Genomic DNA, 144,179 nt, shown 5'->3' on the forward strand with positions numbered 1-144,179 from the left:
CATAGCACAAATTGCTGGCCCTGGAAATGTTGCCATTTAGGCTTGTGGACACTGCCTTCCGCAGCCCGATGTTGGCGGCCATCCCGCGTTACAAAGTCTCCAGCCGCCACTATTTTTCAAGGTGTGGCATGCCCCCCTTACACCAACATGTGTCCCGTAACATAACACGTGCCCTGACCAACGCAGTTACTGGGAAGGTCCACTTAACCACGGACACATGGACAAGCACATTCAGCCAGGGAAGCTACATTTCCCTGATGGCACACTGGGTGAATGTTGTGGAGGCCGGGAGCGAGTCGAACCCTGGTATGATACAGGTGCTACCGACGCCAAGGATTGCGTGCCCTACATCGATCAGATTTTCCGGCAGCACCTACGTTAGTGGCTCCAACCCCCACTTCTCCTCCTCCTCCACTTCCACCTACAAATTATCCGCGTGCAGCACCATACAGTCATCAGTTGGTAGCTGGAAGCAGTGTAGCACTGCAGTGGGGCCGTGCTGATATGCTTAGGGGACAAACAGCACACCGCCGCAGAGCTGTGGCAGGGGATAAGAGACCAGACTGAGCTGTGGCTCTCACCACTCAACCTAGAACCAGGTTGTGTCTGATAATGGCCGTAACTTGGTGGAGGCTTTGGAGCTCGGCAAGCTCAGACACATGCCATGCCTAGCCCACGTCTTAAACTTAGTGGTTCAGCAGTTTCTCAAAACCTACCCAAATTTGCCTGAGCCACGTGCAGGGCCGGATTAAGAGCATCATGGGCCTGGTGCTGAGGATTTTGCTGGGCCTTTTTATGGAACTGCACTCAGTGTCTTAATTACATATATATTTTATCGATACCATTAAAGTATTTTGTTCCTGCAACTACCCCTTCATTTGGCGTCTATCTTGGCAACATGGAGGGGGACCACGGGAGGGGGACCCTGAGGGTGGGGCACCCTCAGGGCACTATAGTGTCAGGAAAACCGATTTGTTTTCCTGACACTATAGTGATCATTTAACATGACTATGAAGATTACTGTTTTCTAGCTGCTGTGGACTGTGGACAACAGCAGCTAGAAACAGTAATTTTCATAGAGCTGTGTTATGATTTATGGACACAGCACTCAGCATGCTTAGCCAGTCAGATAGAAGGCTGGCTAAGCATGCTGAGAGCTGTGTCTAAATAACATAACACATTAAAGGGATTCTGTCACCAGGTTTCACCCCTGTCAGCTAAAAATATGCTGATGTTCAGGGCGTCTGCACGATTCCTAATGTGGGCTTATAAATGTCATCTGTGGGATTATTTAGCTAAAAAACAGCTTTTACTAACCTGTCAGTCAAACAAATAAGGTGCCCAAGGGGATGTTAATGAATGCAAGGTGCCGGCCGCACCCGCCGCCGTTCGTGCCCAGCGCCGCCTTTCCGGACTTCTGCGCCGCCTCCTAATCCTCTGTGCCGCCTCTCGCTCTCCCTCCCTCCCCCCTCCTTCTGCTGTAAGATCTCGCGCATACAGGGGTTGAGCGAAGTGCCGGCGCATGTGCACTTCGCTGTAAGAAGCCAAATGGAGAAGTCTGCACGGGCGCATCAGGCAGAGCCCTGTGCGCAAGCGCGAGATCTTACAGCAGAAGGAGGGGGGAGGGAGGGAGAGCGAGAGGCGGCACAGCGGATTAGGAGGCGGTGCAGAAGTCCAGAAAGGCGGCGCAGGGCACGAACGGTGGTGGGTGCGGCGGGCATCTTGCACCCATTAACATCCCCTTGTGCACCTTATTGGTTTGACTGACAGGTTAGTAAAAGCAGTTTTTTAGCTAAATAATCCCACAGATGACATTTATAAGCCCACATTAGGAATTGTGAAGACGCCCTGAACATCAGCATATTTTTAGCTGACAGGGGTAAAACCTGGTGACAGAATCCCTTTAAAGAAATTACTGTTTCTAGCTGCTGTGGACTAGCAGCTAGAAACAGTAATTTCTTTAATGTGTTATGTTATAGAGACTGAGCTCTCAGCATGCTTAGCCAGTCAGTAATTTTAATAGTGCTGTTATGATTTATGGACACAGCTCTCAGCATGCTTAGCCAGCCTTCTATCTGGCTGTGCTTCTTGAGAGTCACAGTCCACAGGCTCAGAAACAGCCTGTGGACTGTGACTCTCAAGATGCAAAGCCAGATAGAAGGCTGGCTAAGCATGCTGAGAGCTGTGTCCATAAATCATAACAGCACTATGATTGCCCTCCCTTCCAACTGGATGAGTTTATCTGATACCTGCCCTGCTCCAGAAGCTCCTGCTGTCTCACGGGCTGGTGTGGCTGAGCGCTGTGGGCCGTGTGCTGGTCGAAACTGCTGAGTAGGTTGTACACAGCGCAGCGTGCAGGAGGGATAACCGCGGGCGCACTGAGGTCATATCCGGCGGGCCGGCATTACAGGAACCGCACCAGCTGCTCTGACGTCCTGCCGCCGGATATCCTGTGACGTATATCCGGCGGCAGGACGTCAGAGCAGCTGGTGCTGTTCCTGTAATGCCGCGGCCCGCCGGATATGACCTCAGTAGTGATAGGAAGTTCGGATCTTTCAGATGAATCGGTTCATTTGAATCAGCTCATTCAAATGAACCGATTCATGAATCGGATCTTCGGTTCACTTGCTAAGTCACTGACTGCTGAGCTGACTCGCAAGTGAACCGAAGACTCTAGGTGCTGGTGCGCATGCGCAGATGCTATCCATTCGATTCACTTGCTGCTGCTGACTCAGTCGGCTCTTCAGCTCTCTAATGAGTGAGTCCGGATCAGGAAGAGTGATTGATTATAGTGATAGTGAAGGGAAGCTGAGGCTGACGCCGGACAGGAGGACTCAGGAGCTGTCACTGTGGTGTGCATTGTTGTCTGTTGTGCATTGTTACCCACAGTGACAACAGTCTGACACTGACAGTAGTACAACGAACCAAGTGAAGTGAAATGTGACTGCACAGGGAAAACTATGTGCTGAACTGATAACAGTATTACAGTAACACAGTCACTGGCTGATAATAAAATAGTCCCCACAGTCCCCACTTAATGGAATCCATAAAGGAGATGTGAACCCACCCTTAGTTATATAGCTACTGAATGAGATGCCTTTAACATATATATCTCCTGAGAAGCCAATTTGATCCTAAAGGGTTAATTCAACCTGTAATCTAAACTCTGTGTCATCTGTCACTTCTCTTATCTCTCTGCTCCTGTCAAAGGCTTACATAGAAATCACTGGGCCCCATAGCAAGAATCTAAATTGGGCCCCCATTCCCCTTTTATAGCCCCTCCCACTACCCATTCCAGGCCTCTCTCTTTGTTCCATGAACTATGTTCGCTGCTGTTTTATAATTTATGCCATCAGGGCCGGATTGGGATTACAAAACAGGCCTGGCACACAAAAGAGGCATAATAGATACAGTGTGTACAGATGTATAGTGTATACAGCAGTGTACTGATATGTGAGGAACGTGGTATAATATATGCAGTGTGTTCAGGTATATAGTGTATACAGCAGTGTACTGATATATGAGGTATAAATTACAGCTCGTACCTCACATATCAATCCAATACTGTATATACAATATACCTGTACACACCATCTATTATACCTCGTACCTAACATATCAGTACACTGCTGTATATACAATATATCTATACACACTGCATATATTATACCTTGTACCTCACATATCAGTACACTGCAATATATATTATATATCTGTACATATTGCATCTATAATACTGTTTAATATATGCAGTGTGTGTGTGTGTGTATATATATATATATATATATATATATATATAGATGTGAGGCATACAAGGTATAATACTGTAGGTGCAGTGTTTATAGAAATATGTGGTCAGTTATGCATTATAGTCACTGTGTGTGTGAAGTACATGAGGTAGTGGTCACTGTACCTGTCTGAAGTATTATACATGAGTGAGCAATCAGTAAAAACAGGGCATGGAGGGGGGGGTAAATGATGAAAAGTGGAGGACCTCCTCTTACCACTCCATTCCAGTCTGTATGGATCAATGCAGAGCTGATTGTGAACTTCTAATACTTGCTGTTATGGGTTGAAGGACCTGTGATGATGTCATCACAGGTCCTGGCAGATGTACCTTTCAAACCTAGGAACTACAGCATTTTTGGTGCTGTTCCTTTGCTAGATTCTGCAGGACCTGTGATGCTGAAGATGATGTCATCACAGGTCCTGGCAGATGCACTGTTCTAACCTGGGAACTACACTTTACACTGTGCAGTTCCCTTACAGGACCTGTGAAGACTCCCTGTACTACTCAGACGACTCAGAGCTGCTAGTGCTTGCCTTGCCTCAGCTCTGATTGGTTGGTGGGCGGGGAGGGGCTGGCAGAAGCAGCTTCCACTCTAGGATCATATTACGCTCCTCCCGAGTCCCTCCCTCAGGCTCCCTGCTGCCAGCGTGAGGTGAGCGTCTCTGCATTGTCTGTGTGCTATGTGACGCTGTGTACAACAGAGGACTTTTAACCCTCCCGACGGCCTTTTGGCTGGGGATGGGCCTATTTTATGGTAGGGGCCTGGAGCTGCAGCTCCATCAGCCCCTACGTTAATCCGGCCCTGGCCACGTGTGTGCACATTTCTGCAAGTCATCGACAGCTTCAGCCGGTCTGTCAACGCTGCAGCAGCGTTTGAAATTGCCAGCTCACCGGCTGTTGTGCGACGTGAGCATGCACTGTAACCCCATGTTCCACATGTTGGCCAGGCTTTGTGAGCAGCAGAGAGCAGTAGTGGAATACCAGCTCTGCAACATGGTCTTCGCCTTTCCAGTCAGCTTCCACTATTCACAAGCGAGGAGTGGGCATGGATGTCTGACCTCTGTGAGATTTTAAGAAACTTTGAGGAATCAACACAGATGGTGAGCGGCAATAACGCTATTGTCAGCGTAACCATCCCACTTCTGTGTCTACTCAAACACTCGCTGCTCACAATTAAGGACGACGCTTTGCATTTGGAAGAGGTGGAAATATCGGAAGACATTACACAGGGTGATAGCCAGACCACCCTCAGTTCGTCTTCTCAGCGCGAATTGGACGATGAATAGGAGGAGGAGCAGGAGACAGTTTCCTAATTAAAACTAACGATTTAATCGTTCAAGTTTTGCCCTTGTTACTTGATTATCTGGTCTATGCTAAGAACTCTGTCCTCAGAAGAGACATACTACTGCATTGTCTTATTTCTATAAATTGTTAATTGGTTAGCTAGGTTGCAAATAACCGTTTCTTCCCTTTAGGATTAGCTAGCCGGGGTCTCTTCGCCCCAATTCAATACGAAGAGAGGTGGCAGCAAACTAATTTGATTTCCAGCGCAAAATCAATAATTTTATATTACCGATTGTACATACAATTGCGATTGTATCATGTATGAGCACACCAACCAATCTTAAACGTCTACTGTGCTCACAGTGGATTCGCCTCCAGAAGTCTCTAGTGGACAAGATGTGTATGGCAACTGTGGCATAGTATGACGGCATTGGTGGGTGGTTGTCACACTTACAACTACTGGGTGTCCAAGCTGGACACGTGGCACGAACTGGCGCTCTACGCCTTGGAGGTGCTGGCCCGCCCTGTCGTAAGCGTTTTGTCTAAGCGGGTATTTAGTGCTGCTGGTGGCATTATAACAGATAAGCGTATCCGCCTGTCAACAGAAAATGCTGACAGGTTGACTCTTATTAAAATGAACAAGGCCTGGATTGACCATGACTTCTCGACTCCACCAGAGGAAAGCTGATGAACATAAAGGCACTTTAATTGTGTTGTTTATAATGTACTGAATACACTGTATTCCCATGCACCCTTTACATCATAAACAAGGGTATATGGTTAAATCTTCCTTTTTTCATCCTATTTCTCCTCTTCCATCATATCAATATGCTTATTCATCACATATAATGCCCTTCGCATATAATGTTTTACAGGGTCAGCTCGGCAGCAGGCCCTCGTATATAATTTTTTAGAGGGTCAGCTCACCAGCAGGCCCTCACCTACAATGTTTTACAGGGTCAGCTCACCAGCAGGCCCTCGCATATCATTTTATTAGAGGGTGACCTCACCAGCAGGCTCTCGCATATGTTTTACAGGATCAGCTCACCAGCAGGCCCTCACATATAATTTTTTAAAAGGGTCAGTTCACCAGCAGGCCCTTGCATGTGTTTTACAAGGTCAGCTCACCAGCAGGGCTTCACCTACAATGTTTTACAGGGTCAGCTCACCAGCAGGACTTCACCTACAATGTTTTACAGGGTCAGCTCACCAGCAGGCCCTCGCATATAATTTTTTAGAGGGTCAGCTCACCAGTAGGCCCTCACCTACAATCTTTTACAGGGTCAGCTCACCAGCAGGCCCTCGCATATAAGGTTTTAGAGGGTCAGCTCAACAGCAGGCCCTAACCTACAACCTTTTAGAGGGTCAGCTCACAGCACGCCCTCACATATAATTTTTTGAGGGTCAGCTTACCAGCAGGCCCTCACCTGCAATGTTTTACAGGGTCAGCTCACCAGGAGGCCCTCTCATATAATTTTTTAGAGGGTCAGCTCACCAGCAGGCCTGCACCTCAAATCTTTTACAGGGTCAGCTCACCTGCAGGCCCTCACCAAATTATACCTAATAATTAAAGTAATTTGCGCGCATGCTGCCTTGCTTGGATGTGGAAGGCATAGCCGTTTCTCAGGCTCCCTCCCCGGAATCGAACCATTATTCCCCGTTACCTGTGGCCACCATGGTTTGCGCTGAAAATAACATCAAAGGTTGATAGGGCAGACATCCGAATGGATCGTCGCAGTCACAGGGACGTGCGATCAGCCCCAGGTTATCTAGAGTCACCAAAGCGGCAGCAGGCCCTTACCCATAATGTTCTAGATGGTCAGATCAGCAGGCCCTTGCTCCAAATGTTTGAGGGTCACCAGCAGGCCATCAATCAGAATTTTTCAAGGCTGTGTATGATGCCCTCCTTTATGTGTAACAAAGGGAGTATAGGAGTGCCAATTCCTTGTAATTTTTGGCAGCCCTTTCACTTAGTGCATAGGCTTTATGAGTGTAGGAGTCCCACTACCTGAACAATTGTACCACAATGTGAATGAGGCCTCCTTTATGTGATATACAGGTTGTATCGGAGTGCCTCTTCCTTGCAAATTTTTGGCAGCACTTGCACTTTATATACAAGTAAATATACAGGAAAGAATGTTTCCTAACAATTTTTCCTCTAAAATCGATTTTATCTTCGGTTTGGTGCGTATTATTATCATTCTGTAAAAGTGGCGTACTACTCGGACAACATCGTTCCCAGTGCGACCTGGGAGTCCAAGATGCATCCCGACATCCTCCCCATGCTGTTCCCGAACCATTTTGGTGGTTTTTCCATCAATTTCTGACCTTTTCCTATGAACCAGGCACCCTCCCCTCTTCAGAGAAGGGGGTGCCTGGTTTAATGCTCGGGTTCTCCCATTGACTTCCATTATACACGGGTGCTCGGTAGAGCACCGGCGCATCCCGATGTGTCCGGCCAGAGCAACCGAGCACTATGGTGCTCAATCAACACTAGTGATTACTCATCTAATCATACCTCTGCACCTAATTAAGCGATTTCTTGATGTTGCAATACTGTTGTTTACCTGCGTCCATATCACGGTGTATTGTAGGTCGCATCAAACACTTGCATCACGTGCACAAAAACATGAACAAAAGTTACATTTGACACTATTCCTGTTCACAATATAGCAGAACCATTACGCACGTCTAAGAGCAAGCCTAGTTAAAGAGGACCTTTCACCAGAGGAAAGCCTCTAAACTAACTATACAGAGGTGTAGAGCGGCGCCCAGGGATCCCCCTGCACTTACTGTTATCCCCGGGCGCCGCTCCGTTCGCCCGGTACAGCCTCCGGTATGTAAGTAGTTAGGCTCCACCCATTTGATCCTGCCGTCGTCTTCTTCTCCTATGCTGTAGCGCTGGCCAATGGCAGCGCTCAGCTCATAGCCTGGCTCTACACCTCTGTATAGCCTGGCTCTACACCTCTGTATAGTTAGTTTAGAGGCTTTCCTCTGGTGAAAGGTCTTCTTTAACACATTATATTAGGTTCAGTGATTTATCATTTTTAATTAAGATTACAGTTTGTATACAATTGTATGAAAAATTACATACACCAGTATTTGCACGCAAAAGTTGGTTAATACATGCAGTAGTGAATGTAGACACGTATAGTATGCATAAACTTGTAACATCTTATAGATTTTGCAGAGTATATTTTGTGTTAGAGTATGCATTTTGGTTGCAAATTTTAAATTTTGTGCAATTTTTGCTTCGAATACCCGCTGCAAGGTTGCATGAGGGTGGTTGTGTGCATTAATGATTGAGTTGTATTTTTATACACAGTACGCTGTGTGTCCTTAAGTAGCTGTTTGCAGTGTTTAATATATAATTTAATACATTTGTGGATGACGGCCAAGTATTGTACGGTCTCAAGTTTCCATGTTTTTGAGAGCACACGATCTTGTTGATGTATACATTTCTGGTACATTTTCACATTTTGATGTTATTTTACATTGTTTTTGTGTGTAGACCTCTGTTTTGTCACGTTTTAGGGGCAATATTTGTTTTGATACCTTTTTTTAAAATAATTCTTGTTTCTCATAAAGTTACAAAAAGGCAGATAAGGCTGTCAACAACTTGTCAATGTAACTGAGATAATCAGGCTGCAAGCTGTCAGAAAATATATGTTTTGGCTTCTATTATTTTTTTTTATATTTAAAGTTTAAAACTAGATCTTTGGTCTTTCCAGATAAAGAAATGTGTATGTAAATGTAGTTTTAAGTGGTAGGTATGAACTCGGTAAATGCTGAAACTTTATTTTTAAAAGGTGTAGAGTTTATGACTTTCTACTTGGGTCACACTTTTATGTGAGTAATCTGAACTTTTATGCATTTTTAATTTATAAGATGCACTTTTTGCCCCCCCAAAAGTGTGGGAAAATGGCATTGCATTTTATAAAGTGAATACTAATGAGCGCTTTCATAATGGAGGTGCTCAATAGTATAAGAGCTGCGGGGAGCAGTGAGTGTAGCACTTGTTGGACTCACTGCTCCCTGGTCTTCTTCTGGACACCGCTCTGCAATATGTCCTAACTGCATATAGCATCATAATGTGTACATAGGTGTGCACTACGACCTGACACTGCTCGTCATCAGATCACAGCGCAGCGCGGGGCCAGCAGAACACCAGGCAGCGGTGAGTGCAGAAAGACCTTGCTGTCCAGAGAAGGAGAGGTCCGATGAGGATTAGGAGTTTGCTCTGCAGTCTAATAAAGATTGGGGGGTCTGATCAAGATTAGTGGTCTGATGAAGATTGAGGAGGGGGGTCTGAACTGAGGTCTTAAACTGAGAATTAAATCTGCATGTATCAAGCAAACACCGTAATTATTCCACATACACAGGACATAAATTCATAAATTTATTTCAAAATCAAATTGAATTGAACACACAAGTTGATAAAAAATTAAAACAGGTAGTCAGTTCTCAATTCATATAAAAATAAATTAAATTTTAAAATACACATTTTTTATATTCTATAAAGATAAATTAGTAATCAGAGCATATGTACAACAGGGAAACACAAATAGATAGAAAATATTACAAACAGGTTTAAAGAGGACCTTTCACCAGTCCTGACATGCCTGTTTTATTAGCTTCATGCATTCCCCAATTCTAGAGTATCTAGTCTTATGACTATGTTGTGCCATTCTTTTATTATTTCTACTAGAAGTTATGAATGAATTTCTATTAGCCTTCAGTAAGGGTACAGAGGGGAGGTAACCATCTGGGGGTGTGTCCCTGCACAGACTTATTCTATCCAATCAGTGCTGCCATTTTCAGTCTGTGCAGGTACACCCCCCCAACTGGTTACCTCCCCTCTGTACCCTTACTGCAGACTGCTAGCAATTCATTCATAACTTCTAGTGCAAAAAATACAGGAATGACACAACATAGAGCCATAAGAATAGATGTTCCCGAATTGTTATTACATGGGGAATGCATGAAGCTGTTAAAACAGGGATGTCAGGGGATGGCGTTTTTTGGAATCCTATTAAACCACACATACTGGTAGGGTTGATCCTGCTGATTAAAATGATACCTGTCTTGTGAAAATCGGTTGTGGCTTTTACAACGCTTTTGTCCTTTATGCAAATTAGGGCTTTAGTGCATTGCGGGGTGGGGGCAGCACTGGAAAGTTGAGGAACTGAGGTGCACTGAAGGGCTAAGATCTACTCCTTGGTGGATGAATAGACGTCTTTTTTTCTCAGGAATGTCACACCAATCTTCACAAGACAGGTATAATTTTAATTAGCTGGATCCTTGGTTTAATACGGTTCATTCTGTTGAACGGCACTCTCCAAGAAAGCGGAAATAAAGTGAGTGTGACTGTATATATGTGTGCATCCCGAAACCCCACAGAACTCAGCTGTTCTGCAGTAAGCTGTGGTGCCTTGTGTAATGGATGGAGCTGGTTTCATTCCCTTCACTGGGAGCAGCACTGCAGTAACCAGCTCCATCCATGCTACACATTGGAAAGCTGTGCAGTTCCAGCATCGCAGTTATTGCAGTAATGCTGATCAGCAGGGATGTAGGGTGTTGGATTCCCATTGATTAGACATTGATAGCCTATCCTGAGGATAGACCATCAATGTAAAAATCCTGGACAACCCCTTTAAGTTCAGTTCCCCATGCTAGAGCGCAGAAGTACTATTCTAGGCAGGTGTGGTTCGTTTACTGCTACTCCATGAATATGGGTTACACCTAAAGGTTACCGGACCCCTGACAGTCAAATTATATCAGAGCACATTTATTTAGAGGTCTTAGAGGCCGTTTATATGGCGGATTTTAATGGTTGAAATCTGCTGCGTATACCGAGGCAGTTTCTGCCATGTTTATACACTTCAGAAGCAATGGACCCACTTGCGGCTAAGTTCCACTGAGTGGATCTACGAGTGGACAATCGTAGCTGTTGAAACACCATGCCAAGAAGGAACACATCCCTTCTTGGCATGGTCATGACTTTTAACTGCTGAGCTGCAAACTGCAGCGCTGCCTCCCATTGAAAACAATGCGAGTCGGACATCACGCAGGCACCGCACACCAAAATTCCAAGGGCAAAGTCAACTATGTGAATGGCCCCGTAGCCAATTACTTTACCAAACTTCTATGTATTTTTTTACATGTTCTACTTAGAGGGGTTGTCCGGGTTCAGAGCTGAACCCGTACATACCTCCATTTTCCCCCCTCCTGACAGGAGCATTGGAGCAGTGCATGCTCCGAATGCTCTCCTTTGCCCTGCGCTAAATCGCGCAGGGCAGAGGCATTTTTTGGAGATCCGGTGACGTACCGGGGCTCTCCATGGGGCTGCCAGGAAGCCCGGTGATGTCACCGGCACTGATGGGTGGGATTTAGCTCTGCCCTAGCCAGTAAAACGGCTAGGGCAGCGCTAAAGCCCGCCCATCAGAGCCGGTGACGTCACCGAACACACTGCTGGGCGGAAGTTTCTACCCGGCAGTGTGTTATTGTAAATAAGCGATTTAGCGCAGGGCAAGGGAGCGCATTGGAGCATGAGATGCTCTGATGCTTGCCTCAGGGGGGCTGCCGGGGTGAAAATAAGGGTATGTCTGGGTTCAGCTCTGAACCCGGATAATCCCTTTAAAGGTTTCATTTGAAGGGGACAAAAAGGAAACAGCAGCAAAACTCATAACAGAACTAGAGCATCAACATAAAATACAAATCGTGGGACTGTCTAGTCACTGCCATCTTGTGGAGAAAAAAAGAACCCGCACCCACACTTACACAGTCCATTCCATTCACTGTAACAGTGGTCTACAACTGGTGGCTCTGCAGCTATTGCAAAACTGCAGAAAGCCCTGACTTCCCAGAATTCCCTGGGGCTGATAAGGCATGGCAGGTGTAGAAGGTCTGCAACAGCAGGAGAGCCATCACAGGCTGGAGACCACTGCTTTATGATGTCATCTCAATTTGGTGAAGTGCTGCACTGTCCGCTGACTTTCTTGCTTTAACTCTTCGATGTGAGAGTCCAGCCGCTGAATAAGGTCCTGTGACCGGAGTTCTTCCTCCTGAAGGAACCTTGATGCTATGGTGTTTGGTGGGGTTGAGGGTGGCAGTGGGAACTGCAAAAACAGAAACAGAATGCATGACGTGAAGACTAAGAAAAAGTTTTACTGTAACCAATGGAGGGGGCACAATTTTTAAACTACAGGATTTACCTGTAACAGTTTAACTTCAAGGGGTTTCCCAGGACTGAAGTAATAATTATCACGCTGGCGAGGGTCCGACTCCCAGCAATCACACCGATCAACTGTTTGCAGGAGCTCCAACATCAAACTGCAGTGCTGCTCCTATTCAAGTCATCAATACTTCAGTCCTGGAGAACCCTATTTAAAAAATCTTCACATGTAGAGAATGGAGACATCGACACCTTGGCTCTAGATTTAGCAAATTTAAAATCTATTATCTTTATAATATGTCTTTATTACCCTTTTTTTCCTGCTTTTCATTGCAGAGAACATGACAAACATGCTATCTGCTTCTGCTGTCTGATCGCATTTATATAGTGCCGACATATTCCTCAGTGCTTTACAATCAGTCAGAAATAACACAGCAACATACAAGTCAAACATTAATACAAAAGGAATGAGGGCCCTGCTCACAAGACCTTACAATCTATGAGGAGGTAAAGGTGTAATTGAGGGCATCATCATACCTCAGACCCGAGCGAACGGACTACCAGTACAGGGAGTGAGAGACTACGGCCTACCATTTAAGGGCCAATATGGCAAGGAATAGAAGGTAAGTGCCGGAAGCGCTGCCGTTACCACTGTAGAGACCCAGATTCAAGCCTGGGGGTCAACTTACCGAGAAGGTAAGTTTACAGCAGGACCCCCGCCTAGAACGGAAAAACGCAATCTGTCACCTAAGCGTGAGGACAGAACGCGGTAGGCAGGGCAAGTCGGCACACGGCCAGTACAGCTAGTGTGAGCGAGGTAGACGGTCCGAGGTCACAACAGGAACTCCGGAACCATCCAAGTCAACAACCATACTCTCCCGAGGAGAGGGCTGTGAAGGAACAGACTCTGAAGCCTGACCAGGGCAGAAGCCACATCGGAGGGATATGCTCTGAGCAGGAGCCAAAACAGAGCCGGCAAGAAGAAGCAGACGCCGGCATAACTCCTCCAACCGAAAGGATGAGTGGGTAACAGGTAGGGGTGGGCGATATGGCCTAAAATCTATATTGCAATATAATTTTAAGCATGTGCGATATGCGATGTATATTGCGATATATTGTTTTCTATATTTGGGGGGGCGTGTTTAAACTTTTTTTTACTTTTTATTTAATAACTATTAGCCTCCTTAAGGGCTAGAACGTAGAACCCTTGTCATATTCTCTATTAGCTCTATTAGGGTGAATAGGACTTTACACTCTCCCTGCTGCCCTGTGCTTTGTGCACACAGCAGCAGGGAGCTGACCCCCCTGCCCTAAACGGTGCCATCCCCAGATCCCCCCCCCTCCCCTAAACGGTGCCATCCACAGATCCCCCCCCCCTCCCTCCCCTAAACGGTGCCATCCACAGATCCCCCCCCTCCCCTAAACGGTGCCATCCACAGATCCCCCCCCCTCCCTCCCCTAAACGGTGCCATCCACAGATCCCCCCCTCCCCTAAACGGTGCCATCCACAGATCCCCCCCCTCCCCTAAACGGTGCCATCCACAGATCCCCCCCCTCCCCTAAACGGTGCCATCCACAGATCCCCCCCCCCCCCCCCCCCCCCCCCGACGCTCACAGGAATACATTTAAAAACTAATCAGTAACTTTAACTTTATTCATTGGTGATCTCTTTACTGTATACCTTACTAGGTCTTAGCTCCGATAACAGCAGGCAGTGCGGGGGGCGGCGCCTGCGCCGCCTAGTGGGAGGAGCAGGCGCGTGACTTCAGTGGGTGAGTGCCGCCCGCCCGCACTGCATGCGGTTACCGGAGCTAAGACCTAGTAAGGTATACAGTAAAGAGATCACCAATTAATAAAGTTACAGTTACTGATTAGTTTTTAAATGTTCTACTGTCAGCGGCATGGCCCTGTATATTCTAACCCCCAGGCAAGCGTCCCTGTCACCATGGGAACGCCTGGGGGTTAGAATATACCATCGGATTTGAGTTTTCACGCGCTCACTGAGATCGTGAAAACTCAATGATTTACTGTCAGTCCCTCCCCTCCTCCTCTTTTGTCATTGGTGGTCAGCGGCACAGTGGGGAGAGACTCTCCTTCTCCCCTGTGCCCAGTGTGCCGGCTCAGGAGAAGATGGTGCGCGCAGAGAGCGCGATCATATCGCGGTCCGGCGATATAGGCGATATGCTCAAAATCCATATCGTGGCACAAATTTATATCGCATATCGCCTATATCGTCTATATCGCCCACCCCTATACCACACCACATCCGAAGAGGAGGGAATGGTAGTAGGTGAGGGAACCGTAGTCCCGCCAGAGCCAACTTAGAATTCGAAAGGCGCTGCAGACAGCCCTCTCGTCCATGAGACCGCTTGCGCAGGGAAGCAAAGCAGCAAGAAGACGCAATGGGTACGCATCCAGCAGCCATGAACACTGCACGGGTGGAAGGGCCAACTAGCATGGTCAAGTAGATAGCAAGTAGACCGCGTCCGGACCAGGTGGAAGCAGAATGATCTCTCCGGAGAAGAGTGTAAGGCGTGTGGCTAGCATCGTAACCCAAGGGAAACACGTATGTCGCGGGAGGAAGGGGGACATACGTACGGTCAGCCCCGTAAGCAGTGAGAATGCCAACCCACCTACAGAAGGAGAAGGCATACACGGCCCATACAATGCACAGAGCGCGCATGAATGTTCATCTACTGTAAATATTCACTCTGGGAAGGGGGCCATCGACAGAGCCCCACAGTATCTACAGAAGTATATAATAGAATATCTATAATAGAAAATGCCTAATCTTGTCCGCAATTGCGGACAATAGGACATGTTCTATTTTTTTGCGGAAACTGAAGCACGGATGCGGAAGTGTGGATCCGCAAATGCGGATGCGGACAGCACATTCTGGCCCTATTGAAAATGAATGGGTTTGCACCCGTTCCGCAAAATTGCAGAACGGATGCGGACCCATTTTGCGGACGTGTGAATGGACCCTAATTGAACTATTCTAATATACATTTTTTATTTTTTATTGTGGCAATACTTCTACCAGTCCACTCTGGAATCCAAAAACTATGCAGACACCTCCTTTATCAGTTTGGACCTGGTTTTATTTTTAAAGATGCTGCTTGGTTTCGTATTAAACAGCAACAAACTCATCCCAAGAGGGAAAAAAGGGCATGGGAAATGGTTTCGGTGCCAACATTGTGTGTGTGTGAGATTTCACTATGTGGCTGCAATGTGTGCTCCCAGGACAGTACTAGGAAGAAAATGTGATGGTAAAAGCAGGAAACTACCCACTAGTAAAGTCACATCCACCTCACCTGTGCCCCTTGGTGGGAATCTTCAGCATCTCCATCATCAACCTTGAAGGGTTCAGAAGACACTGACTCCAGGGAACCGGTCCTACTTAACCCTTGCAGAACACAGGCAGCTTTCTGGTTAGCGTACACTGATCGCTGTAGGTCCTCATACCGCTGTGACACTTCATTCAGATGCTCATTCAGTGCTTTCAGCTCCTCTTTATGTCCACCTAACAGCTCCTGTGTTCTCCTATGGAATGTCATAAGCATATTACACAATGGAAATGTAGTTGAAAAAAAACAGCAAAATACGCAGGTCAAGATGCATCTCTATACTTTCAATTTTGGCAATAAGCATCATATTATATATATATATATATATGCACCAGAACCTACATAATATATATGCCCCATACTGGATACACACCTTTCTTGATTTATATGATTTTTTGTATTACAATAGAAAAGATAAGAGCGTTAGAAGGTCTTCAACCCCTTAGTGACCACCAACCACACCTTATTTTAGTTTTAGTAAAAAAAAAATTCTCCAAGTTAAGACATACACATTTTTCCACTGAAAAAACTGCTTCTCAATGAACAAAAAACTTACAAAAATAACATATTTGTTATAGCTGTGTCTGTAATGACTCGCAGTATAAAACGATCATGTAATTTATCCTTCATATAAACCTTCAATTTATATGTTGTTATATAACTGTTATTGTAATCAGATTGTAAAAATGTGCTTTTTTTTTGTTGGTTATGAAAACTACATTATAAATAAAATCTTTAAAAAACATGTGAGGCCATCTATCCAACAGCTAAAGATTGGCCAAAACTGGGTCATGCAGAAGGACAAGGTCTCCAGCACACCAGCAAATCTAAATCTGGCCAATCTCCAGAAAAAGGAACCCCCAATTAAAGGAGAGCTCTCCGTCACTACGTAAGTTCTGAGCACGCTCAGCTATTTTCAGAAATCCCATAGTGGTGATTGAAGAACGCACTGCGCAAGCATGGCCACTACTCCATTCCCCACTACGAGATACTCAGATATTTTCTGAACTGCCATAATGGTGAACAGAGGGTGGCCTCGCATGTGCAGCTGCTCTTAGTTCACTACAGGGACCCAATTCTGGAGATAGGAATGGGTCCCAAAGTTGTGACCTGCACCTATCTGACACTGATGGCATATCCTGCTATCAATGTCTGAGATGAGCCAACCCCTTTAACATTACAATGCGCCCGTCTCCTTACCCCTCCACTGCGCTGTGGATATCAGACTGTCTCGTGTGCAGAACAAGCTCCAGATTTCTCCTCGCCTGCGACAATTCATTCTGTAGACTCTGATTTTCACATTCCAGGTTATCTAAAGCCTGTAAATAATGCATAAAATGCAAACAATGAAAGGCAAGGTTATAAAAAGTCAGCTCACTAAATTTAGCAAAAATCTGGTACGCAACCCCTGGTCGCTCAAATGTACTAATGAAATAATTGTGAGGTGCTAAAATCAAAAAAAGTTTATTGGTGCACATAGAAAGTAGGTGAATTAAAATCCAACTTGTGTATGGTGTCACGTCCACAAGCCAAGGTAAAGTTACCAACTGGGATCTCAATTAGCCTATACTGGAGTCCCGTAATAATTGAACCTCATCAGGCGGTATCGCACAGTTGGAATGGACAGTGGACCGCGCATCAAACTTAGGCTTTGGGCGTGCAGCTGATCAAACACCAGATGTGTGCATGTGGGAGACAGTGCCAGCGTACAGTGCTCAGCTTGTCCCTAATATACAAGCCGTGCAGGAGAGAGTAACCACAATAAATGTGCCTATACCCCAGCACATCTGTAGAAGTTCCACTAATGCCTAGCTCGTCCTGCACATGCCGCACATCTAAAGACCTAGCACTTCAGCTCTACGCGTTTCTGCATCAAATAAATGCCTCATGAGGAGCAACTAATGTGGGCGTGGAAAGGAAGCGGAAATACACTGCGGTTAGGCACATAAAGATGCGCTACCCCGCACACATAGGGGCAGCGATCCGGCGCTATGATGGCTGTGAAACGGCCGCCACAGCTGGGAATATTTATAGGGGAAAGCTCCACCTACCAGCGACGTCGTAATAGAACGCAGCGCACCGAGCAGTGAAGATCACATGCTCTGCTCGGACCCGTGCTGCCTCTAGATGAGGGGAGTCCAAATCGAGTACCAGACTCTTACTGTCTAACAGGAACCCCTAGTGGACATCTAACGCTAGGACACTGAGGTAAAGGGATACATAGCCAGAACGGTGATGACAGATGTAAAGACAAGTATGTACGAAGAAAGATGTTAGATGGAATTATAAGTCAGTGCAATATAGAGATGTGTCAATCACGTCAAAAGACGCTCTCTATATCACACCAATTACAGAAAAAATGTCAAACTGTAAAGTTGTGAAACTAGATAGGAGAAGCCGGTAAGGATGCGCTTAAAGGAAACACAAATAAGAAATGTGGTCATTCAGACCCATCAGACGCCTAGTGTCCAAACGAAAGATCCACTGTGCCTCTTTTTGCAACACCCGTCTATCAAAGTCACCTCCTCTAACCGAGAGTCTAATGACTTTGATTCCTTGAAAACGGAAGGCATTCAGGTCATGATGGCATGATGTTCAGCCACATGTCTCGCCACAGGGGTGTCGGCCTCCTTTCTGATGTCGTATAAATGCTCCCCTACACGCCTCCTAAATTCCCTGCCGCATACACACGTTATCAAATAAACCAAGCCCGTGGTGCAACAATTGATAAAAGACCTGATGAAAAATGTGCGGCCAGTGTTGGTACTAGAGAAAGTTCTACCTTTTGCCGATAGCATTGCAGGCAATGCAACGTCTGCATTTAAAGGTCCCTAGAAGTTGTTCTCCAAGGGGATTTACAGGTTGTACGCTAGGGGAATGGGGGCTATGAACAAGGCGGTCCCTAATGTTTCTACCTCTCCTAAAAGTAATGGAAGGGGTCGCCCCCACCAGGTGACCAACATCAGGGTCCGCCTGTAAGATGCCCCAAAACTGGGCGGGGGATCTGCCTGCAGAGGGCGTTTCTATTACGACGTCGCTGGTAGGTGGAGCTTTCCCCTATAAATATTCCCAGCTCTGGCGGCCGTTTCACAGCCATCATAGCGCCGGATCGCTGCCCCTATGTGAGCGGGGTAGCGCATTTTTTTGTGCCTAATCGCTCCTTTCCACGCCCACATTAGTTGCTCCTCATGAGGCATTTATTTGATGCAGAAACGCGTAGAGCTGGAGTGCTAGGTCTTTAGATGTGCGGCATGTGCAGGACGAGCTAGGCATTCGTGGAACTTCTACAGATGTGCTGGGGTATAGGCACATTTATTGTGGTTACTCTCTCCTGCACGGCTTGTATATTAGGGACAAGCTGAGCACTGTACGCTGGCAGTGTCTCCCACATGCACACATCTGGTGTTTGATCAGCTGCACGCCCAAAGCCTAAGTTTGATGCGCGGTCCACTGTCCATTCCAACTGTGCGATACCGCCTGATGAGGTTCATTTATTACGGGACTCCAGTATAGGTTAATTGAGATCCCAGTTGGTAACTTGTACCTTGGCTTGTGGACGTGACACCATACACAAGTTGGATTTTAATTCATCTACTTTCTATGTGCACCAATAAACTTTTTTTGATTTTAGCACCCCACAATTATTTCATCAGTACATTTAAAGTAAAAGAAAAGCCAGTGTCATCTATTCTACATTGCATAGCCAACATAGGAATAGATGACATTTCTATGCCGCACTACTGCTCAGACGTCCTTCCATCTTACCAGTCGTACATCTGGCTCTTGTTTCTCCAACATCTCAGTCAGCTGCCGGTTCTCCTCCCGTAAGGTTTTCACAGCTGCCAGCAAAACCTTAATATAAGAAAATGCCATACAGTATTTTAGTTCATATAATAAGATTAGTTAATACATAAATATATAAAAAGACAGACTTTGAAGCCAAGGATAATGTCATTTAAATAGCACCTATTAGCAGGATAAACCCTATTAAACTAGACATAATGCCTGCTAGACTAAAAGCATGCTTGTACTGTACCTATCCATTGTGGCTTTCTGTATCAAACGGGCTCTGTGACTCCTCTCCATCTAGGGTTGAGCGGTAAACCGGTGTCAGCGATATGGCGATATCGCTGTTTCCTAATAACCGCAGTATTTTGTGACGTCATAGAAGCAGTCACATGTGCGCTGACAGCTTCTACATCTGTGTCCGCACACCCCTGCATAAGAGTACTCACAACCCCATACAATATAACGTCTACTTGTGGCTGCCCCCACACAGTATAATGTCTTCTTGTGCCCCCTGTGACAACTCAGGGTCATTTAGCTCTCTAGGATTGCCGACTTCTCACCTTAGACGGTTGGCACACCTCAAGAAGCCACTCCAACACTGCAGATTTGGGTGCAAACTGGCCACGACCAGCTTTATTATCACTTTTACAGCAGTCCAAACATATCATAAATACAAATCCTCGGCCGTCTGGCCACTGACTACACAGTATTTCTCCCTCTATCGGGATCTGGGTCTACCACCCAGCTCCCCAAAACACAGCACAGTGCTTACCCCACACAGGGTTAGAGGGTCCTGGCTCCCACAGGCCTTGGCGCAGCCTGATCCTTCCCCAGACAGGGAGCCCTGGTTGAGGAGCTCAGCCCACATTTATCCGAGCTCCTCAGCCAGCTGCTAGTTACCTTCATTACCAGCCTGGCTGATACACACAGTGGAAAATAACTATTTTCCCAGCCTTTCTTGTTCTCACCCAGCTTCCTCTGGGTGAGATACACCATTTTAATGGCCCTCATATGGCCCTCTGGCAGCTCCACTTCCACACCCCATACAGTATAATGTATCCCCTTGTGGCTGCCCCATACAGTATAATGTCTCCTTGTGGCTGCCCCCATACAGTATAACGTCTCCTTGTGGCTGCCCCATACAGTGCAACGTCTCCTTGTGGCTGCCCCCATACAGTGTAACGTCTCCTTGTGGCTGCCCCCATACAGTGTAACGTCTCCTTGTGGCTGCCCCCATACAGTGTAACGTCTCCTTGCGGCTGCCCCCATACAATATAACGTCTCCTTGCGGCTGCCCCCATACAGTATAACGTCTCCTTGTGGCTGCCCCATACAGTATAACGTGTCCTTGTGGCCCCCCATACAGTATAACGTCTCCTTGTGGCTGCCCCATACAGTATAACGTCTCCTTGTGGCTGCCCCCATACAGTATAAAGTCTCCTTGTGGCTGCCCCCATACAGTATAACGTCTCCTTGTGGCTGCCCCATACAGTATAATGTCTCCTTGTGGCTGCCCCATACAGTATAATGTCTCCTTGTGGCTGCCCCCATACAGTATAACGTCTCCTTGTGGCTGCCCCCATACAGTATAATGTCTCCTTGTGGCTGACCCCATACAGTATAACGTGTCCTTGTGGCCCCCCATACAGTATAACGTCTCCTTGTGGCTGCCCCCATACAGTATAACGTCTCCTTGTGGCTGACCCCATTCAGTATAACGTCTCCTTGTGGCTGCCCCCATACAGTATAACGTCTCCTTGCGGCTTCCCCCATACAGTATAACGTCTCCTTGTGGCTGCCCCATACAGTATAATGTCTCCTTGTGGCCCCCATACAGTATAACATCTCCTTGTGGCCCCCATACAGTATAACATCTCCTTGTGGCTTCCCCATACAGTATAACGTCTCCTTGTGGCTTCCCCCATACAGTATAACGTCTCCTTGTGGCTGCCCCCATACAGTGTAACGTCTCCTTGTGGCTGCCCCCATACAGTGTAACGTCTCCCTGTGGCTGCCCCCATACAGTATAACGTCTCCTTGTGGCTGCCCCAATACAGTGCAACGTCTCCTTGTGGCTGCCCCTATACAGTATAACGTCTCCTTGCGGCTGCCCCCATACAGTACAACGTCACCTTGCGGCTGCCCCCATACGGTATAACACCACCGCTCCGTTCTGGCTCCAGTCCATGATCTTCTAGTACCTGGACTGTAAACCTCTGGACAGGGTCACATGTGTCACTGTGTCCAGTCAGTAGCCTCCGAGGTGATGTGTCCTCAGATGGCACGCCCCTTCTGGGTCATCTGCCACTTTTTACAAATTCATCCCAACGTCGTTCTAAAATCACAAGGAATATATTCTACAAACCTAGATGTTCTTCATGGAAAGTGGACCACGATGGATCTCTGCCATGAGAAATAGATCAGGCAAAATGTTTTCGTGTTGCCTATAGCAGCCAAACAGATGACACTTTTCATCTGGTCGGTCATTCGGGGCGACACTGTCTAGAGTAGACTATGGTAATCTAAAAGGATGGTTTTATGTCTTTCATTATATACTTGTTAAAGGGACCTTATATCATCAGGAGTAGTGTGAATATAAACATTTATTCTGACTCCAGTCAGTGCTATGGAGGCGGAGCTTCACTGGGAAGTGCCTCCTGCATTGAGCTGCTTCTGTTATTCCTCCTAGAAATGTTATGCATGAATTGACAACTGGGTGTTGTAAAAGGGTATACGGATATCTTGTGTATATTCCCTAAATGCTTTAGAAAGGGATTACCTATTAAACTCTCAGAAAGGGGCAAGTGTGCATCTGAAGTACAAAAATACTTAGAGAGAGATTTATCAAAACTGCTGTAAAGTAGAACTGGATTCGTTGCCCATTGCAACCAATCAGATTCCACCTTTAATTATTCAGAACTCCTTTAGAAAATGAAAGGTGGAATCTGATCGGTTGCTAAGGAAACTACATCACTTTTGATAGATCTCCCTCTTAATTTCTACTTTCTACTGTGGTGCCCAGGTTTGAGATGAGCAGCAGAATCTGGGGAGAATACCCCTAGTGTGATTCGCAGACCTGCTGTAAAGTCCTGATCATCTCTGGGGTCCTTGGGGACAAAAGTACATAGCACTCAGCGAAATATATGTCTAAATGATGGTGTACAGTGCTAAGTAATAAATGAACCACAACTAGGGATGTCCCGATACCATTTGTTTACGAGTACCGATACTTTTATTTAAGTACTCACCGATACCAATTATAACAGTTTTATGTAGTTTTGCAACAGCTGGAGGCACACTGGGTGGGAAACACTGGCATTTAAGGAGGGGAATGGGCATATGAAGGGAGAGAATGGGCATATAACAGTGTTTCCCAACTAGCGTGCCTCCAGCTGTTGCAAAATTACAACTCCCAGCATGCCCGGACAGCCAAAGGCTGTCCGGGCATGCTGGAAGGTGTAGTTTTGCAACAGCTGGAGGCACACTGGTTGGGAATCACTATTATATACCCATCCCCCCCCCCCCCAACTTATTTTATATTCACTGTTTGAACCTGAAATGGAGAGAAATTAACAGAATTTCTCCTCCATGTCATGCACCATACCCACCTGGCCTGCTGTAATCCTTCCCATGCGGATGCACCAGAGTACTGGGAGGAAGTGGCTTTAACTTCCTCCCAGTGCTAGGCAACCGCATGGGACTTGGGAGCCGCCGCACAGAAGTCCCGCCCCCACGCCGATCAGCTGGGACATGATCAGCTGGAGCCAACCGAGAGGTAAGGCGCAAGCGCATTAGGTGGTCCCTTCTCCCCAACTCTGGTGTGAAATTTCCCTACCCTGTCGTTGTGCGTCTGCGCGGCACACCTTCCAAAGCTGGGAACGTCATGTCCAGTGCGACCGGGTCACAACAGGAAGTGACGAGGGTAGGGAAATTTCACGGAACACAGCAGCCGCACGGAAGCCGACACGGGACCCACCGGCGCTGTCCCCACCGCTGATCATCTGGGACACGGGACCCATGGCCATCAGGTATCGACAGTGGTATCGGCAACATTTGCACGAGTACAAGTACTCGTGCAAATATCCGGTATCGGTCCCGATATCGATACTGGTTATCGGTAGATCCCTAACCACAACACACACAAATGCACAACTACACCTTGTCCAGTTGCAAGAAAATGTAAGTGAACCCTTTGGAATTGTCCCGCAAAAAGTTTACATTTACTTTTACACTATTGAGACATTAAAAATTGGATTTTTTGTACTCACCGTAAAATCCTTTTCTCGTAGTAGGCATTGGGGGACACAGCACCATGGGTATATGTCCAACTACCACTAGGAGGCACTAGACACAAAAAGTGTTGGCTCCTCCCCGTTGGGCTATACCCTCTCCACAGGCACAAGGCTATTCAGTTTGTACCAAAAGCAGTAGGAGAGAGAAAAAAGGCAAGGAACCAACAACTCCCGTACCGGGAAAGATCAAGAAACCAGCCCGGAAAATCGGAAGTAAAAACATAGGGTGGGATCTGTGTCCCCCAATGCCTACTACGAGAAAAGGATTTTACGGTGAGTACAAAAAATCCAATTTTCTCGTGCATGGCATTGGGGGACACAGCACCATGGGACGTCCCAAAGCAGTCCCCGAGGGTGGGAAAAGAACAGCCATGCCACCGGTTGGGTAAACAGGTGCAGGAGAACCACGTGACCCAACAGTAGAAAACACGGAACGGGCAAGAGGTTCCATAACAAGGAAGAAACCTCAAGGAAGAGTCAGTGAAGACTGTCAGCACCCCAGGAGAAAAGCCTGGAAGAAAATCCCAAATGCAAGAAGGCGGCAAAAGGGAACACCGAGCTCAGCCAAGGGCTGGAGAAAAAATTAGGACAGCACCGCGTGTTGGGACTACCTAACGCTCTAAATTGTCTCAGACCCAAAGAGCGAAAAAACCTGTGGCCAACCCCTGATAGGCCAGGGGAGAAAGCTAACAAGGCTCACATGTGAAGGGAGCAGGTCTCCCCTCACCGCAAGGCAGGTGATGAAGTTAAGTGCCCTATTAAAAAGGCAAACCGCCAACCCTTGGAGAAGGAGGGGGTTGTAGGTAAAAAGCCAGGAAAAAAAGAGTAAGACCTGCGTTCCAAAAACAGGAGACGAGGCACGAGCCTCTGAAAACAAGATATCACTGTGAAGCGTAAGACCAGAGGAAACTCTGGGCATGTGACGCATCAGGGAAAAAAGGAACCAGATACAGGCCCAGGAAATCTCAGCAGGACACACTGGACTGAAAGACATGGAACTAGAAGGAGAGTACTCCCAACAGCCTAAGGAGGAAAGGTTCTACAACAGGCGGAGGTCCCTCCCGAAGGAGACTATACGGCGGAATTGCAAACCGTAGCGCTAAACCACTCAATACCAGGTACTTGACGTGGGAGGATGGGAAAAGAGACACGAATCCCAAGAAGACCACAAGGCTATTGGGACCCAAAAAGGGAACAATCAACCCAGGCCCCGACCCCTCCAAAAAAAAAAAACAAAAAAAAAAAAACGATTGTCATGCAGAACCTGAGTGGTCAAATGAACGGGGACAGGGACTCCAGAAAGGAGTACCCGGAATGGGCTCACAAGGAACCAGGAGCTGAACCACCAGAAGACAACGCAAGCCAGAATATCCAGGAAAGGAGAAATGGAACTAACATAGGGGAAGGGACATTGGCCATGGACAACTATCCATTCCAAGAACAGTGACTAGCAAACTGTATACATTGTCCCAGAGAGGGCAAGTACAGCAGCTCGGGATGTACCACTAAATTGACAGACATCCATATGCATAAGGAATGCAGAAGTCGCCATGAAAAAGCCTACACAGAAGAGACTACGGGAGAGACTACACAGAAATGTAGAAACCAGCTGCGACTGGCGTACTGAAAACTCCCAGGGGGGAGAAAGTACCTGACAGGTGCAAACGACGGCAAGGTCCAAGGGGACTGCCCCTCTGACATGTAGTACAACTAAGCAGAGAATATAAGGGAATACCGAGAACACCTGGACCCAGAAGGAACTACGGGACCCTGTCCGATGCCAGAGCAATCAGCTGAAAAATTACCTGCCAGGCAGGTGTGTGGCGCTCAGTGGTCCTGTCCCTGACCCGTCAGGGAGGACGTCCAGCGACGAAAAATGCCGATGACCCCGGAAGGATTCCATTTGGCGGAGGACATCCAGCGATGACCGAAAAACTGTTGCAGCAGCCGATGCTCACCAGCGACGTGCCCCAACAAGGTAGAAGATCCAGTGGAGATCCCTGTACTCCACCAGGAATGGGCCACTCTGTAATAGGAAACAACGCGAGTACTCCTCTATAACATGGGGTAACGCGAAGCGCAGCATACCGTAGTACCCTATAGAGATGGCAAGAGCACAAATGCCAACAACCACCTGGCCATGGTGTAGGGAGCATGGTTGTATGTGGACCACCATGCAGATCAGAACAGATCAGCCATATACTGGAGCTACAATAAGTGGCACTAGACCGACAAGGTGGGGGTTGGGCTGGCCCACCCCTGCCAGATATGGTAACCATGCATATGCAGAACCAGGATGGCCTGTTGTAGACAGTGCCCTGAGAAGTACAAGGAGACCATTGAGCACGACAGAAACGGAGTGGAGATGTATGGAAGAACCAAAAGGGTGAAACCAACATCCGCAGCACAGATCAGAACCTGGGGCAGAAAACACCCAGTAATACAGAAACTGTATGGGCCACAGATTGCACCATAGGGCCCAGCACTTTGAGTAATACAACCACACGCCTAAAATATAGGGAAAGTGGCTGCATGTCTAAGGAGAGTGGAAACATAGCCACAGAAACTGGGAATGCAACAGCATTTGGAGGGTACAGGTACTCAACCTGTAAAGTAGAAATATGGCTGCGTAGTGCAGATATGACCAGAAAGGTGTAATGGGTACAGCATCTGAGATGGTAGAGGTACTACCTTTAAGATCGGAGCAATGTGGCCACATGGTGCACCCTAGAACCAGGGAGGTGCAACAGCTACCGCGTTAGCAATGGTGCCTATATTCCGCCCGGGAAGCGGAAAATAGGGCCGCACGGTACCACAAAGAACAAGACAGGTGCACACTACAATCAGGTAGGTGAAATGGCAACTGAAGGAGGCCCTCTATTTCGCCTGAAAAAAAGGGAAACAGGGCCGCATAGTACACCATAGAGCCGGACAGGTGTAACGGCTGCAGCATCAGAGGCGGTGCAGGAACTCTACCTATGAAGGGAGTAAGATGGCTGTTTGGTGCACACTATGATGAGGTAGGTGCAATGACCACGGCAATTGGAGGAGGCCTCAATATCTCGTCCGGTAAGGGAGACAAAATGCCACATGGTACACCATAAAGCTAGACAGGAGCAACAGCATCAGGAGATGGTGCAGGTACTCTACCCATGAAGGGACCAAGGTGGCAGCTTGGTGCCGACTAGAACCAGACAGAGGCAATTCTACGGCAATAGAAAGTGGCCTCTATATCTCGCCCGTAGGGAGAAATGTTGCCGCATGGAACACAATAGAGCCCGCCAGGGGTATTGGCTACAGCATCGGAGATGGTGTAGGTACTCACCATGAAAAGGAGCAAAAAAGTCTGGGAACAGACAGGAGCAATTGCTACGGCAATTGAAGGAGGCCTGTATATCCCGCCCAGAAGGGAGAAATAGTGCCGCATGGAACACCATAGCGCCAGCCAGATGTATCGGCTACAGTATCAGGAGATGGTGTAGGTACTCTACCTATGAAAGGAGCACAGTGGCTGGGAACAGACAGGTGCAATCGCCACGGCAATTGAAGGAGGCCTGTATATCCCGCCCAGAAGGGAGAAATAGTGCCGCATGGAACACCATAGCGCCAGCCAGATGTATCGGCTACAGCATCAGGAGATGGTGTAGGTACTCTACCTATGAAAGGAGCACAGTGGCTGGGAACAGACAGGTGCAATCGCCACGGCAATTGAAGGCGGCCTGTGTATCTCGCCCGGAAGGGAGAAATAGTGCCGCATGGAACACCATAGAGCCAGCCAGGAGTAATGGCTTCAGCATCTGGAGTAGGTGTAGGTACTCTACCTATGAAAAGGAGCAAGGCGGATGGAAACAGCCAGATGTAATTGCTTTTCCTTAACAACCTACAGGAGGCGCTTGCCTAGAACAGGGACCCCCTGTTATGAGGTAGAGTGGCGAACACCAGCACCAGGATGGGGACCCGGTGGAAACACTCTCAAATGTGTAGAGCATAGCCCCTGGTATAGGGGAACCAGGAAGGCTTGTCAGGTACAGCCTATGGCAGTGGTGCAGGTACCCCCCTGTTAAGGAGAAGGCGTACGTACCAGAGACACCAAGTAGGTGACTCATTATGCTAAACACGGGGACGGCTGCCTTACCTGTGCGGTTGAATACCTGTGCAGTCAGGGGAGCGCCATCCGAAAATCCACTAGAGGGGATACCAACCCTGGGTAGGAGAGGTTCCTCCGTGCACGTTAGTCTTGACCTCCCAGAGGGCTTCTGTATGGAGGAAGACCGCCTGATGCTCTGTTCCGAGGGAATCGGTGCAGAGGTGTCCCCAGAGGCAACGGATGGGATGACAGGAAAGGATTCGTCACCAGCCTCAGGCCTGTCCTGGGGAGGACCCGAGGATGCCGAGGAGGGGTGGAATCCTGTTGAGACCACCCGAGGTTGTACTGTGAGCTACCCCTTGCTGGACCCGGTATCTGAGCATTCCTCATCTGCAGGGAGGACCCTGGGAGGGCATAGGTGGCCGCAATTGGATAGGTAGCGGTCCAGCGACTCCGCCAGAGATTGGGAGAGTCGGACAAGGTTCCTATGTTGACAAAGAGGGAGACCATTCAGAAGGGACCTACACAAAAGGATTTGGTCAGGGGACACAAAGGGGTCTGGGAAGAGGTACTGCACACAAGCAGGGACAGGCCGACCACATGGCAGCCTTCGTAGACAGCGGACGCACGTGAAAACACGTGGCGATCCGAGGAGACCCTCATAGAGCAGCCAGCAGAGGCTGTCATTCTAGACCCGGATGCCATGTTCCCCAAAGAGGTGCTGCAGCAGCTATAGAGGCTGCAGGAGAAATGAAGCAATTGAGGAGGGGTGGGGGGGGGGGGGGGGGGGACGACTTGAGTGATCCCTATGTACAGCTTTAGCTGCCTTCACACAGTACATAGGACAATTAGGGGGTCTGCAGTTCCTTTAAAACTGAGGATCTATCCACTGGATAGATAACCCACAAGAGACCAGTAAAGGGTGGAGGAGATAGCCCCTCCCGAGGGCCGGGCGGGGTCAGAAAAGCCCGGGAAGCAAGGAGGAGGGGCCGGGAAGATCGCGGCCTAGCAGGCCCAAAAGCCGGGGCCTCGATTTATGAGGCGGCCGGGAATGGAGCGAGGGGGGCGGGGCGAATCGCGGCCGACCGAGGGGCCTCCGGACCCACAAAACTAGGTGAGGAGGGTAGGAGGGGGGGAGCGACGCCTGGGGGTGGGCGGAACAGGGCAAACAGAGCACCTGGGAGCCGGGAACGGGCCATGGAAGATGAGGCCTAGTCCCTGCAAAAGCCGGGGACTAAAGTAGCAGGGAAGGCCCAGGAGAAGACTGTGTGGCCAGGGAGGAGAGAAAAAAAAACCAACCAAGGGGGAAGAGAAAGGTGGAGGAAGATGGAAGCTTCCCAGGACCCCCAGCTAAGGTGGATCCCACCCCCCTGGCCACAGGAGGGAACCTAACCCTGGGGCAGGTAGGGACAGGGCTACTCACCATCTGATGTCTTCGGGCGCCGCAGGGTCACCCCTTCGGCAGACTCAACACGGGAACCGTGGGAATGCCGGCAAGCCACTGCAGATGCAGTCTGTGGGGACTGGGTGACCGGCGATGGTACAGAAGTACGCGCCCGCAGGGGGGGCAACTAAAGTGGAACACGATGGAGCCCCAGCCTGCAGCAGGTATAACGGTGGAGATCACCTAGACCTGCAGAAGAGAGAAAAAATAAAATAAAATAAAAAAACAGCAGGACCTGAAAAAAAAGCAGGACAGGTCTGCCTCCTACGGACACTAGACAAAAACTGAATAGCCTTGTGCCTGTGGAGAGGGTATAGCCCAACGGGGAGGAGCCAACACTTTTTGTGTCTAGTGCCTCCTAGTGGTAGTTGGACATATACCCATGGTGCTGTGTCCCCCAATGCCATGCACGAGAAAAACCTATATATATGTGGTATCGTAATCGTACTGACGCAGAGAATGAAGGGCATGGGTCAGTTTTGCCGCAAACGGAACGCCGTGGGAACAAAACGGGTAAAACGGTGGAGGTATTGTGTTTTTTTTTCCCAATTCCACCCCATCTGGAATTTTTTTTTACCGCTTCCCACTACATTGTATGCCATAATTAATGGTGGCATTAGAAAGTACAACTTCTAGGGCTGGGCGATATGGCTTAAAATCTATATTGCGATATAATTTGAAGCATGTGCGATATAACGATATATCGCAATATATTATCTTCTTCTGTATGTATACAAATTACATGGCCATCATCATCCATGTCCCCCAGCCAGCGCTATCCACCACCCCCCGGTAGAATCAGGCCCCTGTTAATATACTTAACTTTCCTGCAGGGTGCGCGTCTGTCTGATGGAGTCCGCAGGAGGGACCTGACGCTGACGATGTGTGCACGCAAGGCCCTGGCGTCGGGAGGCCACGGAGTGGCGAGTGAGAAGCTTCTTCAATTCACTACCGCTCCGTGGTCATCTATCGCAATATGGCGATATAGCTAAAATCTATATCGTTGCCCGAATTTATGGCGATAATATCGCATATCGTTTATATCGCCCACCCCTACCCTCATCCAGCTATGTGACCTACAGTAAAACTGCAAAAACCTCTGTTCTTGTGTCCACTGTTATCAAAAGACTGAAGAGGGTGGTGTTCAAGGAAAACGCTCCTTTCCAAAAGAAAATCCATCAGCCTGACTCAAGTTTGCCCGAGAACAACAATGCTTCTGACAAAACGTTTTATGGACAGATGGGACAAAAGTGGAACTTTATAGCACAAGCGCAGAATGTTGGGAGGAAAAAGAACACAGCACACCAACACCGAACCCTCATCCCACATGGTGGAGGGAGCATCATGGCTCGGATGCCTTGTGATCACTGAGGGAGTGTATGACCAAATTTTACTAGAAACCATTGCAAATGTGGGTAATTCCAAAGGGTTCACTTACTTTTTCTTCCCGCACTGAGGATTTTTAATCAATGTGCTCAATAAAAGACATGAACGGTACAACAGTAGTGTCACTGATATAGTTGGATTGTGTTTGTCTAGTAACTTGGATAACAATAAAAGCATGTGTCATGGGTGATGCAGAAACCCAGGTCATTCCAACCGTATATTGCAACCGTATCCTTATGTTTGCTGCCTGGACAACCTTTTTAGTATTTGCACTTACTTTATGCTCGGCTGCTTCTCTATCCGCTCTCTCTCTCTCAGCCTGAAGCTTCCGCTCCCAGTCCTTGGAAGCAATGCCAATATCTTTTTGGTGCAGCTCCTCTGTCAGCTGAGAAATCTCCTTCTTCATCCCATCCAGAACGCTGCTGTAGGACAGTTCAGCCTGGGTTAGCTGGCTCCTAAGCTGCAAGAAGATCAACATGCAAATTATGACATCATTTAAAGGGAATGAGCCATCAGAAAATGACGTACTGTTTAAATCGTTTTTGTGATAAGCATGTGACCAGGTGCCCATTAGATAAATGTCGAGAAAACCTGCTGATTTTAATGGGACAAGGTGACTTACGTGTATAGGAGCCTCACCGATAGCCATGGATGGCAGATATCGAGGCCAAGGATTGGGAATGCCCATCCTTTGTACCTGCAGGAGACAAACCACTGCCCGGGAGGTCTGGCACTGGTTTATCCCCCCTCTCTTCCCATTAAAATGAACACGACCTTAATTTTGCGGAACAGGTGCGGACCCATTCATTTTCTACAGGGCCCCGCAAAAAAATAGAACATGTCCTATTCTTGTCCGCAGCCACGAACAAGAAAAGGCATTTCTATTATAGTGCCGGCCACGTGCGGTCCTCTCTCACTATTGACAACACATACGTGCTTGGCTGGACCAAACATGTATGGAGGAGTTGGGAGAGATAACTGTATGTGTATGGCAAGCTTTAAATAAGGCTTCATGCTGTATTGCATCTGTTTTTTTTTTTTGCAGATCCGTTGCAACAATGCCTGTCCGACATGTTCTATTTTTTTGCGTTAGGGACATGCGGACATACGGAAACGTAATGCACACTGAGTCATTTCCATTTTTTTGTAGACTCATTGAAGTGAATGGTTCTGCTTACGGACCTGTAAACAAAACGGAATGGAAACTGAAAAAAATTAAGTCTGTGTGCATAACCCCTTAGGGCTCATGAACACGACCATATGTATTTTGCGGTCCGCAAAACACTCATCCGCAAATAATACTGATGACGTCTGTGTTACATCCGTATTGCATCAGTTTTTTTTGAGGATCCATTGTAACAATGCATGTTCTATCTTTTTTGCGGGGCTAGAGAATGGACATATGGATGCAGACAGCACACGGTGTGATATCCTCATTTTTTGTGGACCCATTGAAATGAATGGGTTTACATCCTATCCGCAAAAAACAAAAACAAAAAGGACATGGAAACAAAATACATTTGTGTGCATGAGGCCTTAAACGGTGTTATACAGCTGGGGACAGGAAAGCTGCAGGTTGCAGAGCATACAAGCGTGGTTCCTCTGCCTCTCCCCACCGTCTTCATTTCTTCTATATTCTTTCTAATATGTTATTATGCAAATTAAACTGTATTATTTTTCTCCACTGAACGGCATAAGTGCGCAGCAGAAGTATCATTATATATAATACGCTGCCTTTTAAAGGGATTCTGTCATCAGAAATGAGCCCTATAAGCTAAAAATATGGCGATGTCCCTTGTAAAACACTGAATCCTAAAGTGAGTTTATCAAATGCCCCTGTGGCTCTATATTCCTAAAAAAGATGTTTATATCACCTGTCAATCACTTCAAAGCCACGCCCGCCTGTGAAGGAGCCCAACACCGCCTATGTCTCCTCCTTTCATCAATGATAGATAGCCGTAATCTCGCGATGCGCGAGCTCGCGCATGCGCAGTTCTTTCCCTGAGGCTGATGCCAGCACAGGGAAGGAACACTATACCGGCACTGCGCATGCGCGAGCTCGCGCATCGCGAGATTACGGCTATCTATCATTGATGAAAGGAGGAGACATAGGCGGTGCTGGGCTTCTTCACAGGCGGGCGTGGCTTTGAAGTGATTGACAGGTGATATAAACCACTTTTTTAGGAATATAGAGCCACAGGGGCATTTGATAAACTCACTTTAGGATTCAGTGTTTTACAAGGGACATCGCCATATGTTTAGCTTATAGGGCTCATTTCTGATGACAGAATCCCTTTAAACAAATATTTCTCTCTCGTATCATTGGGGGACACAGGAGACCATGGGTATAGCTGCTGCTGCCACTAGGAGGCGACACTAAGCAAAAAAGTGTTAGCTCCAACTCTCAGCTATACCCCTCCTGCATGCACTGAGCTAATCAGTTTGAGCTTAGTGTCCATAGGAGGCAAACATTTTTTTTTCTGCAGGTCTGCCAAAGTTCTTTCCTTTTTTATTTTTCAGGTTCGGGTTATAGGTGGGCTCTAACCACCTGTTTTCCCCACACTTGAGGGGGAAGACCAGTGGGTCCTCAAGCCCGCTGCTTGTTCCCCACCTCCGGAAGACAAGGAGGAACAGTGGAACTCAAATCCACTGTTACACGCCAGTAACAGTGTCACCTTGTCTGCTACTTCTGGAAGTCCCTCCTGTTACCGGTGTAGCAGCCCTCCCCAAGGGGCAGCACACTGAGGAAGGTGACACTGCTGGAATCAGGGTAGGTAGAAACCGTCTAGGTAAGTATATTACCTACCTCCCCCTGCTGGCCCTCCTGTGCCTGAGCCCCCTCCTTCTCCTTTGTTCACTTAGAGAAAATAAGTTGTCATTCTCCTTGGGGAACACTCTTATGAGGCAAACCCTTTAGCCGTAGGTCTGAAGGGGACATTTTTGATCCCGGTGGTCACTCTTTTCCTACCAGGTTACTCCCCAGTTTTTTGTGAGTTTTGGGTCGGTTCCACTGTCTTGTTCCCATTGGGTTTCTTCACTCCCTCACAATTTTTTTTCTTGTGCGACATTGCCATGCCTGACATCCAGGTTCTCTAGCCCTGACTTGTTCATCGTGGTCCTGCTGGAGTGTTCTTCTCTTCTGGCAGCCTGTTATGGAGTTTGGGGTTTTTGCCTTCTGCCACCCCTACCTCTTCTCCCATGGGGGGAAAACTTTGTCACATCTGCAGTTGTCTGACCCTTGATATCTAGGTGCCATTTTCAGTTCGTCTTCTTCCAATCGGTATTCCACTGAGTGGTTTCTTTTTGCACCGCTCCTTCGCACGCTGCCTATTACCAGCCTTCGTAGAATTCCCCCTTTTTCTTCTCATGCCATGTTGTGACTGTTGATGACTCCAGGGTGTTTTTTTTCCTGGGGTTCTGATCCTTGGGTATTACTTCCTTAAAAGTCTTCTGGCTCCAGGCTGTGTTTGTCTCTCCTGTATATTCTGCAGTCGCTCCGTTTGTTCTGGTGACTGACTTGTCTTCATTCTTGTCCATCTTGTGGATATTCTGTGTGCTCTCCATTTCTTCTGAAGTCTCCTAGGCCGTGGCTTATATACTCTGGGCTGTTCTTTCTTCTGCCCAGCCGGAGCCTCTCAGCCGCTCTCTGGCTGGCCTTCCTGGGAATGGTTCTTCCTGCCCCTTTTCAGGGTTCCTGGTGTGTCCTTCCCCCGCATGTGCAGGGCCTTATGACCGGCCTTAGATTCGTTCTGTTCCTATTCCCTCCCCCATGGTACTGCTCTTTAATGTCCCATGGTCTTCTGTGTCCCCCAATGATACGAGAGAGAAAAAATGGATTTTTTGTACTCACCGTAAAATCCTTTTCTCGTAGTAGGCATTGGGGGACACAGCACCATGGGTATATGCCCAGCTGCCACTAGGAGGCTGACACTAGAAACAAAAAAGTGTTGGCTCCGCCCAGGTGGGCTATACCCCTCTGCAAGAGCCGAGATACACCAGTCGGTACAAAAGCAGTAGGAACGCCATACACCTGAACAAACAGAAAACTGAACGCCAACAAGTCTTCAACTGGGGAAACCCAACGACCACAAATCGCCGGGACCACAACAAGAAGAAACTCAGTAAGAAAATGGGAGGGATCTGTGTCCCCCAATGCCTACTACGAGAAAAGGATTTTACGGTGAGTACAAAAAATCCATTTTTCTCGTGCATGGCATTGGGGGACACAGCACCATGGGACGTCCCAAAGCAGTCCCTGAGGGAGGGAAGAAGAACGCCATGTCGCCAATCTAAAGCACAGCTGCTTGCAGAACCTTGCGCCCCAGGCTAGCGTCAGCGGAAGCCAGGGAATGAATGTGATAAAACTTAGAGAAAGTGTGAACTGACGCCCAGGTGGCGGCCCGGCAGACCTGGGAAGCAGATGCTTGATGACGCACCGCCCAGGAAGCCCCAACTGCCCTAGTCGAATGAGCGGTCAACCTGGAAGGGGGAGCACGGCCCTTTGCGATATAGGCCTCCTTGACAGCCGACCGAACCCAGCGAGAGATGGTGGCCTTGGAGGCAGGCAAACCCCTACGAGGACCCGCCGGGACCACGAAAAGGGAATCCGAACGACGGAAAGGTTCCGTGAGGCGAAGGTACAGGCGAAGGGCCCGAACAACGTCAAGGCAATGGAGGGATTTCTCCCTAGGGTGAGAAGGATTAGGGCAGAAAGAGGGAAGGACGATCTCTTCATTGATATGAAACGAGGAGACCACCTTTGGAAGGAAAGAGGGAACGGGACGCAACACCACCTTGTCCTGATGGAAAACCAGGAAAGGCGAACGGCAAGAAAGCGCCGCCAGTTCGGAAACCCGGCGGATGGAGGTGACTGCCACTAAGAAGGCCACCTTGAACGAAACAAACGACAGAGATATCTCTGCCAAAGGCTCGAAGGGAGAAGACTGAAGGGCGCCAAGGACGAGATTCAGGTCCCACGGCTCCACTGGAAAACGAAAGGGGGGGGCTCGACGAGCGACACCCTGTAGGAAAGTCCTAACCTGAGCCCGCGAGGCCACAGGACGTTGGAAAAGGACTGAGAGGGCCGAAATCTGTCCTCTGAGAGAAGCCAGGCGAAGACCCTTCTCAAAACCGGCCTGAAGGAAGGCCAGAACGTTAGGGACGGAGAAATGAAGAGGGCGGAAGCGCCCAGACTCGCACCAGGCAAAATACGCTCTCCAGGTCCGGTAGTAAATACGGGCTGACTGGGGTTTGCGAGCGTGAAGCATCGTCTGAATGACAGAATCCGAGAGGCCACGGGACTTCAAAACCGCGGTCTCAACGGCCACGCCGTCAAACGAAGCTGAAGTAAATTCGGGTGGTACAGAGGACCCTGAGAAAGGAGATCGTGGCGCAGAGGAAGTCGCCACGGAGCGTCGGCGAGCAGAAACACTAGATCTGCGTACCACGCCCTGCGGGGCCAATCTGGAGCCACCAGGATTGCCGAAACCCGGGCTGCCTTGAGACGCTTGAGCACTCGGGGCAGGAGGGGAATGGGGGGGAACAGGTACAGAAGGTTGAACTGAGACCAAGGCAGAACTAGGGCGTCTACCGCGAAAGCCTGAGGGTCTCTGGACCGCGCGACATAGCGCGGAATCCTGTGGTTGAGACGTGACGCGAAAAGATCCACGTCCGGAGTTCCCCATCGGTGACAAAGTTGGAGGAACACCTCTGGGTGAAGAGACCATTCGCCCGGGTCGACTAGCTGACGACTGAGGAAGTCTGCCGCCCAGTTGTCGACCCCGGGAATGTGCACCGCGGAGAGGACGGGAACGTGGTTTTCCGCCCAGCGCAGGATATGGGAGGCTTCCTGCAAGGCCATCACGCTCCTGGTGCCCCCTTGGTGGTTCAGATAAGCCACGGCGGTGGAATTGTCTGTTTGAACCCGGACCGGGAGACCGCGAAGACGTGGGGTCCAGTGAGACAGTGCCAGGAAAATTGCCCTGAGCTCGAGTACATTTATCTGCAGGGAGGACTCCTGAGCAGACCAAAGACCCTGGACTGTGAGAGAGTCGAGGACAGCTCCCCAACCCGAGAGGCTGGCGTCCGTCGTGATCACCCGCCAACTGGGGGGAAGAAAAGAACGGCCCAGGGACACCGTCCGAGGAAGCAGCCACCAGGAGAGGTCCTGGCGAAGCTGGAGAGGGAGACGAACCAGGCGATCGAGACCTGCCTGGGACTTGTCCCACCTGGATAGGAGAAACAACTGAAGGTCCCGGGAGTGGAATTGGGAATAGGGAATGGCTTCGAAGGAAGCCACCATCCTCCCCAGGACGCGCATACACGTCCTGATAGTCAAGGTGGACGGACCGCGGAGAAGAGTCACCCCCGCCTGAAGGGAGGCAATCTTCTCTGGGGGGAGAAACACCCGCCCGAGGCGAGCGTCGAAAATCATGCCCAGGAAAGGCATCCTCTGGCATGGGACGAGGGAGGACTTGGAGTGGTTGATGAGCCACCCGAACTGAGCAAGAGCTGAGAGGGTGATGTGCAGGCTGGACAGGTTGTCCTCCAACGACGGGGCCCGAATCAGAAGGTCGTCCAGGTAAGGTACCAAAGCGACCCCCCTGGTACGTAGAAGGGCCATGAGAGGCGCCAACACCTTGGTGAAGACCCTCGGAGCAGAGGCCAGGCCGAAGGGCAGGGCTACGAATTGGAAATGAAGAGAACCTACCGCGAAGCGAAGGAACCTTTGGTGGGAGAGGGCAATGGGTACGTGGAGATAGGCGTCCTGAATGTCGATGGACGACAGGAACTCGTCCGACTCCAAGGAGGCGATCACCGACCGGAGGGATTCCATACGAAAGTGGCGGACCCGGACAAAGTGATTCAGCGCCTTCAGGTCCAGGATAGGACGGAGCGAACCGTCCTTCTTGGGAACCGTGAACAGATTCGAATAGAACCCCCGAAAACGTTCTGATTCTGGAACCGGAACTATGACCCCTAGAGAGCGAAGGGAACGAATGGCCTGAAAAAAACCTTCTGCCCTGGAGGGGGACCTGGGGGGCGACGTCAGGAAGAACCGTCCCGGCGGAAGATCGGAAAACTCGATCCTGTATCCGGAGGAGACTACCTCCAGAACCCAAGCGTCTTCTACGCTTGCTCGCCAGACGTCCTGAAAGGCGAGCAGACGCCCTCCCACCTTGACAGAGTCATGCGGAAGGAGGTTTAGTGGGCTGAGGGCGAGCAGGTTTGGACTTGGCATGCCAGGAGGGCTTGGCCTTAAAGGAAGGCCTGGAGGACTTCTTGTCAGTTCGGGCAGCGGGGGCCCGAAAGGACCGAAAGGACTGCGCCCGAGAGGACGACCCAGGAAAGCGACGGCGGCGAGGCTGATTCTGGGGAAGAAGAGAGCTCTTACCGCCAGTGGCCTCCGAAATGAGCTCCTCCAAACGCTTCCCAAAGAGCTTCCCACCGAGAAAGGGAAGGGAAATCAGAGCCTTCTTGGAGGCGGAATCTGCCGCCCAAGAACGAAGCCAGATGGTGCGGCGAATGGCCACAGAGTTAGCGGCCGCACGGCCGGATCGGCGGGCCGATTCCATAGAGGCATCGCAAAGAAATTTGGACGCCTGGTAAATTTGAGAGGCAAGCACTGCCAGTTCCCCTTGATCAGAGTCTGGGGGTAAGGCGCGAACAAGCTGTTTTGCCCAGATAGCGCAGGCCTTAGCCACCCAGGAGGCGGCAAACGCAGGGCGGATGGCGGCACCCGCTGCGACGAAAACAGACTTGGCCAAAGAGTCGACCCGTTTGTCAGCGGGATCCGACAAGGAAGCCGCGTCAGCCAGGGGAAGGGTAGTAGCCTTCGCCAGGCGAGCAACCTGAGGGTCCACCTGAGGAGGAACCGTCCAGGTGTTGACAGACTCCTCAGAAAAGGGATAGGGGACGTCAGAGGCCCTGGTAAGATGAAGGCGCCGATCAGGATGACGCCACTCCTTAGCCAGAAGCGCGTCCAGATCCTCGTGATTCGGGAAGACCACAGTGGAACGTCTAGCCCGGCGGAAGGACACCGACTCCAGGGAGGAGGAGGAGGGAACGTCCTGCACATGGAGCGCGTCACGGACGGCTTTGATGAGGTCCTGAATGGCCGCAGACATCGCCGAGCACCGCTCTGATTCAGAATCAGAAGCGGAGGAGTCCCCAGGAACGGCGGAAGCGGCTGAAGAAGAAATTTCGCCCGACTCAGACCTAACCGGGGAGTGATCCGGGGTAGCTGAGGAAGAATGGGACCCGGCCGAGGCTGTGCGAGGTCGCTTGCTGGACCTTGTACCAGAGCGGGAACGGACTTCCCCGGCGGGGGGGTCCCTGCCCGAGGCGGCCGCAATCTGAGCGGGCAAGCGGTCCAAGGACTGCGCTAGGGATTGGGAGAGGCTGGCAAGGTTACCTATAGCCTGGGATAGGGTAGCAGCCCATTCCGGAAGGACCGACAAGGAGGAGGCCGCAGGGGCGGACTGGGTGGGCCCGGGGGGAAGGCACTGCACACAGAGAGAGGAAGACTGACCACATGGGAACTTCCTACTACACACAGAACAGGCGTAATGAGTAGAAATGGTGGCAGGGGGAGTGGGGGCCCGACCAGAAGAAGACATGAGGGCGGTATGGAGGAGCCTGCAAGGCAAAAAAGAAGAGTCAGCCAGAGGCTGCCTACCAGACCCAAGGTGCTGTGTCCCACAGAAGCACGTCCAGAGAGACGAGTCGCAGGAGAAGCTGCAGGCAGGACAGGAGCCGGTAGTAGAGGAAGCCACACCCCCCCAGCAGCCCGCGCTGGGGGAAGAAAAAGCGCGCCTCCCAGGGCGCCACCCACAGAGGGGAGGGAGAGGCGAAAAGCCCGGGAAGGCAGGAGGCGGAGCGGAGCTCCGCCCCACGTGACCTGCGGCCTGGGCTGAAGAAAAGCCGAGGCCTAAAGTAGAAAAAACTGCCGGAAACGGACGCCCGCGATCGCGGTAACGCCCGGAGGCAGCAGCAGGAGCGGAGAAGCAGCGCCGAGTCCCCGGCGGGGTGCGGGGGCCCGGAAGGCCAGGTAGGAGCATAGGAAAAACCGTAAGTACGGGAAGGAGCCGAAAAAACAGAACCGGCCGTCTTAAAGGGCCAGACCCTAGAAACGAGGGTGCCCCAAAAGGTTTTGCCCCACGCAGAAAAGAACCCCAGGCAAGCGTGCAGTGCCCCCTAAGTTGGAGGAACTCCTCCGGACCCAAGTGCTAGGCTAAAAAGGGGGCCAGGACACAAGGAGACACAGGGTGGAGGGGGAGGGGAAGACACTGCCATACTCACCTTCTGACGTTTTCAGGCGCAGCAATGACCACCCCCTCGGCGGACTCAACACGGGAGCCGTGGGTCCGCCGGAATTCCTCTGCGGAAGCAGATAAGTGGGGACTAGGTGGCTGCCGGGTACCTGAGTACGCGCCCGCAGGGGGGCAACTAAAGTGGAACACGATGGAGCCACCCCTGCATCAGGAAGAACCTGTAGAAAAAAAGAGAACAAAATAAAAAATAAATTCAGCAGGATGACCTGCAAGACAGGTCATGTCTGCCTCCTACGGACACTAGAACTAGACTGGTGTATCTCGGCTCTTGCAGAGGGGTATAGCCCACCTGGGCGGAGCCAACACTTTTTTGTTTCTAGTGTCAGCCTCCTAGTGGCAGCTGGGCATATACCCATGGTGCTGTGTCCCCCAATGCCATGCACGAGAAATAGAATTTTTTGTACTTACCTGTAAAATCCTTTTCTCGCTGAGTTCATTGGGGGACACAGCACCCACGCAGTTCGTACATTGCTGGTTCTTTCTGATGGGTCCCACCTGTTCCTGGTTCGGACCCATCTCCAGCTCTCTTTCTTACAATTGGTTTCTGTTGGCTTCTCCTGGCTGCTCCTACTGCATGCAGGAGGGGTATAACTGAGAGGAGGAGCTAACACTTTTTTACTTAGTGTCGCCTCCTAGTGGCAGAAGCACCTATACCCATGGTCTCCTGTGTCCCCCCAATGAACTCATAGAGAAAAGGATTTTACAGGTAAGCACAAAAAATCCTATTTTTGCCACAAATGCAAATATACCATAATATACTTTCTAAATGCTAATTTAATTTAAGTCCAACAAAAAAAAAAACAGAAAGAAAGAAACTGACTTTTTTAATCTCCGTCCAGCATTTCTTGTGCTCCTCTTCTAGTAGGTGTCGTGATTCAGCCATGCCCTTTATTTCTTGAGTGAACTGCTGACTCTGGAGGGTCACTGACCTGACATGGTCCTCTAAACGGGTCACTCCTTCTTGCAATCTCTGCTCATTCAAACGGCTGATTGAGAGCTGAGAGCGCAGCACTTCTATCTCTGTGTGCCCATCTGATAGTTTTGTCAGTTTTAGTCTTTCTTCTAGAGATCTGCAATTTATACAGAAGAAAAAAACGAAACATTTAAACAGCACAATGGATGGACAATCTTTTTTTGCCTTGCAAGGAAGGACCAGAGTGGTCTGAAACACAGAGGTGTAGTGCGTTTTATTCGTATTTACCACCGTCCATACGTGTTTTTCATGCATTTTTAAAAAAGAAGAAAAAATTTGCTTAGCAATGAGGTCTGGATACTCTTAAAATATGTGCATTGATCTATGTTCTGTCTACATGCAGCTGCCACTAGAGGGAGCATAGGAGCTTTTTTCAGTCTGTTATTACAGCATGCAACCATAATGAAATTATAACACATACAGGATATAACTAGGGCTGCAACGTTTACTCAATGTAATCGATACAAAAAAATCCTTGATGTAATTTCCCTGCATCAAGGATTCGTTTAAATCACGTGACCAAGAAGTGTGAGTGAAGTGAAGCCTCTCACTCACCGATCCATGGCCTCCCGTCGGCACCGCGCTGCACTGACCAGGGCCTTGCGTTCACACATAGTCAGTGCGCTGCCCGACACTGTGTGTGACGTCAGGTCCCTCCCAGTGCATGTTGGGAAGAAGACGTGGTCCGTCTCCTGCGGACTCCATGTCAGCCGGCTGCCAGGAAAGGCAAGTATAAAGTTAGCAGGGGCCCGAATCTGGTGGGGGCGGGGGAGGGGGTGTTGGTGATTTGAAGGGGGCACCCGTGATTTGAAAGGGCTGATGGAGCTGGAGGACATGGATGGCAATGGCATGGAGGAGCTGATGGCGCTGGGAGAGTGGTGGACGGGACATGGATGGCATGGAAGGGCTGATGGCGCTGGGGGACATGGCATGGAGGGGCTGATCTGATGGCACTGGGGGACATGGTGGATGGCATGGAGGCACTGGGGAAGGGGGACAGGGCAATGGATGGCATGGAGGCACTGGGAGCGGGGGACATGGCAATGGATAGCATGGAGGGGCAGACGGCACTGTGGGGGACATGCCATGATGGCACTGGGGGAGTGGGAGACATGGCAATTGGCAATGGATAGCATGGAGGCACTGGGGGAGGGGGACATGGCAATGAATGGCATGGAGGGGCTGATGGCACTGGGGGAGTGGGGGACATGGCATGGAGGGGCTGATCTGATGGCACTGGGGGAGTGGGGGACATAGCAATTGGCAATGAATGGCATGGAGACACTGGGGGAGTGGGGGACATGGCAATGGATGGCCTGATGGCACTGGGGGAGTGGGGGACATGGCATGGAGCGGCTGACTTGAACTTTCTGAAGGCACTGGGGAAGTAGGGGACATGGCAATTGGAAATGGATGGCATGGAGGGGGCTGATGGCACTGTGGGAGTGCTATATGGCAATGGATGGCATGGAGGGGTTGATGGCACTGGGGGAGATGGCATAGAGGGGCTGATCTGAATTACAGTCAATCGCTGCAGCAGCCGGCAGTATTCAGCTATACCCGATACGGTACATTCCGGCTGTTCTTCTGACAGAATGTATATTGCAGCTGTGAAAGAAGCCTTATGTGTGTGCAATTATTTGCTATACCACTGTAAGAAATAAAAATATTTTTATTTTAAGAAGGTTTTTCTTATTAGAGTACTCGATTAATTGTTGGAATAATCGATATAACACATATGGAGCATAACATGCAGAATGCAATTATAGTTTGCAGTATTCTCCCTCCGTTTGTAGGAATGTCAGGACATGCCATCTCTATGCAACCGATGGTTCTCCAGACAAAAACATGTAGGACCCAAATTATATCTGTTGCAGCATTTGCAACCATTTTAGTGGTCACCTGAGCTCTGGGCTGGTCAAAAATGATCCGAGATGATTGCACAACACTGAGCCCACTTGCAGTATGGTAATCACCTGATGCTGTTCTCCTTGTCCCTCAGCAGATCACTCACTCTCCGCACCTCTCTGTAAAGCTCATCTTTCTGGGCTTTCGAACCTTCCAGGAAATCTGTATGAGCTTGAATGGTTGCTCTCAGCTCTGCCTTCTCCTCCTGGAGAACCTATAGCGTCAAAGAAAAAAAGCTGCCCATAAACACAAGATTTTTGATGGGATCTGTCTATAGTCAAATGCCTATAGGACACGGTAGACTATTAGCTACAGGCAGCAGTCAAACAGCAACAATCAGATTTCCCCATGCGTAAGTGGCACCAGAAGAGCTTGGATCTGCTTATCTCCCCTACGTATAAATCTGAAGGTGTCAGCCCTTTAAAGAGTAATGAGAGGGGAGTCACAGAGAGCGACGAGGAGAAAGCAAAGCTGTTAAATATTTTTTTCTCCAATGTATTCACTGAGGAAAATAAATTGTCAGATGACATGCAGAATGCAAAAATAAATTCCCCATTAAAAGTGTCCTGTCTGACCCAGGAAGAAGTACATCAGCGGCTTAAAAAGATTAAAATAGACAAATCGCCAGGACCGGATGGCATACACCCCCGTATCCTAAAGGAATTAAGTAATGTCATAGCCAGACCCTTATTTCTGATATTTGCAGACTCTATACTGACAGGGAATGTCCCACAGGATTGGCGCGTGGCATATGTGGTGCCAATATTCAAAAAGGGGCCAAAAACAGAGCCTGGAAACTATAGGCCGGTAAGTTTAACATCTGTTGTGGGTAAACTGTTTGAAGGTTTTCTGAGAGATGCTATATTAGAGCATCTCAACGGAAATAAGCAAATAACGCCATATCAGCATGGCTTCGTGAGGGATCGGTCATGTCAAACTAATTTAATCAGTTTCTATGAGGAGGTAAGTTCTAGACTTGACAGCGGCGAATCAATGGATGTCGTATATCTGGACTTCTCCAAAGCATTTGACACTGTACCGCATAAAAGGTTAGTATATAAAATGAGAATGCTCGGACTGGGAGAAAACGTCTGTATGTGGGTAAGTAACTGGCTCAGTAATAGAAAACAGAGGGTGGTTATTAACGGTACACATTCAGATTGGGTCACTGTCACTAGTGGGGTACCTCAGGGGTCAGTATTGGGCCCTATTCTCTTCAATATATTTATTAATGATCTTGTAGAAGGCTTACATAGTAAAGTATCAATTTTCGCAGATGACACTAAACTGTGTAAAGTAATTAACACTGAAGAGGACAGTATACTACTACAGAGGGATCTGGATAGATTGGAGGCTTGGGCAGATAAGTGGCAGATGAGGTTTAACACTGACAAATGTAAAGTTATGCACATGGGAAGGAATAATGCAAGTCACCCGTACATACTAAATGGTAAAACACTCGGTAACACTGACATGGAAAAGGATCTAGGAATTTTAATAAACAGCAAACTAAACAGCAAAAACCAGTGTCAGGCAGCTGCTGCCAAGGCCAACAAGATAATGGGTTGTATCAGAAGGGGCATAGATTCCCGTGATATGAACATAGTCCTACCACTTTACAAATCGCTAGTCAGACCACACATGGAGTACTGTGTACAGTTCTGGGCTCCTGTAAACAAGGCAGACATAGCAGAGCTAGAGAGGGTTCAGAGGAGGGCAACTAAAGTAATAACTGGAATGGGGCAACTACAGTACCCTGAAAGATTATCAAAATTAGGGTTATTCACTTTAGAAAAAAGACGACTGAGGGGAGATCTAATTAATATGTATAAATATATCAGGGGTCAGTACAGAGATCTATCCCATCAGCTATTTATCCCCAGGACTGTGACTGTGACGAGGGGACATCCTCTGCGTCTGGAGGAAAGAAGGTTTGTACACAAACATAGAAAAGGATTCTTTACGGTAAGAGCAGTGAGACTATGGAACTCTCTGCCTGAGGAGGTGGTGATGGTGAGTACAATAAAGGAATTCAAGAGGGGCCTGGATGTGTTTCTAGAGCGTAATAATATTCCAGTCTATAGCTACTAGAGAGGGGTCGTTGATCCAGGGAGTTATTCTGATTGGAGTCGGGAAGAAATTTTTTATTCCCCTAAAGTGGAGAAAATTGGCTTCTACCTCACAGGGTTTTTTGCCTTCCTCTGGATCAACTTGCAGGATAACAGGCCGAACTGGATGGACAAATGTCTTTTTTCGGCCTTATGTACTATGTTACTATGTTACTATGTTAAAGGGGTTTTCTGAGATGTTAATACTGATGACTTATCCTCTGAATAGGTCATCAGTATCTGATTGGTGGGGGTCCGACACCTGGGACCCCCGCTGGTCAGCTGTTCCAGAAGGCACCAGTGCTAGCAGTAGCGCCGTAGTTATCTCACTGCTTTCCCTAGGCCCGTGACAACACATTCATTGGTCACGTGGCCTAGGCGCAGCTCAGCCCCATAGAAGTGAATGGGGCTGAGCGTGATACCAAGTACAGCCACTATACAATGTACGGCACTGTTAAGCACGGAAAATGCCGCAGTGCTCACAGGAACTCCAGTGCCTTCTCAAACAGCTGATGGGCGGGGGTCATGGGTGTCGGCCCCCCATCGATCAGATACTGATGACCTATTCAGAGGATAGGTCATCAGTATTAAAATATTGGAAAACCCTTTTAACATAGAACATACTTTCTAAAGGGTTAATCAGGGTTGATAAGATGCCTACTACACCTCTGCTTTACAGTAGTTAAAAGAAATAACATCAAATTTCAGACAAATATTAGACATCGGAAATGTCCGTGTGCCAGAAGCTGAAACCTGTACCAGCTAGGAGCTAGCATGGATTTCAGTTATAAATCCACTTCTTGTGAAAAAATAGGATTTTTTGTGCTTACCTGTAAAATCCTTTCCTCGCTGAGTTCATTGGGGGACACAGAAGACCATGGGTATAGCTGCTGCTGCCACTAGGAGGCGACACTAAGTAAAAAAGTGTTAGCTCCTCCTCTCAGCTATACCCCTCCTGCATGCAGTAGGAGCAGCCAGGAGAAGCCAACAGAAACCAATTGTAAGAAAGAGCTGCAGATGGGTCCGAACCAAGGACAGGTGGGACCCATCAGAAAGAACCAGCAATGTACGAACTGGGTGGGTGCTGTGTCCCCCAATGAACTTACAGGTAAGCACAAATCCTATTTTCTCGCTCGTATCATTGAGGGACACAGAAGACAATGGGACGTTCTAAAGCAGTACCATGGGGAGTGAACAAAAGACTAGAGCAAATCCAAGGTTCGCCATTGGATCCCGCACAGAAATGTGGGGAAAGGATACATGGGAACCCTGAATAGGACAGGAAGAGCATGAACCAGGAAGGCCAGCCAGACAGCGTAGAACACACGGCCTCTTAGACTGGGCAAAAAGTTAAACGAAGCCCAAGGGCTCGAGAGACTTCAGAAGATATGGATAGCAGCACATAATATCCACAAGAAGGATAAGCATATCTGACAACTGAAGATGATGTGCGGAAGGTACTTCTGGATACCAAGGACCACAGAATTGCTGTGGGGGACTGGAAAACCAGGATGTCTTGCATGACAATAGGCCCCATGGAAAACCGAGGGGGGTTTACTCAACAGAAATGCGTAAGTATCGCGATGGGATATTTCAACCAGGAAAAACTGGAAGGAATTACTGGGCAACTGGCAGAGGACTAGTCCTGTAGGGATTTCCCAGATACGTGGAGACCCCTATGGGCCAATCTGTAAGAGAAAATAGCGAGTAGCCACCCCCTTGTAAAAAAATCCAGAAAGACAAGAGACTAAAAAGTATGGAATATAATCACTTATCAAGACAGAGATAAGGGAGCCACAACTAGAACCAATCAAAGGTATAAAACAAAAAAACATAGGGAGTAGTCTGAGAGGCAAAGACTGTCCTCGGGGATCAATAGCATCCCAGCCATGCCGCAGAGAGGAATGTGGCAGAAGAGTGCAGCCAAGGCAACCTCCGCCGCTGGACAAAAGGAAGACTGCGAGTGATGCTGGATCCAGGACCATATCCTGACGGGCTTTAGACAGCCTGAGGAAACTGAGCAACCGCACGGTGAAAAGAGAGCAGGCTACAATACAAGAGGGAGAGAACATACACTCTCTATGAAAACACTCATGGAAGCCGATCCCAAAGGTAAGGATCGCAGCATACACCTCTGCTTAAAAAAGTAGAGGCTTGTCGTGAGACTTCTAGCAAAAGAAGCTGCTTAATACTCCACAAACTCCCTGGATCAGGCAGACCCAACTGCAGGCTGAAGAACAAAAATACCGTAGCGACAGGTAGAAGCTAAGCTGACGCCAAAAATATATTGGAGGTGTGTAGATCCGTCAGAGACCATCTACTGTCATAGTGTAGCAACTCTGCATGAAGGGGACAATGCAGTCATGAGAGGAATGCACAGATTGGTCCAAGAAATACTTCTCCAGGAGAGAATGTGATGACTCTGTCCGACGTCACAAAAGTACCAGAGAAAATCTGGACATATAGGAAAAAATAGTGCAGGAGTTCCAGAGCAGTAAGAACCCAACCTCAGGAGTATGGATACTGGATATGGATACTGGCCAGGTAGACAGAAACAGCATCTGGGGCAAGCACAATTAGTTGTCCTGCGGAGGGGCATAACGTTGAAACATCTATTAGCAGTGACATGTGACAGCACCACATTTAACAAACACATAAGGCAACAGCACTCTACAAACCAAAAGTAGAGTACAAAAGTATATTACATTGTAAATGCTATGCTAATAACTTAGAGATGCCTAGCAAATACATTTTGTACAAAATCATTTGAGCCCGTCTGCCGCACGCCAAGGCGATCTCTATAAGACGGGTCCTAACACTAAAGCTCACCTGTTGGGTGCCATAACAGCGACCATGAAATCCAGGAAGTGCAGGTCCCACATGCATGCTGGGCCCCTGTTGATCCATATCTGTGTGGAGCCAAAATGGCCTTCATGGAATCCAGGGACTATAAATACCAGCATGCATGCTGAGCAGACTATATACGCATGCTAATTAAAATCAGCCTGTGAGGCACAAGAGGCTAAGGGAATGCACGACCATAGGAGTCAGCCACCACTCCTATATATACTACAAACACAAAAAGGGGGGGAGGGGTCAGCACATCCCAATGCGCAGGTGCACGTCGCTAGTGTGGCTGCAAATATACATTTAACAAACACATAAGGCAACAGCACTCTACAAACCAAAAGTAGAGTACAAAAGTATATTACATAGTAAATGCTATGCTAATAACTTAGAGATGCTTAGCAAATACATTTTGTACAAAATCATTTGAGCCCGTCTGCCGCACGCCAAGGCGATCTCTATAAGACGGGTCCTAACACTAAAGCTCACCTGTTGGGTGCCATAACAGCGACCATGAAATCCAGGAAGTGCAGGTCCCACATGCATGCTGGGCCCCTGTTGATCTATATCTGTGACAGCACTACAACTCCGTCCGGAGAGGGTGGAAAAGTAGTTGATGGACAGTATGTGCCCTGAATAGGTGTGTCCACTACATAAAGACATGTCAGAGCTATTACTCATCTCTTAAAAGAGGCAGTGCTGATGGTGTCACAGCGTCAACAGTTAGCGCCAATGTCCCACTTGAAATGGGAACGATGTGGTAGACCAGTGTCATAGAAACGAGGAGGTTAAGCCAACCAGGGAGAACCCCGCAATAATGCACACCAGAAGTGAATGGCTCATCAGTTATAGCATGCATGCCAATGCAAATCCCTGGTCTGAAAATGGAAGTACCGCAGATGACCATGTCAAGAAAGAGTGGACGTATTAGCTAAAACTGCAAGCGCCAGCGTAAAGACGCCACCTATTGGGGCAACAGCATCCATTGGTAGAGTAAAATGAGCCGGAGATCCACCTGAGAGGGAATGTAGATACAATCACCCCACCGAGGACCAATGTGAGGTTTCCACCTATAGAAGGAGAGGAGTGGTAGAAGCTACAGCATACAGAGCCAGTGCAGAAACATGGAATTGAACAGAAGGCAATGTGGTAGAAACCACAGAACCATACCCAGTGCAAATGCAAGGAGTGAGGAAGAAAGCAACGCGGGTGCCACCATGGCTTGCAGGGTGAACGTAAACCCTGAGAAGGGAACCACTCAGTGGTGGACAATGGCTAAGGTAAATTCTCCACCTGAGAATGGGGCCAGACAGGTGTAGCCACAGGAACTATTGCTGGCGCAAAACTCCACCTGAGGAGGAGGTCATACAGTAGAAGCCATAGTATCCGGTGTAAACACCATACTCCACCTGATGAGGAGACCATACAGTAGGAGCCATAGTATGTAGTACTAATGCAAATACTCCACCCGAGTGGGAGGCTGTTCAGTAGGAGCCATGGTATGGAGTGCTAACACATATCCTCCACCTCCTGAAGATGACCAGATAGTAACCACTGAAACTAGGGCTAGCGCAATACTTGAGAAGGCCATACAATAGTAGCCATGATATGTAGCGCTAGCGTAAATACTCCACCTGAGAAGGGGGCTATACAGTAGTAGAAACAAAAGCCAAAGGCAGGGTAGATATGCCACCTGGGAAGGAGGCCCTACAGTAGTATCTCCGATTTTTAGTGCTAGTGTAAATACTCCACCTGCGGAGGAGGACATACAGTAGTAGCAATGGTATGGAGTACTAACCTAGATACGCCACCTGAAAAAGAGGAGAGCCAGAAGTGGATACAGTATTCAGGGGCAGTATAATACTCAATTCGCTTGGTAGTAACCACAGAATTCCCTTCTAGGGCAGATACACTACCTATTGAAGGTGTCGAGTATCATGACCAACAATAGAGTGTGGAGTCCCACCGGGACTTAAAGTGGTTTTGTGGGGATACACCCTGGGAGGACAGAGACTGCCATGTTAATGCTCAAAACCAACAAACAAAAATTAAGGGGATAATGCGGTAGTAGCTGCAGTATCTAGTGGTTGTGCCCGTATTCCACTTGTGGAAGAAGACCCGGTAATAGTAGGTACCATCTCTTGGCATACTCCACCAGTGGAAGAGGAGAAATATGATAGGAAATATAGTATCTGGTGCTGTGACGTAGTAGACAAAGTATCCAATGGTGGTGCAACTACTTCACCCGTTTGTGTGATTACTGTACTTGTGGGTGTAGGTAACGCAGGATATACTATCCAGTGATAGAGCAATTATTCCACCTATGGAGGGGGGTAATGCGACCGGCTGTACAGTATCCAGTGGTAGTGCGATTATGCTGCCTAAGGAGGGGGGTAATGCGACAGGTTGTACAGTATCCAGTGGCCGTGCAATTACGCCGCCTATGGAGGGGGTAATGGGACAGGTTGTACAGTATCCAATGGTAGCGCGGTTACACTGCCAATGGAGGGAGGTAATGCCACAGGTTGTACAGTATCCAGTAGTAGTGCATTCACGCCGCCTATGGAGGGGGGTAATGTGACAGGTTGTACAGTATCCAGTGGTAGCACGGTTACGCTGCCAATAGAGGGGGGTAATGCTACAGGCTGGACAGTATCCAGTGGTAGTGCGATTATGCCACCTAAGAGAGGGGGCAATGCTACAGAGTGAGCGGCAACCAGTTGTAATTACTCCACCCGAGGACGGGGTAACTCGACAGGATGTATGGTATACGTGGGTAGTGCAATTACTCTGTCTATGGATGGAAGGTCATATGACAGGATGTATGGTATACGTGGGTAGTGCCATTACTCAGTCTATGGGAGGAGGGGAATATGACCGGATGTACAGTATCCAGTGGTAGTGCAACTACTTCACCTATGGAAGGGGGAACGCGACAGGATGTACAGTAGCCAGTGGTAGTGCAAATACGCCGCCTGTGGAAAGGAGTATCAAAACAGTATGTACTATATCCAGTGGTAGTGCATTACTCTGCCTGTGGGAGAGGGCAATGAAACTGGACGTACAGTATACAGCGGCAGTAACCGCATGAGGGGTGGGGGGGGGGGGGCGCACATGTACCACCTTAGAGGGGAATAATTCTGCAACAGACATCACATTCAGCCCTTGATCCAGGGTAACTTTTTAACTTTAGTTTGTTTTTGTTTTTTAATATTAACATATAAATCGTGTATTTGAAATCTGAAACCCCCAGCCTCAACTAGATGAAGGGGTTAATTTTTAGTTACACAGCCATGGAATGGGGAAGCCAGCCTCAGTAAGGTGGCAGGCAAGAAAGTTTTTTTTTTTTTTTTTAATCAGTTAGGACCGGAGCTCAGCAAGCTCCTAGAGAAGGGGGACGTCTGGGCGCGAAGATTTTGCGCCCGGGGACAGTCCCCACCCCCATACTCCAGGATGGAAGTTGCGGCCTAGTAGAAAGCAGGGGACTCGCGTAGCCGTGGCCGACCGGACGGACTTTTCGGCTGGAACAGAAGGCCGGGAAGAACGGCCGTGGGATTCCCAACCCCAGACCGAGGAGACCTGGGACCTGGATGCAGCGGTCGCCCCGGGAGGGGATGTGACAGCTGGGAAATGGTATTAGTAGGCCCCGGAGGAAGGTGGTGGAGAGAGGAGGGGAGAACCCGGGCGGGGAGTGAATGCAGTAGGAAAACAGCACTTGGCCGAGGAATGGAGGGGTGGAGAGGGAAGGTGGGGGTGAGAGATTGGGGGAGGCGGTGGATGGAGGGGGTTATACTTACCCTGTGTTCACAATACTCACCCCATCTTCATTCTCTTCTATTCAACCCCCCCTCGGGGTACCAGCAGGGCCACCTCTTCAGCAAATAGCACAGAGGTGGTAGTGAGGCTGGAGTGGAGGGGGGGACTGCGGAAATGCAGGTGACTCCATGGCTGGCAGGATGCAGGGGAGTTGGGCTGCCCTTGTCTACTTTACCTTCTTGGGGGAGGTCGGGCGGTGAGGGGAACAGACACCGGCCTTCCTCCCCGGGTAAACAGAGAGGAAAAGAGTCTCCGTTTCCTGTACCTAAAAGGGGAAGAAAGTAATATAAGAAAAGAAAATGGGAGCAGCTGCCCTGCAAAGCAGAGAGGCCTGCCTCCTACAGACACTAAGCTAAAACTGATTAGCTCAGTGCATGCAGGAGGGGTATAGCTGAGAGGAGGAGCTAACACTTTTTTACTTAATGTCGCCTCCTCGTGGCAGCAGCAGCTATACCCATGTCTCCTGTGTCCCCCAATCATATGAGCGAGAAAGTTTGCGATTTTTGCATGCCAGAAAACTACCACACAGCCTTTGCAAATGACCCCCAAAGAACAGAGCTTGAAGCATAGTTCCGCTGTGTAGTGGGGGTGCAGGGTTACTACAGTTTAACTCCCATTCAACTGAATATATGACTTACAAAAGGTTTGGGACCACTGATTTAGTACATGACAAACCTTCCGTTATGGCATCACAGGACATAGCATAATTGTCTAATGGGAGGGGGGCTCCATCTCTGGGACCACAATCCATCAGGAGAACGGGGATCCCATGACTCCTATTTGACAAGTCAATCATCGACTATTGCTCCACCTGTAGTATACCACGACCCGATTTAGAACCTCACTCAGGCTCCACAATTATATCCACCTAATCCACTCAGTCGCATTAGTCTTGTTTAACAGCTTAACGACCCAGGACGAGAATGCTTTTCCTAAATTGCCGGCACTTAGCGCTAGAGGACAAGCATTCTTGTCCTGCGGTCCTTCCTCCCCCCCGTGTGGTAACAGCGGCAGAGATCCGGCTGCTACTGACAGCCGGATCCCTGCGGCATCCACCAGCATCGGTGATGATGTAATGTCGGTGGATTAACCTCTCATATGCCGCGGTCAGTGCTGATCGCGGCATATCGGAGGTTTGCGCTCCCTCACCTCATCCATCGGTCCCCGCGCTGCTGTGGCGGGGACTCGATGGTTGCCATGGCAGCCCCAAGCCATTCCAAGGCTTGGGGCCTGGCATGTACGGAGGCCTAAGAGGCCCAGCCCCCAGGCTGGGTCTCCTAGGCAACTGTTAGCATCTTACAGTGTAAGACACTAACAGTTCAATACAGCACAATACAGATGTATCGTGCTGCATTGAAACAGGGATCAGACCCTGTAATGTTGAAATCCCAGAGTGGGACAAATAATAAAGTGAAGAAAAAAAAAAAGTTAATAAAATTCTAATTTTACCCAAAAAATTAAAAGTTTCAAATAAAAAATAAAAAAGCGTCCTTTTACAAAAATAAATAAATTAAAAAAGTATATATATAGGGAAAAGACATATAGACATATTAGGTATCGTTGCGTCCGTGTTGACCGGCTCTATAAACATATCACATGACCTAACCCCTCAGATGAACACCGTAAAAAATAAAAACTGTGCTAAATAAACAATTTTTTTGTCACCTTACATCACGAAAAGTACAACAGCAAGCGATCAAAAAGGCGTTTGCCCACCAAAATAGTACCAATCTAACCGTCACCTCATCCTGCAAAAAATGAGTCCCTACCTGAGACAATCGCCCAAAAAAAAAAAAAAACTATGGCTCAGAATATGGAGACACTAAAGCATAATTTTCTTTGTTTTAAAAAAGCTGTTACTGTGTAAAACTTACATAAATAAAAAAAAAGTATACATATTAGGTATCGACGCATCCGTATCGACTGGCTCTATAAAAATATCACATGACCTAACCCCTTAGGTGAACACCGTAAAAAATAAAAAATAAAAACTGTGCTAAATAAACAATTTTTGGTCACCTTACATCACAAAAAGTGTAATAACAAGCGATCAAAAAGTCATATGCACCCCAAAATAGTGCCAATCAAACCGTCATCTCATCCTGCAAAAATCATACCCTACCCAAGATAATCGCCCAAAAACTGAAAAAACTATGGCTCTCAGACTATGGAAACACTAAAACATGATTTTTTTTGTTTAAAAAATGAAATCATTGTGTAAAAAAGTATACATATTAGGTATCGCCGCGTCCGTATCAACCGGCTCTATAAAAATATCACATGACCTAACCCCTCAGGTGAACACCGTAAAAAAAATATAAAACGGTGTAAAAAAAGAAATTTTTTTTTCATCTTACATCACAAAAAGTGTAATAGCAAGCGATCAAAGAAAAGAACCTCCCAGGCTGTGAGCTCTGCGCTGCGATTGGCCAGCGCTAGAGCAGAACAAGGGCAGACTCCGCCTACCATAACTTAGTGACCGAAATCTCCGCCTACCATAACTTAGTGACCGAAGATACCGGAGGGCATAGCAGGAGAACGGAGCGGCGCCCGGGGATAATAGTAAGTGCAGTGAGATCCCCGGGCGCCACTCTCCATGTCTGTATACTTAGTTCACAATGTCAGGATCAGTGAAAGGTCCTCTTTAAGGGCTGTTTCACACGAGCGGATGCCGTGCATGGCATCCGCTCCGTGAAAGAGTGCCAAGACCCGATGCAGACTGCAGAGGCACGGAGCATTAACATGACTGATAATGCTCCGTGCCTCTCTGTGACCTCTTTACTACGAAATCACAGCTCCACGCCCCCTTAATCATGCTATTTGACAAGCAAAAGTACAGGACAACATCAAAAAATAAAGAGTGGTGGCCATGTATGTGCACGACATTCTCCACTGAAATCTATGGGAGTTATGCTGCTGTTCTCCTGATAGACAGGGGTCCTAGAGGTGGACCCTGACCTAACAGACATTTAGGACATATCATGTGGAAATGCTTTACACATCTGACAGTGGAAAGCATTTTTAATTTAGAAGTAAAAAATGCAGGTGATTTACCAAGACTTTCCCCTTGTATCCTATGTGTGCAGGTTATGGGACATACCTGCAGTGACTGATGGACAGACTGCGGAGCAGCCTTCTGCTACAACACACGGGTCTCACCTTTATTGTCTGCCGAGCTTGCTCAAGTTCACGCTCTGCTCTCTCTCGCCCTGTCGTAGCCGTCTCCAGCTGCAATTTCAGACTTTCAAGCTCTTCTTCTTTGGCATATAGACTGTCATTAACACGTACTAGCTGACCACTGAGGTGCTGGAGCTCTGAACGACCGGCCAAACTGGTTTGTTCCAACATATGTTTTCGGCTCTGAGACTCTTCCTGATGGATAACAAAGAAAAGAAGGAACATTTTGAAAATTCAATAAGTTACTAAAATTCAGCAATTGGGGAAGGGGGGGAGATGAAGCATAAAAATTAAGCATAAAAACGTCATTAATTATATAATTAGCCAAACTGTGATTGAATTAATATACATCTATATTAAAGGGGTTATCCAACCCCTATAATGCCCCCCAAAATGGCCGGACTGACACCTCATACAGGTTATACTTACCCCGCTCCTGACCACAAGGCCCCCCCCCCCACCCTCCGATGGTTTGATCAGTGCAACGGGGAGATGCAGAACCGGCTATGCGGGCATTAGGAACGACACAGGTGCTGGGGAGCGAGGTAAGTATAACCTGTATGAGGGGCCCAGGCATTGGGGGGTCATTATAGATGTTGGATAACCCCTTTAAATCTGCCTGTATACAATTATGCTCATAAGAAATATTAAAAGAAAGACAAATAGCAATGGATTACAGGTTGACAGACAAATGCAAATCTGGTAGGTCCAGATGCTGCATGCAGCAGAAACCTAGGCCACAGGCAGTGGCCAATGGCTGCACAATTTTGTGGGTAAAACGGAGGGACTACTTTCAAAATGATGGAGCCAAAGACTCCTGCATGTGGGCAGGATTTCAGACAAATGCAGCAGTGGAACGTCTGTTCTTACCCTTTAAACGTTAAATTTATTTTGTCATCTGTATCATTGGGGGACACAGTCTCGACCATGGGTGTAGCTGTTGCCGCTAGTAGGCGGACACAAAGTGTAAGCTCCTCCCCTTCAGCTATATCCTTCCTACAGGGACGAAGCTAAATCAGTTTTAGCTTAGTGTCTGTAGGAGGCAGACCTTCCTGTGCTGCAGATCTGCTGTTTTTTTAATCTTTTTTCCTTTTTTTTTCTAGGGGGAGTTTCAGACAGTCCTTAAAACTGCCTGCACTCCCATCCAGGAGATGGGAGTCCAAGGGGTCCCCAGAGCCCCCTGCTCCTTCCCGTTCTCCAGAATCAAAGGAAGACCAGAGATTCCCACAAAGCCTCTGTTTCCCTCCAGAGTTCGGCTCACCACAGCAAGTCCCCGCTGTAGTGTCCCTTCCCAAGGGGCTGCACTCCGAAGGTGGTAATCCGGCTGGAGCCAGGGAGGCAGAAGACGCTGGTCAAGTGAGTATTTAAAAAAAAAAAAAAAAGGAGGAATTGGCCCCAAAGTGCTCCCCCCTTCCAGTATCCTCCCCTCCCCAAGTTTTCCTGGTCCCTATGTGGCTGGGCCGCTCCAGGAGGGATGTTCTGGAGTTGAGGGCGATTCGACTCTCTCTGCGGTATTGGGCACCTCAGGGGTCGTCCAGTTCGGGTTCAGTCCGAAAACTCCACGGCGGTGGTATACTTCAATCACCAGAGCGCCACCTGGAGCCCGGCAGCCATGGAGGAGACGGAGCTGATTTTCAGGTGGGCGGAGAAACATGTTTCGGCAGTTCACATCCCCGTTGTCGACAACTGGATCGCGGACTTCCTCAGCTGGGAGCGTCTCAATCCCGGCGAGTGGGCTCTTCACCCGCAGGTCTTTCAAGCCATCTGCGAGCGGTGGGTGCAACCGGATGTGGATCTCTTAGCCTCCCGCTTCAACAACAAAATGGAAGACTTTTTCGCACGGTCCAGGGACCCCTTGGCCCTGGCGTGCGACGCGCTGGTGATTCCGTGGAGTCAGTTCACCTTTCCTTACGTGTTCCCGTCTCTTCCTCTCATTCCGCGTCTCCTCCGGAAGATCAGGTCTGAGGGACTGCCCGTCCTTCTTGTGGCCCCAGATTTGTGGCGCCGGGTGTGGCACGCGTCTCTGGTCGCCCTTCTCGCCGACTAACCCTGGCGTCTTCCTCTTTGGGAGGACCTTCTGTTGCAGGGGCCGATCTTCCACCCGAATTTCGGGTCGCTACATTTAATGGCATGGCTGTTGAAGCCGCCATACTGAAGGCTCTGTGTTTTTCAGATGCGGTGGTCCAGACCATGATTCAGGCCAGGAAGTCGTCAACTTCCAGAATCTACCACCGGACTTGGAAGTCCTAATTTAGTTGAGGCATCAGCTGCTTCCCGTTCGGTTCTCTTTGCCGCGACTCTTGGCTTTCCTGCAGTCGGGCATGGACTTGGTGCTGACTCTCAGCTCCCTTAAAGGGCAAGGGTCGGCTCATTTCGTTCTTTTTCAGCGGAATTTGGCTTCACTTTCGGCTGCTCCCCCTTTCCGTCCTCCGTTGGATCCTTGGGATCTTAATCTAGTGCTTAACGCTCTCCAGTCTTCTCCGTTTGAGCCCTTGCAGCAGGTGTCGCTTCGCTTCCTGTCTTACAAGGTGGCGTTTTTGGGGGCAATCATGTCCATACGTAGGGTGTCTGAACTCGCGGCTCTTTCATGTCGGTCGCCTTTCCTGACCCTCCATCAGGATAAGGTAGTCCTTCATCCGGTTAAGTCCTTCCTGCTGAAGGTGGTATCAGCATTCCATCTAAATGAGATTATTCTCCCCTCATTTTGTCCGTGCCAGTCTCATCCTCGGGAGCAGTCGCTCCATTTTCTGGATTTGGTGCGGGCCGTTCGAGTATATCTGTCCCAGATGGCATCTTTCAGGCGGACGGATTCCCTGTTCGTGATTCCACAGGGGCCGTGACGAGGGCTGGCAGCGTAAAAGACTTCCATTTCCCGATGGATTTGTTTGGCTATTGTGGAAGCGTACCGAATTAAGGGCTGGGCCCCGCCCTTCCGGGTGACTGCTTATTCAGGTCGGGCAGTGGGGGCCTCTTGGGCGGTGCATCACGGGGCTTCGGCCTGTCAGGTGTGCAAGGCAGCTACTTGGTCGTCTTTGCATACTTTTCCCAAGTTTTATAGAGTGCACACCTTTGCGTCTGCTGACGCTTCTCTGGGGCGTAGAGTTTTGCAGGCGGTGGTTCTCTGATTGACGATAGGGTTGCTTGTTCTGCCCACCCTTGGGGACTGATCTTTAATGTCCTATGGTCAAGCCTGTGTCCCCGAATGATACGGATGAGAAAACTAGATTTTTGTACTCACAGTAAAATCCGTTTCTCTTCCGTTCATTAGGGGGGGACACAGCTCCCATCCATTCTTTTGTTTAGGGGCCTTTTCGGGCCTGTGTGGTTCTGGGTTTGTACATAGGGTGATTTTTTGTGTTGCTTCTTCTACTGCTTTTACACTAACTGATTTAGCTTAGTCCTTGTAGGAAGGGTATAGCTGAAGAGGGAGAAGCTCACACTTTGTGTGCTTAGTGTCCGCCTCCTAGCGGCAACAGCTATACCATGGTCAAGCTTGTGGCCCCCAATGAACGAAAGAGAAGCAGATTTTACGGGAAGTACAAAAATCTAGTTGTTGCCTGGAACAGTTCTCCTTTTTAAAGTTGCATTTTGAATAGAATCAAAGCAGGAACCATGTCTAAAGGCCCCTTTACACTTGAAGATCTATCAGACGATTATCAGACAATCGCCTGCTCGTCAGTGAAGGAGACCGCTGTATTTGCATGCAGCGATCTCCTCCACAGTATGAGGTGGAGAGATCGCTACTGCCATCGCTCTTCCCCATACAGAATCCTTGTTTGCCTGCAGCAGAGGCTATTTAGACGGCACAATCTACTGCCGGCAAATGATGATTTTGGTGTCCACACAAACTATCATATTACCTGATGAACGAGCGTTTTTGCTCGTTCATCAAGTAATTGGCGGCATTTTTACACCGCTGGATAATTGCTAATGAGCATTCCTACGAATGTCTGTTAGCGATTATGTGGCCGATTCTAGCCTGTGTAAAGGGGCTTAAGACATACTAGATCAGTTATGGCACTATTTTTCTTACTCCATGAAATTCATAATAGGTAAGGAACAATAGCCCAGGTGCACATCTCTTTTTCTACCCTGGGGTTACAGAGATGAAAGCTTAAGATGTAATCACATGCATTTGATGTGACAGTTTCATTCATCTGAATGTGGCATGCAGAGATCCATGCACTTGCTGCAGAAGAAAAACCCTTTATATGTAAGGGTGTCTTCACATGCGCGACTGAAAATAATGTGCTTGCTGCCCCATTCAAATGAATGGAACTGATTTTCAGTCGCGGAATTTTCTGCCACAAAATCTGCCAGGTGTGAAGGCACCCTAAGGAACAAATTTACAGTCACGGAAATCCTTCACCCCACTCCTAGGTACCTGATATTTTTCAGTTTGTTCAGCCAAGGTCCTGCGCTGAGCTTCCAGTGCAGCTACCTGCTGCTGATACAAAAGACGCTGCTTCTCCCAATCTAAAGACTTTTGGCGGAATTCCTATAAGAAACAGAAATATAGTCCAAAAGTGAGATGAAAGAGAAGAAAAAATGTCCATACTGAAAAAGGAGACTTTTGTATTACTTACCAGTAAAGTCTCTTTCTCGCTCTTCCTTGGGGAAACCATGGGTATAGCTCTGCTCCCTAGGAGGCGTGACACTAAGTGAAAGCTGTAAGCCCCTCCTCCATCAGCTATACCCTTCAGCCTGGAGAAGAGACTGCCAGTTGCGTGTCCAAGTAGTGAAAGATAACCACCAACCGGAAAAAAGAACTGTCGAGCCCCAACGGGGGCAACCAAGCCGGAACCACAACTGTAACCCAAATGAAGGGCGGGTGCTGTGTCCCCCAAGGAAGAGCGAGAAAGAGACTTTACTGGTAAGTAATACAAAAGTCTCCTTTTCTCGCCCATATTCCTTGGGGGACACAGGAAACCATGGGACGTTCCAGAGCAGTCCCAGAAGGGAGGGACCAGAACAAACTAGACCAACACCAGAGGCATCAATCAACTGCCGCCTGCAACACCAGACGGCCTAAAGCAGCGTCAGCCGACGCATGAGTATGCACCCTGTAGAACTTGGTGAAGGTGTGCAAGGAGGACCAAGTGGCCGCCTTGCAAATCTGCTCCGTAGAAGCCCGATTCCTCTGAGCCCAGGAAGCCCCGACCGCTCTAGTGGAGTGAGCGGTAACACCAAGGGGCGGAACCTTGCCCTTGGCGAGATAAGCCTCAGTAACAGCCATCTTGACAAAACGGGCGATAGCAACTTTGGATGCCGCCATCCCTCTGCGCGACCCCTCCGGGACCACAAAGAGCGAGTCAGTATGCCTGAAAGAGCTGGTTACTTCCAGGTAAATCTTGAGCGCCCTGACAACGTCCAGGCGATGAAGCTTCCTCTCCCGCGGGTGGGAAGGGGAAGGACACAAAGAGGGGAGAACGATGTCCTCGTTCAGATGAAAGGCGGAGACCACCTTAGGAAGGAAGGAAGGGACCGGACGAAGAACCACCTTGTCCTGGTGGAACACTAGGAAAGGTTCCAGACAGGAGAGTGCAGCCAATTCGGACACCCTCTGAAGAGAGGTGACGGCTACAAGGAAAATAACCTTGCAGGACAGAAGTCGCAAGGAAACTGTCCGCAGAGGCTCGAAAGGAGAAGCCTGGAGCGCTGAGAGAACCAGGTTCAGGTCCCAGGGCGGTACCGGAGGGCGGTACGGGGGAACCGCGTGAGCCACGCCCTGAAGGAAGGTCTTGACAGGACCAAGGGGGGCCAGTGGGCGCTGAAACAAAATGGACAGCGCAGACACCTGACCCTTCAAAGAACTAAGGCCCAGACCTTGGGCCAGTCCGCTCTGCAGGAAGGACAAAACGGTGGGGAGAGAAAAGCGGAGCGGAGGAATCCCCAGATCGGCACAGAACCCCAAAAAGGTCCTCCAGGTCCTATAATAGATCCTAGAAGAGGACGGCTTACGGGCGCGGATCATGGTGCGGACGACGTCCGCAGAAAAACCCCTACGTGTCAGGACGGTGGTCTCAACAACCACGCCGTCAAACGTAGGGACCCTAAACGCGGGTGGAAGATCGGTCCCTGAGAGAGAAGATCTTCCCTGGCGGGCAGCGGCCAGGGCGCGTCTGCCAGGAGCAGCATGAGGTCGGCATACCAAGACCGGCGGGGCCAGTCCGGAGCGACCAGAATCACTGAGACGCCTTCCGCCGCGATCTTCCGAAGGACCTTGGGCAGGAGAGGGATGGGAGGGAATATGTATGGGCGCGCGAAGCCTCGCCAAGGAAGAACGAGGGCGTCGGCTCCGCAAGCTCCCGGATCCCTGGCCCTGGACAGATAGGCGGGGACCTTGTGATTGAATTTTGAGGCCATGAGGTCCACGTCCGGTATGCCCCAACGAAGGCAAATGGCCTCGAATACCTCCGGGTGAAGAGACCACTCGCCGGGGTCGACGGTGGTGCGACTGAGGAAGTCCGCCGCCCAATTGTCCACCCCTGGAATAAAAATTGCAGATAGGGCCGGGACGTGGGCTTCCGCCCAAAGGAGAATGCTGGTGACCGCCCGCATTGCTGCAGCGCTGCGAGTGCCCCCCTGGTGGTTTATGTACGCCACAGCCGTGGCGTTGTCCGATTGTACACGAACTGGATGACCCTTCAGCAGATGAGTCCAGTGTCGTAGAGACAGAAGGGCCGCTCTCAGCTCCAGGACATTGATCGAGAGTTTGGACTCCGATGGAGACCAAATGCCCTGGACGGATCGGGGAGGAAACACTCCTCCCCAGCCCAAGAGACTGGCATCGGTTGTAACCACCAACCAGTTGAGTGGCAGAAAAGACCTGCCCAGAAGAGGGGACTGTAACCACCAGCGGAGAGATGACCGCACCGGAGGCGATAGATGGAAGGGATGATCCAGAGACTCCGGCGATTTGTCCCAGGAGGAGAGGATCGCCCGTTGGAGAGGGCGGGAGTGAAACTGCGCAAATGGGATCGCCTCGAAGCAGGCAACCATCTGCCCCAAGACCCGCATGCAGAAGCGGAAGGACGGTCGACGGTGGAGAAGGAGACCCCGAACCGCCCCACGGAGGATCAGACGTTTTTCCGAGGGAAGACGTACCTCCGCCGCTCCCGTGTCTAAAAGCATTCCCAGGAAGACTAGTTGTCTGGAGGGGGGAAGGGAGGACTTGGGGAAGTTGATGACCCAACCGAACCTCGCCAGAGTCTCTAGAGTGAGATCCACACTGGCAACCGCTTGAGAAAGGGACGGAGCCTTGATGAGGATATCGTCCAAGTACGGTAGCAGGAAAACACCCCTGGAACGGAGTAAGGCCAAAACCGGGGCCAGGACCTTGGTGAACACCCGGGGGGCTGTTGCCAGCCCAAAGGGAAGGGCGACAAATTGGAAGTGGAGGTCCCCCACGGCGAATCGGAGGAAGCGATGGTGACACCGGGCTACCGGAACATGGAGGTAGGCATCCTGTATGTCGATGGAAGACATGAAATCTCCCTGCTCCAGGGAAGCCACCGCGGAACGGAGGGACTCCATCCGAAACCGTCGAAGGAGGAGAAAACGGTTGAGCTTTTTGAGGTCCAAAATGGGCCGCACCGAACCTCCCTTCTTGGGAACTACAAAGAGGTTCGAGTAGAACCCTTGGAACCTTTCCTCTAGAGGAACGGGGGTAATCACCCCCCTGTCCAGTAAGGCTTGAACGGCCGCGGAGAACGCAGCCGCGCTTTTCGGGTCCCGCGGCGGGCGGGAGCGAAAGAACCGATCTGGAGGGAAGGATGCAAATTCGATTTTGTATCCGGAGGACACAATTTCGAGGGCCCAGGCGTCGGAGACGTGAGCCATCCAGACGTCCCTGAAAAGGAGGAGCCGGACCCCCACCCGGGTGGGTGGGGGCGCGCCTTCAGGCAGAGGACTGCTTTGCTGCGGGTGTGCGGGCAGCCTGCGGCTTGCGCCAGGAGGGCTGCGCTCGAAAAAACGGCTTCCTACGCTTATCCTGGGGAGGAGCCGAAGCAGCAGCTGTGGTGGGAGCCCCAGAGGCCCTGCGGGAGGACCGAAAACGAGACGCACCAGGGCGTCCGCGGGGGGCGCCCCTGGCTTGGGGTTGAGGAAGATGGGTGCTTTTACCACCCGTGGCCTCCGAAATAAGTTCGTCTAAGCGGACTCCGAAAAGGCGGGAACCCGCAAACGGTAGCCCCGCCAAGGAACGTTTGGAGGCAGCGTCCGCTTTCCAAACCTTCAGCCAGAGCTCCCTCCTGACGGAAACTGCCAGGGCGGAGGAGCGTGCAATAAGGGCTCCCGCATCAAGGGAGGCCTCACAAACAAAATTCCCGGCCCGAATAATAAGCTGGGCCAAGGAACGTAGGTCCTGGATGGGGACGTCCGAGTCCAACTCCTGTTCCAGCTGCGCACCCCAAGCAGAGATTGCTTTCCCTGCCCAAGCAGAGGCAAAAACCGGTCTGAGAGCAGAACCGGAGGCAGCAAAAATACCCTTGGAAAGGGTCTCCATGCGACGGTCCTCCGCTGACTGAAGAGAGGACCCGTCGGGAACAGGGATGGCCGTGTTCTTTGACAGCCGATGTAGCAGTGGCCATGTAGCAGTGGCCATGGATGGGGGAGGCTGGAGCAGCCACTCTCACCATACGCTGTCTTCGCCCTCAGTCCATCCAGCGGGGGTCGCCCCTTCAGCTCCTGGCACCGCAGTGGCAGGAAGCCGGGGGAGGGACTTGGCGTGCGGGCGACCCTGAGCTGGCGGGACGCAGGGGAGCGAGGCTGCCCTGGTCCACCTTGTCTTCTGTGGGGGAGGCGGCAGTGCGGAATTACCGGCACTGGCGCAACTCAACCCCGGGAGAAACAGAGGGGTCTAATGCGCCACTGTTGTCCCTGTAGGTAGAAAAAAATCGAATTAAAAACAACAAATAACGCAAAAATAAAAATAAAAAAAAATCATAGGAAAACAACCCTGCATAAGCAGGGGGTGTCTTGCCTCCTTGGACACTAAGCAAAAACTGGCAGTCTCTTCTCCAGGCTGAAGGGTATAGCTGATGGAGGAGGGGCTTACAGCTTTCACTTAGTGTCACGCCTCCTAGGGAGCAGAGCTATACCCATGGTTTCCTGTGTCCCCCAAGGAATATGGGCGAGAAAGAAGACTTAAAAGCTATTTGGGAGCATTTTTAAAGTGGTTTTAAGGGGCATTTTTTTTTACTGATGACCTATCCTCTGGATAGGTCAAACTCATCAGTATCTGATTGGTGGGGGTCCAACACCCGGGACCTCACTGATCAGCTGTTTGAGAAGGCAGCGGCGCTCGCAGTGAGTCGCGGCCTTCTCTCTGCTTTTCCTAGGTCGGTGACGACACGTTCATGATTCACATAGTTTAGGAGCAGCTCAATGAATGAGACTGGGCTGTGATACCAGGCACAGCTGCTATACAATATATGGCGCAGTGGCGCTCACAGGAGCGCTGCTGCCTTCTCAAAACAGCTCATCAGTGGGGGTCCCTGGTGTCAGACCCCCACCAACCAAGTACTGATGACCTATCCATAGGTCATCAGTAAAAAAAAAATATGAATCTTGAAAAACCCTTAAAAAGCAATTTTGCAATAGGGTTTTTATTAAAAACTTTGCATTATTTGACTTCTGCAGCTACTACGTACCACAGTACATTGCTAGCGGTAGTATGCCGTTCACTGTCAGATCCTCATCTGACAGCTTGGTCTCTAGGCCTCTCTCTCTACTTTTCTAAGCTGACCAAATCAAAGTTCAAGTCACTTGTAGCTTCCACTGTGAATGGCGTTCTGCAGTCTGCTATGTACTGTGATACATAGAAGCTTAGCGGTGCAAAAATGTTAATAAAACCGTTTTGTAAAATAGCTTCAGATAAAAATAGACATATTTCAGTAAAAAAATATAATAATGTCCCAATGGTGTCCACAGCCTTTAAAGAGGACCTTTCATCAGTATAATTTTAATAAACTAATAACCCTACCTAATAGTGCGGCTTCCACTGATGTTCCCCCTTTTTTTTTTTTTTTTCAAATCGGCCACCGAATGTTGAAATAATAGCCCCGTTTGTAATGCTGCAGCGCCTGTCACTCAAGCGCTTTTTTGTATGGGGCGTTGCTAAACTTTTTTCTTTGCTATGGGCCTTGGCTGAGAGCGCAGCCAATCAGAGCGCTCCTCTCTCAGCCAGGCAGATCAGATAGAAAGATCAGCGAAAGATCAGATAGACCGGCCGAGGGACGCGACGGGTGTGGAAGCAGCGGTACGAGCGGCAGGGTAAGTATCATAATCATCCCCTAGACATCGCTGCACTTTAGCTCCTTCTGCCTGGCTGAGAGAGGAGCGCTCTGATTGGCTGCGCTCTCAGCCAAGGCCCATAGCAAAGAAAAAAGTTTAGCAACGCCCCATACAAAAAAGCGCTTGAGTGACAGGCGCTGCAGCAGAACAAACGGGGCTATTATTTGAACATTCGGTGGCTGATTTAAAAAAAAAAAAAAAGGGGGAACATCAGTGGAAGCCGCACTATTAGGTAGGGTTATTAGTTTATTAAAATTATACTGATGAAAGATCCTCTTTAAAGAGACAATCACATAGAAAGCCACTGATGCTGGATCCAAATGCAAGCCTGTTTGCAGTTAACTTACAGAATCTCTCTTAGGGCTCGTGCACACAAAAAGTATTTTCTTCCCGTGTCCGTTACGTTTTTTTTTTTTGTGGACCGTATACAGAACCAATCATTTAAAAAAACGGAAGTTACTCCGTGTGCATTTTGTTTCCGTATGTCCGTTCCGCCAAAAAAATAGAACATGTCCTATTATTGTCCGCATTACAGACAAGGATAGTACTGTTCTATTAAAGGCGAGCTGTTCCGTTCTGCAAAAAACAGAATGCACATGGACGTCATCCGTATTTTTTGCGGACTGCAAAATACATAGGGTCGTGTGCATGAGCCCTTATATTGTGCGTCTGTATGCCCATCACTTGGCCTAGACATATGTTTAGCCCCTGTGAAAAAACAAAATGAAATTTCCTACACTTGAATACCACAAAGTATATTAGAACATTTTGAGACCACAAAAAATACTCTTCAGTTTTCAAACCAGCACCTGGATCTGAATACTTTTGCAATTGGGTGTAATTAAAAAGTTAGTATAGTCACTGAGCAATTCAATGAAATGTATATGTATAGCACCACCTGCTGTTGGCTTTTTTCTTATTTCTTTGTCTGGCTAAGTTTCATCCTTCGAATGCCTCCTGAGCTGTTATAGGGAGAGAGTGGCAGCAGAAAGGACACGCCCCCTGAGCTGCGACAGAAAGGACACACTCATTGAGCTGCTAGCTTGATACTAATTTAGCAGAGAAATTGGAGCAATGAATGGGGACAAACGTGAGGTACAGGACTGGTTCTACCTTTGTTAGAAAGAGATTACCATGTACATAACAGTTTTGCCCGAACTCAGCCCTTGGGCTGTAGGAAAAGTACTTAACTGTTCTGCCTGAGCTTTCACACAAAACCAAAATGACAGCATTAGCTCAAGATAAACAGGAGATATCAGAGTTGGGCCTCCTGCACACGACCGTATGGCTTTTTCAGTGTTTTGCGGTCCGTTTTTCACGGATCCGTTTATTGTTTCCGTGTGTTTCCGTTTCTGTTCCGTTTTTCCGTATGGCATATACAACATACAGTAATTACATAGATAAAATTGGGCTGGGCATAACATTTTCAATAGATGGTTCTGCAAAAAACGGAATGGAAACGGAAGACATACGGATGCATTTCCGTATGTGTTCGGTTTTTTGCGGACCCATTGACTTGAATGGAGCCACGGAACGTGATTTGCGGGGAATAATAGGACATGTTCTATCTTTAAACGGAACGGAAAAATAGAAATACGGAAACGGAAAGCATACGGAGTACATTCCGTTTTTTTTTTGCGGAACCATTAAAATGAATGGGTCCAAATACGGAACGCAAAAAAAACGGCCAGTAAACGGGGGGAAAAAACGGTCGTGTGCAGGGGGCCTTAGAGATCGAGTTGGGAATAATCACTGGGGGGCAGTGTCTGAGTAGTTTTTAAGCACAGTGTGCACATGTATGTGTATGGAGATACTTAATGAGACTCATCTAACAACATTATAGTAGGACTAGCCAGTAGGGAGTAGAGATGGCCCGAATAGTTCGCCGGCGAATAGTTCCCGCCTTCCCGGCGAACATAGCTTGTTCGCGTTCGCCGCGGCGGGCGAACATATGCGATGTTCGGTCCGCCCCCTATACATCATCATTGAGCAAACTTTGACCCTGTACCTCACAGTCAGCAGACACATTCCAGCCAATCAGCAGCAGACCCTCCCTCCCAGACCCTCCCACCTCCTGAACAGCAACCATTTTAGATTCATTCGGAAGCTGCATTCTTAGTGAGAGGAGGGACAGTGTAGCTGCTGCTGATTTAATAGGGAAATCGATAGCTAGGCCAGTGTATTCAGTGTCCACTACAGTCCTGAAGGACTCATCTGATCTCTGCTGTAAGGACAGCACCCCAAAAAGCCCTTTTTAGGGCTAGAACATCAGTCTGCTTTTTTTTTTTTTCTGTGTAATCAAATTGCAGTTGCCTGCCAGCGTGTGTGTCAGGCTCACAGCCCTGCAAGTGCACAGTGTCACCAGCGCAACTCATATCTAGTGTCACATTCGATTACATTTAAAGAAAAACAACAATTTTGACTGAATAAATAGCAGTCAGTTACACACGTGTTTGTGTGTTTAAAGAGGACCTTTCACTAGATTAAAAAATCTAAACTAACTGTACAGACATGTAGAGCGGCGCCCAGGGATCCCCCTGCACTTACTATTATCCCTGGGCGTCGCTCCGTTCGCCCGGTATAGCCTCCGGTATCTTCATAGTTAGGCTCCACCCAGGGGAACCTGCCGGCGTCTCCTTCTCCCATGCTGTAGCGCTGGCCAATCGCAGCGCTCAGCTCATAGCCTGAGTTTTTTTTTTCTCTCAGGCTATGAGCTCAGCGCTGCGATTGGCCAGCGCTACAGCATGGGAGAAAGAGACGCCGGCAGGTTCCCCTGGGTGGAGCCTAACTATGAAGATACCGGAGGCTATACCGGGCGAACGGAGCGACGCCCAGGGATAATAGTAAGTGCAGGGGGATCCCTGGGCGCCGCTCTACATGTCTGTACAGTTCGTTTAGATTTTTTAATCTAGTGAAAGGTCCTCTTTAAGGCCCAGTGCAGTGCATAGTGTCACTTCAGCGCCATTCATATCTGGTGTCACATTCGATTCCATTTAAAGAAAAACAACAATTTTGGCTGAATAAATAGCAGTCAGTTGCCTCCACTTGTTTGTGTGTTTAAGGCCCTGCTGCAAGTGCATAGTGTCACTTCAGCGCAACTCATATCTGGTGTCACAGTAGCTTGCACGCATAGTACAACTTAACTAATCTAAAAAAATGACAGGCCGAGGCAGGCCACCCCGCAGGGGCCGTCGTGGTCGTGGTGCTGTGACTTCCTTTGGCCCTAGAATAATGCCCAGTGTTCAGAGGCCACGTACCCTGAACTCGAAAAGTTCTGAGGACATAGTTGACTGGCTAACACAGGACACCCAATCTTCTACAGCTTCCGCTCGGAACCTTGACGCACCATCCTCCTCCAGCTCAGCTTCGGGCACCTCTCAAGTTACCACTCGCCCGCCTGCCGCCACCACCAACAACACTAGCACCACAGCTGCTTCACTTCATCTATCAGAGGAGTTATTTACACATCAGTTGGAAGAAATGAGTGATGCGCAATCATTATTGCCAGAGGATGTAGATAACAGGGATATGTCTCAGTCAGGCAGCATTACACACATGGACGCACGGTGTGATGATGATGATGTTGTACCCGCTGCTGCTTCCTTTGCTGAGTTGTCAGATACAAGTGAAGCGGTTGATGATGACGATGTGTCCGTGGATGTCACGTGGGTGCCCGCTCGAAGAGAAGAAGAACAGGGGGAAAGAGAGGAGGAGGAGACGAGTTGGAAGCAGGGGGAGGTCGTCGCAAGGAGCTAGTGGCACAGTCAGACAGCATGCATCGGCCCCCGGGGTCAGCCAGACAGCATGCCAATCAACGTATGCTGTTGCCACCACCAGAATGCCGTCATTGTAGAGCTCAGTAGTGTGGCATTTTTTTTGTGGGTCTGCCTCTGACAACAGCGATGCCATTTGCAACCTGTGCCAAAAGAAACTGAGTCGTGGGAAGTCCAACACCCACCTAGGTACAACTGCTTTGCGAAGGCACATGATCGCACATCACAAACGCCTATGGGATCAACACATGAGTACAAGCAGCACACAAACTCAAAGCCGCCATCCTCCTCCTGGTCCAGCATCTTCAGCCACATAAACCACTGCTGTCCTCCTTGCCCCCTCTCAACCATCCGCCACTCCGTCTCTCGCCTTGAGCAGTTCCTGCTCATCTTCCCACAGTCAGGTGTCTGTCAAGGACATGTTTGAGCGTAAGAAGCCAATGTCACAAAGTCACCCCCTTGCCCAAGGTCTGACAGCTGGCTTGTCTGAACATTTAGCTTGCCAGCTTTTACCATACAAGCTGGTGGAGTCTGAGGCGTTCCAGGGGAACATAACAGGGATTAAACTGATAAGAATAGAACAGCATAACACATCACAACTATCTGGCGGCACATTAGAATGCACGTGCAGTGCCCCAAATTTGAAGTAGGAGGACCGACCAAGCATCTTTTTCCATCTCCCCGTTCCTAAAATCGATGCCATATACACGTCCCCTGATAGGGGAGGTGACAGGGATTAAACTGATAGGAATAGTACTACTTAACACACCTTATAATAACGCAGAGAGAGGAGTCTGAAGAAGAGGAGTCAGAGGAGGAAGGTGGCTTTGAGGAGGTGGAAGACCAAACACAGCAGGCGTCCCAGGGGGCTTGTTGTCACCTTTCGGGGACCCTTGGTGTTGTACGTGGCTGGGTGGAGGAAGAGACCTTCAATGAAGTCAGTGAGGACAAGGAACGGGACATGGCTAGCTTGGTATCCAACCTTGTGCAAATGGACTGTTTGCGGTTGTTTGCGGTGCGTTAAACGGGGAGTTTGGTCTGTCACTGTGAAGCGGGCGTAACCCTTACACTACCTGATCGATATAACATCATACCTGATGTTTTAAAGCACGTTATTCCAAACAATTTAGGAATGTTAGGTGATTTAAGCCCTTTATGGATTAAAACCCGACTCTGCGTCAACTACGTAATTTTCCATGGGAGTTTTGCCATGGATCCGCCTCCGGCATGCCACAGTCCAGGTGTTAGTCCCCTTGAAACAACTTTTCCATCACTATTGCGGCCAGAAAGAGTCCCTGTGGGTTTTAAAATTCGCCTGCCCATTGAAGTCAATGGCGGTTCGCCCGTTCGCGAAAATTTGCGGACGGAAAATTTTATGTTCGCGACATCTCTAGTAGGGAGCAGGTAGCGAGCACGCAGGTACCAGCCCCCTGCTCAATAGCTGGAGGTATATGAGCAAATATATCATAGACAAAAAAAATACACAAAAATCATGTGACACAGCTGATTTTAATAATCTTTATTTTTAATTTGTTTTGGGGAACTTTTAAACATGCATATATTAAAGGTTATGTCATTAATAATTGGCATATGAAAGAAATAGGGCACCTTTGGGTCTTTAGGACCGTTTGTAAAGAAATATGATGGCATGGAGGGGTTGATGGCACTGGGGGAGTGGGGGACATGATGGCATGGAGGGGCTGATGGCACTGGGGGACATGATGGCATGGGGGGGCTGATGGCACTGGGGGAGTGGGGGACATGATGGCATGGAGGGGATGATGGCACTGGGGGAGTGAAGGACATGATGGCATGGAGGGGCTGATGGCACAGAGGACTGATTGCACTGGGGGGAGCTGATGGCGCTGAGGACTGAGGACACTGGGGGGAGATGAGGGCGCTGAGGACTGATGGCACGGGGGCTGATGATGGCACGGGGGGCTGATGAGTTTTTATAAAGAAAAATGATCTTTTAATTTGTTTTTTTTCCTTTTTAGAGTACTCAATTAATCGTCGGATTAATCGATAGAATACTTGATTACTAAAATAATCGATAGCTGCAGCCCTACTATGGACCCCACATCAGTCGTGTGGTTGGCTAGAATGGTGACTATGCCACTGATTTGGATTATACTAAAAGAAGATAGCCAGAAAATCATTATAGCTGTATTTTTACCTCAAGCCTGCGTGCCAACCGACTGACTTCTGACCTGTCTTCTTCACCACTGCTTTTCATCTCCATCCTCTGGTGTCTTCTCTGTACTCTTTCATAGGTTTTTTTCAATTTGTTCAACTACAAACAAAACAAACATGCAAACACAAGCATATCTGGTTAGAAAGCACATGAGCTCCTCAAGATAACCGCGTTACCGCGCGGAGGAGCATATAAGGCGTCCACTTTATCAACCATACTACCAAATTCTCTACTTAGATGGGACAGCTGCCACCCAACCCCACTGAAACGTGGGATACCGAGGGGGCGATACCCGAGATTGAGATGCAACTGTTCCGATCTGAGTTTAGACGCCAGGCAAGTAACCTTAGCGGCAATAGAGGTGACAAACATTATAGGCCGCCAGTGGGAAACTCTGTTGGTGGACCCGGATTTAGCCGATGTGTTAAGCCCCCGACCATCGGTTACATACAGGAGGGGTGCTAATTTGAGGGATCATCTTGTACACAGCCACTTCAGTCCCCCGGATTGACCACGGACGTGGCTTGAGAAACCTATTAAAGGCTGTTTTAGATATGGCAACTGTAGTTTCTGTGATTTTTTTAACACCAGGCAAATCTTTCACCGACAATACCACAGGGTATGTCCACTACATATGTGACTTCATCAACTGCCGCACCACGGGAGTGATTTATCTCCTCACCTGTGAGTGCGGCATGAGATATATGGGCAAAACCCGTAGGGAACTCCGCAAAAGGATAGAACACCTAAGTGACATACGCAATAAGAAGGACTCCCCAATCGCGAGGCATGTACAGATTACCCATCATGGGCGTCCCACAGCGATCAGATTTAAGGGAATTGAACATGTTAAGAGGTCACCACGTGGGGGTGATTGGGACAAGCGTATTTTGCAGCAGGAGTGTTGGTGGATCTTTGAACTGAACACCCCCAGCCACTATGGGCTTAACAAACAGCTTCACTTTGGCTGCTACATTTAAGGTGCCGGCCATTCGGATCACACCAACCTGACTGGGTACCGGTAAATCTCTTAGCAGTTCTGTTTCTGTTCTATTTTATTTTTGGACTTTTGTATGTGATTCCTATATTTGGCTTTTCTACGGTGCCGGTCAGTTTTTTCCGTATCCTGACCTGGCATCGCCTCAAGTCTCTGTGTTGGGCTTCTGTGTTCATCTCTTACAATCATTTATTAAATAGTCATGTGGTATTCCTTTCCTGCTCTGCTGTGGCCATCACCGTCCAGGGCGGTTGCTCTACTGTGATCTAACGCAGAGCCTCCGCCTGGTTCTGATGGCCATGGTCACGTCCCCCGGCTTTGTTGATGTCTCCATGTGCTCGCTCCAGTGGGCGGGCTAATTTATGCACTGGAGCGGCACTGTAGTTGCTGTCGTGGGCTGTCCTCGGGAGCGCCTGTGCGTTTGCGCACGAGGACATCACAGGTAGCCGACGTCGCGCGCACTTCTCAGATGGCCCTAGTGATCTATAAAGGCACGTGGCAGTGAACACTCTTGCTGCTTGACCTGCCAAGTAAGTGGGGAGACCACAATTTGCTGCATCCCTGTACACTGGAGCCGTGCCATATGCACGCCTCTACTACATTTTACTAAGTAAGTCTTATGTACTACCCTATTTTGGTACATTGGGACCTTCTATTGACTATATCCTGATTGGTCCCCGTTTATATTTTATTGAGGTTACCCTGATGTCAGTGAGAGCCCTGCCATACGCACATCTCTCCGTTTGAATGACATCTTAGCCCCGTGTCCCCTGATGATTCGTGGGGCTTTTAACAATCGATAAAAACGAGTTGAGACATAGTTTCTCCTCTGGGTGATCCTTTGGAATAGTATACATCAGCCTCTAGGGGATATATACCCAGGACAACCATCAGTATTAGGGCTTTTTTAGGGCCTGGTTAACAGGGTAAGGTTCCGGACGGGGCAGCCCCTTTCAGGGCGATGACTCCGTATTACGAGGTCTTTAGGGAATTCTAGCCTGATTAGGGCATACTAGGGTCAGTATTTGATCCCCTACCCCGTCCTTATATCTTACTCTGCAATATGATAGCAAGTACCGTGTATATAAATCTTACAACCATTTCTGCTCTGGTACCTGCCTCCACCACATCCGCATGATGAGATTCAACTAGACCGGTAAGATCCATCCTTTTTCTTGCCTAATTTGAAACCTACCCTACGGTGGTCTGTTGTTGAAACGTGCGTTGCAATTGAGACCTTACATAGTGTTTCAGCTTTGGTCCCCTTTGGCTAGTACATTTGTTATCTGGCCTAGGTCTTTGTTTATTTGTCTTTGTAGGGGCCTTCTTACTTGCACTTGAAATAAAAGTTATGTTTTATTATCTGACACCCCCCCCCCCTTTAATAATTCAGTTCCATACTTCGTTTTAACCTGGGCGACATTTCCAGAGCAAGTGATCTGGGTGTTTCAGCTTGTGTCAAAGTGGATTTTCCACACAGAACATTTATCATCTAGCCACAGGATAACTGATAAATGTTCGGGGCTGGGACCCCCACCAACTAACATAACAGGTGTCCTGGGCCCCCCTGTTTCTCGGTAAGGAACAACGGTCAATCAGGAGTGCTGCTGCTCCATTCAAAGTCGAAAGGACTGAGGGAGGCCACCAAGCGCTGTGGATAGGTGATACATATCCTCTGTGGGAACACCCCTTGAAGCAGTAACTTCATAGAGTGAAACAATCAGGCTGTGCTCGCATCACATTAAATGAAGTTTGGGGCACAGACCGAGAAAATCTCCAGAATTGTAAAATGTAATCCCCTGACACGTAAGGCACACAACTACATGCCGCAGGGATTTATACACTGTATGGTTAGGCTGCAATGTTAAAGGGGTCCTGCAGTTTGTTTAAACTGATGATCTATCCTCTGGATAGATCATCAGCATCTGACCAGTGGGGGTCCGACTCCAGGGACCCCCGCCGATCAGCTGTTTGAGAAGGTAGCGGCGCTCCAGGAGCGCCGCGGCCTTCTCACTGTTTACCGCAGGCTCTGTTCACTTGAATGGGGTTTAGCCGCACCCAGGCCAGTTGATACAAGTCGTGACGTCACCGGGCCGGCGGTAAACAGTAAAAAGGCCGCAGCGCTCCTTCTCAAGCAGCTGATCGGCTGTTTTACAGTCAGAGTTTTACATATCAGGACATAGCAAAAAAAATCTGGTTGTTAGAAAATCAGGTAAATACAACCTCAGATGAATCACAACAGATGCCATCGTGTCATTATTTATTCAAGAATGAAGCCAAAATGGTGGGAAAAACTAAGTCCACCCCATTAATCCCTAGCTTACAGAAGTACCTTTAGCAGCAATAACTTAAAAGTGTAACTACCAATTTTTTTTTTTTTTACTAATGTGGCTTTTCAGAGCCGCTGCGAAGAGACATCCGTCTTCCTAACAGCACAGTGCAGTATTAGGGAGACGGGCTGGGATGGGAGCTGCTGGGTGTCTGCCCTCACTGCTCCCTCATATAGTAGTGGGGACAGTACAGTAATAACTATACATATATACAGTCCTGATCAAAAGTTTAGGACCACACCTCCAAATTCTACTTCCAAACTTGAACTCAGTAATGAGTAGCTCCGCCGTTATTGTTTCTCACTTCAAAAATTTGTTTCGGCATGCTTGATGCAAGCGTTTCCATGAGGTGAGTGGGAACATTTCTCCAAGTGGTGAAGACGGCCGCACGAAGGCCATCTACTGTCTGGAACTGTTGTCCATTTTTGTAAACTTCCCTTGCCATCCATCCCCACAGGTTCTCAATTGGATTTAGATGAGGGGAACACGCAGGATGGGCCAAAAGAGTGATGTTATTCTCTTGGAAGACGTCCCTTGTACTGCGGGCATTGTGTACTGTAGCGTTGTCCTGTTGAAAAACCCAGTCGTTACCACACAGACGAGGGCCCTCAGTCATGAGGAATGCTCTCTGCAACATCTGGACATAGCCAGTGGCCGTTTGATGCCCCTGCACTTCCTGAAGCTCTATTGTTCCACTGAAGGAAAAAGCACCCCAGACCATTATGGCGCCCCCTCCACTGTGGCGCGTAGAAAACATCTCAGGTGGGATCTGCTTGTCATGCCAGTAACGTTGGAAACCATCAGGACCATCAAGGTTGCATTTTTTCTCATCAGAGAATAAAACTTTCTTCCACCTTTGAATGTCCCATGTTTGGTGCTCTCTTGCAAAGTCCAAACGAGCAGTTCTGTGGCGTTCAAGGAGACGAGGTCTTGTTTTTGAAGCCCTTCAGTCTCAGATGCCGTCTGATGGTTATGGGGCTGCAGTCAGCACCAGTAAGGGCCTTAATTTGGGTGGAGGATCGTCCAGTGTCTTGACGGACAGCCAATTGGATCCTCCGGCTCAGTGCTGATGACATTTTTTGGGGTCTCCCACTTGACTTTTTTGTTCCATAACCCTCAGGATCATTTAAGAATTTCCAAATGACTGTCTTACTGCGTCCCACCTCAGCAGCGATGGCGCGCTGTGAGAGACCCTGCTTATGCAGTTCAACAACCCGACCACGTTCAAAAAGGGAGAGTTTTTTTGCCTTTTCCATCACAACGTGTGACTACCTGACAGAAAATTACAATGAATCCACATCGTTGCACAGATTTGGCCTTTTAAAGGCATGTGGTCCTAAACTTTGGATCAGCTGAAAAACAGCCTGCTTCAGTTTAATCGTTATTTTCAATTAATTGAATGCTCAAAAAATGTTTTGTCTCACTCCCATTTCTTCTTGTTGCATGTTGAAGCTCTACTTGGAACCTTGTTAAGATCCAACAATGTAAAATATGATTTTTGCCATTTTTCAAGTGGTCTTAAACTTTTGATCAGGACTGTATGATCAGCGTGGCCAGTGCTGTTAGTGAGCGCTTCTCCTGTACTCCCGGCGTGCTGAGTAATTAAAGGGAACCTGTCATGCTGAACATGGTGTTTGACGGTTTGAGCTGCAGGTACCATGTTATAAAGCAGGAGGAGCTGAGCAGATTGATATATAGTTTTGCTAAAAAAGATTAAAAGGGGTTCTGCAGTTCTTTCAGGGTGCATTCACATGACCGTATGGATCGCAAAACACTTACAGTCGTGTGAATGCACCCTTAGGCCTCTTTTACACAACCGTATGGCTTTTTCAGTGTTTTGCAGTCCGTTTTTCACAGATCCGTTGTTCCGTTTCAGTTTCTGTTCCGTTTTTCCGTATGGCATATACAGTTCTATACAGTTCTATTACATAGAAAAAATTGGGCTGGGCTTAAAATTTTCAATAGATGGTTCCGCAAAAATGGAACGGATACGGAAGACATACGGAAGCATTTTTGTATGTGTTCCGTTTTTTTTTGCAGACCCATTGACTTGAATGTAGCCACGGAACGTGATTTGTGGGCAATAATAGGACATGTTCTATCTTTCAACGGAACGGAAATACGGAAACAGAATGCATACGGAGTACATTTAGTTTTTTTTGTGGAACCCTTGAAATGAACGGTTCTGTATACAGAACGCAAAAAACGGCCCGTAAACGGAAAAAAAAAAAACGGTCGTGTGAAAGAGGCCTTAAACTGATGATCTATCCTCTGGATAGATCATCAGCATCTGATCAGCGGGGGTCCCAGGTGTCGGCTGTTTGAGAAGGTAGTGACGCTGGCAATAGCGCCGCGTCTTCTCGCTGTTTACCGCAGGCCCAGTGACGTCACGACTAGTATCATTGACCTGGGCGGGGCTAAAGCTCCATTCAAGTGAACAGAGCTTAGCCCCGCCCAGGCCAGTGTGGACTTCACTGGGCCTGAGGGAAACCGAGAGAAGGCCGCGGCGCTCCTTCTCCAATAGCTGATCAGCCAGGGGTCCCAGGTGTTGGACCCCTGCCGATCAGATGCTGATGATCTATACAGAGGATAGATCATCAGTTTAAAATAACTGCAGAACCCCTTTAAGTAAAACTTTTATTTTATTCATGTAAATCCTTGCTCATTCTGAGCTTTGAAGTCCAGGAGACGGTCCTACCAGTGATCGACAGGCTTCCCTCTATGACTGTTTATACAGAGATAGCTGTCAATCACTGATAAAACCGCCTCCTGGACTTCAAAGCTCAGAATGAGCAGGGATTTAAATGAATAAATTACAAGTTTTACTTAATCTTTTCCAGCAAAACTACATATCAATCTGCTCAGCTCCTCCTGCTCTATAACATACTGCCTGCAGCTCCGACATCATGTTCAACGTGACAGGTTCCCTTTAACCAGCCACCAGGAGAGATGCCTGAACGAGCAGTAAACACTCAGTACTAGCAATGTTATATAGTATATAGGGACAGTTATATGCTATAAATGTCCCTAGATACAATAGAAGAGCTTCCCCCTGCCTCTCTGCATTGCTAGTACTGAGCGCTTACCGCTTGCTCAGCCATCTCTCCTGGTGGCTGGCTCATTACACAGCGTATTGGGAGTACAGGAGAAGCGCTCACCAACAGCACTGGCCACGCTGATCATATATATGTATAGTTATTACTGTACTGTCCCCACTACTATATGAGGGAGCAGTGAGGGCAGCTCCCATCCCACCCCGTCTCCCTAATACCGCACTGTGCTGTTAGGAAGACGGCTCTGAAAAGATCACTAAGGGGCATGTCTGCCCAAGTGTTCTACTATAAATAAAGGATTTCCCTAAATAAAGTATATTAGAAAAAAATGTTCCCCATCTCTGTCCCTACACATTAGCAGAAAAAAATATTAAAATGTGGCATTTACACTTTATGTTATACAGAAAACGATTACTACATCAGTCTCTCACATCGGCCTCCTCTTACAACATTGCTTCTGTCTACTGAGGTTTGTGGCCACTCGTTTATGCACAGCTCTCTTAAAGGGCCCCTCTGCCATGAGCATCGGAGCATTTCACACTCCCAAGCTCTCCCTTGCCCTGTGCTGTATTGCAGACTATTTCTGCAGATCCAGCGACATCCCGGGCTCTCCATGGGTAAACTAAGGGATGAGTGGGCGAACCCTTACAACCGCTTTAAAGGGGTTGTCTCTTCATAGACAATGGGGGCATATCGCTAGGATATGCCACCATTGTCTTATAGGTGCAAGTCCCACCACTGGGACCCGCAGCTATATAAAGAACGGAGCCCCGCAAGGTGGTGGCTGGAGGACTCAGGTCCGGCCACCACCAAGCCGGCTCCCTATAGAAGTGAATGGGAGCGTACCACGCATGCGTGGCCCCCGCTCCCATTCATTTCTATGGGGCCGTCAGAAAAAGACGAGCCAACGCTTGACTATTTTTGCCGGCCCCTTAGAAAATGAATGGAGGGCGGCTGCGAATGTGCAGTGCGCCCTTCTTCACTTGCGGGGCTCCGTTCTCAATATAGGTGGTCCCGCACCTATAAGACAATGGGTAAGATATGCCCCCATTGTCCATGATGAGACAACCCCTTTAAGCATTTCACTTGGGTTGAGGACTGGACTTTGCCTGGGCCACTGCAGCACCAGTCTTTTCTTTGCAGCCATTCTGGCCCATGACCCCGAGTAAAAAGATGGAGCTGGGCAGGATGCTGAAGGCTTGTATCTATAACACTTTTTCACGGATAATAACGTATCCGTGCAGTGATATAGTATAAAATGCTACCATGGAAATAATGTTATACCTCGTCCTGAAAGCGTGCCAGCTGGGACTCGTACTCCGCCGTCTTGCTGCGATTGTTCTCCTCTTGCTCTGTCAGCTGCTTTCTCAGAGACCTAATCTGCAAATGTGTACAACGGAGATGTGCATTCAAAGAGCTAGTTCTCTGTCCTAGACAAGCAGGCCAGACAATCTATCAAACTTGCACTATGATTATACAGTAACAGATTGCAGTGCTCAGTGTATTGTGTTAGGGTAAGTTCACATACTGTACGTGGCAACCAACTCCGGCAGAGGAACAGAGTACCGGATTTACAGTGCAATACTGCAGCACACTGCCGGACGCCCCTTGACTATAACAGGATCCGACAGGGATCTGGCTGCTTTCTGGCATGCATGCAGCAGTATGTGTCTGGCTGAAAGCCAGCAGCCGGGGCAGACAACCGGTAGGGTAGGTTCACCTATGTGACATCCAAACTTCAAAGAGATGAGACCAAGGCCAAATGTCTTCAGAAAGCTCCTGGCCAACGAACTAAGTGTTACCACTTATTATGTATGCATTTACATGCAGCGATCGAGCGCACAATTGTTGAGAAGGACGAGTTCCTTCCCAATAATCGGCCGCTTGTTAGTGATCACCTCCACTGTACTGGGACGGGCGATTGCTAATGCTATCACTCATCCTCATACAGCTGCAGTGTTTCTGTGCTAGCGGCCATCTAGCAACCCATGTCCTCAGCTCTATACACAAAATCCCGGTGACAGGTTCCCTTTAATGAGTGTTTATAAGGTCAGAGATAAGGAGTCCATCAGCTCCCCAGATGACAGAAAAGAGAGAAACTCCACAGGCAGCTACTACAGCATCTCAGCTATGTACACAAAAAAGGATTCCATATTTTTTATAAAGACCAATTAAGAAAATAATTTTTAGCTCAAAATAAGTAAAATGCCATAATAAATAAATAAAAATTGCCCCAAAGGAAGGACTCTTGGCAGTACAATATTTCTGAAGCATACTTAGAAAGCTACATTTTGCCATTCCTCTGTTAAGCTTCCTATAAGGCTATATGCACACGAACGTCGTTTGTGTCCGTGTCCATTCCGTTTTTTTTGCGGATAGGATGCGGACCCATTCATTTCAATGGGTCCGCAAAAAAAAGGCGGACAGCACACGTGTGCTGTCCGCATCAGTATGTCCGTTGCCCCGCAAAAAAAATTGTGCATGTCCTATTTTTTTCTAGTTTGTGGACAAGGATAGGCATTATTACAATGGATCCGCAAAAAAAAACGGATGCCATACGGAACCACATACGGTCGTGTGCATGTAGCCTAAATGGGTAAAAATAATGACAACTGTGTGTTACTAGTTGGGCATGAATCTGTCCCTTCGCCGTAGGACAAATCAGCGCTGCCAGTGTCAGACTGTGTAGGGACACGCTCCTTTGGGGGGCATGGTAACACCCCGAGCCGAGCTATGGGAAAAGCTGTTCCAGAACGGTTAGAGGTTTCTCACAAATGGCTCGTGTGTCAGTACAAGTAGTGCACTTAAAAATACATCCATGTCCATCTCTGTAAGCAATAGGAGATCCCACCTCTTGGCTCAGACGTTCTTCTCGTGTCCTAGCAGCGCTGAGCTCCTGATCTCGGAGCTGTAGAAGAGTGTTGAGGGTCTCGGTATGGGCTTCCCACTCAGACTTTTTGTGCTCCAGCATTATATCGATCTGCCTCATCAGTTCTTGCAGTTCAGCTTCACAGGAACCAAACAGTGCTCTGATAAAATACAAGGTAAAATGACAGCTTGCCACGGGGACTTGGATTATTAGGGTGCCTTCACACACAGAAGCGATTTGTTCAGGTGTGTATGTATGCAAAGGCCAACTCATATTTTAGACATAGACCACATGTGTAATACTCACCCCATCATCTTCTTCTTCTGCATTCCTTGTAACAAAGCCTCCATCCTGAGCACGGGAAGCCTGCAGGAATCAGAAACAGCGCAGAAACCAGTTACATGGGCATTGCACAATGTGAACATGTAAGAAGCAGAAAGTCCCACCAAACAATACACATCTCCTGTGACTTCTACAGATGGTCACCTTATTATAGGATGTGGAACAGTCTTGGGATGACCACTCACACGAGATATGTCAGCCAAACCCTCATTAGACTGACAGCAATCTCTCCTGACCACCAGGAGAAAGAGAAGGGGGAAGAAAGACTCTTCTGGAGGCAATTTATCTCCCCAGGGACAAACGGATGGAGCATGTTGACATTCGGAAGCCCCATCCTTATCTCCTCCGACATCTGCAGTTCCAGCGGCGAGTTGTACCTATTGAAAAATTCATAGTCACCTGATCCCCGCCCCTCAGGGACCATCAACACTGACGCCACTCATTGGCTGCAGCGGTGCAGGTGGCTCTGTCCATCTGGGAGTCTACAGGCCAGGGGTATATTAGTGCTGTACATCTATAAGGGTGGTCAGGGTGGTCGTAACCATGGAAACAAGCAGTGTATAATGTGATGGAAAAATGAATCCAGACAGCAAAGAAGTGCCTTGTATTAAAGGGGTTGTCCGGGTTCAGAGCTGAACCCAGATAAACCCATAATTTCACCTATACGCATAATTTCATGCTCCGATGCGCTCCCTTGCCCTGCGCTGGATCGCGCAGGGCAAGGGCTCTTTAATTTACAATAACACACTGCCGGGCAGAGGCTTCCGTCTGGCCTGACGTCACCAGCTCTGATGGGCGGGCTTTAGCGCTGCCCTAGCCGTTTTACAGCCGTCACCGGGCTCACTGCTGGGCGGAAGCCTCTGTCCAGCAGCCCCATGGAGAGCCCCGTACGTCACCAAAACTCCAGAAAATGCCTTTGCCCTGTGCTATTTACCGCAGGGCAAAGGAAAGCATCGGAGTATGAACTGCTCCGATGCTCAAGCAGGGCCAGCGATACCATAGAGGCAAGGGGGGCAATTGCACCCGGGCCCCCGACTGCTTAGGGGCCCCCAGCGTCGGCCCGGCCGCAACTACTACTATATCTATAATTCTTTTATGTGCCTGTGGCGCCGGGTGTGCCTGTGTCTGGAGACGGCGCCGCGCCGCCGTAATGTAATTAAAACTGGACTGGAGTCTGGAGTGGAGGGGCCCCCGGCAGCTGTGCCTGCACTGTGCTGCTTGTCTCTTTAAGAGATTCGAGACTGGAGCAGCGGCATGCACGGCACAGGCAGGCACGTCTAGCGTCTAGCTGATGTTGCCACAGGCTCCGCCCCCCCGCCCAGAGCAGAGAACTTGGATTGAAGAAGGAAGGAGCAAGCACCATTTTGTACAAAATGATTTGCCAAGCATCTCTAATTTATAAGCATAGCATTAGCAATATAATTCATTTTTGTACTTCATTTGTTTGCAGAGTGCTGTTGCATTGTATGTTATGTTTTCAGCCATAGCCACGTGCACTTGCGCATCGGGATGTGCTGACTGACCCCTTTGTTTGCAGCTTGTGAGAGTGCTAGATGGGAGGCCACAGCGGAGGATGTTACTGTAGTCCAGGTGGCATGTACAAGCTTCCTTGCAGACTCCTGGTTGAGGTTTGTGTCGAGGAGGCAGCGGATGGGGGGTTTGAAGAAAAGAGCGGAATCAAAAGTTACCCCCAAGGAAGCGGACATTGGGGGAAGTTTATAAACACTAGTGTAAAGGAAAACTGGCTTAGATGTCCATAGCAACCAATCAGATTCCACCTTTCATTTTTCAGCGCTCTTTTGGAAAATGACAGTTGTAATCTGATTGGTTGTTATGGGCAACTAAGACAGTTTTCCTTTCTACCCATTTTGATAAATCACCTCCACTGACTGTGATAGATAGGTCTGTGGGGAGAGGGGGCGAGATAGGGGAAAGATGACAAATTCTGTTTTCTCCATGTTAAGTTTTAGAAGGTGATAGAAGGAGGATATATCTGACAGACATTGTGGGACCTGACAGTAGGGAGGTGCAATCTAAACCAGAGCGGTAAATTGCTTGACATCAAAATAAAGTCTGGTGCACACGGCTATAAGTGTTTTGCAGTCCAAAAATCGCAGATTAACAAAACACAGATCCTGGCCGAGTGCAAGCCATTTTATTTATCTTCTGTAAAAATGTCCTATCCTCCTCCGCAAAACAGATAAGAATAGGGCATGTCCTATTTTTTGTAGGGCCGCGGGATGGACCTGCAGATGCAGACATATTTTGCAGCCCCATTGAACACGGATTGGATGAGGACCAAATCTACGGCTGTGGGAGGACGGTGGGCATGTGTGGTGCTCCACATGTCTGAGGAGGAGGACTGGGAGCATGTGTGGTGCTCCACATGTCTGAGGAGGAGGACAGGGAGCATATGTGGTGCTCTACATGTCTGAGGAGGACGGTGGGCATGTGTGGTGCTCTACATGTCTGAGGAGGACGGGGGGCATGGTGGTGCTCCACATGTCTGAAGAGGAGGACGGGGGGCATGGTGGTGCTCCACATGTCTGAGGAGGAGGACGGGGGGCATGGTGGTGCTCCACATGTCTGAGGAGGAGGACGGGGGGCATGTGTGGTGCTCCACATGTCTGAGGAAGAGGACGGGGGCATGTGTGGTGCTCCACATGTCTGAGGAAGAGGACGGTGGGCATGTGTGGTGCTCCACATGTCTGAGAAGGAGGACAGGGAGCATGTGTGGTGCTCCACATGTCTGAGGAGGAGGACAGGGAGCATGTGTGGTGCTCCACATGTCTGAGGAGGAGGACAGGGAGCATGTGTGGTGCTCCACATGTCTGAGGAGGACGGTGGGCATGTGTGGTGCTCCACATGTCTGAGGAGGACGGTGGGCATGTGTGGTGCTCTACATGTCTGAGGAGGACGGGGGGCATGGTGGTGCTCCACATGTCTGAGGAGGAGGACGGGGGGCATGGTGGTGCTCCACATGTCTGAAGAGGAGGACGGGGGGCATGGTGGTGCTCCACATGTCTGAAGAGGAGGACGGGGGGCATGGTGGTGCTCCACATGTCTGAGGAGGAGGACGGGGGGCATGGTGGTGCTCCACATGTCTGAGGAAGAGGAGACGGGGGCATGTGTGGTGCTCCACATGTCTGAGGAAGAGGACGGGGAGCATGTGTGGTGCTCCACATGTCTGAGGAGAAGGACGGGGAGCATGTGTGGTGCTCCACATGTCTGAGGAAGAGGACGGGGGCATGTGTGGTGCTCCACATGTCTGAGGAAGAGGACGGTGGGCATGTGTGGTGCTCCACATGTCTGAGGAGGAGGACGCGGGGCATGGTGGTGCTCCACATGTCTGAGGAAGAGGACGGGGAGCATGTGTGGTGCTCCACATGTCTGAGGAGAAGGACGGGGAGCATGTGTGGTGCTCCACATGTCTGAGGAGAAGGACGGGGAGCATGTGTGGTGCTCCACATGTCTGAGGAGGAGGACGGGGAGCATGTGTGGTGCTCTACATGTCTGAGGAGGGGGACAGGGGTCATGTGTGGTGCTCAGGTCAAGCCTGAGTTTTTACGTTTGGCTTTATCTATACTGGCACTGTTAGGCCTCTTTCACACGGGCGTCGCGTGTGAGGGCCGGATAGGATGCGGGTGCGTCGTAGGAAAGCGTTTAAATGCGTTTTGCACGCGCGTGAGAAAAATCAGCATGTTTGGTACCTAGACCCGAACTTCTTCACAGAAATTCGGGTTGGGGTTCGGTGTTGTGTAGATTTTATTATTTTCCCTTATAACATGGTTATAATGGAAAATAATAGCATTCTTAATACAGTGAGCTTAGTACAATAGGGATAATCAAACTTACCTCCACTTGTTCACGCAGCCGGCTTCTCTTCTTTCTTCTTCTTTGATGACCTGGGAGAAAAAGGACCTTTGGTGACGTCACTGCGCTCATCACATGGTCCGTCACATGAAACATCGTCATGATGCTGGGTCATGTGATGAACGCAGTGACGTCACCAACGGTCCATTTCCTTCCAGTTCATCAAAGAAGAAGAAAGACGACGAGCCGAGCAGTGCGAACAAGTGGATGGGGTGAGTTTTATTTTTTATTTATTTTTTTAACCCCTCCATCCCTAATTTACTTAGCATTCTGTATTAACAATGCTATTATTTTCCCTTATAACCATGTTATAAGGGAAAATAATAATGATCAGGTCCCCATCCCGATTATCTCCTAGCAACCGTGCGTGAAAATCGCACCGCATCTGCACTTGCTTGCGGATGCTTGCGATTTTCCCGCAGCCCTATTCACTTCTATGGGGCCTGCGTTGCGTGAAAAACCCAGAATCTAGAACATGCTGCGATTTTCACGCAACGCACAAGTGATGCGCAAAAATCACCGCTCATGTGCACAGCCCCATAGAAATGATTGGGTCCGGATTCAGTGCGGGTGCAATGCGTTCACCTCACACATTGCACCCGCGCGGAAAACTCGCCCGTGTGAAATGGCTTTTTTTTACACCGTTTTTTTTTTTAAATGGTATTTATCGGACAGGGTTGATCATGTGATATATTTATAGAGCCGGTCATTATGGACGCCGCAATACCTAATATGTGTGGGGGGGGGGGGGTTCTGTTTTTTTATTATAAAATAAGGGGAAAGGGGCTTTTTTTTTTTACTTTATTAGTTTTATTAAAAACACCTTTCTTTTACTTTTTTTTTCTTTACTTTATTTCTGACGTTCACTTTTGGGGGTCTGATCCCCTCTGCATTACATCTGTATTGTAATGCATTGCCTGTTAGTGTATGACACTTAGTAATACACTAACAGGTTGCCTAGGAGACGCAGCCTGAGGCTGGATCTCCTCGGCTCCCATAGAAGGCAGGTCCCAATGCCTCTACAAGGCATCGGGCTGCCTTCTGAGACATCGAGTCCCCGCCACAGCAGCGCAGGGACTCGATGCGCTCCCTCAAACACAAACCCCTTCTTTGCCACGGTAGCGGCATAGAAGGGGTTAATCCGCAGCGTTCGCCGATACGGGGGGGACCCCCCTCGGCATTGACCCAGGGTGCCTGCGGGACATCAGGGCGTACAGGTACGCCCTGTGTCCCCCAAGAGGTTAACATAGTCAAGACAGATCCGTCTTGAACTCCATTGAAAGTCAATGGGGGACGGATTTGTTTCCTATTGTGCCAGATTGTGTCATAGAAAACGGATCCTTCCCCATTGACTTACATTGTGTGTCAGGACGGATCCGTTTGGCTCAGTTTTATCAGACGGACACCAAAATGCTGCAGCGTTTTGGTGTCCGTCTCCAAAGCGGAATGGAGACGGAACGGAGGCAAACTGATGCATTCTGAGCGGATCCTTTTCCATTCAGATGCATTAGAATGCAAACTGATCCGTTTTGGACCGCTTGTGAGAGCCCTGAACGGATCTCACAAACGGAAAGCCAAAACGCCAGTGTGAAAGTAGTCTTGGGCTGAGTTCACATCACCGTTCAGCCTTTCCGCTCTCCTACTCCGTTATAGGAGCAGGAGAACGGAAAGGACGGATTCGGCACATAACTGAGCCGAACGGAGCCTGTGGACCCCATAGACTATAATGGGGTCCGTTAGGTTTACGCTCAGAAGATGATTTTGGAGCGGAGACAAAAATCCTGCATGCACTACTTTTGTCTCCGCTCCAAAATCATCCTCTGAGCGTAAACCTAACGGACCCCATTATAGTCTATGGGGTCCGTAGGCTCTGTTATGTGCCGAATCCGTCCTTTCCGTTATCCTGCTCCTATAACGGAGCAGGAGAATGGAAAGGCTGAACGCTGATGTGAACAAAGCCTTACTCGCACCCTGGCAATACCGGTCACCTCCCCTCGCGTCTATTATCTTGCATTCGTCATGTAATAACAATTCTGGAGCACGTTATGACTCTACCTTGTGCTATTCCTATATTATTCCTACTAGACATGTATGAATGACTTGCCAGCAGTCTAAAATAAAGGTCCAGATGGGTGCTACCAGTTTGGGACGTGTCCCTGCACAGTCTAACACTATCCGATCAGTGCTGTCAGTGTCAGATGGTGCAGGGACACCCTCCAACTATAACCTAGAAACAGCATAGCTCCCATGCATTTGTATGCTGGGACTTGTAGTTCTACAGACCAAAACCTTTCCAGCTTTCTACCACATGCACTGCACTCACTTAGTTCATTGTATTTATTACAGAGGTGCAGACTCACACGGCCATACAGAACATACCTAGCACCCGCCCCCGAAAAGACTCTTCTCCCTCTGGCAGTGATGTCCCGGTAATAATCCCGACGTTCAAAATACCGGAGCAGTTTTAAAAGGAGAACAACATCTCTTTTGCACACAGTCCGCGTACATCGCCATTTTGCTGACGACCGTCTGTAGTAATATGTAAGCGGGCAGTGCGAAGGAAAATGGCGCCTACTGGGGAGACAGCCTAGTGGAGCAGAAGGGGCTCTAGTGGTTAGACTGGGGATGGCGCGCTGAGAAGGGGAGGAGCATGGGAAACTGGGAGGGGCGTAGTGTTAGACAGACTGAGCAGTGTGAGGGGTGCGGTACAGTGAGGAGCAATTAGGAGCGCCATTTACTGTATGGACAAAGGGGTGTTACTGAAACACCTGTATATGGCGTTATGTCATGTGGCTGGTTCATGGCATGCTCATTGGCACTGGCATGGGGGCTGTGTGGGGAACTACCTCATGGCACTCCCTCTGGGCGCTGAGTGAGGAAATATGACCCCTTTGTAATAGCAAGAGTGCTGTTTTACCCCTATTTGAAAATCTCGCTCAAATTCATCCAGTGTGAATATAGCCCTATGAGGCCTCACTGGCTGGAACAGGTTAACTGGCACTGCCACGAGGACAGTGTGTCATCGGTTCCGGTGTATTGTGTTCTAGTGTTGTGGCTGGCATTGTGACGGCGACACTATTATACACCGTCAGTTATTGGATATGAATGTTCCTACAAATTCTGGTTCTCTATAATTGGCTCTTAGGGTACGGTCAGGTTTCTGGAACCCTAACCCCAAAATAAGGAGTGAATCATAAAAGGAGAGAAAGTATAATGGACAGATATGACTTCTCCACTTTTCCCATATCATCACCATGACGGCCACACAGGAGATTGACCCATGACCTCTGTGGGGGCAGGAAACAGAGAAGAGGTTAAATTGCCCCCTCCCACCACCACACCTCAGTGTTCCTGTCCCCACTGTGGCCAGGGTCAGAGAAGAGTCTCCCTGTGGGCTGGCAGGGAGATGAAGATGGGAAATTGAACTTTTTCCTACACCCTTTTTTTAAAAATTATTTTGTGCTTCTCCAGGAGGGCCCGAGGACGGTCTCCTGGTTTACCTGAAGCTCAAGTCGGAGCTCCCCCAGTCCGCCGGCGGCCGCAGTCCGCCGGCGGCCGCGTGCTTATGCTGGGCTGGGGGGTATCGGGAGGGCTCGCTCTGGCTGGTCTGGAGCCTGCTCCCGGGCCGCAACTTCCTCCTCCCCGGTGGGACGGGCTGAGCAGCGGCCGGCGTGTGCGCACGCCGACGTCTGAGACGTCACTTCCGGGTCCGGTCATGTGACGCAACCCGGAAGCAGAAGGCAGAGGTGTTTGAATAAAAGGCGGGACGGCCACGGAACGCTGATCTGAGGTCTGTAAGTACCGGTACTGTGTATACTGTCCCCTACTGCCAGAGCATGTCAGGTCCCGATCTGCAAACTTCCATGGAGCTTGATGCTCCCTCTCTGCCTCCTGTAAGTATCCCTCTGTGGGTCTGCTTGTCATTTCAATTGAAGTTTTCTGCCTGGGGTTTTACTGATGCCTCTATTCCATATCTATTTAATTTCAGGCTAAAGAGGCTCAAAAAAAGCTTAAAAAACTTCCTCGCTGCATTTCTTGCGCTAAAAGACTGCCTGATGGATATGGAAAGAAGCTATGTAAAGAGTGTATTTCTGATGTGATCCGGCAGGAGCAACCCTCTCTTATGGATGGTATTAGATCCGTGGTTCAGGAGGAACTTAGGGCCGCTAGAGCCGCTCCATCGGATTACCAAGGCCAGCCCTCTCACAAACGTCCACGTTCTAAGATCATTTCCTCCTCGGAATCTGATGACGCTGATGATAAGGCTTCTACTTCCATGCAATGGGAAGATGATTCCTCTCTCTTTGAGGGAGAGATCTATGAAAGCAACAAAAAATTATATTTTTCCTCGGAGGAAATGGGTAACTTATTAAAAGCGGTCAGAGCGACAATGGGGATTGAAGAAGCCCCTAAGTCTCTATCTATTCAAGACTAAATGTTTGGGGGCCTTAGAGTGAAGAAATCCAGGGTCTTCCCCATAAACGAAAATATAAAAGAGATGATTCTGGAAGAGTGGTCAGAACCAGAGAAAAGACTTGGAATATCCAAGGAATTAAAAAATCGTTTATTGTTTGACCCTTCTCAGTCCAAACTATTCGATGAGACCCCTAAGATCGACGTGCAGGTGGCGAAAGTAAATAAAAAGACTGCCCTGCCGTTTGAGGATGCCTCTCAATTAAGGGATGCTATAGAACGTAAAGCAGATGCCCTTCTGAGAAAGTCTTGGGAGGCCTTGATGTATAATGTTAAGACCAACATTGCAGCCACGTCGGTAGTTAGGTCTATGTATTTATGGCTACAAGAGCTAGAAAATCACCTGAGAAACAAGACTTCTAGGGAAGAAATCCTACAGTCTATCCCTCTACTTAAGTCAGCTACAGGGTGAATCTATTAGATTCTGTTCTAAAGAGGCTGGACTCTCCAATGCGGCTCGCCGGGCTTTATGGATGAAGTCCTGGTCGAGTGATAGAATATCCAAACAGAAGCAGCCCCAATCTAAATCTGAAGACAAACAATGATGCCATTGTAGGGGGGAGACTGAAGGATTTCCTAGGTCCATGGGCGCTTACATCAAAAAATCCTTGGGCCTTGGATATCATTCGGTCAGGATACAAGATCGAGTTCACCTACCTTCCTCCTCCAAGATTTGTCGTAACAAGGATGCCTTCCAGATCCTCCAAACTGAATGTTTTCCAGGGAGTCCAGGACCTGGTGAAAAAGGGAGCAGTAATCCCAGTTCCCGTGTCTCAAAGAGGTCGGGGGTTCTATTCAACTCTATTTTTAGTAAAAAAGAAGGAAGGAGACTTTCAAACTATTATAAACCTGAAACAACTTTCTTTACAGAAAATTCAAAATGGAGTCTCTGAAATCAATTGCACCTCAGATAAAGCTAGGGGCATTTATGTGCTCGCTTACTTGCACGTTCCCATTCTCCCAGATCACCAGAGATACCTAAGGTTTGCGATTTCAGACCCTTTCAATCAGATTCTCCATTTTCAATTCATAGCGCTACCCTTCGGGATTTCAGCTGCACCAAGGCTATTCACCAAACTGGTGATAGAAATGATAGCTCCACTCAGACAAGAAGGGTTAAATATAGTGCCGTACCTGGACGATTTCTTAATTATAGCAGACTCAAGGGAGCTCCTGCTGTCAGACTTAGAAATATTTTTATCCCGTCTGTCAGAGCTAGGATAGATTGTGAACAAACCCAAGTCTATGTTAGTACCATCCACGAGGGTGAAATTCCTAGGTGTTATACTAGACTCCCTAACACAGTCGACTTTCCTGCCACAGATCAAGATCCAGTCTCTGGTAAGCAAGGTGAAGCACTTTCAACACCGGAAAAAATGCTCAGTGAGAGAAACGATGAGCCTTCTCGGCCTTCTAACCTCCTGTATGCCTTCAGTGGAGTGGGCGTAGGCTCACTGTCGTGTAATACAGAATTGGCTATTGTCCCAATGGAACAAGAAGCAGGCCTCTCTAGATTTCAAGCTTTGGATTCCAGGGTCAGTAAAGGTTTCTCTCTCATGGTGGACAAAGGAGAAAAATCTTTCCCAGGGGGTTCCATGGATCAAATCGCCGTCAATAACAATCTTCACGGATGCCAGCAAATCTGGATGGGGAGCGAAAGTCGACAAAGCTTACTTCCAGGGAACTTGGAAGCATCACATATCTGTCCAATCCTCAAATTTCAGGGAACTGTACGCGGTAAGGGAGGCTCTACTTTCAGCCAGACAGCTGATAAGAAGGCAGCATGTGAAGGTCCTATCGGACAACACGATCGTGGTCTCCTACCTGAAACAACAGGGAGGTACTCGATCAAGGAGACTCCAGAATATCACAGAGGAAATTTTCTCCTTTGCAGAAAAAGAGCTAAGATCCATCTCAGCAATGCACCTGAAGGGGTCCCAAAATCTAGAAGCGGACTTTTTAAGCCGAAAAAAGATAGACCACACCCAGAGATGGGGACTTCCTACAATAGACCTTTTTGCAACAAAAAAAGAATACGAAATTACAAACATTCTGCTCCCTGAATGCGGGAGACCATCCTTGGAGAATAGATGCCTTCTCTCTGAAATGGTGTTGGGATCTAGCATAATCATTCCCTCCAATGCCTCTCATCCCGAGGGTCATTCAGAAGATACTGGAAGGGAGAACCACAGTGATATTGATCACCCCGTTCTGGCCCAAGAGGAGTTGGTTTGCTCCGCTCCTGAGACTGGCAATAGACGACCCGGTGAGACTCCCACTCAGAGGGGACTTCCTATACCAAGGTCCTTTACTACATCCTCATCCGGAATTCCTGAAACTCTCGGCCTGGATCCTGAGGTCTCATCTTAAAGTCTCAGGGCCTGTCGGACAAAGTCATAGCCACTTTGAGATGCTCCAGGAAAAAGGTGACATCTGCGATATATTTGAAAATCTGGAAAAGGTTCTGCTTATGGTCAGGTGAAAAGAATCCAAACCTTAAAGGGCCTAACATTCAAAAGATTCTGGATTATCTACAAAATGGGCTTGAACTAGGTCTCTCTCCATCTACCTTAAAAGTTCAGATTTCCGCATTAAGCGCCCTCTTTGATACCAACCTGGCAGACCATAGATGAATTAAGCGGTTTATAAGAAGGTGCCCAGAGGGGCGTTATGTTCCCCTTTGTGTGCCCAGTAACGCCCCTCTTACAGTGCCCAAAACGCTTTCCTCCACAATCCCTAACCGCCCACAGCGTCTCATCCCTCTCCTCCCCGACGGCCGAGCGAAGTCTCGCGCGAGCATCGGACGTCACTGGGCTCGGCGCATGCCCAGTGACGACGATGAAGCTCTTGCCCTCAGTCTCCAGCAAATCGCACTGGCGCAGCCCTCAGTGGGTACTGCATCTGCGCAAGACTTCGCTCGGCCGTCAGGGAGGGGAAGGAGAGGGATGAGACGCTGTGGGCGGTTAGGGATTGTGGAGGAAAGCGTTTTGGGCACTGTAAGAGGGGCGTTACTGGGCACACAAAGGGGAACATAACGCCCCTCTGGGCACCTTCAGGGTTTTATAAAAGTCGTTTTTCTCCAAAACTGCTGGTAGGATTACAATAAAAAACAGCACAGCCGATTCAAGGTAGGCTGTGGAGCATGACTGCTTTAAAATCTGAATTTGTGTTATACGAGGTGACAGAATCCCTTTAAATATTTAGATGCCACTAAAGATTTTAGGAAGTCTGACAGCCTGCTTGTCCAGTTTGCTGGGAAAAATAAGGGATCCAAGGTCTCAAAATCCTGCATTGCAAGATGGATAAAAGACACCATTACCCTATGCTATAGGAATCAAAATCTGGATCCTCCATCCAATATTCGGGCACATTCTACCAGAGCTGTCTCCACTACTTTTGCTGAAAGAGCAGGGGCTTGACTGGACGATATATGCAGGGCTGCCTCCTGGTCTAGCATTCACACATTTGTGAGACATTACCGCTTGGATTTATCTGGAACCTCTGGCCTCACCTTTGGTCGGAAGGTTCTTCAGGCGGTTGCCCCCCCCCCCCCCCCCCCCCAATAAGAAGTAATTTTATAACTATAACTCATCTGTGGCCGTCATGGTGATGATATGGGAAAACCAGAATTAGACTTACCGGTAATTCAGTTTCCATGAAATCACCATGACGGCCCGTATATTCACTCCCCTTTTTATGAAGTTTCACCTTTTATTTCTCCTGGTATGAAGTAATACTAGTAAATACTAATAATTTTGTTCTGGCACTTGATATCTTTGAAACACTGAGGTGTTTATTCACTCCTGGTTTTGGCTTCCAAAAACAGATCAGTAAACCTGACTGTCTGGCCATACCCTAAAGGTGCCGATGAATCCTCAACAAACGAGTGAAATGTTCATTTGTTTGGATTTGGCCTCGTTCACACGCTGTTGCCCGACTGTTCCGTGCATTGGGGGCCGCAATTCGCAGCCCCCAATGCACTGGCCACATCCATGCGGCTGCCGCAGACGACTCCGTAGTGCTTCCATGGGGTTATGTGCCACCATTCTGTACCTACCGGATTGCGGACATATTCAAGTAAATGGATCCGCATCCGTGATATGGTGTGCACACGGCTGGTGCCCGTGTACTGTGGACCAGCTGTTTGCAGGCCGCAATACAGGCTCAGCCGTGTAGCTGGCCAGCTAAGACCTGTCCTAGGTTGCTAATATAGCTTATATGTTTATACAGCTAGACCTTCCAATAGCCTTAATACAGTTCCTATGTTTGTGTGTTAAAGACAAAAGCAGAGTTATTTACTGTGACTTCATGTTTGGGTGTCATATAACTGTTAGATATTGTGTTCACAGAAGCAGAAAAGATCATATGCCTTTCAAGATTCATTATATAATGTAAGGTAAGCTCAATGACACAATAGAAAGCATAGAGTTAAAACGGTTGTTACTGAGCGGGAGGTAAGACCAATCACAGCCAGCCTCACACTGAGAAACATCTGAAGTCGATTTGCATAAAACTTTGTTAGAATACTGTATAGAGCGAGCGCGCTGTACAGTATTAGAATGTATTGGCTCCTATGAGCCAAAGTTATTTGCAAAGTCTCGCGGGACTTCAGGTAATAACTTCAGAAATTAATTTCTACTGTTAAAAACCTTTTACCAAACTCTGTTTCGGTTCCAACTGTAATTTACTTTTTTGTTATTATTTTGAAGGTCATTTTTGAGCCTACGAAATCCAATTTTTTGTCTTTAATTCTGAACATTCATGGATTTTTTACGTCCAATTAAATGTCAGCATTGCTAATTTCTTATGTTGGCCTGCCACCTGCTGGCCAAAATAAGAGTTGCAGTTTAAATGTCCTAGGTCTCTTTAGCGGACTCTTCATTGGCCACAGAGGATGCCGGTAAGAAGCTTGGCAGTGCGAGCTTCCGGGTTTTTCACCCTTTAGATGCCGTCATCTCACTTGATCACAGCATCTAAAGGCTTTAATTACTGCGATCGGCATTATTGCCAGTTGTGGTAATTAGCTGCCAGGTCGGTCCTTTTTGAAACAGCAGAGAGCCGCCGGCAATGACACCCGCTGCACGTGCGAGCGGGCGCCATGTTTGCTTATCGCTCCAGCGCCGTACATGTACAACACTGGTAGTGAAGGGGTTAAGCAACACTCCTTCCATGTAGCTGTGGATTACTAAATCAAAGCTTAGGCGCCACAATATAATAGTAGGTACACTCGTATATCCGAGCATATCGTGCCCATTTTTTATATAATTTTATTTTGCAGAGATCCCCTTTGAAACAGACTTTAATGAGAGTAGACTGCAGGAGAAGAGACGTGCCCCTACATGGAGGGCACATACCACTCTGCAGATTACTAGAATGACTTTGCCATTGTGCATTAAAGTGCTGACATAACCGGATTCACCCAGCTCAGCAGTAAGCGGGGCTCGGCGTGCTCATATCCACAGCTGTTACTGCTGCTAAGCTGCTGGGTAAGTACAAGGCGCTTACACTAGCCCGGCTCTTTCTGTTAATTCCCACAGTGTAACTGATAATGTCACTTTTCATGGCTTGCCAAGAGATACTGAAACTTTTAGTATTCATATCTGAGGAGTGCATGATTTAGCTGGCAATCACTACTCCTTCATCAGGCTCATCGACGCTTAGATCAGCAACAATACATACGATTACATGTAATGACAAATGTATTTGGAAAGTATTTTAACCCGCTGCGCTAACAGTACAGAGGAAATGACTGAAGAATATTAAATTGCTGGTCGGTGTCCAATATGCAAGGAATACGTCTCGTGTTCTCGGTGGTATGATCAGCGCTTCCTCACTTTCATCTTTTGCTTGTGCAGTTGCAGGACAAAGTAAGTGAACCCTGAATTTCTGCATTGATTACTGATAAAATGCATGCTGATTGTTATCTAAGTCACCATTATAGACAAGCACAATCTAATATACTAATAAGGCCTCTTGCACACTACCGTATGTATTTTGCAGTCGGCAAAAAACGAATCCGCAAAAAATACGGATGACATCTGTGTGAATTCCGTATTTTGCGGAACAGAACATCTGACCCTTCATAGAACAGTCCTATCCTTGTCCGTAATGCGGACAATAATAGGACATGTTCTATCTTTTTTTCGGAACGGACATACGGAAACGGAATGCACACGGAGTAACTTCCGTTTTTTTTTGCGGACTCATTGAAGTGAATGGTTCCACATATGGTCTGCAATAAAACGGAACGGACACGGAAAGAAAATACGTTCATGTGCAAGAGACCTAACACAAAGATTTGTGAGTGCACATGTTAGGCCTCATGCACGCGACCGTTGTGTGTTTTGCGGTCCTCAAATTGTGGATCCACAAAACACGGATGGCATCCGTGTGCGTTCTGCAATTTGCGGTCCGCATCCAAGCCGCAAAAAATGCGGACCAAAACAATGGTCGTGTACATGAGGCCTTAGGCTGAGTTCACACTTCAGTTATTTGATCAGTTATTTCCATCAGTGATTGTGAGCCAAAACCAGGTGTGGGTCAAACACACAGAACAGGGGCAGATCTTTCCAATATATCTAATCTCTGAGTAGAGTTCACAATTGGTTTTGGTTCACAATACTCTAAGGGCTCATGCACATGACTGTATGTAGTTTGCAGTCCGTAAAAAACGGATCCTCAAAAAATACAGCTGCATTCCGTATTTTGTGGAATGGAACAGCTGGACCCTAATAGAACAGTACTATCCTTGTCCGTGATGCGGACAATAATAGGACATGTTCTATTTTTTTGCTGAACGAACATACGGAAACGGAATGCACACGGAGTAACTTGAACGGCAATTCATCCCCCCCCCCTCCCGAGCTGCTCAGAGGTGGGGGTGGCGGCGGGGCATTGTGGAAGTGCTCATCTCCATAGTCATCTGTATTGCTGTCCTCAGGACAGCGATACAGAAGGCTGTGCGGAGGAGCAGGGGAGAGGGCGGCGCGGTGACGTCATTGCGCAGCCTGAGCCGTACAGCGCGGGACACAGGCCGGAAGAGGCCTGCATCGCATCGCTGCCAAGGAGGTAAGTATAAGTGTTTATTATTATTTTTTTATATACAGGGAGTGCAGAATTATTAGGCAAGTTGTATTTTTGAGGATTAATTTTATTATTGAACAACAACCATGTTCTCAATGAACCCAAAAAACTCATTAATATCAAAGCTGAATATTTTTGGAAGTAGTTTTTAGTTTGTTTTTAGTTTTAGCTATTTTAGGGGGATATATGTGTGTGCAGGTGACTATTACTGTGCATAATTATTAGGCAACTTAACAAAAAACAAATATATACCCATTTTAATTATTTATTTTTACCAGTAAAACCAATATAACATCTCAACATTCACAAATATACATTTCTGACATTCAAAATCAAAACAAAAACAAATCAGTGACCAATATAGCCACCTTTCTTTGCAAGGACACTCAAAAGCCTGCCATCCATGGATTCTGTCAGCGTTTTGATCTGTTCACCATCAACATTGCGTGCAGCAGCAACCACAGCCTCCCAGACACTGTTCAGAGATGTGTACTGTTTTCCCTCCTTGTAAATCTCACATTTGATGATGGACCACAGGTTCTCAATGGGGTTCAGATCAGGTGAACAAGGAGGCCATGTCATTAGATTTTCTTCTTTTATACCCTTTCTTGCCAGCCATGCTGTGGAGTACTTGGACGCGTGTGATGGAGCATTGTCCTGCATGAAAACCATGTTTTTCTTGAAGGATGCAGACTTCTTCCTGTACCACTGCTTGAAGAAGGTGTCTTCCAGAAACTGGCAGTAGGACTGGGAGTTGAGCTTGACTCCATCCTCAACCCGAAAAGGCCCCACAAGCTCATCTTTGATGATACCAGCCCAAACCAGTACTCCACCTCCACCTTGCTGGCGTCTGAGTCGGACTGGAGCTCTCTGCCCTTTACCAATCCAGCCACGGGCCCATCCATCTGGCCCATCAAGACTCACTCTCATTTCATCAGTCCATAAAACCTTAGAAAAATCAGTCTTGACGTTTCAGCTTGTGTGTCTTGTTCAGTGGTGGTCGTCTTTCAGCCTTTCTTACCTTGGCCATGTCTCTGAGTATTGCACACCTTGTGCTTTTGGGCACTCCAGTGATGTTGCAGCTCTGAAATATGGCCAAACTGGTGGCAAGTGGTATCTTGGCAGCTGCACGCTTGACTTTTCTCAGTTCATGGGCAGTTATTTTGCGCCTTGGTTTTTCCACACGCTTCTTGCGACCCTGTTGACTATTTTGAATGAAACGCTTGATTGCTCGATGATCACGCTTCAGAAGCTTTGCAATTTTAAGAGTGCTGCATCCCTCTGCAAGATATCTCACTATTTTTGACTTTTCTGAGCCTGTCAAGTCCTTCTTTTGACCCATTTTGCCAAAGGAAAGGAAGTTGCCTAATAATTATGCACACCTAATATAGGGCCTTGATGTCATTAGACCACACCCCTTCTCATTACAGAGATGCACATCACCTAATATGCTTAATTGGTAGTAGGCTTTCGAGCCTATACAGCTTGGAGTAAGACAACATACATAAAGAGGATGATGTGGTCAAAATACTCATTTGCCTAATAATTCTGCACGCAGTGTATACAATACTTTTACTGGCACATTGGGGGGCTGTTATTACTGGCACATAATGGGGGGGGGCTGTTATTACTGGCACATAATGGGGGGGCTGTTATTACTGGCACACAATGGGGGGGCTGTTATTAATGGCACATAATGGGGGGCTGTTATTACTGGCATATAATGGGGGGGCTGTTATTACTGGCACATAATGGGGGCGCTGTTATTACTGGCACATAATGGGGGGGCTGTTATTACTGGCACATAATGGGGGGGGCTGTTATTACTGGCACATTGGGGGGGCTGTTATTACTGGCACATAATGGGGGGGCTGTTATTACTGGCACATAATGGGGGGGCTGTTATTACTGGCACATAATGGGGGGGCTGTTATTACTGGCACATGATTGGGGAGAGTGCTTTTATTGCTGGCACATGTTTGGGGGCACTATAGGGGCATCTACTGAGGCCACAAAGAAGGGGTATTTTATATGGGGGCTCTGTATAGTAGAATTTTATACTGGGACACATGGTTGGTACTATGGGGAAGGGGGGAAGGGGGGAGAGGAGTACTATAGGGTCATCTACGGGGGGCACTAAGAAGGGGTATTTTATACTTGCAAATTATGGGGGACACTGAGGGCATCAACTGGGGCATTTTATACTGGTACATTATGGGGGGCACTAGGAGGAAGGGGGAGAGGAGCACTATGGAGGCATTTACTGGGGGCACTATATAGGGGTATTTTATACTGGCACATTATGGGGACATTACAAGGGGGTATTTTTTGCACTGTCACATTATAAGGAGAATTATTTCTACTGGGGGGGCTTTATTACTCCCCCATGGTATGACCCCCTAGTAGCAGCACCAGCCTCTCCCTGCTCTGCTATTCCTCTGCCCCTTCTCCAAATCCTTGTTATGAAATCTTTCTCATTAGGATAAAGCACAACATCAGCTCCGCCGAGCCCCCGGCCAAAGTGTTGAAGTGGTTTCCGAGATCCCCAAGGGCCAAGCTAATTGTAAGTTTTCATGTGAAATATGTTTGTTATACACATATAGCACACACTGTGCCACACAATATACAGTATACCTCTACACTGTGTAGTCTGTTCTATAAGCACCATTGTTTTGTGGCGGCGGACAGAAAATAATCTGGAAGTGCCCCTCCCAAGACCAGGCTCTGGATCCGCCACTGGATCTGTCCGCACTGCAAATATAATAGAACATGTTCTATTTTTCTGCGCTGTGGAGGCAAAGAGAGAAACCCCACAGAAAACACTCCGTAGTGCTTCCGTGGGGTTCCATGTCTCCGTTCCGCACCGACCATCCGGATTGCAGACCCATTCAAGTGAAAACTAAACTAAAATGGAGGAGGAGGGGGGGGGGGCCCAAGTTTGGTAGACAGCCCCGGGCCTATCATGCACTTAATCCGCCCCTGCCTCCAACCTTCTAGCCATCTTCTCTCCCGACACAGCTGCCCCTTCCCCATTGAGGTGCAGCCCGTCCCTACGATAGAGCCTGTAGCCGATAGAGAAGTCGGCCCAGTTCTCCAGGAACTCAAAACCTCCTTCCTACACCAGTTCTTGAGCCACTTGTTTAACTCCCTAATCTCCCGCTGCCTTTCTTGTGTGGCTCGTGGTACAGGCAGTATTTCGGAATATACTACCTTTTGAGGTCCTTTCCCTAAGCTTTTGACCTAAATCCCGAAAATCTTTTTTAAGGGCGCTCCACTTACCTCTAACTTTGTCATTGGTTCCGATATGGACCATGACCGCTGGATCTTCTCCAGCCCCTCCCAGTAATCTTTGAACCCGATCCGCGATGTGTCAAACTCAAGCGCCAGGAAGACAACACACCGTTCGACGTCCCAGTCTTTGTGACAGATCGCCCTATCTGTACCCCTAATAATTGAGTCTCCCACTACCAGCACCTGTCTGGCTTGCCCTGCTCGCCTGGTCCCCTGCTTACTGGAGCCGACATTCCCCTGACTGGCAGAGGAAGTGTCCGGCTGCAGCAGTGCTCTCTCTGAACTGACATCCCCCTCATCTGCCAACCTTGCAAACTTGTTGGGGTGTGTCCGATCAGGGCTAGCCTCCCTGGCACTCTTCCCTCTACCCCGCTTTCTAACTGTTACACAGCTAGCTACCTCACTTTCCTCAGCCTCCTTGCTACCACCCTCGCCCCGCATTTACCCCAAAGAGTGCTTGCTCAGTGAGCAGCAAACTCTTTTCCAAATTGTCCACGCCTCTCAGTGTTGAAACTCGCCCGTTTAGATACTCGATGTGCGATTTCAAACAGGCAATTTGCTCACATTTTGAACAAATATATGCATCCTCAAACAGCTGTTCCAGGACTGCATACATAAGACAAGATGTGCACTAGACTGCGCTGTCAATAATGGAGCACATACTAAATGGGGATTACGCAAGAAAGAGGAAAATACAATATAGTGCAGTGATAAGAATCTAACTCACTGTAGTCCCCTCCTAAAGTCCCTGAATCTCAAGTCACGTAATCTAAAGTAACACACTTAATACAAACATACACACTTGAAATCAAACACGTGAATGCTCACAAACTCGCGTTACAAATCACTGGTCAGACCACACATGGAGTACCGTATACAGTTCTGGGCTCCTGTGAACAAGGCAGACATAGCAGAGCTGGAGAGGGTTCAGAGAAAGGCAACTAAAGTAATTACGGGAATGAGGGAATTACAGTACCCTGAAAGATTATCAAAATTATGGTTATTCACTTTAGAAAAAAGACGACTGAGGGTAGATCTAATTACTATGTATAAATATATCAGGGGTCAGTACAGAGATCTCTCCCATCATCTATTTATCCCCAGGACTGTGACTGTGACAAAGGGACATCCTCTGCGCCTCGAGGAAAGAAGGTTTGTACACAAACATAGAAGAGGGTTCTTTACGGTAAGAGCAGTGAGACTATGGAACTCTCTCTGCCTGAGGAGGTGGTGATGGTGAGTTCACTAAAAGAGTTCAAGAGAGGCCTGGATGTATTTCTGGAGTGTAATAATATTACAGGCTATAGCTAGTAGAGAGGGGTCGTTGATCCAGGGAGTTATCTGATTGCCTGATTGGAGTCGGGAAGGAATTTTTTATTCCCCTAAAGTGGGGAAAATTGGCTTCTACCTCACAGTTTTCTTTTTACCTTCCTCTGAATCAACTTGCAGGATAACAGGCCGAACTGGATGGACAAATGTCTTTTTTCGGCCTTATATACTATGTTACTATGTAATATGTTTTCGTAAACCTTAGAATTTATTGCTCCCTCAATGATGACAAAGCAGACCAAAACCATGATGCTCCCTCCACCATGCTTTACAGTTTGGATGAGGTTTGGTGTGCGCTGTTCCTTACTTGCTAAACATAGATTGTGAACTTGTGCTAAAAACATCCACTTTTGTCTCATTTGTCCTTAGAACATTTTTCAGAACCAGGTGGTCTCGGGCAAACTTGAGACGGACCAGAATGTTTTCTATATAAGGCAGCTGTGGCTTCCTTCCTGGAGTTTTATCATGAATACTTTCTTCTTCAGTGTTTTTCTAATAGTGGACGGATGAGCAGAGGTTTGTAGACTCTTCTGTAGGTCTTTTGCAGTTAGTGTTGGGTTCTTTCTCGCCTCTTTCGGATTGCCTGTTGTGATCTTTGAGTGATCTAAACAGCACACCTTCAACAAATGGAGTAGCAACAGTCCTGGATTTGTAGATATTCTGCCAACCATGTATTGACGTCTTTAGAAATGCATTTCTACCATTTCAGCTTCATGCATCTCTATAGCATGTCATCTAAGATCTTCTGAAAGTTATGTGCATTGAGACATAGTTCACCTTTTGTCCATTAGCTCTTGGAGAAGTCAGGTCAGCTTATTTTTCTTGTGGTATTTAGTTAGAGATTGCTTTTATTGATGAGGGCATGGCCACACGTTCATGTTTCTTTATGTAGTTTTTTAAACCAAAACCAGGAGTGGTTAGTGGTACTTTCTCTCCTTTTATGATCTTACTCCTGATTTTGATTTCAAAAACTGCATAAAAAGACCTGAACGTGTGGCTGTACCCTAATTGTGATTTAGCAGTTAGACCACATTTTATTAGTAATCAATGCAGAATCCTGGTGGTTCTCTTATGTTTTATTGCAATTGTATGTCCATAAGTATATATACCTGCCATAGCTAAAATGTAATATACAGTTGTGTGTTCCACTCAACAACATTTGTAGAATTAACATTTAAAATATAGCTAGCCTCCCGCCGCAATGGCCAAGATCAGAGAGGATGCCAATTTCAGTCATTTAACCCCTTAGATGACATGGTTGGTAGCAACAGCAGCATATAAGCTGACAAGCCCATTAACTTATTGCATTGCAATCACAGGGTGGGTATGGTTGCTATGGCATCTTAGAGCGCCTAACAATTTCCCCCTCCCCAAGGCTGCCATCTTAGCGCTCCTCTGGCAGGGCTTAATAAGATGCTTGTCTATATTTCTGAACAGGTATACAAAAAACAATTCAGTTACTGCAGCACTCACCTCCAGTTTTTTAAAGGAGTCACGGACTGTACTGGTCTAGATGCAGCCAGGTGAGCAATCCAGGAATAGCAAAAAAACGGCCAGCTTCTTTTCCTTAACCACCTCAGCTCCCCTAGCTTAAACACCCTTAATGACCAGATCACTTTTTACAATTCTGCACTACTCTACTTTCACGGTTTATTGCTCGGTCATGCAACTTACCACCCAAATGAATTTTACCTCCTTTTCTTCTCACTAATAGAGCTTTCATTTGGTGGTATTTTATTGCTGCTGACATTTTAAATTTTTTTTTGTTATTAATCGAAATTTACCGATTTTTTTTTTTTTTTGCAAAAAAATTACATTTTTCACTTTCAGTTGTAAATTTTTTTAAATAAAACTACATTTTTCTCTAAATGTATTGTTCTACATGTCTGATAAAAAAAATTTTGGGTAAAAAAAAATGTTTTGGGTAAAAGTTATAGCGTTTACAAACTATGGTACAAAAAATTTTTGTCACAAGTTAGCGGAAAATGATGATTTATTTATTTTTTCCTTACAAAGTCTCAAATTCCACTAACTTGTGACAAAAAATAAAAACATCCATGAACTCACTATGCCCATCACGAAATACCTTGGGGTGTCTTCTTTCCAAAATGGGGTCACTTGTGGGGTAGTTATACTGCCCTGGCATTTTAGGGGACCTAATGCGTGAGAAGTAGTTTGAAATCAAAATGTGTAAAAAATGCCCTGTGAAATCCTAAAGGTGCTCTTTGGAATGTGGGCCCCTTTGCCCACCTAGGCTGCAAAAAAGTTTCACACATGTGGTATCGCCATACTCAGGAGAAGTTGGGCAATGTGTTTTGGGGTGTCTTTTTACATATACCCATGCTGGGTGAGAGAAATATCTCTCTAAAAGACAACTTTCCCCATTTTTTTTTATACAAAGTTGGCATTTGACCGAGATATTTATCTCACCCAGCATGGGTATATGTAAAAATACACCCCAAAACACATTGCCCAACTTCTCCTGAGTACGGCGATACCACATCTGTGACACTTTTTTGCAGCCTAGATGCGCAAAGGGGCCCAAATTCCTTTTAGGAGGGCATTTATAGACATTTGGATCCCAGACTTCTTCTCACGCTTTAGGGCCCCTAAAATGCCAGAAGACACCCCAAGGTATTCAATGAGGGGCATGGCGACTTCATAGAAGATTTTTATTTTTTGGCACAAGTTAGCGGAAATTTATTATTTTTTCTCACAAAGTCTCCCTTTCCGCTAACTTGGGACAAAAAGTTCAAACTTTCATGGACTCAATATGCCCCTCAGCGAATACCTTGGGGTGTCTTCTTTCCGAAATGGTGTCACATGTGGGGTATTTATACTGCCCTGGCATTTTTGGGGCCCTAAAGCGTGAGAAGAAGTCTGGAATATAAATGTCTAAAAAAATTTACGCATTTGGATTCCGTGAGGGGTATGGTGAGTTCATGTGAGATTTTATTTTTTGTCACAAGTTAGTGGAATATGAGACTTTGTAAGAAAAAAAAAATATATATATCAATTTCCGCTAACTTGTGCCAAAAAAATGTCTGAATGGAGCCTTACAGGGGGAGTCTATATGGGATCACCCCCCGTCATTGATCACCCCCCCTGTAAGGCTCCATTCAGACGTCCGTATGTGTTTTGCGGATCCGCAAAACACATACGACGTCTGAATGGAGCCTTACAGGGGGGTGATCAATGACGGGGGGGGTGATCAATGACGGGGGGGTGATCACCCCATATAGACTCCCTGATCACCCCCCTGTCATTGATCACCCCCCTGTAAGGCTCCATTCAGAGGTCCGTATGTGTTTTGCGGATCCGATCCGTGAATCCGTAAAACACATACGGACGTCTGAATGGAGCCTTACAGGGGGGTGATCAATGACAGGGGGGTGATCAGGGAGTCTATATGGGGTGATCACCCCCCTGTCATTGATCACCCCCCTGTAAGGCTCCATTCAGACGTCCGTATGTGTTTTGCGGATACGATCCGTGGATCCGTAAAACAAATACGGACGTCTGAATGGAGCCTTACAGGGGGGTGATCAGGGAGTCTATATGGGGTAATCACCCCCCTGTCATTGATCACCCCCCTGTAAGGCTCCATTCAGACGTCCGCATGTGTTTTGCGGATCCGATCCGTGGATCCGTAAAACACATACGGACGGACGTCTGAATGGAGCCTTACAGGGGGGTGATCAATGACAGGGGGATGATCAGGGAGTCTATATAGGGTGATCAGGGGTTAATAAGGGGTTAATAAGTGACAGGGGGGGTGTAGTGTGGTGCTTGGTGCTACTTATTACAGAGCTGCCTGTGTCCTCTGGTGGTCGATCCAAGCAAAAGGGACCACCAGAGGACCAGGTAGCAGGTATATTAGACGCTGTTATCAAAACAGCGTCTAATATTCCTGCTAGGGGTTAAAAAAATCGCATCTACAGCCTGCCAGCGAACGATCGCCGCTGGCAGGCTGTAGATCCACTCGCTTACCTGCAGTTCCTGTGAACGCGCACGCCTGTGTGCACGCGTTCACAGGAAATATCGCGTCTCGCGAGATGACGCGTATATGCGTCCAGGAGGAATGAATCGACCGCCGCCAGGACGCAATCCTGCGTTAGTAGGTCGGGAAGCAGTTAAAAACCAATGCTTTATTCTTTCACATATTCAATTAAAATCCATGTGTACAAACTGAGAAACTGTAGCACAATGTGACGCGTTTCGGGCCACTTGCGTTTGCCCCCATTTATCCAGAACAGGTATAATACACTATAATTCTCCACATTTTATGTATAGGATGCTTTACATTATATTGTCTCTGTTGAATTAAAGGGAATGTGTCATCAGAAAATAACCTACTGTTTAACCCCTTCAACCACCGTGACGTACCAGTATGTCACAGTAGTTAAGGGAATATATGGCACGGGCAGCTGCAATGAGCCTGCTCAATACGCGGCAGGTGCTGGCTGTATCATACAGCCAACACCCAGCTGCAATGGTAGGGAATGGCGACCCCGCCGAACCTCATCATTTAGCCCCTCAGTTGCCACAATCAAGACCGATCGCGGTACCTGTGAGGTAAGACAGAGGGATGCGGCTCCCTCTGCCTTCTGATCGGAGCCCCCACAGTGAAATCGCTACTGAAAACTTTGAGGCCTCCCATAGTAAGTTCCCTGCTGCTCTATGCATGAGGCACAGTTCAGCAGGGACACTAACATTCCTATTCACCGTAATAGATCAAAAGATCCCATGTTCTAGCCCACTAAGGGGGCTAATAGTTCAGTCTGTGGCAGATCAGTCTTGTTCTAGTGTCCGTAGGAGGCAGACCTGACCTGCTTTTTGTGCAGGTCATCCTGCTACTTTTTTATTTTTTTTTCAATTATTTTTTCTTCTCTTCTCTGCAGGTTCCGGCCTGCGGCAGGGGTGGCTCCATCGTGTTCCACTTTAGTTGCCCCCCTGCGGGCGCGTACTCAGGTGCCTAGCAGCCACCCAGTCCCCAAATCTGCTTCCGCAGTGGAATTCCGGCAGTCCCTCGGTTCCCGTGTTGAGTCCGCCGAGGGGGTGGTTACTGCCGCGCCTGAAGATGTCTGAGGGTGAGTATGTTAGATTAGGGTCTCCCACCCTCCTTCCCGGGCCTGGGCGCGTTCCCCCCTCTCCTCCCTTCCCGGATACCTAATACAGCTCTCATTGCTGTATGGGTAAATGCCTTGCCTCTGATAGTGCCTTGCCTCTGATACAGTAGGTTGTGGATTCAGGCCTCAGCAGAAACTTTTATCTCTCAGCTGTATCCTGGCCCCAGAAGCCCCCTGGCCTTCCGTTTTTCACTCTCTGGGGGTCGCTTCTTAAGTTCTCTCCCCCACCTGGCCCCCGTTCGTCGCGGCAGCTCTGGGGCACTTCCACGATCGCGGCCGTTCGTCCTCGGCCACGCTCCACTAATTTAGGCCCCGGCTTTTCGGGCCTACTAGGCCGCAACTCCCCGCCCACTTTCTGTCCTTCCCGGGCTTACTCCGTCACCTCCCCTCCAGGGGGGAGCCTGGGAGGGGTCTCTCCTGCCTGCCAATCCAGCCCCAGGTTCCCTGCTCTCTCTCAGAGGGGCGGTTCTTCCTCCGGCTGTCGGCTCCTGCTCTCTCCGGTCGCCATCTTCTGCTATCCTGCTTGGGGCGCGCTGCACAGCTCCTGGGGTCTGGTAGGCAGCCTCTGGCTGAATTACTCCGCAGACTCTTTTCCCTCCCTCCCCTCGCGATTGCTGCATTCTCCTGCAGCCCTGCCACCTGCTCTATAGCTGCTGCAGCACCTCTTGGGGAACGTGATATCCGGGGACAGATAGGACAGCCCTGCTGCTCTATGAGGCCCACCTCTCCCAGCCTCCCTATCGGATCGCCACGTATTTCACATGCGTCCGTTGTCTACGGAGGTTTCCATGTGGTCGCCTTATCCCCCTCCCACCCTTTTGTGTGTAGGTCCCCCCCTGAATGGGCTCCCTCCATGTCAAGCCATGGGATCCTTGCCTGACTCGCCCAATCCCTGGCGGAGTCGCTAGAGCACTGCCTACAAATTGCGGTCTCCTCTTCCCCCCCCCAGGGTCCTCCCTACAGATGGGTAACGCTCACGCTCAGGTACAGGGTCACGCAAGGAGTAGCCCACGGACCCTCCTCGGGTGGTCTCAACTAGCTTCCACCCCTCCTCGGCATCCTCGGGTCGCCCCAGGACAGGCCTGAGGCTGGTGACGAAGCCTTCTCTGTCAGTTGCCTCTGGGGACACCTCTGCACCGATTCCCTCGGAACAGAGCATCAGGCGGTCTTCCACCATGCAGAATCCCTCTGTGTGGTCAAGTCAAACGTGCATGGTGGTACCTACCCTACCCAGGTTTGGTACCCCTCTAGTGGACTTTCGGATGGCGCTCTCCTGCCTGCACAGGTAATTACCGCACAGGTAAGGCAGCGGTCTCCGTGCTTAACAACTGGCACACCTACGCAGTGTCTCTGGTACGTACGCCCTCGTAGGCTGTACACGACAGACCTTCCTGGTTCCCCTATCCAGGGGCTATGTTCTGGGCATGCTGATGATTCAGGCAGACGCCACTTGTAGGGTTGGCAACCCTTCTCGGCCTCTAAAGGTTCTTTTGTAGTGCCTGTACCAGAGAATACAGGCCGGCTTCTATACCGTGGGGATTACATCTGTCTGTTTCCAGCCGCCTTGTTACTTTCATAGGTAGAGTTCCTGACTGGCTCTATGGTGTTCCATGCGGCACTATTTCCCCCCACCGGGCGAGATATACAGGCCGCCTTCAATTGCCGTAGCAATTGCAACTGTCTGTTTCCAGCCACCTTGCTCCCTTCACGGGTAGAGTACCTACACCATCTCCTGATGCTGTATCCAGTATCCCTGGCGGGCTCTATTGTGTTCTGTGCGGCACTATTTCTCCCTTTCCGGCGAGATATAGAGGCCACTCTCAATTGCTGTAGCAATTGCTTCTGTTTGGTTCTAGTGGGCACCAGGCTGCCACCTTGGTCCCTTCACGGCTGTTGCCGTTGCTCCTGTCTGGCCTTATGGTGTACCTTGCGGCACTATTTCTAGATATTGAGGCCACCTTTTATTGCCGTGGCCACTGCACCTACCTCATCATAGTGTGCACCAAACAGCCATCTTACTCCATTCTTAGGTAGAGTTCCTGCACCGTCTCTGATGCTGCAGCCGTTACACCTGTCTGGCTCTATGGTGTACTATGCGGCCCTGTTTCCCTCTTTTCTGGTGGAATAGAGGGCCTCCTTCAGTTGCCATTGCACTTACTTAATTGTGGTGTGCACCTGTCATTCTTTGTGGTACCGTGCGGCCCTATTTTCCCCTTCCCAAGCGGAATATAGGTACCATTGCTACGGGGCAGCCGTTGCACTTCTCTGGTCCTAGGGTGCACCATGAGGCCACATCGCTCTATTCTTAAATCTAGTACCTCTACCATCTCCAGATGCTGTACCATTGCACCTCTCTGGTCGTGTCTCTACACTACACAGCCGTATTTCTACCTTACAGGTTGAGGACCTGCTCTCTCCAAATGCGGTCGCATTCCCGGATGCTGTGGCTTTGTTTCCACCCTCCTTAGAGTGCAACATGCAGCCACTTTACCTCGGTTTTAGGCGTGTATTTTTAGTACCCACGTGCTGGGCCCTATGGTGCAATCTGTGGCCCATACAGTTTCTGTATTACTGGGTTCTTCCTTCCCTGGGCTCTAATCTGTGCTGCGGATGTTGGTTACTTCCCTTTTTGGTTCTTCCATACATCTGCCACTCCGTTACTGTCGTGCTCCTTGTACTTCTCAAGGCACTGTCCACAACGGCCATCCTGGTTCAGCATGTACATGGTAACCATATATGTCAGGGGTGGGCCAGCCCAACCCCCTCCTCCACCTTGTCGGTCTATTGCCCAGTATAGGGCTGATCTGTTCTGATCTGATGGGTGGTCCACATACAACCACGCTCCAACCACCATGGCCAGGTGGTTGTTGGCTTTTGTGCTAGGGTTGCTCTTGCCATCCCTATCAAATACTACTGTCTGCTGCACTCCGCGTTCCCCATGTTATAAAGGAGTACCCGCATTGTTTTCTATTACAGGGCGGACCATTCCTGGTGGAGTACAGTGATCTCCACTGGATCTTCTCTTTGTTGGGGTACGTAGCTTGGTGTGCACCGGCCGCTGCAGCAGTTTTTGGCCATCACTGTATGTCCTCCGCCACACGGAATCCTTCTGGGGTCAGCGACATTATCCTCGCTGGACGTCCTCCCTGATGAGTTAGGGACAGAGCCACTGAGCGCCACACACCTGCCTGGTAGGTGAATTTTCTGCTGATTGCTCTGGCATTGGACTGGGTTCCGTAGTTCCTTCTGGGTCCGTGTGTTCCCTTATATTCTCTGCTTAGTTGTACTATCTAACAGAGGGCAGTCCCCTGGGACCTTAGTATTGTCTGCGCCCGTCTGGTACTCTCTCCCCCTGGGAGTCTTCTGTATGTCGGTCGCAGCTGGTTTCTACATTTCGTGTAGTCTCTCCCGTTTCTTTTATGGCGACTTCACCATTCCTTATGCATATGGGTGTCTGTTGTTTTAGTGGTACAACCCAAGCCGCTGTACTTGCCCTCCCCGGGACAATGTATGCAGATTGCTAGCCACTGTTCTTGAATGGCTAGTTGTCCATGGCCAATTCCTTCCCATATGATGGTTCCTTTTTGGATTCCTTGTCCCCGTTCATTTGACCACACGGATTCTGTATGATAATCGTTGTTTGGGAGGGGCCTGGGTTGATTGTTCCCCTTGCGGGTTCCAATAGCCTTGTGGACCTCTTGGGATTTGTGTCTATCTTCCCATCCTCCCACATCAAGTACCTGGTGTTGAGTGGTTTAGTGCTACGGTCTGCATTTCCACCTATGGTCTCCTTCGGGAGGGACTTCCTCCTGTTTGTAGAACCTTCCTCCTTAGTCTGTTGGGAGTGCTCTCCTTCTCCTCCCATGTCCCTCAGTCCAGTGTGTCCCTGCTGAGTTTTCCTGGGCCTACATCTCCCTGACACTTCATTTGGCCGGAGTTTCTCCGGCCTTGCGCTTCTCAGCGATATTTTGTTTTCAGAGGCTCGTTCCTCGTCTCCTGGTTTTGGGATGCAGGGTTTATCTTATCCTTTCTTTTTTCTGGCCTTTACTTACAACCCCCTCCCTTTCCAAGGGTTGGCGGTTTCCCTTAGCGCCTTTGGGGTTTTCACCTTTCAATAGGACGCTTCACTTCATCACCTGCTTCGCGGTGGGGGGAGTCCTGTTCCCTTCATATGTGAGCCTTGCTATGGCTTCCCTCACTCCAGTGTGCCCCTGCTGAGATTTCCTGGTCCTGCATCTGGTCCCCTTTTTCCCCTGATACTTCATTTGGCCGGAGTTTCTCCGGTCTTGCGCTTCTCAGCGGTATTTTGTTTTCAGAGGCTCGTTCCTCATCCCCTAGTTTGGGGATGCAGGTCTTATCTTTTCTCTTTTTCTGGTTTTTACTTACAACCCCCTCCCCTTCCAAGGGTTGGTGGTTTCCCTTAGCACCTTTGGGATTTTTTCCTTTCAATAGGGCGCTTAACTTCTTCATCTGCTTTGTGGTTAGGGGAGACCTGCTCCCTTCACATGTGAGCCTTGCTATGGCTTCCCTCACTCGTTTGGCCTTCAGTGATTCCATGTTCCCTTGCTCCCCTGGCCCGTCAGGGGTTGGCCTCAGGGTGTTTGTGCTTTCACCTGAGACTATTAGAATGTTAGGTAGCTCCGATACGCGGTGCTGTCCTACTTTCTCTCCAGCCTTCGGCTGAGCTCGGTGTTCCCCTTTGCCTTCTTCTTGCATTTGGGTCGTTCTCCCAGGCATTTGTCCTGGGGTGCTGGCAGTCGTCACTGTGGCTTCCTTGGGGTTTCTCCCTGGTTATGTGGCTTCCTGCCTATTCCATCCTTTTCTCCTGTTGGGTCACATGGTTCTTCCGCACCTGTATGCCCAACAGGTGGCATGGCTGTTCTTTTCTCACCCTCGGGGACTGCTTTGGGACGTCCCATGGTGCTGTATCCCCCAATGCCATGCACGAGAAAATTAGATTTTTTGTACTCACCGTAAAATCCTTTTCTCGTAGTAGGCATTGGGAGACACAGATCCCACCCTATGTTTTTTACTTCCGCTTCTCCGGGCTGGTCTCTTGATCTTTCCCGGTACGGGAGTTGTTGGTTCCTTGCCTTTCTTCTCTCTCCTACTGCTTTTGGCACAAACTGATCTGCCTAGTGTCTGTGGAGAGGGTATAGCCCAACGGGGAGGAGTCAACACTTTTTTATGTCTAGTGTCGCCTCCTAGTGGTAGTTGGACATATACCCATGGTGCTGTGTCCCCCAATGCCTACTACGAGAAAAGGATTTTACGGTGAGTACAAAAAATCCAATTTTTATTTATAAAAAAAATCCAAATTTACCCAAAAATTTTTTTAAATTTTTTTTTTTAAATTACTGTGCTGTGAACAGCGTAATGGAAAATGGATGCGCCATCTGTTTGTCATTTCCCTCCCCCCCCAAAAATTTTTATAACAGTGATCAAGAAATCGTATGTACCACAAAAATAGTATCAATAAAAACTACAGATCGTCCTACAAAAAACAAGCCCCCATTCTGCTCTGTGGATGGAAATATAAAAAAGTTATGGCGGTCAGAAAATGGTGATCCAAAGGAAATTTTGATTTTTTTCAAAGGTTTTTATTTTATTAGGAGTAGTAAAGAAAAAAAAAAGCCTATACAAGTTTGGTATCGCTGTATTTGTATTGAACCGCAGGATAATATTATGTCAATGTTAGCACACAGTGAATACCGTGATGTCAAAAACCTTGACAGAATTGTGTTTTTATTTAATTTAACCCCACAAAAATTTAGTTTCCCAATAACAGACATGGTAAATTAAATGATGACATTAAAAAATGCATCTTGTCCTGCAAAAAATAAGCCCTCATATGGCCATATGAATGGAAAATTAAAAAAGTTATGGCTATTGGAACGTGGGGAGGAGAAAATGAAAATGCAAAACAAAAAAATGGGCACGGTACTTAAGGGGTTAAATACCTTTTTTATGTTTAACATATTTTTAACAAGAATTTTTGTTGATATTTTTCATTCTCCATGTCAATATCTATATTTAAACAAAAAACCTAAAATCCTGCAGTTTTCTTACTGTCCACTAAGCCTAATAGGAGCCACTTCTTGGTCTGTACAGATCACTTTACTGTATTTATCTACTTATTTGTAATTCTAATGCTGCCTATAATGATAGCACCTCTGTGTATAGATAAGACAGGATCCACCATTCACAATAGGTGATTGTCAGAGCTTATATATTCTTTCCTTGTACAATTTTAACGCCCCACAGTGGCATTACCATCATTGTGCGCCCCCACTATCTCTTTTGGGTGATTATGTGTCATCTTATATACCAATTTCCATGTCCTGCAAAAATGTGTAATTTCTATGTTTGCAAATTACTGTTGAAGTGTAATGTGCCTGGTTTACCAGCAGATGGCGGCAATCCTGGCAGAGCTAGTTTACATAGAATGGAACTTGTCTATCCATTCTAGCCCTCTCTAGAGAGGGAGGTGTTAGTTAGAGTTAGTCTAGCTTACCCCCTGTAAGTGGATGGAGCAGGCCCTTGTCTCTGTTGGACGGGCCTTGCCAAAGCCAGCTAGAGTACCTTAAACTTTGCTGGAGCCAGAGAAAGAAACAGGAAGCTTTAGAAGCCAGGAGGAAAGGTGCCCCGATAAAGAGAGAAGATAAAGAGAAATAAAGATAGAGTCAGACTACAGAAAGCTAAGTTGCAGCCTACAGCAGAAAGGGAGAAGTTCCTATTTAAGCCAGCCAGTATAGCAGAGCTAAACGAGTACAGATGTAGCAGGCTGAGAGTGTTATTGCCTGCCAATTTAGACCAAAACCTGCCGATAACCAAGATAAAGTTGGAAGATTGTTCCCTGATGCAAGTTTATTCAAGTAAAGCTGTTTCAACTTTAATAAAAGTCTGGACTGCATAATTTCTACAAATACCTCAACTGTTAACCCTGTTATCGCTGCTTCGGATGACCACACTTGGGGTTCCGGATATCCAGGTAGGAGCACCGTGACAAGTGCAAAGCCGCGCCTAAAGGGACACTATAGGCAACCCTTATACCACTCTGGTATTCCTACACCTGGGTTCCACAGTCACCTTCTAGATAGGGGGACCTAGTCCCTCGTTGCTGAAATGCAACTGGCGTCACAACAAAACTCACATAACACCTGTAGAAGAGACCCCCAGCATGGGACCAGCTCGCTGCAAAATGACCTCTGCACAGGTCACAGAGCATAGCATCAATGAGGTCCCCTCCTGACCATTGTGTCTATGACACATGTGGCTGCCGTAAAGGAGTTTTCTTAATGCTTTGTAATGCTGTTAAGATCAGCTCAGACAAGATGGCCGCCTCCATAATCATGTTCAGGAAATAAAATAAAGAAATCTGCAATCAGAAAATAAAAAGATTAGAAAAAAGGAGATGTGTTACTATCTGATTTTAACTGGCAGATTACATTTTTGGTGACACATTTTCTTTAACTCCTTGTACTTTGAGCTATTGTGTTTAGATGTACAATAGCTACTAACTATAGTGCAATTATTAGAAATGATAAGAACTATTAACAATTCCTTATATCTATACTGAAATATCTCAGTGTGTGTTCGTCAGAGCCCCAGGAAGGTGACCTTGTTAGAATGTACAAATGACGCAGAACTATTCAGATGCACACAGTACTGTGTAATACAGAGACGACACAGCATGCTTTTATCTACTAAGGAACTTCAGGTATGTGTATGACCTCACAGTTTTAAAACAAAGCTTGTAAGAAAGTATTTGTATTGAGTATTCTCGTTTGTTAAGATAAACTGGTCTTACTAATGGTTTGCCAACACAGAAGAATCTCTGGGTACAACCTACACTACTCACAAAGTTAGGGATATTTGGGTTTCGGGTGAAATTTATGGAAAACGTAAAAAGTTCACACAAACATCTCAAACAATTTTTGAAACAAAAGCCAACAACAGTGGTGGGTATACCCCCACAAAAATGTCAATGTCTCAACGACGTCTCATGCTGTTCACAAGTCGACTTATTGTCTGCTGAGGCATGACATCCCACTCTTGAAGGGCGGCCCTCAGGTCTTTGAGGTTCTGGGGTACAGAGTTACGAGCCTCTACACGGCTGATCCCATAGGTTTTCAATAGGATTCAGATCTTTGAGGTACCTTAGTCATTCCCTAATGATGCGACCTCGAGCTGGCGCATTGTCATCCATGAAGATGAAATTAGGCCTGTGTTGTTCATGCAGAGGCACGACTGGATTAATGATGCTTTTCAAGTAGTATGGACTTGTCACTGTACAAGTGTAGGGCAGTTCTGTATTGACTAGACACACCTGCCAAACTGTAACACGATCATGCTGATGTAAGCAGTTTCAAATAGTCTGACGTGACGCTTGGGTGCCTCTGACCTCCCTTAAAAGGTTAAAGGGGTTCTGCACTTTGTTTTACCTGATGATCTATCCTCTGGATAGATCATCAGCTTCTGATCGGCGGGCGTCTGACACCCGGGACCCCCGCCGATCAGCTGTTTGAGAAGGCAGCGGCTAAGCTCTGTTCACTTGAATGGAGCTTAGCCCTGCCCACGCTAGTTGATACTAGTTGTGACGTCACTCGGCCGTCGGTAAACAGTGAGAAGGCCGCGGCGCTGCTGGAGCGCCGCTGCCTTCTCAAACAGCTGATCGGCGGGTGTCCCGGGTGTCGGATCCCCGCCGATCAGAAGCTAATGATCTATCCAGAGGATAGATCATCAGTTAAAACAAAGTGCCGAACCCCTTTAAATGGGCCTGTAGTTGTGTAGATAAAAAAAGGTGGGGGGGGTAGGGTGTGAGTACACTCCCAGTTCCTCTCCAAGTGGACCCTGGAAATAGCGCCAATCCAAATAGCGGGTGATGGAATAAAGGGAGGTGGGGGGTAGGCTAGGTCACAGATGGTGGCAGGATGGGTTGTGGACATTAAAGATGAAAAACAATATGAAGCAATAAAAAATATGAATAAACAAATATTAATAAGCAATAATAAAGCCATTAAAAAATGGTGTGTATTAAAAACATGAGTGGGAGACAGGAAGGAGGGGAGTGACATAAAATTCAAAGTATTGGCATTAAAAATAAAATACAATGTGTTTTGCTTAAAATCACTTTAAGAAAAAAAATTACGTATTATGTTTATCCGAGTAAACCCCCCCCCATGAAGTGAGTAACATCTTATTGTGCAGACTTACACCGAAGTGTATTCACCTGTACATCTATTCGCCACTCAGGTGGCGATTTTTTGTTTTTTCAGTGGAACACAAAATTATATTATTTTTTTTCTTAAAGTGATTTTAAGCAAAACACATTGTATTTTATTTTTAATGCCAATACTTTTAATTTTATAAAACAATATACTGGGCACTCACACTATACGTGGAACCATAAAACGATAATATAGTAGTTAAAAAATGTATTAATATAGCTTGATGTAAATAATACTAAAATACAATACAATAGACTGTGCTATTTAAAAGTCAAAAATGGAATACATTGGTATAAAATACAATAGAATATAAGACTCAATTAATAGACAATTATAATAGACAATAGCAGGGAATTAATAATGCAGCTAAAATGTAAAATAGCAGAGGTGGTGTTTCATAAATAATGTCTCATTCCTGGCACCGCTCCGTACAATTGAAGAGCCAATGTCCTCCAAGCTTCTGTTTGCCTGCTTCCACGCTGGTATGACTCTGCGGTCACGAAAAAAGAGCTTGTTCTCTGGATATGAGAATTACAGGCTTCTCGTGAGTCAGCGTGCCAGGTCCTCTTCGCTTGTGAAGCGTTCCGGATTTATAGCGCCAACCTAGAATGACTGCGGCACTGGGTACAACAGGAGTTCGTATGAAGGTAAGCTGGGGGTCTTGGATCAAACGCGTTTCGGGGCTTCACGTTGCCCCTTCCTCAGTGATGAACTGAGGAAGGGGCAACGTGAAGCCCCGAAACGCGTTTGATCCAAGACCCCCAGCTTACCTTCATACGAACTCCTGTTGTACCCAGTGCCGCAGTCATTCTAGGTTGGCGCTATACATCCGGAACGCTTCACAAGCGAAGAGGACCTGGCACGCTGACTCACGAGGAGCCTGTAATTCTCATATCCAGAGAACAAGCTCTTTTTTCGTGACCGCAGAGTCATACCAGCGTGGAAGCAGGCAAACAGAAGCTTGGAGGACATTGGCTCTTCAATTGTACGGAGCGGTGCCCAGAGCCATATAGACCGGAGGCGGAGACAACCAGAAGGCGAGCAGTCGGTGACACAGAGAACCGGAACCACAGCACTGAAACTTACACCAGCAATTACTGAACAGTGAGTAGAAGCGGGATGCCGCAACCAAACACTCACTATAACAGAATACTGCCTTTCATTGCTTCTTTGATCCTTTGGAACAATCGGAGACCTTTTTCCAACTTATTATCAATATTCCTTAGATTGGAATGAGACATTATTTATGAAACACCACCTCTGCTATTTTACATTTTAGCTGCATTATTAATTCCCTGCTATTGTCTATTATAATTGTCTATTAATTGAGTCTTATATTCTATTGTATTTTATACCAATGTATTCCATTTTTGACTTTTAAATAGCACAGTCTATTGTATTGTATTTTAGTATTATTTACATCAAGCTATATTAATACATTTTTTAACTACTATATTATCGTCTTATGGTTCCACGTATAGTGTGAGTGCCCAGTATATTGTTTTATATTGTTCATTTGTTAAAGGAGGGGCGAATCCTTTATTACTGAGAGCACCTCCTCCTGTGGTTTCACTCACTCCTGTGCGTCTCATATCAGTTACTTAACTTTTAATTTTATGTCACTCCCCTCCTTCCTGTCTCCCACTCATGTTTTTAATACACACCATTTTTTAATGGCTTTATTATTGCTTATTAATATTTGTTTATTCATATTTTTTATTGCTTCATATTGTTTTTCATCGCCCTTTAATGTCCACAACCCATCCTGCCACCATCTGTGACCTAGCCTACCCCCCACCTCCCTTTATTCCATCACCCGCTATTTGGATTGGCGCTATTTCCAGGGTCCACTTGGAGAGGGACTGGGAGTGTACTCACACCCTCCCCCCTTCCCACACACCTTTTTTTATCTACATTTACCTGCGGACTCTTCTGCAGGGTCGACCCTCTGAGTAGCCTTTCCCCCCCTCACCCTCACCTCCATCCCCTGGCGCCTCCAGTTACCTCGGGCAGGGCCGGCCTTAGGCCTTTAGGCGCCCTGTGCGAGAAAGTTTTACAGCGCCCCATAGTGACCATGCCCCTCAGTAACCACGCCCCCTCAGTAACCACACCCTTTCAGTGGTCATACCCAAAATCCCTGGGGGGGGTTGATGTAGTAGCAGGAAAGCACACTGTCCCCCTGTCCTCTATGAGCCCCCCTGAGTCCTCTCTGAGCCCCCCCCCCCCCCCCACCCATTGCACACTTTTCCCACTCCAGATGGGCCAGTGGGCTGGCAGCAGCACATCCCCCCGCCCTGTCACCATGGCATTGGCACATTTCTCCCTGTCCCCTCCAGATGGGCAGCGATCAGTGGCACCTGAGGGGTTAACTGCCCCTGATCTGCTGCCAGTACCCGCCTCCTGTATTAAGAGGTAATTATCATTGGTGGCGCAGTGCGCTCTTTTTCCCCCCTCAACCCCCCACCCCCAGTATTAAAATCATTGGTGGCAGTGGCCACAGGGTGTAAGCCTGGGGCTCCGATTGGTTACCATGGCAGCCAGGACGCTCCTGAAGCCCTGGCAGCCATGGTAACATCCCTGATGCTGTGTGTACAGAGCATCGGGGACATGGTGAAGTCCTATTCACCCTGATAGAGCTCTATCAGGGTGAATAGGACAAGGGATTAAAAAAATCCCAGGTTATAGCCCCTAAGGGGGGAAATAGTTATTAAAAAAAAAAAAAGTTTAAAAAACCCCACCAAAATATTAAGTATGAATCACCCCCTTTCCCAATTTCACATATAAAATGTATAAACAATAAATAAACATATTACATATCGCCACGTCAGAGAAGTCCAAACTATTAAAATATTTAAAAAAATCAATGCGGTGAACGCCGGAACAGAAAAAATTAATAAAAACTGAGCGTTTCGCCATTTTTCAAAATGCGGAATGCACGTGGCTTATTTGGTTTATTTTTTCGCGTGGTATCGAATAGTATTGAGTATCGCAATACTTTTTTATGGTATCGAAACCGAATCAAAAATTCTACTTCTCTGGGCTACAGACATTGATGACCTATCCTCCAGATAGTTTATCAATATCCAGTCGGTGAGGGTCTGACACCCGGCACCCCCACGTTCAGCTATTTTGGACTGCCAGGATGTTTGAAACTATAGTGTATGGAGCAGACTTCTGGTGTACTGCAGCTCAGCTCCCATTCGAGGGAAGTAGTGTTTAACCCCCACCAATCTAATATCTGTAGCCTGAAGAAACCCTTTAACTGACAGATACAGTATATGACTAGCGTTGTAACCTTCCACCCGACACCCACCCAATGACTCGCGATTCTCGGGAGAATTTGAGCTCCTTCTCCCTGGCTAAGAGCGGGGCGCTCTGATTGGATGCGCTCGCAGCCAGGGAGAAGATAACCACGCCCAGGAGAACTTCAAGTCCACATCTAGTATAACCAAGTCGCCTCATTAGCATATGAGGCACCAAAAGATACAGGGACCACAGCGGACGAACGGGGGGGGTTCTTTAGAAAAAAAAAAATTGGCAAGACATCACTGGGGGACGCACTATAAGGTAGTATAATAATTAGATTATAGTTATCCAGGTGAAAGGTCCTCTTTAAGGTTCTTTCCACCATTCCCGAGTCCCGACACTTTCCCGAAAAGTTGTTGGAACTTGGTGGGTGAGGTTGTGGCCTCCTGTGACCCTACAGATTTACTATAATTTATACCAGTTCACAGCTGTACGATTTTATGCTGCACGAGCAAAAAAATGTGCCAAATTTTTTAAGGTGCCAGCATTTGGCATTTTACACCAGCACAGTTTGGATTGAGACCAGCATATGAAATTTACTCAATAAATTTACTGACCAAAGCAAAAAAAAAAAACTTTCAAGTGGAAAGGCTAGTAAATGACTACTTGTGATGTAGAGCAGTGGTTCTCCAAATTTCTAACCCAATTACCCCAGGTTAAGATTAAACACTGCTGCCTGGTATGCACACTTTGAGAACTTAGGATGTAGAAATAGCGCTGGTTTTAGCCTTTAATCTGCTGATGAAAGAAAAGAAGTCAATTTTACTGTACAATATCTTTTATCTTATTGATACCATTAAAGCTCCATTAGCAGTAATTACAATATGAAAGGTACATTTCAATAAATTAGAATATCATGGAAAAATGTATTTATTTCAGTAATGCAATTCAAAAAGTGAAACTCATATACTATGTAGATTCATTACACAGTGATCTATTTTAAGTGTTTCTTTTAATGTTGATGATAATGGCTTTACAGCTAATGAAAACCCAGAAATCAGTATCTCAGAAAATTAGAATTTTATGAAAAAGTTGAATATTGTAGAGTTATGGTGTCACACTCTAATCGGCTAATCAACATCAAACACTGGCAAAAGGTTTCCTGAGCCTTTAACTCTTAAATGCTTTTTTCTGGGATTTTAATATTGGTGACCTGTCCTCAGGATAGGTCACCAATATCACATCGGCGAGGTTCCGACACTCAGCACCCTAGCCAATCAGCTAGTTGAAGAGAAGGCAATGCTCTGTGTGAGCGCAGCATTCCCGTATATGTTTACCTGCTCGCTGTCGACACTGAAGCAGTAAGCAGGTGTGATGGGACGGCTCGTTCCTATTCAATTGTATAGGAAGGAGCCATCCCATAGGAGTGAATGGGACAGCTTGTTATTGACGGCGAGCTAGACAGCTACTAGTAATAGGCCTAAACCTGTACAAGGCTGACAGGCCACTTACTAGTACCAATCAGGCCTGTAGGTGGCAGCACTGCATTGGAATATACTGAATTCAGTATTGTATACAGGTGAAACTCGAAAAATTAGAATATTGTGCAAAAGTGCATTTATTTCAGTAATGCAAATTAAAAGGAATTGCATTAATGCAGCTTAAAATTAGAATTTTGTGAAAGGGTTCAATATTCTAGGCTCAAAGTGTCACACTCTAGTCAGCTGCAAAGGGGACCTCAAAATTGTGACTTTGGGGTTTCATAAGCTGTAAGCCATAATCATCCAAATTATAACAAATAAAGGCTTGAAATATCTCGCTTTGCATGTAATGAGTTTCTCATATATTAGTTTCACCTATTAAATTGCATTACTGAAATAAATTAACTTTGCACGATATTCAAATTTTTCGAGTTTCACCTGTAGATATGCATTACAGAATGCAAGAAGCAATCCAATGATTGCTTTTTATAGTCACCTAGGTTGACTTAAAGGGAACCTGTCACCTGGAAAAGACAATTTACACTAATCACAGTACCTTAAAGTATCTCTCATAGTGTGCCCAAAGATGTATTCATCTTCTTTCTGTGTTGTGCTTTCTCATAAAATCGATTTATACAGTAAAACTGTGTTTGGCACCTTTTTGAAGTCGTGCTGAAGTCACGGGGGCAGCAGCCTCCTTGACTCAACCGTCGGATAAGCCCGCCCCTATGCCGCTCCTCCGCATATTGATAGACATTTTTCCCTGTAGCCGTGACCGCGCTCTTCTCGCGCATGCGTCGTGCGTGTCCTGCCACAGCATGATCCCGGCTACGGCTCCCTCCCTCCCTGGCATCTTCTTGTTTAAAAAAAAAAGTAAAAAATAAATAAGTTTTAAAAAATACAAAAATTCTAATCACTAGAATAGAAATAGAATTAAAAAAATACACAAACAACAAAAAAACAAACATCATGGGCATCGCTGCGTCTGAAAACTCCCTGTACTATTAAAATGTAAAAATATTTATTTAGTACGGCAAACAGCGTATCGGAAAGAAAAAAATTCATATTGGCCAATTCGCAAATTTTAATAAAAAGTAGTACACACTGCAATCAATACACACTCCAATCACACTCTCAAAAACTGAGCCCTAACATACTTCCGTAGACATAATTCGAAAAAAGTTATAGGGGTCAGAATAAGGCGATGAAAATAAAAAAAATTTTTTTTGTTATATTGATGACCTATCCTCAGTTGGTTGAAGGGAGGGCCGAGCTCAGCCTTCCCTCCTTTACCTGCTCACTGGCAACAGTGCAGCGGCGAGCAGGTGTAACTACAAGCCGTCGCATAGAAGTGACGGCTCGTTCCTATACACTTGAATGTGAAGGAGCTGTTCCACAGAAGTGTTTCCAATTCCACCCCATATGGAATTTTTACAGCTTCCCACTACATTGTATGCAATAGTAAATGGCGCTATTAGGCTACTTTCACACTAGCGTTCGGGGCTCCGCTTGTGAGTTCCGTTTGAAGGCTCTCACAAGCGGCCCCGAACGGATCCGTCCAGTCCTAATGCATTCTGAGTGGAGGCGGATCCGCTCAGAATGCATCAGTCTGGCAGCGTTTGTCCTCCGCTCTGCTCAGCAGACGGACACCTGAACGCTGCTTGCAGCGTTCGGGTGTCCGCCTGGCCGTGCGGAGGCGAACGGATCCGTCCAGACTTACAATGTAAGTCAATGGGGACGGATCCGTTTGAAGTTGACACAGTATGGCTCAATTTTCAAACGGATCCGTCCCCCATTGACTTTCAATGTAAAGTCTGAACGGATCCGTTTGCATTATCACGAACAAAAAAAAAAAAATTTTTTTTTTTTTTTTTTTTGTTCATGGTAATGCAAACGGATCCGTTCTGAACGGATCCAAGCGTTTGCATTATAGGTGCGGATCCGTCTGTGCAGATACCAGACGGATCCGCACCAAACGCAGGTGTGAAAGTAGCCTTAAAAAGTAAAACTTGACTCGCAAAAAACAAGCCCTCATATGGCTATGTGAACAGAAAAATAAAAAAGCTATTGCTCCGGGAAGACAGGGAGTGAAAAAATAAGATGCAAAAATGGAAAATCGCAGGGTCCTGAATGAGTTAGGCTACTTTCACACTTGCGGCAGTGTGATCCGGCGGGTAGTTCCGTCGTTCTGAGGCTCCGTCCACTCACCCATTATGCCGCCCAGGTCCAGTGTTGTGCACGCCCAGCTCCTCTTGATTGATGGCACGGTCCGCCGCATCGCTGCCGAAATCCCGCGCCTGCGCCATTCACTTCGGCGCAGGCGCAGTGAGTGAAGGCTGCTCTCCTGATGCCGGCTTCCTCACTGTGACGTGGTCGACGCAGGCGCAGTGAGGAATCCGGCACCAGGATCGCATCATTCACTCACTGCGCCGAAGACAGAAGTGAACGGCGCAGGCGCGGGATTTCGGCAGCGATGCGGCGGACCGTGCGATCAATCAAGAGGAGCTGGGCGGGCACAAAACTGGACCTGGGCGGGATAATGGGTGAGTGGACGGAGCCTCTAGGTGCTGATTTTACGCCCACATAGCACCTAGAGGCTCATTAGCATATTATAAAAGTGCTTTTTTAACAAAAACGGCTGCAGGGACTAACGTTAGAAACACACTGTTATGTAGTGCTGACATTAGCACATCGCCAATGTCAGTCAGCTACATAACAGTATTTCTGGTGGTAGAAACCCTTTAAAGTGAATTTAAGGAAGTGAGAACTTATGATTTCTGATATACTTGATCTAAATTCTTAAGTTAAAAAGAGCTGCCTGCAGAGTGGGGCCCCCAAGAGAAGCAAGGGGTGCCCCTCCTTATCCTTGCAGGTCTGCAGGCAGCTCTTTTTAACTTCAGAATTCAGATCAGACTCTCACTAATTACAAATTTACAGCACACACACCCTGGCCTGTAGTGTCCACCATCAGACAGGGGAGGGAAGAAACCCCAGAACTAGAGTGTGCCCCCCAACATGGGGGGACACACTGACACTCTATTTCTGGGGTTTCTTTTCTTCCCTCCCCTGTCTGATGGTGGACACTACAGGGGTGTGTGCTGTAATTAGTAAGTGAGAGTCTGATAATCTGAAGTTAAAAAGAGATGCCAGCAGTGATAAGGAGGGCGCCCCTTCCTTCTTTTGGGGGGCACACTCTTATATGACAGACTAAGGGTACTTTTACACTTGCGGCAGGATGGATCCGGCAGGCTGTTCAGCCTGTCGTATCCGTCCTGCCGCTATTTCGCCTTGCCGCCACTCCATCCCTATTGACTATAATGGGAACGGGGACGGAGCTCCTGCGCAGCACGGCACTGCGCGGTGAGAGGCCACCGGACGAAAAAGTCGGACTTGCAGTACTTTTCAGCCGCCAGCCTTTCACCGCACACTGCCGCGCTGCATCGGAGCTCCGTCCCCGTTTTCTTTTCCATGATAATGTAATTTATTGAGGTGCACTTGTAAATGCGTTATCTTGGGAGTGACCACCAGAGGGCAGTTGACGTCTATCCAATAATTAGGATTTATAACCTGTGTCTATAGAATTCAGTTGCTATTAATTCTATAAAGGATCCTTAGGAGAATTTCTGTAATATGTATTGATTTTCATTTAATCTGGCATTTAAGAATGATGATGCTAGCAGAGTTTGTTAGGATTTTCAGGCTTTATTTTTAAAAGTTCTCGGCTTTTGCAGGTAACCTTTAATATTTGTTCTGTGGCATCTGATAATCCAGCATCTCCAAATTCTTCTAAATGCAGAATTAATTACTTTTTTCTGTATCCATATCAGAACCTATTGTTATCTTTGAAAGTTACATCTTATGTTAATAAATACAGCTTTTAGGTTCCAATAGTCAATATTCGTCTTAGGCCACGTTCACATCACTAGTTGTCTCCATTGTTCTGCTCCACTAGAGGAACAGAACAACATGGATGTGCCGGATTTGGAACAAACAGAGCCAAACAGACCGCATTGACTATTAGTGTTGAGTGAAGCGAGCTTTGGATGTTACATCTGAAGTCGCTTTGTTATAATTAGAGGTGAGCGAATTTCATGTTATGAAATTCGTTCACGCTTTGGTGGTAAAAGCAGAATTGTGTTATGGATTCCGTTACCATGAACCATAACGCAATTCTATAACGGAATGCCTTTAGAAGTCTATGGCCTGCATAATAGATCCGTCCTGTTTCCGTTATGCAGGAGAGGACTCCCCTGCATAACAGAAACAGGACAGATCTGTTATGCAGCCCATAGACTTCTATTATGACGGAATAAATAACGGAATGCCTCTAAAGGCATTCCGTTATGCATTCCATCATAGAATTGCGTTGTGGTCCGTGGTAACGGAATCCATAATGCAATTCTGCTTTTACCACCAAACAAAGCGTGAACGAATTTCAAAATATGAAATTCGCTAATCTCTAGTTATAATACTTTACAGATATTTATCCCTGTACAGTATTAGGCTAGTTTCACACCTGCGTTCGGTGCGGATCCGTCTTATATCTGCACAGACGGATCCGCACCGATAATGCAAACGATTGTATCCGTTCAGAACGGATCAGTTTGCATTATTCTTTAAAAAAAAAGTCTAAGTCAAAACGGATCTGTTTTCAATTGCACCATATTGTGTCAGTGAAAACGGATCCATCCCCATTGACTTACATTGTAAGTCAGGACAGATCCGTTTGGCTCTGCATCATCAGGCGGACATCAAAACGCTGCAAGCAGCATTTTGGTGTCCGCCTCCATAGCGGAATGGAGGCGCAACGGAGTCAAACTGATGCATTCCGAATGGATACTTATCCATTCAGAATGCGTTGGGCTGAACTGATCTCACAAGCGGACCCAGAAATGCCGCACGTGACCTCATTGAATAACTTCGGTAGTTGATTTTTGAAGTGGAAGATCACTTTAAAACTTGAAACCAAACTCGGCTTCGGTTCCAAGATACTAGTTGGAACCGAAGCAGAGTTAATTTTTTATGTTTTAAAGTGGTTTTCCACTTTAAAATTAAACTACAGAAGTTATTCAATGAGGTCACGAGTGACTTCATGAATAACTAACTTCGGCTCATCGGAGCTCATACATTCTAATACTGTACAGAGATTAATCTCCATAAAGTATTATTCCAGAGTAAAGAACGAAGCGACTTCGGATGAAGCATCTGAAGCTCGCTTTTCTGAACACCATTGACTATATTGGGAACTGTTCGGTTTTCTTTCAGGTGTCTGTATGCTTTTTTTTAGTGGGAGAAAAAAGTCCTGCATGCAGGACTGTTTGTCTGCTCTTTTAGGAGGAATCTGGGACAAAAGCCTTAACTGAGCTTCCAATGCAGATGTGAACATGCCCTAAATCAGGGATGCTCACCCTGTGGCCCTCCAGCTGTTGTAAAACTACAACTCCCACGATGCCTTTCTGTAGGACGATAGCTGTAGGCTGTCATGGATGATGGGAGTTGCAGTTTTGCAACAGCTGGAGGGCCGCAGGTTGAGCATGCCTGCCCTAAATGATTTCTTCAGGTGCTTGGTATGTAGTGAAAAGGTTTTAGACAGTATACTGCTACAGAGGGATCTGGATAGATTGGAGGCTTGGGCAGAGAAGTGGCAGATGAGGTTTAACGCTGACAAATGTAAGGTTATGCACATGGGAAGGAATAATGCAAGTCACCAGTACATACTAAATGGTAAAACACTGGGTAACACTGACATGAAAAAGAACTTAGCAATTTTAGTGGACAGCAAACTAAGCCGTAGAAACCAGTGCCAGGCAGCTGCTGCCAAGGCCAATAAGATAATGGGTTGCATCAAAAGGGGCATAGATGCGCGTGATAAAAACATAGTCCTACTACTTTACAAATCACTAGTCAGACCACACATGGAGTACTGTGTACAGTTCTGGGCTCCTGTGAACAAGGCAGACATAGCAGAGCTGGAGAGGGTTCAGAGGAGGGCAACTAAAGTAATAACTGGAATGGGTGGACTACAGTACCCAGAAAAACTATTAAAATTAGGGTTATTCACTTTAGAAAAAAGACGACTGAGGGGAGATCTAATAACTATGTATAAATATATCAGGGGTCAGTACAGAGATCTCTCCCATCATCTATTTATCCCCAGGACTGTGACTGTGACAAGGGGACATCCTCTGTGTCTGGGGGAAAGAAGGTTTCTATACAAAATAGAAGAGGAGTCTTTATGGTAAGAGCAGTGAGACTATGGAGCTCTCTGCCTGAGGAGGTGGTGATTGCGAGTTCACTAACAGAGTTCAAGAAGAGCCTGGATGTATTTCTGGAGTGTAATAATATTACAGGCTATAGCTACTAGAGAGGGGTCGTTGATCCAGGGAGTTATTCTGATTGTCTGATTGGAGTCGGGAAGGAATTATTTTCCCCAAAGTAGGGAAAATTGGCTTCTACCTCACAGTTTTTTTTTTTCCTTCCTCTGAATCAACTCGCAGGATAACAGGCTGAACTGGATGGATTGATGGATGTCTATTTTCAGCCTTATAAACTATGTTACCTGAAATCGCCACAGTTTTGCTTTTTCATAAACTTTGCATTGTCCTAGAGGTTATAAATTTCTCCAAAATTTGATGCATTTTGGTGCATCAAATTTAGAAAAATCAACTGCGCCTATCTTGCCAAGGGGATGTGATCTAAGATGCAACATATTTGCGCCATAAAATTCTGTTGCAAAGTAAGTAAACCCATATTTCGTAAAAAGTTAGACTAGAAGTGTCTATCTCTGCACCGAATTCATCTTGCGAGAGCTCCTGTGATAAATCTGGTCAAGTCTAGACAGCCTGTCCAAATTTACACCACTTATAGGATTAATAAATCTTCCCCATTATGCTTCACCTATTCTTACTGCATGACCAAAAAGCATTGAACAATCGTGCCAATTTAAGTTAAAACTATGTGTGCTTTTGGTTATATGGCAAAATATGCCAGGTGTACAGACACTTTCAGGTAATATGGGCAGAAAAAAAGGAAAAACATAGGTGCAGCATGTACCGTTTTTTTCGCTTTATAAGACGCACCCGATGATAAGAAGCACCCCAGGTTTAAGAGGAGGAAAATAAGAAAAAAATATTTTTCATCAGATAGAACACTGCCGCCTCCGCAGCAGATAGTCCATGTACAAAACAAGTGTTGAATAAAGTATCATAAAATGGCAGTATGCATAAGATGGTGGTTCAACTGTTCAATCTTGTCATTAAACATAAAATGGTGGAGATATTTCTCTCTTGAGTATCTGTACTCTCACTTTAAGTTTTTTAATCACTTTATGATCTCTCTGAGAGGTATATCTGAGGTTAACCAATAGTTCACTTGCTCTACTTGGTTTGCAGTTTGCTCTATACAATTGTTTATGATCTGGTATGAGCAGTTCGCATTTGTATGCAATTTGTTTGGATTGTATGATTTTATGGCTGAGAAGTTAGTTTGTATGGTATTTGGTGGAACTGTAAGTAAACACACATATAACTGGTTCAGTATACAGTTATAATCACTACATTAACAATAGGAACATTATATAACTGTTTTAAATACCTATTTTGGCCTCTTGCTTCCATAAAACACAGCTCTTAGTGGAGTGTGTGTCTGTTCAGCTCCTCTATCTGGTGAATAATAATTTCTAGCAGCTCTTGCTAGGGGAATTTCCACACAGGCAGTGTGTGAGGTTGGCTGTGATTGGTCAAAACTCCTGCTGTGTGTAAGGTTAGCTGTGATTGGTCAAGACTCCTGCCCAGCAACAACAGTTTAAGGCTAGTTTCACACTTGCGGCATGCAGTAATTGCGGCATGCAGAATCCGACATGCAGTAATTTTAGTCCGGCGGCCTTTTGCCGTGCTGCGCCGGAGCTCTGCCCCCGTCCCCATTATAGTCAATGGGGACGGAGCAGCGGACCGGGGGGAAGGCGAAATAGCCGCAGGACGGATCCGACATGGTGAACAGCATGTCGGATCCGTCCTGCCGCAAGTGTGAAAGTACCCTAAATGGGTTGTCTGGGATCAAATTTATTTTTAAAAAAAATAGGTTTACTCACTCTTAATAGCCGATTCAAGGTCCCACATATGTTTTTTTTTTTTGTATTTTCTCCTCTTCTACAGGGCTCCGACAGTCCCCCACTCATAGTTGACATCGATGTTTATGTTCGCGCTAACTTCCTGCCGCACCTCCTCTGTGCATCCGCCCCCTGAATCATTCTTTCTCCAACCTGCTGCAGCATTTGCCTGTATTTTACATAGTAGGCGTTTACTATGCTAAGTAGCACAGTGCTCTGCCTGCTTCATTGAGAAGAAAGCGCACTGCCCGGTGATGTCACCGGACCAGAGGGGCGGGGCTTAGCGCAATGTGTTGCAGCCTAGTTTCCGCCCCTCAGTGCGCTCTGCATAATCACTGACGGTGACGTCACCAGGCTCCCTGCGAAGCGGAAGCAGAGGCTTCGCTCTGCAAAAAAGGGACACAGTACGTCACTGAATCTTTGAAAACGGGGCATCATAATAGTCTGGCAAAGGTAGGACAGGAATGTATGTAATATTTATGTGCTTAGTGTTCACTTACAGTAGTGTCCCCAATCCCGGACAACCCCTTTAACTCTGTTTTCTGTTGTTTCTGCTGTGTTATTGAGCTTACCTTACATTATATAATGAATCTTAAAGGCATACTATCTTTTCTGCTTCTGTGAACACAAAATCTAAGTTATGACATCCAAACATGAAGTCACTGTAAATAACTCTGCTTTTGTCTTTATCACACAAACATAGGAACTGTATTAAGGTTATTGGCACGTCTAGCTGTATAAACACACAAGCTATATTAGCAGCATAGGACAGGTCTTAGCTGGCCAGCTACAGGCGGGTTATTGTGGAAATTACTGTTAATGAAACTGGGTACTGTGGAGGTCACTAATAAAGGAGCGGCCGCTGTGGATGTTACTGTTAAGGGGGCAGACCACTGTGAAGGTCACTCTTAAAGGGACGGGGTACTGTAGATGTCACAGTTTTAGTGGATACTGTTGATATCTTTTAACGTCACACACAAACATTAAATGAAATATACCCGTGCAAAGCCAGGTCCTTCTGCTAGTTCTGAAAATAAGCAGGTTAGACCTTACTCTGAGGTTTTTGTTCACACTTATTGTGGGGTTTTGGTTCATAACTAAGCCATGACAGCTTTGCTGGGTGCAATTTGAAATTGGTACTAATGGATCTTGATGGATTCCATTGACTAGAGGGATATATTGGTTTTGCATGTTTTTTTTTTTTTATAATGTCATCTGAGAAGGTTATTGGGAACAAAACAAGGTTATTAAGAACAAGGGCTGATGGAGTTGGTGTTGACCACTAGTCTATGTAGTGACTTCACAAGGGTGCTCTTAAGGGGCACTGTCAGTGATATTGCCTGAAGGGTCCCCTTTAAGCAGTAGAACAGGGTGTAATGTCACAGGTGGGGGCTCTAACGCAGGCTACTGTGATGGTGACATTCCACTGTTGAAATCATTGTGAGGAGGGTTGTTATAAGGGACATGGGCCTGCGAGTCCCCAGTGAATGTAATGACATCACAATTTCATAAGCAATTTCATTACCAGATGCGTGTGCGCTCTATACTCTCAGAACTGCTGATTATTGACATCACTTCTGATGATGTCATCCAGGGGGTTGTAGAACCTACATTCCTAACTGGGCACCTTTAATTTTGTTCTCCTTATTGGAAATTTGACACAAAAACAGAAGGAAACTGTTGTTAATGTGAATAGTTCTTAGCCAGGAACAGAAATCTCTGAGCAGCTCTACAGGGGTTTAAAGAGCATCTGTCAGAAAAATGCCGTTTTTAGCCCAAGCATTTTTAGAGTGATATCATAAGGAAAAAATGGTAAGGGGAACCTGTCACCTCTTACTGTGCTGCCATCACTGGGCAGCACAGTATAGTTGCAGACCTGCTGATTTCAATAGCCTTTCACTTCTGGGCCACCATTCAGTAGTTCTACAGTACTGACAAGTCTTTTCTCGTACTGAAGAAACCTGCCTATCATGGACAGGAGGCGAGGGAAAGAAGGGCCACTTGTTAGACTCATCTCCGCAGCGCTGACGTGCACTGCAAGGTTGGGCCTGTCAGTACTGTAAAATCATTGAGTGGTAGCCCTGAAGTGACAGCCAGCATAAATCAGAAGAGTAGAATAGTAGAGGTGATAGGTTCCCTGTAAGCCTTCCAAAATATACTGACATAACAGAACTCGTCTTAAGCTTTTTTCACACTAGCGGCATCCTTCTCCATCAGGCTGTTCCGGCGGGGGAACAGCCTGCCGGATCCGTGCTGCCGCTAGTGCACCGTGCCGCCGGAAGTCCGCTCGGGCCCCATTGACTATGATGTGGGCAGGCCGGAGGTCTGGACGCAGCACGGCAAACATGTCGTAGTTTTATTCTGGCCGCATGTTTGCCGTGCTGCGGCCGGACCTCCAGCCCGCCCCCATTATAGTCAATGGGGCCGGAGCGGTCTTCTAGCGGCACGGTGCACTAGCGGCAGCACAGTGATGGCAGCACAGTAAGAGGTGACAGGTTCCCCTTAACATTTTTTCCTTATGATGTCACTTTAAAAATGCTTGGGCTAAAAACTGCATTTTTCTGACAGATGCTCTTTAAACCCCTGTAGAGCTGCTCAGAGATTTCTGTTCCTGGCAAAGAACTATTTACACGGTGCACTAGTGGCAACACGGATCCGGCAGGCTGTTCCCCCACCGGAACAGTCTGCCGAAGAAGGCTACCGCTAGTGTGAAAGTAGCCCTAATCAAAATGACAAATCATGAATATACAAATGAATTTAGGACCTTAAAAGACCTTTGGCGCCATTTAATGAAGGCTCAAACAGGAGTACACAATGCGAATGGCCATAACTCCCGTGGAGGCTAAGTCTCCAGGATATGGACCCCAATTGTCCAGCTCTTATATGTAGTGACCAGGAAGTGGCCTCATGCCTGATGAATGGTGCCAACCTAAAACATTGTCATAGTTAAAGAGGACCTTTCACTAGTTTAAAAACTAAAAACTAACTATATCAGTGGGCAGAGCGGCGCCCAGGGGTCCCCCTGCACTTACTAGTATGTCTGGGCGCCGCTTTGTTCGCCCGGTATAGGCTCCGGTGTGTGCAGCTCCCTCTGTTGTACTGGGCGGAGTTTTTGTATTAGGGTTGTCCCAGGCTATGAGCTGTGCGCTACGATTGGCCAGCGCTGCAGCAAGGGACAACCCTAATACAAAAACTCTGCCCCGTACAACAGAGGGAGCTGCACACATCGGAGCCTATACCGGGCGAACGGAGCGGCGACCAGACATACTAGTAAGTGCAGGGGGGCCCCTGGGCGCCGCTCTGCCCACTGATATAGTTAGTTTTTAGTTTTTAAACTAGTGAAAGGTCCTCTTTAATGTACAAGAGGTGTTATTGTGGATCTAAAGAAAAATATCTTGAAGAAGACTCTTTATTTTGGATATATATGTACAATGGGACGTGGTCACCCCTCCAGAACTTGTACCCAATCATACGTACCTAGAGAGCTGTGCTGCCTGGTCATCCATCTCCACAATCTTTACCAATATGATCTTCTACTAAAGGGGTTATCCCATGATTATTGTAAAAAATTAAAACCAGACAACGATCTCTTTCTCACAAACTAGAACCAAATCTGTACCTCACATGGATCCAGCAGGGCCGGCGCTTCCTTAGAGGCAAGGGGGGCAATTTCCCCCGGGCCCCCGAGTCCTTAGGGGCCCCCAGCGCCGGCCCGCAATACTATTGTATAATTCTTTCTGTCCTGGTGGCACTGCTAAGTTTGGTAGCTACGCTAAGCACATGGAGTCCTCCCGGGTGGCGCGTGGTCCGGACTAATGGAAAGGAGGGGGCCCCCGCCGGCGGCCGCTCTGAGCCCCGCTCTGCCTGGCTCTTTAAGAGACTCGACGAGCAGACAGTAGCTGTGAAAGAGCGTGCCGCCGCACAGACAGGCACGTCTTCTCGTCTGTCTGACGTTGCGTTGCCACAGCTCCGCCCCAAGAGCAGAGAAGAAGAAGGAGCGAGCAGCGGCAGCCAGCCACAGCCCGCCCCACAGACTCTGCCAGGGAAGGCCCGCCGCCCTCACACAACTCTTCTGATTCTGAGACTGTGACACTCAGGGGGCAGCGAAGTTCCAATTAAGTACAACAGAAACTTTCTGGTAGGTACTAGGTTGGTTAATTATAACAGGTTACTGCCGGATCCCATTCCCACCATCTCACCCGTCCCAGTAGTGCCAGGCCCAGGCAGTGTACTAGCCCGCCCTGATGATATGATATGAGGGGGGCTCTGGCTACTGGCACATGATATGGGGGGGGGGGGGGCTCTGGCTACTGGCACATGCAATGGGGGGGGCTCTGGCTACTGGCAAATGATATGGGGGGGGGGGCTCTGGCTACTGGCACATGATGGGGGGCCTCTGTCTACTGGCACATGATATGGGGGGGCTCTGTCTACTGGCACATGATATGGGGGGGCTCTGGCTACTGGCACATGATATGGGGGGGCCTCTGGCTACTGGCACATGATGGGGGGGCCTCTGGCTACTGGCACATGATATGGGGGGCTCTGGCTACTGGCACATCATATGGGGGGGCTCTGGCTACTGGCACATGATATGGGAGGCCCTTTGGCTACTGGCACATGATATGGGGGGGCTCTGGCTACTGGCACATAATATGGGGGGCTCTGGCTACTGGCACATGATATGGGGAGCTCTTGTTACTGGCACAAGATGGTGGGGGGCTCTTATTACTGGCACATTATTGGGGGGCATCTATGGGGGCACATTTTACTGGCACATTATTGGGTGGCACTATGGGGGCACTTCTTACTGGCACATTATTGGTGGGCACTATAGGGGCATCTACTGAGGCCACAAAGAACGGGTATTTTATATGGGGGGCTCTGTACAGTAGCATTTTATGCTGTGACACATATACAAGTGTTGAAGTGGCGTCCGAGATCCCCAAGGGTCAAGCCAAGTAACTGTAAGTTTTCATGTGAAATATGTTTGTTATACACATATAGCATACACTGTGCCACACAATATACAGGGGGGGGGGGGGGGGGGGGGCTTATTGTTTTTCGCCCCAGGGCCCCATTTCACCTAGAACCGGCCCTGGGATCCAGAGCTTTCCCATTCATTGCTCCAATTTGCTTAGATTTATCTAAGGCTGGCAGCCCAGGGGGTGTGTCCTTTCTGCTGCAGCTCTCTCCCTGAAACTGTCACAACTTCTAAGGGTACCGCCACATGGTCAGGTTTCCTGATGCAGTTTTGGAAGCCAAAACCAGTGATGAATTCAAAAAAAGGCGAGAAGTAGTATCTGTTCATTATATTTTCTCCCTTTATATGATCCACTCCTGATTTTGGCTTCTGAAACTGCATGCAGAACCTTTACCGTGTGGCCGTACCCTAACAGTAGATATGGCTGGTGGCAGTTGAAGGATGGAACTGAGCATGTGTGTCCACCTCAGTGATGCTATGACATATCAAAGTTGTTGTTTTTTTTAAAGTTCAGCGACAGTACAAGTTTTACCTGGATAGATGTTTGGCTAAAGGGGTATTCCCATCTTGGAAATTGATGGCATACTGTAAGATGTGCCTTCAGTGTCAGATAGGTGCAGGTCCCAACTCTGGGACCTGCTCCTGTGTCCAGAACAGGGGCCTTCAAAGTGGAGAAAGTCAGAGACGGAAGAAGAAAAAAAGAGGGTTAGTCGCTGGACCTTCAAGAAGAGTGTCCGGGAATAACTTTGCAGGGCGCCAAAAGGAAGGCAGACAGTGTGAAAAAAGGGGGCAAAGGAAGGTTCTACTAGATTGGACAAAGATATATATTGGACAAAATTATTGGTAGAGCATAGGAGGGCAGGCTGCCAATGGTCTCAACCTAACCCTGATGCCCTCAGGGTAGGTGATAGGGAAGAAAAGTAGTGTTGCGTAGAAACGTTACTCCACTTGTTTTTACAAACTCCATAGATTCCATTTTAGGGATTTTTACGATCCAAGTCCTAGATCCTAGGGATTTTGGCGCCTCCTCTCTTGTCCTTTTTAGCGTTTCTACGCAACACTACTAAAGTAGAGAAAGAGCAGCCATGCATATGCAGCCATCCTCCATTCACTGCTATGGAAGTTCTGAAAATAGTGCTGGCTCGGCTATTTTCTTAAGTCACCTAGAAGTGAATAGGGAGTAAGCTGCTCATGTGTGGTGTGCTCTCCTTCACTTTGGGTGCCCTGTTTAAGAGATAGGTGCTAGGGCCAGAAGGGGGGACCTGCACCTATCTGACATTAATGGCATATCCTAGAGATATGCCATCAAGGTCCCAGATGCTAATACTGTTATGTAACCAGATGGAGTTTTTATTTTGGCCCCCCAGTATACAGATGGACCTCTACAGTTCCCTTTGGCAGTTCCCAGTTCTGCTCTGTGGTGCTCATCCCCATTGCAGTCTAATTGCCAGTCTGGAGGTCCCTTACCAGCCACGTTCCTCACTTGATCTGCTGCAGCTCTCCAGTCGCTCTGGTTCACTATCTGGCAGGCTGTGTTGTGGGCCCACCTGCTTCTTTTCACTTGCCTTTTTCTGTCTGTACCTCCTCCTGGAGGGGCGATACCTCCTTCTAATTCATTTGGCTTCTGCCACCTTGCAGTTTCCTTTTTTTCACATAACTGATTATCATTTTGAGAGGTCCTTTCCATTTAATTGGCTGTACAATATGACTGTCCTAACTATGGTTACTATTTCAACCTGTATTATTTTGGAAGAAAAACTGTTTTCAAATAGTTGCCAGTTCTCTTCTCATACAGTACCAGGGCTGGGCCAGCTGCAGTCATCTTTATTTCTTTCCTCTCGCCAATTGCATTATTAAGCAATACTTAATACTTTTTTTTGTCTCCCTGTGTCAGTAAAATATGTAATAAAGATTTTCCTCCTTCCTCCAAAATATCAATTGCAATTAGACATAGGCTTAGATTGTGGGTTGCATATGTCTGGAATTGAAGCGCAAAGGTTACATTTAGCTTTCTAATCAACAGTCCAGTTGTCTGGCTGCACTTTTTTTCAGACAAGAAATTTACTTATCCAACCAAGCCTGTGCCCAAAGACTTGGGTACAAGGTTTCCCTTCCCAGAATTAAAGAGATTGTCTGGCTATGGCTGCAAGTGACATGCCATTCCAGCACATTTGACTGCTAAGGCCAGAGATTGGCTGCAGCGGTCACAGGACCAAGCCATTTTTGGTCCTGCAGGGAGCAGAAGCATCCAGGAACAGGGCAGTGGTGTGGGCATAGCAGGACTGCAGGCAGGTGAGGTTTTTCTTTAATGGGGAGCAGGTTAGGGGTGTCAGCTACTAGGCTGAATGACCCCCTTTAAATGTTACCTCCAGTGACAGGAAGGATGTGTGAGGTCTTCAAGCTAAGGCATCAGCAGGGATATTAAATGAGGTACAAAACCACAGTCTGAAGTCAGAGTGACACGTTCAAGGTCAGTATCCTACAAGTATTACAATTAAAGGCAAATGTTTAAGAGAGTTTAGGCAAAAAGAGTTAGCTTTGGGCATACACATCACATAGCTGTCTGCCGATGGCTATTCCTTCCGATCCCATACACATGCATGCTCTGCTTGGTCAAGCTTGCATGTGTTTGCAATGTGGAGAAGGCATTAGTTGCTGCCAGATTGGCTGACAAAAAAATTGGGCATGTTGAAAGTCATCAAGGCTGACACTTCTTTTCCCCAACTTTTACCATTGGGGTAGTCAGGATACTCCTTTACACATTAGATTGTCAGCCAGTCCCATTGACATAATTTTTTTTATCAATTTTTTTATTTTATTTTTATTATAATTTTTTCATTCATGGCCACTAGTGGTCTCACTTCCATCTAATTTTAAGTCCACTGCCTGTTGTCAGGCAAGATCCGCCCCTAGTAACGGACACAGAAGAAGTTTTACAGGAAATGGAGCGTGTCAGAGCTAGCTGAGATTGTGAGCCTGGTAAAAGAACTGCTTCTAAACAGCTTTTGAAGATAATAGGCTCCGGAGCTAAGAACAAACATAGTGGAAGTAAATGAAAGTAAGTGAAAGCAGTACAGTGCTGGTAGATTTCACAGAAGGGAGCCACCCCCTGTTTCTGAGTGAAATGCATCTAGCTGTGCAGCTGAAACAGGGAATAATATGGCTGAAAAAGACATTGCTTCAAAGTTATGATTGTACAAAGCAGCACAGCCATTATACAAACTTTTTTTTTTTTACTCAGCTACACTTTAATGTTTCTATAAGAGTCAGTTTTGACCATCCTTAGAACACAGGTGAGGCTTATGTGGTGGTAGGACAGGGGGATGGTGGAGGAGATCAAGAGAAAAGGTGGATTGTATCTCTGAAAGTTCAAGGATTCCAGATCATCTCAAATGTGCGATTGCTTTATGTTCAGAGGGGTTTTGGATCTCCAGTTTAATGGAATTAGGAGCTTAGTTGTTGTCAGCAGCTGAGTGATAAGATCTCTACTGGCAGGCCTAAAGGATGGTGCTGGGGCCCAAATCATAACCAAAGGGGAAGATAAGCTGCCTGCCAAAAAGGTTTAATGAGTCCCACCAACGAGCCACTTTTTGTTCCATGGTGCCAGCAATTGTTGTTCTCTTTTGATATTATCTGATGAGGGCTTTTTTATGAATTTTTTTAGCCATCATAAGTGCATAGTCGGGCAACAAGCATGGACATAATTTGGAAATCAGGGGGTTCTGAAACAGAAAGCCATAGTCCAACTCTTGGCATGCTTCCCCTCAGCTTTCTCTTTACAAGAGCAGGGGTGATTACACCGTGGTGGATCCAGTGACTTAGTTGCAGCAATGAGGTGCTAAAACTTGGAAGTTCAAATACAGAACTCTTAACTAACATGACAATAGACAGGGGGCAACGTCCAATCAGATGTAGCAATTCCCTCTACCCACAAGAGAAAGCACAGCTCTTCATGTTGCAAACAGGCCACACACACAAATAGCAGCATTCTTACCCTGTGGTTCTCATGGTTCAGAAGTCTGTCAGCTCTTTGGAGTCCTTCACTAACAGAAGTCTCTCCAAAACCCTCTCTAGAGCACCTCTGTGTAACCTGCACTTTAGATTTGGGCTTTTCCTTTGAGCAACATTAGCTGTTGCAGGTTAGGTACCTTTAGCACGCTCATAGCTCTCATTAGTCCCTGAGACTTCACCTACGTTAATGGATTCATGGCTCACAAGACTTCCATCCATGCCCTGTCCACACACCCGACAGGAAATGGAGCATAAATATACTACCCTTCATGTAAGAAAGCTGGCAATATTAAAACCCCTTCTGATGATGAGTTGACTCTGCTACCTCTGTCCCAGTCTACACACTGAAGCTCACAAGTAAGCTACAGAAAATAGCAAGTAGTAACCTATTGTATCTGGTTGTGAAAACTAGAATATATGGATAGTAATAAAAAAAAAACTGCACCAATATTAATAAAACTATGCTTATAGTAAAATTCTGATTTAAATAATGTGTAATCTTCTGATGATACACTGTCCGTGAAGGCTGGAGCATGTTTTTTTCATAAACCTTACATTGTGGCTTACATTATACCATGCAAGAATGTAATTGTACTAGTATTGTAGTAACCTCATACGATAACTGAGGAGGCTCTGCACTACACCAAGGGATCTGTAACGACTCCAGAATATGTCAGAATACTTGCTTATATGTTCCATTGTAGCTCATTTGTTAAATTGTTACCATTCTTGGCTTGAAATGAAGAACATACCGTTATATATTACATTGCTGAAGAACTGGAACCCAGAGGCAATCATTAAAAATGTATATTCGGCCCCTAAGAATTCAGTGGAGCAGTTATGCAATGCTATTTTATAGCCAATAGACATAGCATCTTATAAATACAATATAAAGGAATTGTTGAATGCTTTCCACAATATGACAAATGACCGCAGTGCGTGTGTGCAGGATACTCAGCACCAGCGTCAACCAGATTGGCATCTTAGCATGGGCTAGCTGACAACACTTTAAAATATCTTCTAGGGACACTTTGACACTGCATTGCTGCCTTTATGAGCGTCACACACTGTCATGGTGTGGCCGTGCCTGACAACATCATGTTTACTGAATTCCATCTGAAATGTCAGCACATAAAGGTAATAGAAAGGGAATTGCATGCAGTAAACTAGACATGGTGGAATGTTTCCACAACATTTCATATGTCTATAAATCCTATGACAGTCTATCCCGCAGGGGTGGACAACCTACGACATTCCAGCTGTTGTGAAACTTCAACTCCCAGCATGCATATTTGCTCTGCTCTTCTCAGAACTCTCATAGAAATAAATGGAGCATGCTGGGAATTGTAGTTTCACAACAGCTGGAGTGCCGCAGGTTGCCCACCGCTAGAGAGAGTCCACGTGTATAGGCTGACACTTCAGCTACCCTGGAGAGTTTAAAGATGGTGGACTCACGCTAAGTTGCCCATGAGTTGCGTGGCCTTTACAAAGGGGTAAGTCAAGGTTGCAACTGGTCCAATATTTTTCCTATCTGCATGCACCTACGTACAAAGTGGCATGTTCACAATTATCTGACTGTAGAATTGGGATTGTTGGCTCAGTCATACTGGAGGATGAGCCTTCAAACCCTACTGCATTAAAGAAGTTTTCCGAGAGTAAATATTGATGACTTATCTTCAGGATAGGTCAGCAATATCTGATTGGTGGGGGTCTGACTCCTGGCACCCCCACCAATCAGCTGTCTGAAGAGGCCACAGTGCTCAGTTGAGTGCTGCAACCTCTTCCTAGACCAGTGGCATCACGTTCATTGGTCACATAGCATACAGGGAGTGCAGAATTATTAGGCAAGTTGTATTTTTGAGGATTAATTTTATTATTGAACAACAACCATGTTCTCAATGAACCCAAAAAACTCATTAATATCAAAGCTGAATATTTTTGGAAGTAGTTTTTAGTTTGTTTTTAGTTTTAGCTATTTTAGGGGGATATCTGTGTGTGCAGGTGACTATTACTGTGCATAATTATTAGGCAACTTAACAAAAAACAAATATATACCCATTTCAATTATTTATTTTTACCAGTGAAACCAATATAACATCTCAACATTCACAAATATACATTTCTGACATTAAAAAACAAAACAAAAACAAATCAGTGACCAATATAGCCACCTTTCTTTGTAAGGACACTCAAAAGCCTGCCATCCATGGATTCTGTCAGTGTTTTGATCTGTTCACCATCAACATTGCGTGCAGCAGCAACCACAGCCTCCCAGACACTGTTCAGAGAGGTGTACTGTTTTCCCTCCTTGTAAATCTCACATTTGATGATGGACCACAGGTTCTCAATGGGGTTCAGATCAGGTGAACAAGGAGGCCATGTCATTAGATTTTCTTCTTTTATACCCTTTCTTGCCAGCCACGCTGTGGAGTACTTGGATGCGTGTGATGGAGCATTGTCCTGCATGAAAATCATGTTTTTCTTGAAGGATGCAGACTTCTTCCTATACCACTGCTTGAAGAAGGTGTCTTCCAGAAACTGGCAGTAGTACTGGGAGTTGAGCTTGACTCCATCCTCAACCCGAAAAGGCCCCACATGCTCATCTTTGATGATACCAGCCCAAACCAGTACTCCACCTCCACCTTGCTGGCGTCTGAGTCGGACTGGAGCTCTCTGCCCTTTACCAATCCAGCCACGGGCCCATCCATCTGGCCCATCAAGACTCACTCTCATTTCATCAGTCCATAAAACCTTAGAAAAATCAGTCTTGAGATATTTCTTGGCCCAGTCTTGACGTTTCAGATTGTGTGTCTTGTTCAGTGGTGGTCATCTTTGAGCCTTTCTTACCTTGGCCATGCCTCTGAGTATTGCACACCTTGTGCTTTTGGGCACTCCAGTGATGTTGCAGCTCTGAAATATGGCCAAACTGGTGGCAAGTGGCATCTTGGCAGCTGCACGCTTGACTTTTCTCAGTTCATGGGCAGTTATTTTGCGCCTTGGTTTTTCCACACGCTTCTTGCGACCCTGTTGACTATTTTGAATGAAACGCTTGATTGTTCAATGATCACGCTTCAGAAGCTTTGCAATTTTAAGAGTGCTGCATCCCTCTGCAAGATATCTCACTATTTTTGACTTTTCTGAGCCTGTCAAGTCCTTCTCTTGACCCATTTTGCCAAAGGAAAGGAAGTTGCCTAATAATTATGCACACCTAATATAGGGTGTTGATGTCATTAGACCACACCCCTTCTCATTACAGAGATGCACATCACCTAATATGCTTAATTGGTAGTAGGCTTTCGAGCCTATACAGCTTGGAGTAAGACAACATGCATAAAGAGGATGATGTGGTCAAAATACTCATTTACCTAATAATTCTGCACGCAGTGTATGTGCTGCTCTGTCCCATTCAAGTGAAAGAGCTTGTGCTGCAATACCAGGTACTGCCACTATACAATGCACAGCGCTGTGTTTGGTATGCTGTGAGGAGGCCACAGCGATCACCAGAGCGCCACGGCCTCCTTAAACAGCTGATCAATGGGGGTGCTGGGAGTTGGACCCCCACTGATCTGATATTGATGACCTATCCTGAGGATAGCCCATCAATAATGTGCTCTTGGAAAACCCCTAAGAATGACAGAGGTAGCAATAAAAGAGGCCTTGAGAGCATCCTTGCCACCACTTGTCTTAAATCTAAATGATCTACTGCATGTTAGTTTTTTCAACATTTCTGTAAATTATAGGCTTCATGTGTAGTGTCCCACTATGTAAGGGTGGGCACTACTAAGGGTCATGTTGCCCCACCTCCTGTGGGAAATTGCTATCGTATTTTATATTGCATTGTAATGTATAATTTCATGACTATCTCCTGTACCAGGCCTGCTAGGGGTGTAGTTTCTCCTCCTAGGCAGTAGAGGGAGCTAGGGAACCCCCTAGTATATATAGTTAGGCCCAGACAGGAAAGAGTTAGTTCAGTCCAGTCCAGGAGGCTAAGTAGCTCAGTCTAGCCTGCCTGAGGTTCCTAAGTAAGCAAAGCTCAGAAGTTAACCCAGGAGGAGTTGCCTCCTGAAGATATCTAGCACCTTGAAAAGTACAGTGCAGAGCCACTTTTATCCAGCTAAGTAGAAAGCTGAAGGGCGGAAGGATATTTACAGCAAGAGGATTTACACCAGAGGAAGGTTTCCCTACCCAAGGATAAAGCCAGCTATAGGGCATACGGGCCTTGGAGAAAGCCAGACAGGATCTGAGGAAAATACAGCCTGATCTGTAAGTGTTATTCCCTCTGAGTATCTTGCAAAGACTTTACCTGCCACTTATGTGAAGCCTGCCTGTGACCAACATTACATGTGGAACTAACTGAAACCTGTAAATAGTTGAACTGTTCAGTAAAAAGAAGTTCTGGTTCACTGCAACTTTGTGTACCTCAATTATTCCTACAACAAATCGGTGTGCCACCGTTACCGGCACTGGCGTCACGAACTATAAGGGATCTTGCCACCGTCACATTAAACTTCTAACACCCAGGGCACCTCACCTACCACCTGGCCTGGTCCCTATACACAGAGAGTGCCCCAGAGGATTCATGTGCCAGCCTCTCCATCACTGCTGTACGCCTGCCCAGGGTAAATAAAACTGTGAGTATCAAGAGCAACCCTCGTTCTGCCTATTAACCGTGACCTCACATTCGCTCACCCTGCAGGACTGGCGTACTGCACATGCACAGTCTGCAAACTGCAGATCCACAAAATACAGATGAGGCCCGTGTGCATGCCGCATTTTGTTGTGGACCCTTTGACTTCAATCATTCTATCTTTTGTGGAATGGACACATGGATGTAGAAAGCACATGGATGACTTCCGTGTGCTGTTCGCCTCCATGTGTCCATTCTGAAAAAGATAGAACATGTCCTATAATTGTCTGCAAAGTGTGGAGCCATTAAAGTCAATGGGTCCGCAACAAAATGCGGCATGTACACAGAGTGCATCTGTATTTTAGGGTCCCCAATTTTCTGAATGCAAAATGGACACGGTCATATGCATGAGGCCTTAGAGAGAAGCAAAAACGATGCTGCGCTTACATTCCAGTCGCCTGAAGAATGTAGAAATATTGTAGAAAGATGGGAGATATGCAAGGAATTTCAGCCGGTATGTAAGTGACCTGCTCCGTGCCAAAATGGGTGTACAAAAAACCTCCTTCTAGCAGTTTGCCAGCTATTCAATTTGCTTCTTAGCTGTTTATTTAAATTGGACACATCTAACCACCCAAAACATCAGTGTAGGATTTCTACATTAACTGTAGACCTCTGAATAACATGTAGGAAAAAGTTATGCCTTAGAGAAAGTATACTGTATATTATATGGAAAATCATGACAGCATCTGTGAGTTATTTGAGAGATAGGTATCGAAAAACATATTTCAAGCACCATTTCTACAGACCGTGCAGTATAAGAACTTATGCAGAGCATCGCCTCCTCTGAAGTTTGGATTTGAGGCCATGTTAAATGGTAATGTCATCAGCAACTCTCAATATTTATTTGATTCTCTTGCACAGTCTGTAGAAAGTAATGATAGCTTTCTCACAGTAAGTTTGTAGAAGAGTTTTCAGCACACTGATTAAAGTAGTTTACATCTGGGCATACATTTCAACTTCACCCCCTCATATGTATGCATTCTAAGCTCAGCTGGGTATGTGTGTGTTTTCAATAGGAAGATGGCCGCTTATCTCCTTAAAAGGGGTTGTCCTGCCTAGAGCTGACAACTCGAGTAGTCAGAAGTTGTGCCCCCTTAAAAGAAAAACACCTGACCGCAGTTCTGCTATTCCAGAGTGTTAGCCCCACTCCTGGCCACTTCCAGTACTGAAGTGACCGATGCAGCCAGCCTCTGGCCTCAGAAGTCACATGTGCTTGAACAGCAAGTCACTGCTAGTGACGAGCCGTACAAGCACATAGAAAGCATTCAGAAAGTCTTCAGACCCTTTTTCACATTTTGTTATGCTGCAGCCCAGGGGTAGACTGGCCATAGACCCTACAGGTAAATTTTCTGGTGGGCCGATGCCAAGGGTGGCCACCGGAGCCCCCGTACATAACGATCCGATTCTCTTAGCATTAATGTGGAAGCATCATGTACTTTTGCACCTGGCCAGCAGCCACAGGTGCCCACCTGAATTCAATTGCATTGCCATCTTGTGGACAGTGATACAGTTGAATACTGCGACAGGGGTGGCAGTTTTTTGTGCTGCACTATGGTATTGCTGGCCCTACCTACTTGTTTTATACCTCCTTCTGTCAATTTAGACCCAGCAACAACATGAGGCCACTTCATTTTTTTCCAGGGCCACTTTAAGTTCCCAGTCCACCCCTGCTGCAGCCTTGTGCGAAAATAAAATAAAAAAAATCAAGTTTTTCCCCATGAATCTGCCCTCAATACCCAATAATGAATGTGAAAACAGAATTTTAGGGTACTTTCACACTTGCGGCAGGACGGATCCGACATGCTGTTCACCATGTCGGAGCCGTCCTGCCGCTATTTCGCCGTGCTGCGCCGGAGCTCCGCCCCCGTCCCCATTATAGTCAATGGGGACAGAGCGGCGGTTCGGCGGCACGGCGAAATAGCGGCAGGACGGATCCGACATGGTGAACAGCATGTCGGATCCGTCCTGCCGCAAGTGTGAAAGTACCCTTAGAAATGTTTGGAAATTTATTAAAAAGAAAAAAATAACATTTCACATGAACATAAGTATTTAGACAATGTACTATGACACTTGAAAGTTAGCTCTGTGGGCCTCCCATTTCTCTTGATCATCTTTTAGATGTTTCTACCCCTTGATTGGCATCCACCTGTGGTAAATTCAGTTTATTGGACAGGATTTGAAAAGACATAGCCCTGCCCCTCACAGCTGACAATGCCTTTTAGGGCAAAAACCAAGCCATGAGGAGGAAAGAACTGTCTGTAGAGTTCAAAGACCGGATTGTGTGGAGGCACAGATCTGGAAAAGGCTATACAAAGTTGCTGCTGCAGTGAAAGTTTCCAAGAGCACAGTGGATTCTATTATTCTTCAGTGGAAGAAGTTTGGAACAACCATTACTGCAGCACTCCACAATCTAGGCTTTATGACAGAGTGGCCAGAAAGAAGTCTCTCCTCAGTAAAAGACATGTGAAAATCCACCTAAAATTTGCAAAAAAGCACCTAAAGTATTTTCAGACTGTGAGAAACAAGCTTCTCTGGTCTGACATAAGCAACGTTGAACTTTTGGCCTCAGTTCTAAGCATCCTGTCTGGGTGAAACCAGGCACTGCTCATCACCTGTCCAATACCATCCCTACACTGAAGCATGGTGA

At 47.5% G+C, this 144,179-nt stretch overlaps 1 protein-coding gene and 1 long non-coding RNA gene across 5 annotated transcripts; one reads left to right on the plus strand and one right to left on the minus strand.

Annotated features, from left to right (window-relative positions):
- Nucleotides 1-11,628: 11,628 nt before the first annotated feature.
- On the minus strand, nucleotides 11,629-86,950 carry CEP63 (centrosomal protein 63). Of its 4 annotated transcripts, none has more exons than XM_040427689.1 (14): nucleotides 86,861-86,950; nucleotides 80,573-80,632; nucleotides 80,249-80,426; nucleotides 78,682-78,777; nucleotides 71,027-71,116; nucleotides 59,139-59,252; nucleotides 54,737-54,949; nucleotides 42,875-43,020; nucleotides 40,746-40,995; nucleotides 30,871-31,053; nucleotides 19,361-19,447; nucleotides 16,796-16,914; nucleotides 15,563-15,791; nucleotides 11,629-12,192 (listed from the first exon to the last, which is right to left on the minus strand). In XM_040427689.1, the coding sequence occupies exons 2-14, from the start codon at nucleotides 80,614-80,616 to the stop codon at nucleotides 12,031-12,033; spliced, it is 1,911 nt and encodes a 636-aa protein (XP_040283623.1). In that variant the 5' UTR covers nucleotides 80,617-80,632; nucleotides 86,861-86,950; the 3' UTR covers nucleotides 11,629-12,030. The 4 variants fall into 4 exon arrangements, with proteins under 4 accessions (XP_040283623.1, XP_040283624.1, XP_040283622.1 ...); XM_040427690.1 differs by having other exon boundaries at nucleotides 30,871-31,048; nucleotides 40,855-40,995; nucleotides 71,000-71,116; XM_040427688.1 differs by having other exon boundaries at nucleotides 71,000-71,116.
- LOC120997593 lies at nucleotides 38,969-54,534 on the plus strand. The gene is made up of 4 exons (XR_005778198.1): nucleotides 38,969-39,218; nucleotides 41,276-41,278; nucleotides 51,652-51,656; nucleotides 54,524-54,534. It is a non-coding gene; the product is annotated as an uncharacterized LOC120997593 (long non-coding RNA).
- Nucleotides 86,951-144,179: the final 57,229 nt, after the last annotated feature.

The sequence above is a fragment of the Bufo bufo genome, chromosome 4, assembly GCF_905171765.1.
Source record: "Bufo bufo chromosome 4, aBufBuf1.1, whole genome shotgun sequence".
Lineage (NCBI taxonomy): Eukaryota > Metazoa > Chordata > Amphibia > Anura > Bufonidae > Bufo > Bufo bufo.

What these genes read in the sequence shown, in the direction of transcription:
- CEP63 (XM_040427688.1), bottom strand. Translation starts at nt 80,616, where the DNA reads ATGGAGGCTTTGTTACAAGGAATGCAGAAGAAGAAGATGATGGG. An exon ending in AAGCTCGGCAGACAATAAAG is followed by an intron (nt 43,021 to 54,736) that starts GTGAGACCCGTG and finishes TTGACGCTATAG; the next exon opens with GTTCTCCAGGAGGAGAAGGC. An exon ending in AAGAGCCAGATGTACGACTG is followed by an intron (nt 16,915 to 19,360) that starts GTAAGATGGAAG and finishes CATTATTTACAG; the next exon opens with GCTTTAGATAACCTGGAATG.